General features: G+C 39.0%; 9 protein-coding genes and 2 long non-coding RNA genes across 23 annotated transcripts; 1 reads left to right on the top strand and 10 right to left on the bottom strand.

Annotated features, from left to right (window-relative positions):
• Positions 1-3,812: 3,812 nt before the first annotated feature.
• LOC109199915 (uncharacterized) lies at positions 3,813-30,980 on the bottom strand. 3 transcript variants are annotated; one of them, XM_025903186.1, is made up of 5 exons: positions 12,913-13,615; positions 6,733-7,053; positions 6,432-6,546; positions 6,119-6,176; positions 3,813-5,044 (listed from the first exon to the last, which is right to left on the bottom strand). In XM_025903186.1, the coding sequence occupies exons 1-5, from the start codon at positions 13,004-13,006 to the stop codon at positions 4,937-4,939; spliced, it is 696 nt and encodes a 231-aa protein (XP_025758971.1). In that variant the 5' UTR covers positions 13,007-13,615; the 3' UTR covers positions 3,813-4,936. The 3 variants fall into 3 exon arrangements, 1 of the variants encoding a protein (XP_025758971.1); XR_002060178.2 differs by lacking the exons at positions 6,119-6,176; positions 6,432-6,546; positions 6,733-7,053; positions 12,913-13,615 and adding exons at positions 23,787-24,231; positions 24,425-24,745; positions 30,882-30,980; XR_003216430.1 differs by lacking the exons at positions 6,119-6,176; positions 6,432-6,546; positions 6,733-7,053; positions 12,913-13,615 and adding exons at positions 23,787-24,231; positions 24,425-24,745; positions 24,850-24,864.
• Positions 30,981-33,917: 2,937 nt separating this feature from the next.
• Positions 33,918-34,809, bottom strand: LOC102080037 (uncharacterized). Its single transcript, XR_003216499.1, has 3 exons — positions 34,699-34,809; positions 34,542-34,599; positions 33,918-34,244 (listed from the first exon to the last, which is right to left on the bottom strand). It is a non-coding gene; the product is annotated as an uncharacterized LOC102080037 (long non-coding RNA).
• Positions 34,810-35,937: 1,128 nt separating this feature from the next.
• LOC112843908 (uncharacterized) lies at positions 35,938-37,008 on the bottom strand. 2 transcript variants are annotated; one of them, XR_003216467.1, is made up of 3 exons: positions 36,880-37,008; positions 36,349-36,451; positions 35,938-36,250 (listed from the first exon to the last, which is right to left on the bottom strand). It is a non-coding gene; the product is annotated as an uncharacterized LOC112843908 (long non-coding RNA). The 2 variants fall into 2 exon arrangements; XR_003216466.1 differs by having other exon boundaries at positions 36,349-36,454; positions 36,880-37,003.
• A 6,557-nt stretch (positions 37,009-43,565) lies between these two features.
• Positions 43,566-48,657, bottom strand: LOC102079804 (uncharacterized). Of its 3 annotated transcripts, none has more exons than XR_003216514.1 (9): positions 48,486-48,657; positions 47,976-48,287; positions 46,560-46,677; positions 46,248-46,305; positions 45,233-45,945; positions 44,798-45,052; positions 44,257-44,377; positions 43,995-44,049; positions 43,566-43,878 (listed from the first exon to the last, which is right to left on the bottom strand). XR_003216514.1 is itself a non-coding variant. In XM_025903422.1 (9 exons), exons 5-9 carry the CDS (start codon positions 45,294-45,296, stop codon positions 43,759-43,761), a joined length of 672 nt encoding a protein of 223 aa, XP_025759207.1. In that variant the 5' UTR covers positions 45,297-45,945; positions 46,248-46,305; positions 46,560-46,677; positions 47,976-48,287; positions 48,486-48,657; the 3' UTR covers positions 43,566-43,758. The 3 variants fall into 3 exon arrangements, 2 of the variants coding, with proteins under 2 accessions (XP_025759207.1, XP_005463151.2); XM_025903422.1 differs by having other exon boundaries at positions 44,741-45,052; XM_005463094.4 differs by having other exon boundaries at positions 44,741-44,968.
• Positions 48,658-51,089: 2,432 nt separating this feature from the next.
• LOC102079718 (uncharacterized) lies at positions 51,090-55,065 on the bottom strand. Its single transcript, XM_005463093.4, has 5 exons — positions 54,465-55,065; positions 54,006-54,317; positions 53,577-53,709; positions 53,290-53,347; positions 51,090-52,701 (listed from the first exon to the last, which is right to left on the bottom strand). Exons 1-5 carry the CDS (start codon positions 54,526-54,528, stop codon positions 52,519-52,521), a joined length of 750 nt encoding a protein of 249 aa, XP_005463150.1. The 5' UTR covers positions 54,529-55,065; the 3' UTR covers positions 51,090-52,518.
• A 10,438-nt stretch (positions 55,066-65,503) lies between these two features.
• LOC100703934 (uncharacterized) lies at positions 65,504-68,133 on the bottom strand. The gene is made up of 5 exons (XM_003458096.5): positions 68,014-68,133; positions 67,578-67,889; positions 67,223-67,352; positions 66,997-67,054; positions 65,504-66,480 (listed from the first exon to the last, which is right to left on the bottom strand). Exons 1-5 carry the CDS (start codon positions 68,075-68,077, stop codon positions 66,298-66,300), a joined length of 747 nt encoding a protein of 248 aa, XP_003458144.1. The 5' UTR covers positions 68,078-68,133; the 3' UTR covers positions 65,504-66,297.
• A 7,535-nt stretch (positions 68,134-75,668) lies between these two features.
• On the bottom strand, positions 75,669-79,777 carry LOC102079450 (uncharacterized). The gene is made up of 5 exons (XM_013266013.3): positions 79,544-79,777; positions 79,061-79,408; positions 78,678-78,804; positions 78,442-78,493; positions 75,669-76,865 (listed from the first exon to the last, which is right to left on the bottom strand). The coding sequence occupies exons 1-5, from the start codon at positions 79,653-79,655 to the stop codon at positions 76,776-76,778; spliced, it is 729 nt and encodes a 242-aa protein (XP_013121467.1). The 5' UTR covers positions 79,656-79,777; the 3' UTR covers positions 75,669-76,775.
• A 2,153-nt stretch (positions 79,778-81,930) lies between these two features.
• LOC112843943 (uncharacterized) lies at positions 81,931-85,096 on the bottom strand. 2 transcript variants are annotated; one of them, XM_025903373.1, is made up of 5 exons: positions 84,823-85,096; positions 84,324-84,644; positions 83,859-83,997; positions 83,485-83,554; positions 81,931-83,400 (listed from the first exon to the last, which is right to left on the bottom strand). In XM_025903373.1, exons 1-5 carry the CDS (start codon positions 84,884-84,886, stop codon positions 83,308-83,310), a joined length of 687 nt encoding a protein of 228 aa, XP_025759158.1. In that variant the 5' UTR covers positions 84,887-85,096; the 3' UTR covers positions 81,931-83,307. The 2 variants fall into 2 exon arrangements, with proteins under 2 accessions (XP_025759158.1, XP_025759159.1); XM_025903374.1 differs by having other exon boundaries at positions 83,485-83,551; positions 84,823-85,094.
• An 8,634-nt stretch (positions 85,097-93,730) lies between these two features.
• LOC106096927 (uncharacterized) lies at positions 93,731-105,453 on the bottom strand. Of its 6 annotated transcripts, none has more exons than XM_025902659.1 (6): positions 105,315-105,362; positions 98,449-98,476; positions 98,022-98,342; positions 97,553-97,706; positions 94,152-94,200; positions 93,731-94,067 (listed from the first exon to the last, which is right to left on the bottom strand). In XM_025902659.1, exons 1-6 carry the CDS (start codon positions 105,345-105,347, stop codon positions 94,002-94,004), a joined length of 651 nt encoding a protein of 216 aa, XP_025758444.1. In that variant the 5' UTR covers positions 105,348-105,362; the 3' UTR covers positions 93,731-94,001. The 6 variants fall into 6 exon arrangements, with proteins under 6 accessions (XP_025758444.1, XP_025758443.1, XP_025758445.1 ...); XM_025902658.1 differs by lacking the exon at positions 97,553-97,706 and adding an exon at positions 94,472-94,625; XM_019355223.2 differs by lacking the exons at positions 93,731-94,067; positions 94,152-94,200 and adding exons at positions 96,959-97,214; positions 97,295-97,346.
• Positions 99,616-101,351, bottom strand: LOC100703666 (uncharacterized). The gene is made up of 5 exons (XM_003458095.5): positions 101,154-101,351; positions 100,762-101,067; positions 100,557-100,680; positions 100,350-100,404; positions 99,616-100,235 (listed from the first exon to the last, which is right to left on the bottom strand). Exons 1-5 carry the CDS (start codon positions 101,215-101,217, stop codon positions 100,038-100,040), a joined length of 747 nt encoding a protein of 248 aa, XP_003458143.1. The 5' UTR covers positions 101,218-101,351; the 3' UTR covers positions 99,616-100,037.
• Positions 105,454-111,250: 5,797 nt separating the features above from the next.
• On the top strand, positions 111,251-113,457 carry gemin8 (gem (nuclear organelle) associated protein 8). 2 transcript variants are annotated; one of them, XM_003458094.4, is made up of 4 exons: positions 111,251-111,385; positions 111,647-111,711; positions 111,922-112,261; positions 112,394-113,457. In XM_003458094.4, exons 2-4 carry the CDS (start codon positions 111,709-111,711, stop codon positions 112,651-112,653), a joined length of 603 nt encoding a protein of 200 aa, XP_003458142.2. In that variant the 5' UTR covers positions 111,251-111,385; positions 111,647-111,708; the 3' UTR covers positions 112,654-113,457. The 2 variants fall into 2 exon arrangements, with proteins under 2 accessions (XP_003458142.2, XP_005463147.1); XM_005463090.3 differs by having other exon boundaries at positions 111,919-112,261.
• Positions 113,458-121,573: the final 8,116 nt, after the last annotated feature.

Genomic DNA, 121,573 nt, shown 5'->3' with positions numbered 1-121,573 from the left:
CCTATATGCAACGGGAAGTAGAGGATTATGTGACCAGAAGGTGTGTTTGCATAAAACAGAAGAAGCCGTGTCATGAGAGCAGAGCACCACTGACTAATATTGTCACTACTCAACCATTTGAACTTGTCTCAATTGATTTCCTGCACCTTGACAAGTGCAAAGGGGGATATGAATACATCCTTGTAGTCATTGACCATTTCACACGCTTCGCCCAAGCGTATGCCACAACTTCCAAATCAGGTAAAACGGCTGCAGACAAAATCTTTAATGACTATGCTTTAAGATTTGGCTTTCCAGCACGAATACATCATGATCAAGGTGCTGAATTTGAAAATCATCTGTTTGCACAACTGAAAAACTACTGTGGAGTTGCTGGGTCCAGGACTACTCCCTACCATCCCCAAGGGAACGGACAGGTGGAGCGGTTTAATAGGACACTACTCCAGATGCTGAAAACACTCTCAGAGAGTCAGAAAACTAACTGGAAGGACTCGCTTAACAAACTGATTTATGCCTACAATTGTACCCGCAGCGAGGTAACTGGATTTTCCCCTTTTTACTTGTTATACGGACGCTCCCCACGATTGCCAATCGACATGCTGTTCAGCTTGACCTCAGAACAAGGAGATGGCAATCATCATGACTACATGGTAAAATGGAAACAAGGCATGGAAGAAGCATATGAGATCACCAGAGAAAACGCTCATAAAGCAGCTGTAAGAAGTAAAAGACATTATGACAGCAAGGTGAGGAGCTCAGTATTACAGCCAGGTGATCGTGTTTTAATAAGGAACATGACACCTCGAGGAGGTCCAGGCAAGCTGAGGAACCACTGGGAGGATGTGGTTCACACAGTCGTTCGTCAGGTCAGCAGAGATATCCCAGTTTATGAACTCAGACCTGAGAAAGCAAAAGGGAGATCAAGGATATTGCATCGCAATCTTCTTCTGCCATGTGACCATCTGCCTGTTGAAACTGAAGTGCGACCACGAACAAGAAAAAGAGCTGTGGAGACAAGTGAGGAAGTGGAACAAGCTGAGGAAGAGGATGACGATGATGAGTACTATCCAGTGTCATCTCAGCAGCCATTTGAGCCACTTTACCCTCCGACACTGAATCCTATGAGCACTGATGAACCAGCCAAACACCTTCAAACAGTGGAAAACATGTCATCTGAGCCAGAGAATGAACATGAAGTACTGAACCAATGTGAACAACCACCTGACCAAGAGGAAAATTATGTTGAGGAACCATCAGTGGAGGAACCTGTTCCTGTACCTGTTCCAGACAAACACAGCAGGACCAGTGAACAAGAGTACCAGCGACCGAATAGAGAGCGCAAGCCACCAAAGATCTTCACATATGATCGGCTTGGTTCACCAGCTTGTTATAACCTGAGAACACCATCACATCATACACACTTCATGGTTCCACGGACTGTTCAGGCATACTGCCACTGATAACTGTATGGACTTGAGTGAAAAGAAACATTGTGATCACACACGAAACACATTACTGAACAGAGACAATGTACTTACACTCCACACCAACCACAAGTAAATGGACTGTTTAGCACAGAATTCATATTCAAAGTGACTTGACATTGAACTGATGCATATTGAGCTTGCAGCTTAACACACACATCCAAAGCACACCACATGGCTACGGCCACTTGTATCACTTTCATGGACATTTGTCAAAAGAGAGAGTGACTGCTTTGACAAGCTGCACTAAAAGGACTTTGTTTACAAGCCAGCAGCAGACTGTGTTAATGTAACTGCATGGACACTGTAATTCATACAGACTGTATGAGAACACTGAAAGACTTTGGGTAATAACCCACACTAAAGAATGTATGAAAAGAGTTCCAGCTTGTGAAACTATTTTTGTAGAGTACATATAAGGTACAAGAAACAGTTATAGTATGCAATGGTTTATTGTATGTGGTTTTGGTGATATTAATGGTCATAACTCTATGTTTGTGCTAAATGTTAAACATTTGGATGTTGAGGACAACATCTATTCTGAGGGGGAGTATGTGGTGGATCATAAATTCATAAATTTGATTAGTTTTGGAGTTGTACATCTCTGTTCCTTACATTTCATGTCATGTCTTTATTAATGTTTTATTTGTTGCTTTGACTGTTTTCGAATAGAATATGCAGTGGGAATATAGAGGGAGATAAGTAGTGAAAGTTCTGTCTGGGTTGATTGTGCGTCGATCCATTGGTAATGCCTCAGGGCTCCAGTAGGTGGGTTCGCGCGCCTCCTTCACTCAATACAGACGAGTGAGAGTGAGAGCTGCGTGTCTGTGCCGTTCTTTCACCTCTCCTCACTATTTCCCCTGTTTAAGGTAACTGCCATGCACAGAACTGTATAAATGTGTGTTACTGTTGATTATTACGTTATCATTGTTCATTGTAGCGGAAGATGTGAATTGCGGACTGTTTTTGGCTGAGAAGTTCAAGTTAAACGCTGTTGCTGTCTATGCTAGTTTTCGCTAGTACTCCGCCATATTGTGTGAAGATTTTTCTGTTCCTGTCTATATGGGTTTTTGTCTAATGTTACGGTTAATGTTATCTAAAGTATTTTCATAAACTCAATACAGACGAGTGAGAGTGAGAGCTGCGTGTCTGTGCCGTTCTTTCACCTCTCCTCACTATTTCCCCTGTTTAAGGGCACAACAATTGCAGCTACATCCATCATTGATACTGTGTAAGTGACTGCACAGCGCTATCGTTTTTCTTCTAATTATTCATTATTAACCAACATTTTAAGTGCAATGGGAAGCACAGCCAGACTCATCGCTCTGTTGCAGTGATGGTGAGAATCATGTCTGAAGTCTGGCCTTGAAAACCTTGAAATATTCTGAAAGTTACTGTAATAAAAACATAAAACTGATCCCACACAAGGATTCATATTGGCACAGTTTATTCTATTTGTACTGTTTTAACAGTGTTTTGCAGAGCATGTAAGGACAAATCTGTGAACCTGTTTCAGGGTTAGAGTGTTAAGACTGAATGGTCTCAGTTATTATAAAACATGTGATTATCAAGGCTGACAGCCTCTGTTCTTCTGGCTGAATAATCACAACAGACACTTAATGTGTTTCATTTGTAGTGATGTCATGCTGAGGGTGATCTGAGGTGATAGTTTGGTAGAGATCATTTGTTGGATGCTGAAGGCTCATGTAAGGGTCATCTTGCACATCTTCATCCAGTAAGAAGATAAACGTAAAAAAAATCATAGAGCATAATTATATTAAGTGTGACTTAATTATGCTGAAAACATGTCCTAGCATCAGCTGTAAGTGCTCTAAGGTGTCATGTTCACTGAATCAAATCAACTCTCTGACTTCAATGAGCCACAAAACAGACATTTCTGTTGAACTTTTGGCATCTAAAACTCAAAAAAATCAGAATAATAAACTTGAATTTGAATAATATGTAAAGAAACATTGTGATAATAATTTTATTATATTACTAACATGTTCTGTAATTCCAACACACATCACACATTACGTTATCATATCTGAGGTATTCAAAGCACAGTTTACAGTTTCTACTGACATTAAACAGTTAAAACAGTCGTTTATATGAAAAACAAAGTGAAATCAGGTGTAATCGCCAGTATAAGCCTGGACATCATGTTGTTTATTATTTAAACTGATGAACGAGGAAAAAGCAAGACAACAAATCAATCATGTAAACAGTTCAATGTCATTTTAATAGAGTGGGAAGAAGTGACATTAAGATGCAGAATTTTTGTTCCATCAAGAGTTAAACACTCTTGATGGAACAAAAATTTACATTACCTCCTCCTAAATCTTGTGAGCATGCAGTTAGTGGTAGAAGCAGAATACAGTACAGCTTCAGTGCATCAATATTTGTCCAGGTGTCCAAGTCACAGTAACTGCTGCTGACAGTACAGACGATGTTGTACTGAGAGTTGTTAATAAACCTCAAAGAAAGAACTTTTACAGAGGTCCATCTTTGTCAGAATGCTTCTATAAACACGTGGCCGCTTCTGCTCTCATATTAAAACTCTCTCAAAGTAAATCACTAAGCAAACTCAAGGAGTTACATAAAACTCTTATATCTCTCACAGCGTTTCATGCTGGTAGGATGCTTCTGCAAAGGAAGTATATGGATGATCACTTCTGCTTTAAGTTAAAGGCCCTTTAAAAGTAAAACACTGAGCAGAATCACACACAAAAACTAAACATACTCATTTTCATCTCAGTGGGCGTGTCACACATTTAACTGCCATGTTTGTTGAAATTTACTAACTCAAAATTTAATATATAGATATTATCTTCACAGCTTAAACAGAAGTAGATTCAGAAGCAGCACAGCAGAGTTTCTGTATGACCATACTGATCAGGAAGTAACTGTGTCTGTGAGTATCATGTAGAACTACTTATAGAAAAAAAGACCTGCACCCCTCAGTAATTTACACCTCAAATTCTCATATGTTTGTATGCCTTAAAGGTTAAAATAGTGAGTAAACACATGAATACAGAAGAAAAACCCAGGAAGAGTTTTTCTCTGTCTTTAACTGTTTAGTTTTAGTTTAGAAACAAACTCATGTCTGGAATTAAGAGCGGACGATGGTGAAATGTTAGTTTTCATAAACTTTCAAAAACACAAGGATTCATATTGACACAGTTAGTTTGTATTTGCAAAAGGACGCATCTGTGAACCTGTTTCACAGAGTTGGAGTGTTAAGACTGAATGACCTCAGTTATTATAAAACATGTGTCCAGAGTAAATGAGGTGTCTTGTCATAATGATAATCCAAAAATATTTATATCAGACCAATATTACTCATGTGTACATGTGCAGTTTTACATGTTTCAAAATGTTTAAACGTTGTCAGCTTCTGACAGCTTCTGTTCTTCTGGCTGAATAATCACAACAACAGACACTTAATATTCTTAATTTGTAGTGATGTGATGCTGAGGGTGATCTGAGGTGATAGTTTGGTAGACATCATTTGTTGGATGCTGAAGGTTTGTGTAAGAATCATCTTGGACATCTTCATCCTGTAAGAAGACAAAATTAAAACTCATACAGCATAATTATATTAAGTCTGACTTAATCATTATACACACTTTATTGTTCTCTGTTGCTTCCATATATGACTTATTGTCTGGAGATATGGGGTAATGCATATAAAACAAATACTCTTCCTATTTTCAAGTTACAAAAAAGAGCTATAAGAATTATAAATCAATCAAACTATATAGAACCAACTAACATTTTGTTTATTAATCTGAATACCCTGAAATTTTATGATTTAGTCGAATATAAAATGGCACAGATAATGTATAAAGCACAAAATAACTTGCTTTGCCGCAGTATTCAGAAGCTGTTTAAAGTCAGAGAGAGTCAATATGACTTAAGGGGAACAGATGTCTTTAAAACAAACAAGATAAGGACAAACATAAAGCAAAGATGTGTTTCTGTTAGAGGAGTTAACCTGTGGAATAGTTATGACAATGATTTGAAAAGGTGTAGTTCATTTTCCTTGTTTAAAAACATGTTTAAAAATAGAGTATTAGAAAAATATATTAATCAAGAATGAAAAGAGCAAAAATAATAATTCTGAAACTCTTGATTGTTTTGCTTTGATGTAATTATCTAAGATGGAAAAAAAAATTTGTTTGTTTGTTTGTTTGTTTTTGCTTTGCTTTCTTTTATTCTTTGCTTCGAGCCCTGTGTACAGGAGCTGCATGCAAAAGATTTTTTGTTAAAAGGGTTGGCATAATAAGCAAATGCTTCAGCCAATACCCTTTGATTAGCCTTGTCTCATGATTTTTTTTGCTTTTTGGTAATCTTTATTTTGTATTCTGTATGCTAATCAATAAAAATCAATCAATCAATCAATTATGTTGCAAACATGTTACTGCTGAATAAAATCACTTTTTATTTTATTTGGACATTTTCATCCTGTAAAATAAAATGAAAAGGCTGAAAAATGTCACTGCTGGATAAAAACACTTAAAAAAAAAAAAACTCAACGTAACTTCACAAAAAAAGCTTCAGCCAACATTTTGAAATAGAACTGGATATAAAAAAAAACTTTAAACCTGCTGCTTTACAAGTGAGTTACTCACCAAAGACCCGTGATTCTCATTCACTGATAGTCCAGATATTTCTGACCTTGAACAGCAACTTTGGATAACAAATGATGTTAGCATGACTTTTTCATGATCAATATGTCTGATAAATTATTAGCAGGCAGCTAATTGACTTTAATTCACTTAAACATGAGAGCAGTAGAGCAACACTTCACATCAAAATTAACTTAAGCTAAAGTGGATTAACCAAAATGAAAAGAGCAAAGAGAATCACATTTTAAAGTTATGAAGCGTGTTAAAGGGTAAATCATGAAACATATGAAACACAGCTCTGACAGTGGTTTCTCACCTCTGGCGCAGTCGTGCGTGAATAAATCCAAAGATAACTAAACTCACAATGATGAACACAGTTACACAAATCAGTGTAAGAGGAACTGTTTCTGTTCCAGACCTGCTGCTTAGTTCTTTATGAAGAGAAAAGCAGTTGTTAGAAACATGGACGTAGTATTTGCATTACTACTGAACAAAGGTTAAGTGTGATGTATGACTATTGGCCTCAAAGTTAACAAATCCTGAAGGTCACCTTGTAAAATCAGTACAGACTTTATATTGCTAAATATTTATGGTTAAAGAAGAACAGTATTGTTTACCTTGTTTACCATCCACAGTGACATTAAGATGGAGAATTTTTGTTCCATCAATAGTTGTACACTGACAGGTGTAGCTCCCACTGTCCTGTGATGTTAAATTGATCAGGTGGAGAAACACAGTCTGATTTTCTTTCATCAGTGTGAACCTGGAGTCACATTTGTTCTCAAAGCCTCGTGCATATTCATACAGCAGACTACAATTTTCTCCTCTGCTTCTCTGAGTTCTGATCGTACAAACTATCAGTGTGATGATAGTCTGTGCTCCATTGGTGCATATTTGAGTGACATCTGGTTGCTTCCCAATTGTTTTCACAACAGCATCTGAAATCAGTAACAATAATACGCACAGTATCAATGATTTAAACCAGAGGCTGGAGTATTATTAAAAAATAAATGTTACATTATGAAAACAGTTTTTACATTACCTCCTCCCAAATCTTGTGAGCATGCAGTTAGTGGTAGAAGCAGAGTAAAGTAAAATTTTAATGCATCCATTCTCACCAATGTGTCCAATTTGCAGTGTAAGTGCTGCTGATAGTGCAGAAGATGATGCACTGAAGAAAGGAGGACAAACAGCGTCCTTCATAAACCTCAAAGTATTAGCTCTCGTATGTCTTGCGTAGGTCTTGTGCGAACACTTCTCAAAAGGAAGTGCACCTACATCACTGCTTCTGCTTTCATATTAAGACACTCTAAAAGTGAAACACTGAGTGGTGTCATATCCAAAAAAAGAAAACACAATAACTTTTAAACCGAAGTTATTTTTTGCTTTTAGTCCAACTTATAATTTACTTTACAAAAGCAAAGGACTGAAAAGCAGAAAATCAATGATGTTGGTGATTGTTGTTATCAGTGATTCAAAACTACAACTCATTTAAATTAACACAAGCTATTGTACTATTTATATAAATCAGCACACCTACATGCTGTATATTTCATATTTATGTTAGCTGACCTGCTTCCCATGTTTTTTGGCTCCTGCCTGGAGTTGTGTTCGTAAAGAAGCAGGTCACATAATGTTACAGCATTTACACTCCTCCTCTGCTCCTCTGTGGTGACGTTCAGATTATCAGTGTGATAGTCGGTGTTTCATATTCGAGTTTGCTGAACTAACAAGAGTCTCTGTCATAAGTCAGTTACTTTTAATATGAAATACAATGTAAATAAGCCTTATATTTCAGTTAATTGTTTGAAAATGAAGCACGTCTTTCATTTTCCTAGAAAAACAGAAAATATTCATTCCTCAACTTTATAAATAAAAGCTATTTTCTGCTTTTCTCTTATTTAAGCTTTGTGTGTTTGATTTGGCAGACTTTTTACTGCCAAACTGCCACATTGGCCCTTTTTCGACGTGGCATCAAAGGGATTTCTGTCTCCTCCTGGGATCAAACCTATAATCTTTCACTTAGAAGAAATATGTGCAAACTACTGCACCAAGAAATATGGACATTACCATCAGAAGTAAAGCACACAGTGTCATATTGGTTGGAAGACTTGTGCCCTCTCAGACACCACATCCTGTGACTACTTAAACCACAAATAATCATGCAACAGTTTGAGACATGCATCAAAACTATGCAGGAAATTAGGCTTTTAAAACCACATGAAGCCATGAGCAAGTGCAACGATGAGTTCCGGTCAGAATAGCAACATAATATGATGAACAATCTATACACCATCATCAAACTGCACAAAACATTGTAAAATTCTATTGAATTTGAAAATCTCTAAAACCCATATGGAAGTTTCAAAGCCCTTGCTTTTCATAGCTATGTTGCCCTGAAGGTTGTTTTCATAGGTTTTAGAATTCTGATTCATTTCCTGATTATGCAGGCAGAGAATTCTGCTGTTCTGCTTGCTCAGTCTGTCTTAGTGCCGTGTTGATGTTGAATTGAGATGATAGTTTTGTAGCTAATGTTGCCTACTATATGTTGCCTGCTGAAGGATAGTGTAAAGGTTATCTCTCACAATAAAAAGTCATTCTACATAATTATATTGATACATTTTGATATTATAATTATATTCCCAGCTGGATTTTTTTTTTTTTTTTTACAGGTAAGTTACTGTCAGAGTGCTGTCTCATGCAGAGATATTCCAGATGTTTCTGACCTAGAGCACCCACTTGGGATAACCTGTGACTTTTCATTGTGTACATAAATCCTAGAATAACTCCAGTTACTGATTCCAACAACTGAGCCAACCAGATAAATGGAAACATTTCTGCTGAACCCCTAGCCTCTAAAATATTTAAAAGATCTTTTTCCCCTCAGAAAAATAAACTTGAATCTATACAGTATATAAGGAAACATTGTGATAATAGTTTAATCTCATATTACATCATCTGCAGTTAACACAAATCATAAATTACATCTATCATACAATTTACAGTTTCTATTGAAATTAAACTCTTAATGTAGCCACAAATATAATAATTATACAGATACAGATTTTAATACGCAAATAAGCTAAATCTATGTCCTCCTTAAAAACAGGTGCAGTTAAATTTAAACAGGTGCAGTTTCATGTATAAGTGAGGATGTCCTGCTATTTAAACTATATATAAAGAAAAGGGAAGACATTATAGCATACAGTACATGCATCATACAACCAAATAAACACTTAAATGTTAATTTAACAGAGTGGCAAATAACCTTTAATCATGTCATAGTGTCTTCTTCTTCTTCTTCTGATTGCTCCCTTTAAAGCAGGGGTGTCAAACTCAATTGCACAGGGGGCCAAAACTCAAGGCACACTTTAGGTCGTGGGCCAAACAAGATAAACATTTATTGAACACACTAAAACAATGTTTTTTAAACATAAATATGAATAACAGACAGGAATATTATTCCACATTAAATAAACTTAAAAAAAATAAACTTTAACTTTAAATATTTTGCTCTTCATAAAAATATATCCTGTCAAAATTATGCAAGTTAGAAATATGAACATGCTGCCAAAAACCCCAGAAAAAATAAATGAAAGCAAACACAAGGTTGGAGCCGCATGTAGACGGAGCTGGGGCATTGCCTCAGGAATGGAACTAATAAACTGTGCGAGCCATTCAGTGTCGGCAAGTTGCACTGGTGCATTTGTGACAGCTTCACTTGAAATGCCTTCACCGCATCATACATGCCATGTCCATGAACTGACAAATTTCCTTGCTGAGCTCAAAAACTCTATTGAGAATTTTTATCCCAACTCAGCCAACGGACCTCTGTATGATATGGAATGTCGGCAAACTCTGAATCTATTTCCCACATAGAAGACTGAAATTGACGGTGATTTAAACCTTTAGCTCAGATAAAATTTACGGTTTGCATTACGGTGACCATTACATGCTCTATTTTTAGGACTTTACCACACAGCCTTTCCTGGTGTATGATGCAGTGATATGCTGTTAACTCACCGGTACAGTTCTGCATCTCCTGCATCTTTACTTGCATCCTGCTGACTAGTACGCTTTTTTCACCGCACAACACCGGCGCTCCATCTGTTGTAAGTCCAACAAGTTTGTCCCAGGGCAGTTTCATGTCGGTTACACTTTGACATACGTTTTAAAAAATGTCTTTTCCTGTCGTTGTCAGAGATGGGCAGTAACGCGTTACTTGTAACACGTTACTGTAATCCGATTACTTTTTTCAAGTAACGAGTAATGTAAGGGATTACCATTGCAAAAACGGTAATTAGATTACCGTTACTTTCCCGTAGGAGCGCTGCGTTACTGCGTTACTAAAACCGTGACTTTTTTGCGAGAATGTCTCATGATAGTGACGTAAGCGAGTGCGACGTTTGTGACAACAGCTGTCTGCAGATCAACAATGGATAATATATCGAGTATCGAGTATGAGTGTGCAGCGTTTAAAGCGTGGAAGTACTGACCTTACTTTGAGTTTGATTCCATAAAAAGTGAAAAAAACATTAGCGTCCGTTGTGCGTGGGAAGAAAACTTCTTTTTACAGCGAAAAAAACCCCCTAAACTTCCAAGCAAGCACCGAGTGCGCTACGACTGTAATGGGAAATTCACAGAGAAACTCGCGGAGTCTTCAACTGACCGCTGCGGCACACCTGCACCAGGGCAAACCTCCGCCTACCCCAGCCCTGCTTTACAGGTGAAAATAGAGCAACAGGACCGCTAGTCTTTGATTTTATTTATTTTCTGCTGTGTTTTACTTGCATCTATTTGAAAGAGTGAGTGTAAACACAAAAAAATTTTTTATTTTATGTGCTGGAATGTGCAGAAAATAGGTTTAAATGTTAAACAAATTTCTTCCAGTCAGAGAATGTTGCATATAATTTAATTTTTGCTTGATGCATAAAGTTAAAAGATTAAAACTAATAAAACAAGTTTTAAAAAGAGACATTTCCATTTGATTACATTTTGTATGATGAATTATGCAGAAAAAGTAGAATTGGGCTGAAAGATCTATCGCTTTATCACCTATTCAGGTTGTAAATCATGTTTTTAAAAAGTAACTAAGTAACTAAGTAATTAATTACTTTTGAAAATAAGCAATCAGTAAAGTAACGGGATTACTTTTTTGGGGAAGTAATCAGTAATTAGTTACTGATTACTTTTTTCAAGTAACTTGACCAACACTGGTCGTTGTCCCCTGCATCGATTTAATGTTCAATATTTCCTCTCCACGGATGAAGATGGCCAGCTGTGCAATGTCCATCATGTCTGTACTATCATCCACAGCAAGAGAGTATGCAATAAAGTTTTTGCTTCTTTCACACAACTGTGTTCTTAAATCAGTGGCCATCTCACAAACCCAATCAGCAATCGTATTTCTCCTCAGGCTCACATTTGCCAAAATCTGCGTTTTGTCTGGACACAAGAGGTTGCACAGCTTCATCATGCAGCTCTTCAGAGTGGTACCGGGCTGATTTGGCTATCTCCTCTGCTACAATAAAGCTTGCTTTAACAACAGCTTCACTTTGTGGTGAAAAAAGTCTGCTGAAATGTCAGATTCTTCTTTAGCTCTTCTACTTTCTGTAGTTTCTGCTCTGCATTTAGGTTTTTCAGCTTATCCTGACGTTTTGTCTCGTAGTGCTGTCTTAAATTAAATTCCTTAATTACAGCCACATTAGCTCCACTAATAAGACACACGGGTTTACCAGCAATGTCTGTAAACATATATTCAGTCACCCACTGGCGCTGAAAGGCTCTGCTTTCAGAATCAACTTCTCTCCATCACTGTGAGCGGCTAGATTGATGCGGGAATGTTCCCAGTTAGCCTAGCGTTCAGCAAGGAGGCTGCAGCGCTGCATTATGGGATCTGTAGTTTGTATATTATTAGCACCTCATATCGCTGGGGCATGCATAACAATAATAGTACATCTATATAAAATGATCTTGCGTGCCAGATATAAATGTACGCCAAGACGGATGTGGCCCGCGGGCCTTGACTTTGACACATGTGCACTATGTTATCCATCTAACAGAGCCTCCACATGTTCTCATGGTAAGTACGGCCAGTACGGTGCTGCGCTCCCACAATGCATTGCAGGTGGTGATGGTCCTCTTTATGGGCTTTGTTTGCCGGCTAAGGGGCGTGTATGCTGGTGTGAGGAGCAGAGAGAGGTGGTCTGACTGGCCCAGGTGGGGGAAGGGTACGGCTCTGTAAGCGTGCTTGATGTTGCAACACACATTGTTGGGTCTGTGCTTCCATAGGCCCCGCTGGTTTAGACACTTATTCCCGTTAACTACAAGGAAGCAAGACAATCAGCGATCGATCGATTTTACTTGCGCAAGGGAGGCCCCGGTCGGTGTCTCAGAAAAGCACTCTGAATCCAACCGCAGAATGACCCCGACTTAGGCCTCCGCTTGCCGCCTTTTATTGAAAACAGTTACCGTACACACAAGCACCACCCATTGTAAAACCCCCCTATGGTCCTAAAAGATAAGGTACTATGTGTGTATGTGTGTGCATGTGTAAGCACGTGTGTGTATGTGTGTATGTGTATGCATGCGAGTTTGTGTTTGGGGGTGCGTTTGTTTGACCTCCTGCTCACCAAAAGGGTCATAAAGGCAGGAAGTTTACTAAACAAGAAAACAGAACCTTCACATAGGACGTCCCTATAATAAAACACTACAGCCTCCCCCACCAGTCAACAGGCTGGGGAGGGCAATAGAAACAAAGGAATGTCCTTGATCCTACAGTTTGAACTAAGACTTACCATTAGGGTGGGTGCGCTGGTGAGAAGTGATGGCATTTAGCAGCAGAGAGAGAGCTGTGTTTGCTGTGCAAAAAGGTCTGCACCTCACCGTCATGAGGTCAGGAGAGCAGTGTCCACAACAGTGCTGTTGTTACACCAACCTTTGTGCATTTAGATGCAGAGCCCCCCTCCTCTGTTCTTCCCGGAGTCACTGTTCCTGTCCCATCTGTGTAGCATGCGGCCTCTAGCTGCACCGTGGCATCCGGGATTTGTGTACATAGCCAAGTCTCGGTAATGATAAGCACCCAGCAGTCCTGAACATAATGATTTCCAGCCAGCTGTATATCCAAATCGTCCCTCTTGTGTACCATGGATCTGTCGTTTGTAAGGTAGAGGCTCGGCAGTGGAGGTCTGAGTGGCTGCTTCCTTAGCCTAGCCAGTAGTCCAGCCCTGCAGCCTCGCTTTTGCTTCTTCTCTCTTTGCCATCTGCATCGCCTGTTTGATCCGACAACAATCCACGGAGATCCCGCTGGTCTCGCTATCCTGTCCGGAATGTTGAGTGTGCGATGGAGATGGTCATCTTCGTTTGGAAACCGATGTCCGATAACTCCAGACGACTGTAACGTCCAGTTGTGCAGGTAGACGCACGTACAATGTACAATAAGCACAATAAACATACAAGAAGGCACAAATAGGGAGAGCTGCTGTAAGCTGCTGCGTCTGTGCGTGCCGCCATCTTGGTTCATAAAAGACTCTGTAAACCTGAATAATTTAAGCCAGAGAGTGGAACAACATAATTAAAAGATATAGTTTACTTAATTTATGTTGAAAACAAGCAGTTAGTAGTAGAAGGAGAGTAAAGCACAGGTTCAATGTATCCATGCTTGTCAAGGTGTCCAAGTAACAGTGCAACTGCTGCTGAGAATGATGTACCAAAGAGAGTTACATAAACCTCAAAGTATTATATCTCACAGAGGTAGGTGCTTATGTGCATGCTTCACCATTGTATGGGCTGATAACATCCGAAGTGGGTGCAACAATCAGCAAGAACTCATCAAGAACATTGACACTATTGGTCTACAGAGGTGAGGGGAACCAACTGGTGGGCAGGTGCAACACAGGCAACTTGGAACTGAATGTCAACAAAAGAAAGGAGATAATCCTCAACTTGTTATCAACACCAAGTTCCTGGGGGTACAGAACACTTTGTCCAGATCACTGCAAACCAGAGCTGTAGTAAAGAGATCATCCTCAACACCAGTGTTGGTCAAGTTACTTGAAAAAAGTAATCAGTAACTAATTACTGGAAGAAATTTGTTTAACATTTAAACCTTTTTAACATTTTAAACCTATTTTCTGCACATTCCAGCACATAAAATAAAATAGTTTTTTGTGTTTACACTCAGTCTTTCAAATAGATGCAAGTAAAACACAGCAGAAAATAAATAAAATCAAAGACTAGCGGTCCTGTTGCTCTATTTTCACCTGTAATGCAGGAGTGGGGCAGGCGGAGGTTTGCCCTGGTGCAGGTGAGCCGCAGCGGTCATGTCAGTGGAAGGATCCTGGAGTTTCTCTGTGAATTTCACATTCCCGTGGCAGCGTACTCTGTGTTTGCTCAGAAGTTTATGGGGTTTTTTCGCTGTAAAAAGAAGTTTTCTTCCCACGAAGTTTTCTTCCCCAGTTTTCTTCCCACTTTGAGTTTGATTACGGAATCAAACTCAAAGTAAGGTCAGTACTTCCAGGCTTTAAACGCTGCACGCTCATACTCTCTCCCCCACTCAATATATTATCCATTGTTGATCTGCACACAGCTGTTGCCACGAATGTCGCACTCGCTTACGCCATTGTCATGAGACACTCTCGCAAACAAAATCAGGGTTTAATAACACAGTAACGCAGCGTGCTTACGGGAAAGTAAAAGTAATCTAATTACCTTTTTGCAATAGTACTCCCTTACTTTACTCGTTTCTTGAAAAAAGTAATTGGATTACGCGTTACTGCCCATCTCTGCTCACCACTTTGTAATATTTCCATGATTTTTCACAGATCTAGTCAGTTTTGCTCCATTCTGGTTATGAGATTTCTTACCTTTGTTAGGATTCAGAGATTCTTTTATTGCTACCATATAATCTGCCTTATGATGAATGCATTAAGAACATGTTTTACAGTATTATTTTCTCAGTAATATTTCTTACAGGGTTCATATTGCATTGAATATGTTTGTCATCACAGTGACCTTTCTATTCACAGGTTGAGTTCATTCTATACACATTGCATATCTGTGCTTGTTTAGAGTTGATGTTCCATCCAAGAGGGTTTTAAGCTTCACTGGTGAGAGTGTCCAGGTGATACATGTTGAGGGAAGATGAGAACATAGCAGGTTAATTGCATGCATGCTTACAATACACATATTAATCTAGTAGCAGGCCTGAGCGAAGGCCCAAGTGACTTCTGCTTCTTTTTGAGACCTGCGCCAATTTAGTCTACTTAGTGATTAATGACGAGGGTCCATTATTAGCTCTCAGAGACCCTGAAGCTTGACGTTTATTACCTTAAAAGGCAAGTGTTATAGAAAAGAGAAGTTAGATGTCTGTTTATAGTTATTAGAGATGTACAAGATGTACCCTTGTCTGTAAACAATGACTGTACACAATGTATTTTTGACCTGTATTGACGTGTATGTGTGGGTGTTAATTTTCTATGCTATAAAACCAGTATTCAATGTATTTTTGTCAGAGGAAGACATATGCTGATGGTTCCTCTCCGGTGTTAATAAACTCATCGTTTGATTGCACTTGTCTGGTGCCTCCGTCGTTTGTTGTCTGGTCTGCAGTTGATCGATCTCGCTTCACCTTCCAAAGCGGTTTACAGTCTAGTTTGTGTGAAAACTAGAGTGCTATTAACATTGACGGGAGAAATGCGACACAAGCATTGGACTGTTGGTCAGAAATTCTTATCAACGCCACTTGCTCCTGACCAAGGTCCTACGTTTATGGTGATGTGTCATTGGTTATAATGACTATCGTTTAGTTAAAAAGGGAGAAACAGATGGCCACGCAGCAAAGCCACATGAACGGCTGAACCAGCTGTGGCCTATGAAACTCATTCATTCATTTTGAAGGTACTTATTTGTGTCCAGAGGATTTCATCTGGATCGATGGAAAGGACTCACTCACCGTTTGGGGTTGGGAGGGAGATTGAATTATCAATTTTTAATAATAACTTGTGCATTTTGGTAAAATAAAAGGGTTACAGAAATGTAAAAACTCTTTTACCCTTTGCTACAGTTTAATGCACTTTTAGTATGTTATATTAATTATAAAAATCAACAGGGTAAACAGTTGAACAAATCAAACCTTTAGCTGACGTGCATGTGTCTGTGTGTGCATGACTTCAACTGAAAAGGCTCTTATTTCCTCTTCTATAAATTGTAATGCATTATAACATGCCATCTCTCTGCTTGACGTTGAAAGCAGGAGTTAGTAAGCCCGTCCACTAAAAAGGAAGCTGAATTCAAGTTCTTTTTTGGAAGTTAAAATATCTGTCCACTAATGAATTCCTAATTAAAGTTAAAAATCAAGTTGATGAAACAACTTGATTTTTTAGCAAAAGAATCAGAGGAGTCCAGTGAGTCGGCTCAAATTTGTGTATAAAAAGCATGATTTCAGTTTTAATTCCTCACCTCTGTTCAAAATGGTAAGACACAGAAAACACACTGAAAAGGAAAGAGTTCACATTAAAACACGTTGTGGTGCTGGATGGTGTTTGAGACAAATAGGGTAATAAAGTGTTTTCACAGTGTGTTTGTATGGAACACACAAACACACTAAAGCTGTTGCACCAGAATGTCATACTAGAGGATCGTTCTGTAGATACAAGGTAGGAGCGAGTGAGTCAGAAACCCAGGACACAAAGATGAAGCAGGGCTGATCAGAAACAGTTTATTCCCCAAGGTGGACAGCAGGAATAAAAAAAAAACAAATATTAAGAAAAAAGAAGTATACAATACAAAGTTCTCAACATGATAAAGTTTCACCAAGATTAGATAAAGTTATTCTAAAACTTGTAAAAATACAATTTTCTGCATGCACTAAAATCCCACCCAGTCCCACGATGTAACTGTCCCCCAACCCAGGATGAATGTTTGTTATGGGTTTACAAGGAGGCCAGAAATTCCTTCTCCAGAGCGGGGTTCATGCCAGCCTCGTCCCAGGCAGAAGAGGAGGAGCAACTATCCCCCTCTCGTTCCTTCACTGGGCCCATCACATCCCAGCCCAGCTTCCATTCTTCACTAGAGTCTATCGCTCGATGCCATCGCGGCTCCCCTCGCATCATCACCGTGTAAATAAACAAATAGGGGCCATAACCATCGTCCCAGAAGCTGCCCTGCCTTACAGCCATGGAGACCCTCTCCCAACACAGCTGCACCCCGTGAACAACAGAGGAGACACTACTCACAAATGCAGGCAGAGGTGCCCTGCTGTCAATCCCACGCGCTGCCTCCTACTGTCAGGACAGGGTCGGCACGTCACTCTGACTGATCGGTCTCCGGATGAGGCGTCGCACCCCCCACGATCAGGCCTCTTGTCCACCTGGCCTTCATGCATTCCTCTTCATACCTGGAGCCTCTCTCCTTTCAGTGCGCCGCTAGCTTCCTTCTAATAGGTCCTTCAAACAGCTGATAGGCCACCTCAGGACACACCCATGCCTCAGCAGGTGATCACCATCAGTTAATTTGTCCCACGCCCAGCCAATCCACAGTGGATTAAAACAGTGAAACAACACACTAAAAACATGCAATACAAACAGAATAAAATCATGCAAATAAAAACTGCACTCGCAAGTAAACAATAAAAATCAGAATAAAACCAATATAAAAGATAAATACAAATTTCCACTGTGTGACACAGAGACTGCACATAATGTGCCAAGGAAGAGGAAGAAATAAGAGAGGAAAAAATTATGTTCATGTTGAAACTGAAGCATTTCGTAACGCTATTGCAGGACATACGAGAGAAAATATGGGAGAAAATAAAAGGTCATGAAAGGAAAAAAACAAAAATATTTTTTAAGGCTTCATTCTGTCTTAAACTTTGAAAATCAACCTTGTTTAACTTTGTCCCTGTGTCCTGCCCCCTGAGTTGACATTCTTGGTGTACTTTGACAGACAGCGACACTGAGGTGGCACATATATATGCTACCAATATATGCACACTCTTCTAAATTTATCACATATATATTTAAATTTAATATCACGGGAATAAAATGCTAAGCATTCATCTTTAAAACACATGGATAGGTTGCTTTTTTAAGTAATTATGATTATAAATATGTACTATAATAAAGTAGAAGCAGAAGCAAGACAAAGAGCAGATGTCTTGGTGTATGCTCAATTATCCAGGTAAGGAAATCCTTACCTTTCTCCTACTGAAAACCAGATAACAGAATAAACTTTTTAGATCAGATTTTCCACACTGTCATATGAGTGAGAAAGTTATTGCCACTGGCAGTGTGTGGTAGACCATTTTGAAAGCAGAAATGCTTAAATGTCTGTAATAGAAATGCAAGTGTAAGCTGTTGTTTCTTGTTAGTCTCAAAGTCGAACAGTACAAACACTTAAATACAAAAGAAAAACATTTAAAATTTTGATGTAATTTTTCATTCATCACCAACACTTTTTAAGCCACAACTAAGACAGCCAGACTGATATCTCTGTGTATCTAGATGGAGATTACAATTATTGTTAGAATAAGAAAATTCTGATTGTGACACTTCGAAATCAGGAACATCTGTTAGTGACTAAACACAATGACAGTAAAAGGAATGTTGTCACGGGTTGCCGGGGCAAGCCGTGTGAATTATTAAAGGACCCAAAATGCAGGTGGCTTCTGAGGTGAGCGAGCTTTATTGTGACAGTGATGTACAACACAAAAGAAAGGGTGGCGAGAAACAGAACTGAAAACACTCTAAACTGTGAAAACTAAAGCTTAAACAACAAAACCTGAACATGAATGAGGGTACCTTGCAGGGAGAACAACATGGGGAGAATGCACAGGAAGACGGATGAAAATACACAGAATGACAGAGGGGAATAACACAGACGAACCAGCAACGAGGACGAGAGAACACACACTATGGCTGTATCCCAATTCAGGGTCTGCAGCCTTAAAGGCTGCATTTTAAGGCCGATTACGTCACAGCGGCGCGCCGAAGGCTGTCCCAATTCAAAGGCTGCTCGAAATGCGGCCCTGAAATGCGGCCTTCATTTCCCTGAATTTTAAGGCTGTGGCGATGTAGACTTCGTGGCCCAACATATCCCACAATTCATAGCGCGGCAGTCACTGTGGATAATTTTGCCGCAGACGGCAGAAGCGTAGCGGCCGAAGAGTAAACTGTTAAACGTAAGTACTGAATATGATGTCACTTATTTATGTGCAAATGTTTAATAATGAAGAACATTAAAACATTACTGTTGGCCATATGTCGGCAAAGTTATTTGCCATTAGCGATGTTTGTACTTTCAGCGTTTACTTGGTTTTAAAGCCTTTAAAATATAATAATACAATAGTTGACCTTAATCTTAAAGAGAATGTGATGATTTTGTGGATAATTAAAGTCAGTCATATATCCACAAACACAACAAGCTGAAAGTCAGTGATGCTGCTCGGTTTGCAGTCCTGAATATCACGGCACAAGCAGGATTCACTGCACTGTTAATGTTAGCTATGTTATATTGCTGCCTCTGTTCGGTGGTGTCGAGCCAAATGGACTTTAACGTGTGTTTGAACGAGCTGACGGTTCACTCGTTAAGCTGAAAGAAAGATGCTTTAATCACAGGAGTCACACATGTGTCCACTGTACCATCTGGGAACTCTTCTTGTTTAGCACTCGTAATAACACAAACACTAAATCCTCCTTCTCTTGTGCTGTTTTGTAGCAGTGTGTACACCTGAGACTGTCACCTGTCTGTCTGTCCTGCACTCTCTCTCTGTTTCTTTCTCTCTGATTGTGTAATAAAAGTATGAACATGTATTTATAAGTTACACTTGTGTTTGAATCCTGCAGCTTATCACACATTTGATTTCCATGTGTGACAACTGCAAGTGTCCAGAGTGAGGACAGACTGAGGGACCCACTGCTGCACATCATCTGTGAGGCTTTGCACCCCTGATGATCCACCAGGACAAACTCAGCAGTGTGTGAGGAAGAGGAGGAGGAAGAGCCAGCAGCAGCTGACAGATGGAGAGAATAGACAGACTGTTCCCTGTTTGAAGGACTGCTAGGAAAGTTTAAAATAACTAATTGTCTGTCCTGAATCAGTCTTATTAGGTAATGTTCAAATAATGTTATCATTCCAGTGTTTTCAGTGTGGGAGAAAGTACTCAGGGCCTTCAAGTTACACACTATGAAAGGCAGCAACAAGTTTAATATTCAGAAACCTAAAGTATGTATCAGCAGCAGAATGGAGCTAAAAATAAATGTTTGTTTCAGTTCTATGAAGCTTTGAGTATTTTGGATTAGTAGTACTGCTGTGTTTGTTGCATCATATTGCTGTAATTGTTTATATGCTTTATATATTCTGAGCTAAGTTGATCTATAGTGTTACATCATATTCTATAAGGATGTTATGTGTTTGTATACTTTCTGCCCAGTTTGACCCATTTAGCAGAAGTCGGCCTGTTTAAGGCTCTGATATCTATTCTGTATGACTTAAAGCAGTTATGACATGGTCTGATTTTCTCACCCAATAAAGGGATATTTAATATATCAGTCTACTCTTCATTCTATCAGACACAGTTATCACAGCTCGTACATTTTCTTTTTACACATATATGTAAGCATTGAGCCAAATTTAGTAATGCCAACATATTGAAAGAACAATGTTTGTCTCTTATATATAATACATCTGTATATACACTGTCACAGATACTTGTCTTTGAGTGAAGATTTAAGGTGATAGGAAATATAAATAACTGCTACTTGCATCTTTGACCCAGAGTTCAAGCTCATATATATATATATAATCTGACAATACATATAATATTGTCCATATTATATTAACATTACCACAGTGAGATGACTTTAGTCTCATGAACAACATTAGCTAATTATTATTTACTAACTAATCTTGAAATGACTGTTCAGTACAGAAATGAAGCCCAACTATCATGTTTTACAGTCCTGTGGTCTCAACTAATCAAAGTGATGTCATGACAAAAATGAATGAACAACAAAACATTCTTTCTCCTTCATTTCTGTCACACAATAGCTGTGTCCAAATTCATGGGCTGCATCCTCCTGAGGACCTGGCCGTCGCGGTCTACGTGGGCCGGGTCCTCAGAAGGTCGGGTAGGCCGGAAGTAAACGGCTGTGAAATTGGACGGTCTAGCCTTCAGATTAACGTCACCGCAGTCTCGGTGGAGTTTAATGAACTCGGCCGTCTGCTCCTTGCTATCTAAAATATAACAGGACACTGGCGTAAATTCTCGACCGTCTCACACTTCTGTTTAATCGGTTTTCTGTTTGACGTTTATTAAGCTGTGTGAAAACCAAGGAGGAACCCACCCAGGGGATTAATAAAGTTTTATTTTATCTAATCTAATCTAATAACTTTAATCTCAGCCAAACCGATTTACTCACGAACAAATAAAACACTGAAAAAAGCGAAACAATATCATTTTTCGGTTGTCTAAGTGACTTATATATTACGTTTAACCTGAGTAGCGAAAGTCCGCGGTGATCTGAAAATGATGTGCCGGGAGTTGTGCTGTTCTTGGCGGCTTCAGTGACCGTCGAGCTCTCGGCTAGCTATCGAGCTGGTGGGTAACAGACGTCTCCGAAAACGTCGAAGCACTTTTGCAAATATGCGATACCTTGATAAACCGAGCAGATATTTGAAGTTTACACAGCTACATTCTCGCCTGAAAATATGTTAAAAGTTTATTTCGTGACCCAGAAAGATTAATAAAAGTAATTTTAAAACTTAGTAGCGGCCGCCATTGCCGGAAACTGGAGTTTGGCTGGGCCGCGCTATGAATTCTGGGATATGGTGGGCCACGAAGGACACACCCGACCCATCCTTCAAATTCAGGGAAAAGGAGGACGCATTTGTCGGCTGCATTCGGAGGAGTCTACGGGCGTTTATCAATATGCGTACTTGTGCGTACTTGCGTTCTCGTGTACTCGTGATACGTCATCAGTCGGAGACCAAGTACTGTTCCAATTCGAAGTACGCATCAAGCCGAGAACGCGAAAAAGTCCCGGATGTGTTCTCGCTCCGCCCGTTTTATCGAGCATGCATCGGTGTGGACTTGGTACAGCTAAATATCCCAGAATGCATTTCGTCCAAAACTCAACAGCGGACTCCCGGCACATCGTTTTCAACCCCCCCGCCCCCCGCTCGCGGTCTTCTCACTACTCAGGTTAAAGAAACTCCAGCAGCTGTCTATAGTATTGAGTGTCCACTAAAATAGAAATAAAAGCGTTCTAACATCTCACCTGCTTGTTTTTATTAAGGTATGTACACGTATGTACATGTACACTATTTTTATTAATAGAGGTTTCACTACTGAGGTTAACAATGATATATAAGTCACTTAGATCACTTCTAAATGTTAATGTTTGGTTTATTTCAGTGTTTTATTTGTTCCTGAGTAAACCGGTTTGGCTGTGATTAAAGTTAAGCTTCATAACATGTTACTCACAGTTAAATTAAGAGGGGACGGCAGTAAAAACTCCGGACCTGTGACATCATCACGTACGCAGGTGTTCCAATTGTACAAATCGCGAGTCCGTGCTCGCGTTCTCGGCGAGTACGTACTCACCGAGAACGCGAGTACATACTCGCGTACTTGAGAATTGAGAAACGGCCTACGAATTTGGACAGCCTTCGGCGCGTCGCTGTGACATAATCGGTTTACAAATGCGGCCTCAGGAGGATGCAGCCCATGAATTTGGACACAGCCAATGCTGTATGAAACATTTCTCGCGGTTAGTATCATGGTTGCTAGGCAACCTGAACAGCGCGACGAAGGCTAGACCGTCCCATTTCACAAGCCTCTCACTTCCGCACTTCCCGTACTTGTAGTACGCACCGTACGTAGTACGCGTAGTGTGCGTACTTCAAGCGTGCATACCCTGAATTGGGACACAGCCTGAGGGACACAGACATAGGAACATGAAACGTGAAACAGGAGAGTACAAAAACCCAAGATAACCAAAACCACAGAATAATAATAAACTTAAACACAGAGTCACAGACTCCGGACCATGACAAATGTGCATTAAAAATGCTACACAAGGAGTCATATTTAACACAGTTTATTGCATTTGTATACTGTTAGCTATTTTTCCAGAGTATACACGTCTAAATCTGTGAACCTGTTTCAAAGAGCTGGAGTGTCATGACTGAATGGCCTCAGTTACAACAAAACAGTGGAAGTAAAGGCAGGTAATGATCATCCAAAAGAATTTCTTTTAGACGACTAATACTCATGTGCCACCTACAGTTTTAAACAGTTATATTATATATAAATATATTATATATAACTGTTAACATTTACATAGATTAAAGAGTTTGATTATAAAGGCCAAATCTAATCACAACAACAGACACTTATTGTGCTTAATTTGTAGTTGCATTGTGTTTTTGGTGATCTGAGGGGACAGTTTGGTAGAGATAATTTGTTGGATGCTGAAGGCTTGTGTAAGGGTCATTTTGCACATTTTCATCCTGTAAGCTACAATTAAAAGTCTGATAAAAAACTCAAGGTGACCCAAGGTATGTTGAATCAAAGTAACTTCACAAAAAAACCCTCAGCCAACATTTTGAAATAGAACTGGACATAAAACAAACTTTTAACCTGCTGCTTTGTCTTTACAAGTAAGTTACTCACCAAAGAGCCGTGAGTCTCATTCACAGATAATCCAGATATTTCTGGCCTTGAACAGCAACTTTGGATAAGAAATGATGTTAGCATGACTTTTTTATGATCAATGTGTCTGATAAATTATTATCAGGCAGCTAATTGACTTTAATTCACTTAAACATGAGAGCAGTAGGGCAAGGTCGTGCTGAAGAAGACGTTACATCAAAATGAACTTAAGCTAAAGTGGATTAACCAAAATGAAAAGAGCAAAGAGAATCACATGTTTTAAAGTTATGAAGTGTGTTAAAAGGTAAATCATGAAACATATGAAACACAGCTGTGACAGTGGTTTCTCACCTGTGGCGCAGTCGTGTGTGAATAAATCCAAAGATAACTAAGTTCACAATGATGAACACAGTTACACAAATCAGTGTAAGAGGAACTGTTTCTGTTCCAGACCTGCTGCTTAGTTCTTTATGAGGAAAAAAGGAGTTGTTAGAAAAATGAAAGGAATATTGGTATTACTAGTGAACAAAGGTTAAGTGTGATGTGTTACTATTGACTTGTAAAGTTAACAAATCCCGAAGGTCACCTTCAAAAATCAGTACAGACTTTATATTGCTAAATAATTAATGGTTAAAAGAAGAAAATAGGTTGTTGTTTACCTTGTTTACCTTCCACAGTGACATTAAGATGGAGAATATTTGTTCTTCCAGGACTTGTACACTGACAGCTGTAGCTCCCACTGTCCTCTGATGTTAAATTGATCAGGTGGAGAAACACAGTCTGATTTTCTTTCATTAGCGTGAACCTGGAGTCACATTTGTGTTCAAAGCCCCGTCCATATTCATACAGCAGACTACAATTTCCTCCTCTGCTTCTCTGAGTTCTGATCTTACAAACGATCAGTGTGATGATACTCTGTGTTTCATTGGTGCATATTTGAGTGACATCTGGTTGCTTCCCAATTGTTTTCACAACAGTTTCTGCAATCAGTACCAATAATATGTACAGTGTCAATGATTTAAACCAGAGGCTGGAGTATCATTAAAAAATAAATGTTACATTATGAAACAGATTTCTACATTACCTCCCCCTAAATCTTGTGAACATGCAGTTAGTGGTAGAAGCAGAATAAAGAACAGTTTCAATGCATCCATATTTGTCCAGGTGTCAAAGTAACAGTGTAACTGCTGCTGACCGTACAGACGATGATAAACTGAAAGGAGTTATATAGACCTTAAATTAGTATCACACACAGAGGTACATGCTGGTGAGGATATTTCTGTAAAGGAAGTGCCTGTACATGACTGCCTGTTCCTTTATATTAAAACACAGTGAAATGCTGAGCAGACTAACATACAAACATAAAGCATACTTGTTTGCTCATTTTCATATCAGTGAGTGTAATAATAAAAGGTAAAGAAAAATAAAATAAAAAACAGTGCCACACTTTATGTGGCAGCCGGTAAAACCAAACTGTGCTTTACTTGTATCAACCTTTTCTTTACCACGGGCCTGACAATTTTATAAATGCTGTTTATATGACCCTAACTTTTTACTGTTTGTGATAAAGACAAATTTCAAGTAGCTTCAGAAAGAAGAGAAGATGAGCTTTAGTGGCATGTTCAGAGTATCACTTCAGCATAAAATATTCACACATGAGTTTCAAATGGTTCATTTGTATGGCTGGCAAGATTCATATAGAATGAGTCATAATGCTAAAAGTGACTGGTTGGTTTGTGTGGTGTTCACATATTTAGAGGAATGAACTCTGAGCTAGAGCACTGTGCACTCAACAACGTGATGCAAAACACATGACCCCACCGTGTGTGTGTGTGTGTGTGTGTGTGTGTGTGTGTGTGTGTGTGTGTGAAAATATGTAAGTTATGCAATAAAGGTCTGAAATATATATCCATATTTCTGGATTTGAAAATTACTCACATAAACTTCATTTATAGATACTGCAGATGTTTCTGAGCTTTAACCATCACACTGAAAAAGAAGATATGTCAGCATTATTGAAATATAAATTTAAATATATGCAAGTTAAAAATAGTGAAGAATGGGTGTTTTAGAACACCATTTATCAGAAATATGTGGAGCAAACAAGTAATTTTTCACTTATTCCATTTATTTTGACATTATCTCACTGTGAATAACTGAAAACAAATATTTATACAGTCCCAATCAAAAATTTAACACCACTTGAAAAATTGTAAAAAAAAAAAAAAAAAAAAAAAAAAAATCATATTTTGCATCGTTGGATCTTAACAAGGTTCCAAGCAGAGCTTCAACATGCAAGAAGAAGAAATGGGAGTGAGACAAAACATTTTTTAGCATGCAATTTATTGAAAACAACGCTTAAACCGAAACAGGCTGTTTTACAGCTGTTCAAAAGTTTAGGACCACATGCCTTTAAAAGGCCAAATCTGTGCAAAAATGGGGATTCATTGTAATTTTCTGTCAGGTAGTCACACTGTCATGATGTTCTGATGGCAAAGGCAAAACAACTTTCCTTTCTTGAACGTGGTCGGGTTGTTGAACCGCATAAGCAGGGTCCCTCGCAGCGTGCCATCACTGCTGAGGTGGGGTGCAGTAAGTCAAGTGGAAGACCCCAAAAAATGTCTCAAGCACTGAGCCGGAGGATCCAATTGGCTGTCCGTTAAGGATGATCCTCGACCCACATTAAGAACTGATGCTGATGAAATGTTATATGTTTTCATACATATTTCAACATACAAAGAATGCAAGTGTGTTAACTTTGTTCAAATAAAGTTTTCAGTCAGTTAAAGTCAGACTGAAGCCAACTGTATGTGACAGTGGAGAGTGTAAAACATGTAAGTAGCTTCTGGGTCAGAAAAATGAAGACATGCAAAAGTGTCTTAAACCATGTGACGGCCACCAGATGGTGATAGCTGTGGCTACAAAAACACTTCCAGCCTTCTTGAAGTCTAAGGCAAACTCTTTCTGTCTTGACCTCTGGAAACATTTCCCTGGTGAGTTCATTGAATCAGCCAATGACTGTGTGCAGTTTCACAGTCAGACACCAACAGCACCCCATCAAATACGATCAATGTGATTGATGAAGACAAACCTTCATCTCTAGCTTCAACAAAGGACTTCAGAAACCAGTAGATGATGTCATTGGAGCTACATCCGGCACTGATACTGTGTAAGTGACTGCACAGCACTGTCGTTTTTCTTCTAATTATTCATTATTAACCAACATTTTAAGTGCAATGGGAAGCACAGCCAGACTCATCGCTCTGTTGCAGTGATGGTGAGAATCATGTCTGAAGTCTGGCCTTGAAAAGCTTAAAATATTCTGGAAGTGACTTTAATAAAATCATAAAACTGATCCCACACAAGGATTCATATTGGCACAGTTTATTCTATTTGTACTGTTTTAACAGTGTTTTGCAGAGCATGTAAGGACACATCTGTGAACCTGTTTCAGGGTTAGAGTGTTAAGACTGAATGGTCTCAGTTATTATAAAACATGTGATTATCAAGGCTGACAGCCTCTGTTCTTCTGGCTGAATAATCACAACAGACACTTAATGTGTTTCATTTGTAGTGATGTCATGCTGAGGGTGATCTGAGGTGATAGTTTGGTAGAGATCATTTGTTGGATGCTGAAGGATCATGTAAGGGTCATCAGGGTCATCTTGCACATCTTCATCCAGTAAGAAGATAAACGTAAAAAATCATAGAGCATAATTATATTAAGTGTGACTTAATTATGCTGAAAACGTGTCCTAGCATCAGCTGTAAGTAAGTGCTCTGAGCTGTCATGTTCACTGAATCAAATCAACTCTCTGACTTCAATGAGCCACAAAACAGACATTTCTGTTGAACTTCTGGCATCTAAAACTTTAAAAAATCAGAATAATAAACTTGAATTTGAATAATATGTAAAGAAACATTGTGATAATAATTTTATTATATTACTAACATGTTCTGCAATTCCAACACACATCACACACTACGTTATCATATCTGAGGTATTCAAAGCACAGCTTACAGTTTCTACTGACATAAGCCTGGACATCATGTTATTTATTATTTAAACTGATGAACGAGGAAAAAGCAAGACAATAAATCAACCATGTAAACAATTCAATGTCATTTTTATAGAGCGGGAAGAAGTGACATTCCACAGTGACATTAAGATGCAGAATTTTTGTTCCATCAAGAGTTGTACACTGACAGCTGTAGCTCCCACTGTCCTCTGATGTTAAATTGATCAGGTGGAGAAACACAGTCTGATTTTCTTTCATCAGCATAAACCTGGAGTCACATTAATGAACAAAGCCCCGTCCATATTCATACGACAGAAAACAATTTCCTCCTTCACTTCTCTGAGTTCTGATCTTACAAACTCTCAGCGTGAGTATGTTCTGTCTTTCATATTTGAGTGAAATCTGGTTGTTCCCCAATTGTTTTCACAATAGTTTCTGAAATCAGTAACAATAATACAAACAGTCTGAAAGATTAAAACCAGAGGCTGGAGTATCATTAAAAAATAAATGTTACATTATGAAAACAGTTTTTACATTACCTCCTCCTAAATCTTGTGAGCATGCAGTTAGTGGTAGAAGCAGAATACAGTACAGCTTCAGTGCATCAATATTTGTCCAGGTGTCCAAGTCACAGTAACTGCTGCTGACAGTACAGACGATGTTGTACTGAGAGTTGTTAATAAACCTCAAAGAAAGAACTTTACAGAGGTCCATCTTTGTCAGAATGCTTCTATAAACACGTGGCCGCTTCTGCTCTCATATTAAAACTCTCTCAAAGTAAATCACTAAGCAAACTCAAGGAGTTACAGAAAACTCTTTTATCTCTCACAGCGTTTCATGCTGGTAGGATGCTTCTGCAAAGGAAGTATATGGATGATCACTTCTGCTTTAAGTTAAAGGCCCTTTAAAAGTAAAACACTGAGCAGAATCACACAGAAAAACTAAACATACTCATTTGTTCATCTCAGTGGGCGTGTCACACATTTAACTGCCATGTTTGTTGAAACTTACACACTCAGAATTTAATATATAGATATTATCTTCACAGCTTAAACAGAAGTAGATTCAGAAGCAGCACAGCAGAGTTTCTGTATGACCATACTGATCAGGAAGTAACTGTGTCTGTGAGTATCATGTAGAACTACTTGTAGAAAAAAAGACCTGCACCCCTCAGTAATTTACACCTCAAATTCTCAAATGTTTGGATGCCTTAAATGTTAAAACAGTGAGTAAACACATGAATACAGAAGAAAAACCCAGGAAGAGTTTTTCTCTGTTTTTAACTGTTTAGTTTTAGTTTAGAAACAAACTCATGTCTGGAATTAAGAGCGGACGATGGTGAAATGTTAGTTTTCATAAACTTTCAAAAACACAAGGATTCATATTGACACAGTTAGTTTGTATTTGCAAAAGGACGCATCTGTGAACCTGTTTCACAGAGTTGGAGTGTTAAGACTGAATGACCTCAGTTATTATAAAACATGTGTCCAGAGTAAATGAGGTGTCTTGTCATAATGATAATCCAAAAATATTTATATCAGACCAATATTACTCATGTGTACATGTGCAGTTTTACATGTTTCAAAATGTTTAAACGTTGTCAGCTTCTGACAGCTTCTGTTCTTCTGGCTGAATAATCACAACAACAGACACTTAATATTCTTAATTTGTAGTGATGTCATGCTGAGGGTGATCTGAGGTGATAGTTTGGTAGACATCATTTGTTGGATGCTGAAGGTTTGTGTAAGAATCATCTTGGACATCTTCATCCTGTAAGAAGACAAAATTAAAACTCATACAGCATAATTATATTAAGTCTGACTTAATTATGTTATAAACATGTTACTGCTGAATAAAATCCCTTTTTATTTTATTTGGACATTTTCATCCTGTAAAATAAAATTAAAAGGCTGAAAAACATCACTGCTGGATAAAAACACTTAAAAAAAAAAAAACTCAAGGTGACCCAAGGTATGTTGGATCAAAGTAACTTCACAAAAAAAACCTCAGCCAACATTTTGAAATAGAACTGGATATAAAACAAAATTTTAAATCTGCTGCTTTGTCTTTACAAGTAAGTTACTCACCAAAGAGCCGTGAGTCTCATTCACTGATAGTCCAGCTGTTTCTGACCTTGAACAGCAACTTTGGATAACAAATGATGTTAGTATGACTTTTTCATGATCAATATGTCTGATAAATTATTATCAGGCAACTAATTGACTTTAATTCACTTAAACATGAGAACAGTAGAGCAAGACGTTACATCAAAATTAACTTAAGCTAAAGTGGATTAACCAAAATGAAAAGAGCAAAGAGAATCACATGTTTTAAAGTTATGAAGCGTGTTAAAGGGTAAATTATGAACCATATAAAACACAGCTCTGACAGTGGTTTCTCACCTGTGGCGCAGTTGTCCGTGAATAAATCCAAAGATAACTAAGTTCACAATGATGAACACAGTTACACAAATCCATGTAAGAGGAACTGTTTCTGTTCCAGACCTGCTGCTTAGTTCTTCATGAGGAGAAAAGCAATTGTTGGAAAAATGGAAGTAGTGTGATGTATGACTATTGGCTTGTAAAGTTAACAAATCCTGAAGGTCACCTTGTAAAATCAGTACAGATTTTATATTGCTAAATAATTTATGGTTTAAAAAAGAAAAAAAAGTTGTTGTTTACCTTCCACAGTGACATTAAGATGGAAAATATTTGTTCTTCCAGGAGTTGTACACTGACAGGTGTAGCTCCCACTGTCCTCTGATGTTAAATTGATCAGGTGGAGAAACACAGTCTGATTTTCTTTCATCAGTGTGAACCTGGAGTCACATTTCTGTTCAAAGCCCCGTGCATGTTCATACAGCAGACTACAATATCCTCCTCCACTTCTCTGAGTTCTGATCGTACAAACTATCAGTGTGATCATGTTCTGTGTTTCATTGGTGCATATTTGAGTGACATCTGGTTGTTTCCCAATTGTTTTCACAACAGTTTCTGAAATCAGTAACAATAATACACACAGTCTGAGTGAGTTAAACCAGAGGCTGGAGTATCATTAAAAATATAATTGTTACTTTATGAAACAGTTTTTACATTACCTCCTCCCAAATCTTGTGAACATGCAGTTAGTGGTATAAGAAGAATTAAGTACAGCTTCAGTGCATCCATATTTGTCCAGGTGTCAAAGTAACAGTGTAACTGCTGCTGACAGTACAGACGATGTTGTACTGAGAGTTGGTAATAAACTCTTAAATAGAGACCTCCTACAGTGTTATGTCATTGTCAGAACACTTTTATAACGGAAGTGCCCACACATGCCTGTTTCTGCTTTCATATTAAAACAATCTAAAAGTAAAACACTGAGCAGAATCACACACGAAAACTAAACATACTCATTTGTTCATCTCAGTGGGCGTGTCACACATTGAACTACCATGTTTGCTGACATTTACAAATTCAGAATTTTATATATAGATATTATCTCCACAGCTTAAACAGAAGTAGATTCAGAAGCAGCACAGGAGAGTTTCTGTATAACCATACTGACCAGGAAGTAACTGTGTCTGTGAGTATCATGTAGAACTACTTATAGAAAGAAAGACTTGCACCCCTCAGTAACTTACGCCTTGTGGCTACCTACACCTCAAATTCTCATATTTTTGGATGCTTTAAAGGTGAAATAGTGAGTAAACACATGAAGAAAAACATATCCCGGATGGAAAGAGTTTCACAGTTTTTCACTGTTTTTAACTGTTTAGTGTTTGTTTAGAAACAGACTCATGTTTGGAATTAAGAGCTGACGATGGTGAAATGTTAGTTTTTATAACTTTCAAAAACACAGCACTTCATGCAAAAGACTTTGTTCAAGCAAAGTTTTCAGAAGCATGTAGAAATTTAGGCTCATTTATTTACCAGTACTTAAACTTTCAGTTGAGGACAGACTGCAGCCGACTCTGTGACTATAAGAAGTTGTTTGTTTTTTCTAATTATTTAACTGCATTCAGGGCTTGGGGACCTTCTTGGCTTTAAGAAATAATAGCAGTTACATTAAATTGTGGCATGTTGGAGTAATTGACAGGATCTCCCACTAAACATAGTGTTAGGATTTTAACTCTATGTTTAACCCTTTTAATATTTATATCAAAAGAAAGGGCACTCATACAAAAAGATTGTTATGTTTTTATTGGTTATTTGGCTATAGGTTTTCCTTGTGGGCAGTCTTCCAACTGCTACTGGTTAATGTCTGCCTAGGGCAGGAAATTTCAATTAGTATTGAAAGTTTTAAGCTGGTGGAAAACATCACTTTAACACTTACATGATGTATAATCTAATGGGTTATAGGGGGCTTTTTCTTATTCATTCCATGTTCTATTCCTCTAATATACAGAACCTTTTGTTCCTATCTAGGTACCTTGAAGCAGTAAATGTAGATAGCATCTGTATGTATAAGGAGGGGCATATTTGATAGTGATTTTGACTCCTATCTTCTGGGCCCTGGGGCTTTCCCCAACTGCCAGCCAAAAATCTTTGATGTGAGCTAAGCAACAATTTTTTTCAGCAAGTGTCTTATAGAGTAGTTTGAAAACTGCACTTTTATCACATCTGGATTATGTTTAATATTAATAATTTATTTTTAAAGGTACCACACACTTTAATACATACATTCTCTCATGATAATTAAATATTATATATATTGGCCTTGCACCTCAGCACCATTATGAAAACACCAGCAACCCAATTACAGAACTTCACCACACTCCCTTAAACCATCACCTCTCCTGAAACCTCTAAATGGTATCCAGACCCCCGGGGAAACATTTTCCCCCTTCCTTAAATTTCCTCCCCCATCTCTTAAGAGCACAGTATCTCAGTCCTCTGTTATCCTGGATAAACATACAGCAACCACATTTGACTTCCCTGGCCTCATACAGCTGCAGAGACAGGTACCACCCCCCGATCAGGGCACTGGCATCTCTCATGGATTTCAACCACTGGAGGGCACAATGGTCGGTCTATAGAATGAAATGATGTTCTTTTTCCACTATCGAATATCTCATCTCCCTGTCAAGTAGTTTCCAACTTAGAAACACATCAGGTCTTCTTTCACCATCCACCTCTTGTTGAATGACACCGAGGCCTACTCCTGAAGCATCTGTTTGCAAGATGAATGGCTTACTGAAGACTGGGCTGTGTAGAAATGGATGAGTACATACTGCTTCCCTGAGGTCTCTGAAAGCTCGATCACATTCTTCCATCCAGTGCACTGTGTTAGCGGCTGAGCCCTTTGTCAGGTCTTTCAGCACAGCTGATCGCTCTGTAAAAGTTGGTATGAATTTCCTGTACCTGTCTACCAGATCAACAAAGCCTCTCAGCTTCCTTTTTGTAGTTGGGAAGGTTTGGATTGCCTCAATCTTTCCATCTTAAGGCTTTATCTTCCCAAAGCTGATGACAAAGCCAAAGTACTCCACTTCTCTCTGGGCTATGGAACACTTCTTAGGGTTAACAGTCAGTCCCGCCGCTCTTCAGTGTAGCATCAGTTTTATTTCTTTTTCTAGCACTGGCGCCAACCGCTCTGCTATCCAATATCTCTTTTGATGAATGGGTCAATCTTCCTTCACTCGTGTGTCACTCTGGAGTTTCTCAAAAGAGCTGAGGATCGAAGAGAGATTTTATGTCGGCCTGCTCAGTAGCATAGAAATTTGAAATGCTAGTTGGGAGGAACCTTTCAGTCACCCCTTCATCCTTAACTGAACGTACATACATATGTATGAGCACCATCACGCGCACCCAATCTGGAAGCCAACAAAGTACGGTCAGGCAGAGGCGCACCACAAGACTAAAACATGATAAAAGAAAGTTAAAACAAGGCACCACAAGACACATGAAAACAACCAGACTCATCACTTTGTTGCAGTGATGGAGAGAATCACGTCTGAAGTCTGACTTTGAAAACCTTGAAATGATCTGGAAGTGACTGTACATCATTTAAAATGAAGGGATGGTCCTAAAACCATAAAACTGATCCCACACAAGGATTCATATTTGGAACAGTTTATTGTATTTGTAGTGTTTTAACAGTGTTTTGCAGAGCATGTGTGGACACATCTGTTTCACGGAGTGTTACGGCTGAATGACCTCAATTATTGTAAAACATGTGTCCAGTGTGAAAGTTGAGTCATATCACAATTCAAGCCAAAAAGATTTGTATCAGAGCAATACTGCTCATGTGTCACCTGCAGTTTTACATGTTTCAAAATGTTTAAATATTGTCAGAAATAAAAGAGTTTGATTATCAAGGCTGACAGCTTCTGTTCTTCTGGCTGAATAATCACAACAACAGACACTTAATATTCTTAATTTGTAGTGATGTCATGCTGAGGGTGATCTGAGGTGATAGTTTGGTAGACATCATTTGTTGGATGCTGAAGGTTTGTGTAAGAATCATCTTGGACATCTTCATCCTGTAAGAAGAAAAAATGAAAACTCATACAGCATAATTATATTAAGTCTGACTTAATTATGCTGAGAACATGTTCCTGCTGAATAAAATCCCTTTTAAAAACTCAGCTTTCAGTGGTGGTCTAAGGTGTCGTGTTCACTGAAACAAATCAACTCTCTGACTTCACTGAGCCTCAAGATTGCTTCATATGTTCCAAGATGCGCCATTTTAAGTGAGGTAAATACATATTAAAAAATAATTAATGCAAAGTGTGGCAGCTTTAAACCTGCTGCTTTGTCTTTACAGATGAGTTACTCACCAAAGAGCCGTGAGTCTCACTCACAGATAGTCCAGATGTTTCTGACCTTGAACAGCAACTTTGGATAACAAATGATGTTAGCATTACTTTTGTTGCTATAAACACAGTGACACTAAAATAAAAAGTTACAATAATTACAGTAAAAACAATTTCTCACCTGTGACTTTTCATCTTGTAGATAAATCCCAGAATAACACCAGTAATGATTACAACAACTGCAACAACCAGATAAACTAAAAAAGACATTTCCTTTGAACGTCTGGTATCTAAAACATTAAAAAAAACAATTATAACTTCAATTTTAATCAAATATGAATAAACACTGAAAATAATTAAATCTCATATTAGTTCTGCAATTCCAACACACATCATGCACTACATTATCATATCTGAGTTATTCAGATATTCAGGCGCCATCACACTTCCGGTATGATGGCGCCTGTGTTTGGCTCTGCCGCTGCCGGTTGCAGTTTGTCACCTTTGACTCCAGTTTCACATTGGATGGGCATGTGAAATCTCTGGTTTGGTCTTGTTTTTATCATTTAAGAAATGTGGCTAGGCTAAGCCCGATTTTATCTCGATCTGAACTGGAGATTGCTATACATGCATTTATCTCGTCACGCTTGGATTATTGTAATTCGCTGTTTATGTGTCTTAGCAAAGGTTCTCTGGATCGTCTGCAGGTTGTGCAAAACGCTGCAGCTAGGCTTTTGACAAAATCCTCCAAGTACTCACATGTGACACCGTTGTTATCTCAGTTACACTGGCTTCCTGTTAAATTTAGAGTCGATTTGAAGATCCTGGTTTTGACCTACAGAGCTGTGCACGGACTGGCACCTGCCTACATCTTTGATCTGCTACAGCCTTATGTCCCTAGCAGGTCTTTGAGGTCATCTGATCTGGGCTTACTTGCTATAAAAAATACTAAGAGGAGGACTAAGGGTGATAGAGCTTTTGCCACTGTGGCCCCGAGACTGTGGAACTCTCTCCCCCAAGCATTAAGAACTGTGGACTCAGTAGCTGTTTTTAAAAAACAACTCAAAACTCACCTTTTTAAAACTGCTTTTGGTTAATTTTCTGCCTGTTTTATTTAGTCTTTTTAAATCTTTTTATGACTTGTAATTTTATGTGTAGCACTTTGTGATTCTGTCTTGAAAGGTGCTATATAAATAAAATTCATTTATTTATTTATTTATTTATTTATTCAAAACACAGTTTACAGTTTCTGTTGACATTAAACCCTCAATGAGGTCAATTATATTAAAAAAGTGAAATCATGTGTAATCGCTTGTATAACTAAGGACATTATGTTGTTCTTTCAATCATTAGAAATATTCCAATTTAAACAATTCAATTTAATTTTAATAGAGTGGGAAGAAGAAAGAAAGTGTGTTTACCGTCCACAGTGACATTAAGATGGAGAATATTTGTTCTTTCAGGAGCTGAACACTGACAGGTGTAGCTCCCACTGTCCTCTGATGTTAAATTGATCAGGTGGAGAAACACAGTCTGATTTTCTTTCATCAGCGTAAACCTGGAGTCACATTTCTGTTCAAAGCCTCGTGCATATTCATAGAGCAGAATACAATTTTCTCCTCCACTTCTCTGAGTTCTGATCTTACAAACTATCAGCGTGATGATGTTCTGTGTTTCATTGGTGCATATTTGAGTGACATCTGGTTGTTTCCCAATTGTTTTCACCACAGTCTCTGAAATTAGTAACAATAGTACAAACAGTCTGAGTGAGTTAGACCAGATGCGGATCATTAAAAAATAGATGTTAGATTATTAAACATCTTTACATTACCTCCTCCCAAATCTTGTGAGTATGCAGTTAGTGGTAAAAGCTGAATGAATACCAGTTTCAATGCATCCATGTTTGACCAGGTGTCCAAGTTACAGTGTAACTGCTACTGACAGTACAGACAATGATGTACTGAGAGTTGTTAATAAACCTCAAAGAAAGAACTTTTACAGAAGTACATCTTTGTGAGAATGCTTCTATAAAGGAAGTGCATACACATGCCTGCTTCTGCTTTCATATTAAAACTCTCTAAAAGTAAAACACTGAACAGAATCACATACAACAACTAAACATACTCATTTATTCATTTTCATCTCAGTGAGGGTGTCACACATATAACTGCCATGTTTGTTGACATTTACAAATTCAGAATTTTATATATAGATATTATCTTTACAGCTAAAACAGAATTAGATTCAGAAGCAGCACAGCAGAGTTTCTGTATAACCATACTGATCAGGAAGTAACTGTGGCTGTGGTTATAATCTAGAACTACTTATAGAAAAAAAATACTTGTACCCCTCAGTAACTTACATCTTTTGGCTACCTGTGAAACAGGTGCAGAAAACTGGCTGAGGTGAAGCAGGGTCGGACGTGGTATGTGCAGGTGGTTGGATAGCAGGTGCAGGTGGTTGAGCTGATGGCGGCATAGCAGCTGGAGGCAGTTGTGTATGTGATAGCATGACAGGACAGGGTGGGCTGCGGCTCCAGCTGGTGTGGAAAACCCAGGTGGCTGTGGGGGCTCTCCAGAGTTCCCAGCTTTTAGCTGGCTCTAAAGCAGAGGGTCCAGTCTCCTCATTCACAGAAAAGCTAATCCTAGTGTTTTCAGTCCCAAACTGTGACAATTTTCCAAACTCCAAAGGAGCCGGTTCGGCCACACAAGAAACATTAATTCCAAGATTGTCTCCAAAAACATGATTTAAACATTCATGGTTTGGCTCCTGGGCACACATCTGCAGATTGTGAGCCAGTGGTCAAATCATTACTCCCAATGATTATTCCCTGAATCACTCTCCTTTGATTCTAACACTGCGGCTAAGGGTCTGGAGGAAACACCTGAAGAAGATTCAATTTTACTCACGACTGGAAAATTCGTGTGAAAAAACACCACAGATGGCGTTAGCTATGGAGCCTCCCCAGGCTCGGGTTTTGAACGGCGATGGTGAGAATGTCGTTTAATCCTGGAACAGGGAGCAAGGAAAGCTAATGCAGCCGGAGCTGAAGATGACATGGCAGTGGGCTCATCATCATACAACCACATCCTCACCAGAAATGAGTCAGGCCGTCCGACCAAGGCGGCGAGCGTGAGTGGCTTGCTTGTGGTGGGGCAATGGCGACTCCAGGCTGGTGGAGAGCCTCAGTGAGCCGACCTGAATGACCCAGAGTTTTACTGCCACACTTTTAGTTAATGTATTTTGTATTGCACTATGCATATTTTATATGTCATTAGGTCATTTATTGCGGAAAATCTCATGTAGGAACTGTTGTACTGCATGTTGGTTCCACTGATCCATTGGGGAAGATGCACACCCATGCTGATGTGTGAGCATGGCAAGTTGAAGCAGCAGAGGCCAATTTAAGTCAGTGGAAGTTCAAATGGTCTTAAAAGTATCTGTAAGGTGCTCATTTGTGCATCAAAGCATGGGTCAGCCAGTGAGGTATGTCCTGTGTGTTATACAGATCATTTTATGTCTCTATTCTATTCTACATGGGCGACCGTGGTACAGGTGGTTGGAAGCTCATCTTGTAACCGGAAGGTTGTGTTGGGATTAAATAATTTGCAGTGCCTCAATAATGCTATGCTTTTTATTAATAATAAGTGTTATAAAGTTATATAGTGTAGTATTAAGCAGACACAGCCCTGTAAAATAAAAGCATTAGACCATGTTTCCTTGGGAAGTAGAAAGCTGTAGACTCTCGCTCACGCTTGCCTGGGAAAATGTAGATAAGAGGGGACCATCTCTAGTGGAAAGTTACTGAGACACTGTTGTTTAGACTAGAATGAGAGAGCTTCTGTAATAAAACTGTTAGGGGCACACCACCATTTTGAGATCCATGGCTACGTGTCATGTAGGACGCATCTCCCTTCTAGAAGTAATAAAGTGTTAAATGGTCTACTGAGCAGTGTTTTGTCTCCCTTCGCATGCCTCTGAGGAATCAAAAGAGCTCGGTGAAGTGTTGATATTTACAGTTGCCGGTTCGATCCCCAGCTCTGTCTGTCCTGGTCGTTGTGTCCTTGGGCAAGACACTTCACCCTACCGCCTACTGGTTTTGGCCAGAGGGGCCGATGGCGTGATATGGCAGCCTTGCTTCTGTCAGTCTGCCCCAGGGCAGCTGTGGCTACAACTGTAGCTTGCCTCCACCAGTGTTTGAATGAATAGTGGAATTGTAAAACGCTTTGAGTTTCTAGAAAAGCGCTATATAAATGCAATCCATTATTATTATTTCACGCTTCTTACTATTTCATTGAATTTTATGTTGTGTTTTAGTTCGACGGTGGCGTAGTTTGTGATCAAGGTGAAGCTGTAACAATATCAACACCAAGATTTTACATCTCACATTAAAGCCAACTTCATGCCATCAGTAAAAAGAACTCTTTATTGACTTTAAGAAGAGGTGGAAGTGATACAGAGCTTGGGCTTTTTCTCCAGAAGCAGCTGCGGTTTCATCTCGAGGACCGCCTCCATGGCTGCCAGGGCAACTGATATTTTGTGTGAGTCCACAAGCAAAGGTGAAACAGGAGTGACAACTAAACTGAAAGCTAAACTGTGAAAACTAAATAACTATGAAAACAGTGACAGGACTGTGGTAACTATGAAAAACAGACATGAACATGTTGCTGCCCAGGAACGTGCAAAAACTAGAGCAAGAGACATGAACATGACCTGCGCAAAATCATGAAATACACGAGTCTTGACGTGACAGAGGTAACACAGACGACCTGACAAAGACTGAATGAAAACACACAGACTAAATACACACAGGAGATGATCAGGGAAAGTGGAAACACATGGGGAAACAGCTGACACAAATCAGCATCATGACACTACAGGGAAAAGTAACACTAAGCACAATGAACATAGAAACAAGGCTTTCAAAATAAAACATGGAGAGAAGTAGACATGACAACAGAAGACGAGAACAGACACGCATAAGGGGACATAGATGAAAACCTAAACTAGAATAAAACTCAACACAATCCCAACTGACAATACCAACACCAGAACTTAACACATTCTCAATATAATATAAGAAATACAAAATACAAAATGAACTCAAAATGCTGTGTCACAGACCCAGCCCCTGACATACATCTCAAATTCTCATATGTTTGGATGTTTCAGTTTTTAACTGTTTAGTGTTTTGTTTAGAAACACAAACTCATGTTTAAAATTAAGAGCTTGATGATGGTAAAATATTTGCTTTCATAAACTTTCAAAAACACAGCACTTTATGCAAGTGGCTTTGCTCAAATAAAGTTTTCAGAAGAAGAAAGTTAGGCCCATTACTATCCACTTCTCTCTGGGCTATGGAATACTTCTTAGGGTTAAGAGTCAGTCCTGCCACTCTGATGCAGTGTAGCATCGGTTTCGTTTCTCCTGGCACCAACCACTTTGCTATCCGATATCTCTATTGATGAATGCGTGCATCTTCCTTCACCAGAATCTTGTATTGAAACAGTGATGTAAAGGCCTGGTGTTTCTCAAAAGTGCTGAGGATCAAAGAGAGGTTTTATGTCAGCCTGGTCAGGAGGAGACAAATGAGAAAGTTAACTGAAGCACAATCTGAAATGCTAGTTGGGAAGAACTTTTCAGTCGCCTCGTCATTCTTAACTGAACGCACAAATAAACCATGTAAGAGAAACACAAACGTCAATAATAGAAAAAAAGACATTTTATCCTGTTCACCACTATGACACTGAAGTGGAGAATGTAAATTTCACGGGTGTAGTTCCCACTGTTATCTGTTGTTAAATTGTTTAGGTAGATAAACACAGTCTGATATTCTTCATCAGTGGGAACCTGGAGTCCCACCCATGAATCATAATGATACAGCAGCCGACACACTCTTCTCCTCTGCCCCCCGTGTGTGCTGAGCTCACAGATTGTAATATTCAGTGTTGCTTGCTGCATATGTGAGCGACATCTATGGGCAGAACTTTGTGCCATCAGAAACTGAATTTGAATAAGTTAAATTTGAATTTGAATTGCTCAGATTGAATCTGAATTGCGCAACTTGAATAATCGTTACTAAATTGAAATTGAATTTTATATTTTGGAAATGAATTAATGTAATTTGAAATTGTATTCCATCCTTCTTTAAATTTAGGTCATGAATACTTTCAGTATCACTTCTCACTATTCAATGTCAGTTCTATAATTCAATTTCAGTTCTTAAATTCAGTTTTTGATTGATTGATTGATTGATTGATCATACTTTATTCATCCCGAGGGAAATTGGGTTAAGGCTGCCCGCCGTGCCAACGGCGTGGGGGTCATACATCTGGGTCCTTCGAGAAAGCCGCAGAGTAATCGAGCGCCAATTAATAGAGCTACGTTGTACCCAGTGTTGCCAACTCCTCAGTAAGGAAAATCGCTATCGGCTGTCCTAAAAGTCGCTAGAAGTCGCTAGGTGACGTCATCGCCTAATTTGCATAATTATTCATGCCTATGTAGTTGTAACAGATGCTGTAGGAGAGAGAAATAACACTGTGGAAGAGACGTAAAGTGAGTAAAAAAAACGCCCTAAAAGCATTTAGAATATATTTAGAACTACAAATAACTTTTCGTTTTAGCAATTATTGTTTTTTAATGTCACAATTCCAACCCTCCTCCTTTATCTGGGCTTGGGACCGCCTCACCAGACAGCTTCAGTCAAAATCGGATGTACAAGATTGAGTTAAGGCTCTGCAAGGACATCCGATTTTCAAGTTTTAGTTGATTAATTTTAGTGCACTGATTTATTTGAGACAAAGAAAAATGTACCGCTGCTCCCACACTGCGTCAAAGTAGGAGGCGGGGGGGGGTCAGTGGATTCGCACATGTGCGATTCATTTGCAGTTTGTAGGCGTAAGGGTGAATATCTCCTGCTCTGACATTAGCTAGGGGCGACTGCTCCATGAGGACTACCTGCCGCCTGTGAGCATTTTGGCACGGGCGAGGTGCCCCACGGCAGCACCCGCTGGTTGTTGAGAGTGATTTGTAATATAAGACTTGTCGCTAGTCGCTTTTTAGAAAAAAGTCGCTAAGGGCGTCTGAAAACTCACTAAATATAGCAACAAAGTTGCAAAGCTGGCAACACTGGTTGAACCTGCGGACCCAGAGTTTTACTGAGCGGACCTGCAGCATCTTGAGCTGGAGCGGGGCACAGATTAAGTATTCAGAGGTCATTCATCATGTCAAATGGCCGGCGGGTAAACTTTCAGGTTGGTAATAAATGTATTACCTGTATAAGAACAAGCATCATGTTAACAAATAATAGCCCAAGAGTAACTTTTATGCTTGTTGTAGCTGTTAGCTAAAAACACAAATTTAGCTCAGTTGGCCCTGGATTTAGCTTTGACACATATGATCGACGGTTTCCAGTAGAATTCCACAGTTGTCTTCTTGTACCCTCTCAGAGCCCCGTATGCTTGCAGAGACCCCTACAGTAAGGAAATGTTGGAAAAGAATGTCCAAAATATTGTATTTTAGTCTTATTTATGTCTTACACACAATCCCAACTCTTTAGCTAACTTAATAACTTTGGCTAAAGTCTATAGTTAGTCTTACTCATTTGTGCAACATTACTGGATCGCCCCTGTTTGAAATGATATGATATATGACTCTCACTGAAACAGCAAACTTTGTGAAAAAAACACAACACTTCTCATTCTCTATCTAGCTGTTTGGCCACAGCTGTAGATTACATTATAAGTGGTTGTTCACTCTCGTCAATAATTAACATTTCTAAATTCTATTTGTGCAGTTACATGTAAACAATCTCCAATATTTTATCTAAATGATTGTGTTATCGTGGGACAGTTTCCAAATTTGTTGTATTATTGTACTAGGTATGACTGTGCAAGAGTTATCTCATCTTATCTTCCTTGCTTGCACCACACTCTTTGCAGAAATGGTGCACAGCAGCACTGCATCATGTTATTGTGTTGTATAATCCACCAGAACGAATACAAAGCAATATCCATGTACCCTCTGGTGAAATGGCCCGAATAGGTCCATGCCAATGTGCTAAAATGGGACCTCCATAAATGGTAAGGGGGGCAAAGGCACTTTAAGAACGGTGGGCTGGTTTACCAGCTGACACGCCGAGCAGGATGCACACCATCGGTGCACATCTGCTCAGATGCTTTTTTCTATTCATTTATTTCCCTGTTTATTTATCCATGCACAAAAGCAGAGATCTCAGAGACACCATCCTCCTAACAGTGACTCAAATCAGGAACCTGCAGATTATTAGTCAGCAGCTTTAACTTCCTGTCTTCGTCTCACTAAAGCTCCCATGTGGAAACTTGAGCTGCCCACTCAAGCACAGTAGGCTTTAACTGGCTCTGCTAAAGTCACTTCTGTATCTGAGAAACTGTCTTGATGCATGCCAAAGAACACTTTGACAATACCCTTTTCTCATGTCAAATCCGCCACAAGCATATTCTATGGCAGTTTAAATTCCACTCCACATAAAAATAGTCACAGCAAAGAATTAATAAAGTTCGGATTTCTCCCAGAAGATGAGGATGGCAGATGGATATTCATACTATCCATCCATAGAATCACAAATTAACCTAACCCCACTAAGTAAATATCTTTTGACTGTGCAAGGAAGCCAGAGTAGCTGCAGACAATCCACACAAACACAGGGAGAACATGTAAATGTTCAAAGGGTACAAATGTACTCTTTTGGTGATGTCCCGTTGTTGGATAATTATTTGTTAATAGTTCTGTGGCCTAAAATTAATTTCACGTCATATCCACATCCCTGCCCCAAACCTCACAGGCGGCCACTTCAAACATGGCAACAGCAAAATAGACATACTTCATTCTAATGGCTCAAAATAAAGTAAAATCCTAATCAAATTCTAATAAAATATGACTATCAAGTGGACCAGTATAAAAACCGTAATGGTCGCAGAGGCCACAGAGCCAAGTGGTAGGATTTTCCACATTAAAATCAGATAAAAACCAGAAATGAAAGAGTTAAAAGCCATGAATTAAGGCAATTCATTCACAACATAATTACAAGTTTTTTTGGATGTTAATATTTTTCTCTTTTTTCAGTGCAAAGCAAACAAACTAACAGTACAGTACACAAGATGCTGGCAAGTTAAAATGTCAGTGTCTTTTATAAATAGTAAGTCTAGCATCATAGTTTTATAAATTATGTAGTCAGGGTAAAAAATCCCTCCATCTCTGATTATTATTGTACATGACTGTGACATGGAGTGGCCTCAGCATCATGATGAAGGCGACCGGAGGAGATAGTTTGGTAGACATCAATGTTTTGCCGATGAAGGCTCATGTAGCGGTCCTCTTTGTCCTAAACAACAATTTACACTGTCATTTACAGTGAATTAAAGTGTAGCTTAAAAAGCAGACATAATGCACTGCAGCCTTGGCACAATTTGAGAAGTGTAAAACAGAAGGAAAGCTCACAAACAGCTGGTGAGTTTCAGATCCTGTCAAGTTAGATAGTCCTGATCCGTTTTCTCTGTTAGGATAAAAATATCAGAGGTCATGGGGTGGACACAAAATACCTCACAAACAAGGCAAGCTATGTCTACAACAAATGTGTGGTTTTAAAAGAAACAATCAGATACTTTGGACACCACAGTGGCTGCTGTATGCAGTAATATGCTTGTGAAGTGATTGCAAAGTGTCATTTCACAAGTTTAAATGAGTCAGTAAGAGTTTTCACCTGTGAGGATTTCTCCTCAGGCTGTAACCGCAGGTTATCACAGCCACACTGATGAGTGAAGCAGCAGCAGAAATGATGGTAACTGTAGCCATGAACTTCATGCCAGAAAAATGTCCATCCTCTGTTGAATGTTGCCACACAAAAAATCATCCTTTGAAAACATGTTATATAAAAAGTGGAAAACATGTTTCTCTTTTCATTACATTAGAGTTACAATTACATCACTCAAACATTTCACTGATGAAATAACACCAAAGTTGTGACTGGAGCACACTTTTACAATGAAAATTTTAAAAAAAAATTAGCCAGAAGAACAGCTTAAAAACATTCCAGATGCTCATCTCCTGACTGAAACCTTTCATAAAGCTGCTGCAGGGGAGAATGAACACCTCAAAACATGTGTGACAGGAAAGCAGTGTTAACACAGGTCCAAACATCCACTTTGAATCTGTGCGGTGTGGGTGTAAATAGAAAATGTTTTTACCTCTCACAGTCACGCTGAGATGGAGAACATACAACCCACCACGAAATACACACTCACAGGTGTAGTTTCCACTGTCTTCAGATGTTAAGTTGACCAGGTGGAGAAACACAGTCTCATTTTCTTTGATCAGTGTGAACCTGGAGTCACACCCATGAATAAAGCCTTCATCGTAACGATAGAGCAGACGGCACTGTTCTCCTCGGCTCCTCTCTGTGCTGATCTCACACACTATCATCACAGTAATATTCAATGTTGTCTTGCTGCATATTTGAGTGGCATCAGGTTTCTTTCCAATTGTCTTCTCAAGAGTCTCTATAAATTGTTACAGTTAAAATGAAACAAAATCTGTATTATAGTTTCTATATATTTGTTGTTGTGTGAAAATGAATCACATATATTATTTCACTAACCTAACTAAAGCTTTCATCTTAAACACCTGATATGACAGTATTTTAAAAATATATACATATATATATATATATATATAATTACCTTCACTGCTAAAACCCACAAGTAGATGCAGAAGCAGGAGAAAGCAGAGTTTCCGTGCAGTCATACTGGTGAGGAAGTAACTGTGGCTGACAGTGTGAGGTAGACTATAATGAAAGCAGGAAGACTTGCACTCCTCCTTATTTCACCCCTTGTGTCCAAACTCAAACTTTTACTATGTCTAAAATAGAAGTGCATGAAAGTGGAAGGACAGTAGAAGGTAAACCACCAACATTGTTTAAGCCATGGCACATAGAGCCAGACTGATCTCTGTGTATCTGGATGGACATTGTGTTAAAATTATGATGAGATCTGTGTTAAAAAAACAAAACTGGTCTGAAACAAAGAGTCATGTTTGCCACAGTTTATTGTGTTCGTATTGTATTAAATCTGAGAGCCTGAGTTGGAGTATTATGACTGAATGGTCTCCGTTACTGGGAAACAAATATCGTGTGAAAGGTGAACCATATAATAGTGATCACACAAAAAGATTTATCTGCAATATTATATATTATTATATTATGAAACTATGTCACCTAAAGTTTTATATACTTTAAAATGTTTCATAGAGCTTTATTATCCACTCCGACAGTTCCTGTGCTTCTTGCTGAGCGTGTCTTGTTGTCATGTTGATGGTTCACTGAGATGATAGTCTGGTAGGAGTCATTCGATGGCTGCTGAAGGTTTGTGTAGGGCTGATCTGGCTCATCGTCATCCTTTAAAACAGTGAAATATTTCAGGTATTAAACAAGTTCAACCCGGTCTCCCCACACATTTTATTGATCTTTAAATCTCTTCATCTGTTGCATTGGTTATTCAATATTTCTGCTCATTTCTGTAACAGCTTCTTATCAAAATGCAAATCAAAGGACACTGAAGTGGGCACTAATAGCATTATAACACTAATCTGTAATTATCTGTATAAGTAGTTAACGTCCTAAAACATAAATGTACATTTTTTATGTTTAATAGCAAACTTTTAACTAGCTGCCGTAGATTGTAGCAATAAATCGCTCACCAAACTGTTGGGATTTTCAGGTACAGACGCTCCAGATGTTCCTGACCTTAAGCAGCCACTTTGATAAGAAAGGATGTCAGCTTTAGTGTAACATGTATTTACATTCACACAGAGAAAAGTCAAGTAAGAACATCTACATTTATATTATCTTCTCTCTTAATAATGATAATTACTTTTGGAAGGATAAAAAATGTTCATTCTTGACATGATGTTAAACATACACCGAATTCAAATTTATTGAAATGTGATTTTTCTTTTAACTTTCTCTATATCGATATCATCTTTGAATTACTACAGCAAAAATAGTCTCACCCATTACTTTTCCTCCAGTAGATAAATCCCACAATAACTCCAGTTATAAGGATGATCACAACACCGGGCAGATAAATGGAAAAAGATTTTTCTTCTGAGGTCTGGGCCTCGTTTGTATCTAAATCATTGAAAAGATGTATTTGTCAGCAGAATCATTTACTTTCATTTCCTGAAAATCAAAACACAAATCAAACACAGTTTACATCTACTGAAACTCTGAGTGAAGTAATGAAATCCCAGTTTTATAACCACAGAGCTTTAAATATTGTCACTGTACTCTTCTCTTTTCTTCTTCTTCTTTTCTTCTTTTGTAGTCTTTTCTGAATATTTCTATCAACTGAAATTGTTACAACTGCTTATATACATTCACTGGCCACTTTATAAGGTACACCTGTTCAGGGTGTAACAAAAATATTTCAGTGTTCATTTCATTTGTCAATCACATGGCAGCAAATCAATGCATTTGAACAGTCATGGTCAAGACTGAAGTTCAAACAGAGCAACATGTTACTGGTCTGAGTGCTTCACAAACTGCTGATCTGCTGGGATTTTCCCACACAATCATCTCTAGAGTTCACAGAGAATGGTCTGAAAAATAGAAAATATCCAGTGAATGTGATTCTCTGGGTAAAAATGCTTTTTACACATCAAACCTTGAGGCAGAGCGGACCACATTGGATATCACTGCTGCCCTCTAACAACAAGCTGAGGCTACAGTTTGCAAGTCTGGACAACAGAAGATTAAAACCACAATGCCTTGCCCGATGAATTGATTTTTAACAGTTCAGACTGCTGGTGGTGTAATGCTCTGTGGGGGATTCTCTTTGCACACTTTGAGACCCGTAGCAACCACTGAGCATCATTTAAACACCACAGCCTGCCTGAAGGTTGTTGCTGACCACATCCATGCCTTTATGTTCAAAAAATACCCATCATCTGATGGCTGCTTCCAACAGGATAACACACCATGTCATGAAGCTCAAATCATGTCTAACTGGTTTCTTGAACTTAGCTGCACTCAAACGGCCTGCGCAGTCACCAGATCTCAATCCAGTAGAGCACTTTGGGATGTGGTGGAACGGGAGGTTTGCATCAAGTAAGAGCAGCTGACAAATCTGCAGCAACTGTGTGATGATGTAATTTCAATATGTCTTGAGAATCTTTGAGGAATGTTTTTAGCGCCGTGTTAGAGCTGTGCCACAAAAAATGAAGACATGTTTGAGAGCCAAAGGTGGTCCAACTCGGTTCTACAAAGATGTACTTAATCAATAAGTGAGTGTATTTAAGCTGCTGTAAGTGAAAATAAGAAGAAAAGAAATGAACAAATTACATGAATAAAACGACATAAACAGGTCAATGCAATGCTAACACAGTGCTGAATAACTGTGTCAAATAAAGGAACCAAAATGCATTTACCTTCTACAGTGACACTGATATGGACAATATATGTCCCTTCAGTATTTGTACACTCACAGGTGTAGTTTCCACTATCTTCTGGTGTTAAACTGGTCAGCTTGAGAAAGGCAGTCTGATTTTTTTTTATTATTGAGAACCTGGGGTCACATTCCTGAGTAAAGTTCTCTCCATGTCGATAGAGCAGATGACACTCTCCTCCTGTGTCCCTCTGTGTGTTGATCTTACAGATAATCAAAACAATAGTAGTCTGACTTTCCTTGTTGCAAATCCGAGTGACATCGTGTTCTCTCCTAACTGTCTTCACAACAGTCTCTGTAAACAGTGACAGCAAAATACAGTATCAATACAAAATTCAGTCTGTGTCAGAGAGGACTTTGGTTTCTATATTTTGTGAATGTTAAACCATCTTTTAAATCCAATAATAATGTGTTTAATTTAAATTAAAAGCAAGTAGGTTATAAATTTAAAAAATAGTAATAATGCATAATGAAAATAGTTTCTTTGTATTACCTTCAGCATCATGGGACACGGCTAGTGGTAACAGCAAAATCAAGCAAAGTTTTGATACGTCCACACTTGTCAACATGTCTATAAGCCACAGAGTCGCTGAAAGTGAAGAGGAAGATGTGCGGAAAGAAACTAACTGAAGCTTTCCTGGCTAAGTAAACGTCAGACTGTTGCCCTTCACAGGGTAAGTGTGAAATAATGTTAAAAGGAAGTGTACTTACAGGACTGCTTCTACTTTCATATTAAAAGGCTGCAAAAGTGAAACACCGAGCCAGCTCCCACACAAAAAGAAAACAAGCTAATTTTTCTTTATCACGGAGGAATTATTACACTGCTTAAACTGAAGGATGGATGATATTGTAAAAGTAACAACAAAACTAGCATTTATCATAACATTATAAGTATTTTAAACTAAAATAGCGTGTTAAGTCATCAAACCGCTTCATCCAATCACTCATATACTTACAAAGTTTTGCCTGAATTACCTTTAAAATTTGTACGAAGATTTGCATAAAATGAATAAAACTGACATGCTTGCATTTGTAGTGTAGTGCAATAGGTGTATGTGGCTGAGGGATTCCCATGATGCAATGCGTATTTCTTCTTCAGTCACCTTTCTCACTCACTATGTGTTAATAGACCTCTCTGCATTGAATCGTACCTGTTATTAATCTCTGTCTCTCTTTCACAGCATGTCTTTTATCCTGTTTTCCTTCTCTCATCTCAGCCGATCTCTGCAGATGGCCCCGCCCCTCCCTGAGCCTGGTTCTGCTGGAGGTTTCTTCCTGTTAAAAGGGAGTTTTTCCTTCCCACTGTCTCCAGACTGCTTGCTCATAGGGGGTCATATGATTGTTGGGCTTTTTCTCTGTATGTAATATTGTAGGGTCTACCTTACAATATAAAGTGCCTGGAGGCACTTAATATTGTTGTGATTTGTCGCTGTGCAAATAAAATTGAATTGAATTGAAAATGAATTGAATTGTGAAGGCCACACCAGAAGCCACACAATTGTGAAGTCAGTAACGTCAGACACCAGCATCTTTATTTTAATTTTAATGCACATTTCCACAAACATAAATAATGACACGTGTTCCATAAACAATTTCTGGTTAATGTTTTACCGGTGCTGGGGGTCTGTTGGACTGCTGAGGGTAACTGGAGAGAAAATAAGATAAGATAAAACTTTATTAATCCCTCGGGTGAGTTCCTCTGGGAAATTCGGTCAAATGAAAATGCTACAGGAAGTTTTGTTTATGTCATTTCTCATGGGGTGGGGGGGATCTAAACCATTGAGCTTAAATATATTATTTGGGGTTTGTTTGGTTTTTTTTTATTTCTGAGTTAGATATTTGGTCAGTTTTGTGTTTGATTACTTTTAATTCAAAGTAAGTATTAAATTAACAGTTGGTTTTCATTCTTTGTTTTTAGATAATTTTTTTTTTATTTCTGTCCCCTCGTGTGTTTAACTGGCCTGTTCAGTCCAATTTACTTAATATTAATATAGCTTAGGAAATATTTAATCTGAGGTAAACATTTTGCTTTTCATTTGACCCCTGTCTTATCTGCTGTAATGGAGGAGGCAGGTTTATGACCTATAGTGCAGCCAGACACCACAGGAAGCCTTCCTCCATGTTTTTTTTTACAGTCATTGATTCAGCCAGTTTAAGTCTCCTTTGTATTTGTACATTAGATCACTGTGTGGGTTGTGTTGAGTGGTTATGTATTTGTAAGTTGCCATTATGACTTGACTAGTGGTGTTTATGTGACCTCTTTTAAGGGTCTAGTTTCATCAGTTAACTTTCTTTTCTTTTTTTTACACTTTGCTGTAAATACAACAACACTGCTAAAAACTCTAATTTAAATAATTACTACTGCTGCACCTATCAAATAAACTAAAATTTGCATAAGTGTTGAAATGCTGGACTCTTCCTCTCCTAAAACTGTGGCAGAGAAAAAATGTTGCAGGAGTGTTTTGGGCGGGTTTTTTTGTTTTTGTTTTTACATGTGTCAAGAGATTTATTCTAAAGACACTTCTTCAGCTAAGAGTCTAAGGGTAGAAACACACAGACGCTGTGGTTTTCACTTGTATACAAGGGCGGTCACAGAACGCTCACACCAGAGTGGGGGCCCTGTGATGCGCGCTCTGTTACCGCTCTGGTCTTTATTTATATACAAAGCAATACAACAGTGAATACGTCTATTCATAGGCAGAGGAATGTTAGTGCATAGGGAGTGAAGATAAGAGTGGTTCAGGTGTATGTGTGTGTGTTGTGAGATTCAGAAGGACGCGGCCCCTCTTCTTGTTAGAGAGCGCAGATAAAAGTGTCCAGCTCTCCTCTTCCTGCTTGTTCAGCTATTATCGCTGTGAGAAAGAATTTATAAAACAGTCTTGTAGTGGACAACAGTCTAAGTCATCAGAGGTCAACATACAGTATTCTATCATATGTAGACTTATATCATTAAAAGCTTATACTGACTACTAAGTACAATTTTCCATTGACAACATGATATGTAAGAAAAATAAGAAAAAGAAAGAAACCCTGTGATTTTAATGCGAATGCATTACTGACATCTTATCCAAGCACACATTATGCACACCACTTTATCTCCTATTACAACTGCAGCTTTTATTAGTGCATGTTCAAGTGACTTCTGATTCTATAAGGTCTTCACAAGAGTCTCTGCAATCAATTGATTACAATCAAGTGATTCAATTGAAACATGGAAATCAGCATTTCACCATTTTATACTATACATATATGTATTGCTTTCAAGACTGGACAGGAGTGGCATGTGACATTGTAGAGTAGAGTGTGTTGACAGGAGGAAAACTTGCACCCTCAGTAAATCACCCCCATCACTACCTAAACCTCAAAGTCTCTAAACAGGAAGTGCATCTGCATGAAAGCTTCTGTTTTATATGCAGACAGATGACCTTTTAATGTAAAACCTTTTTGTGTATCTAGAGAAACACTTTAACTATATACTCAACTATATAGTTTAACATTTGGTCTGTAACTATAATTTAAAAACAATAAAAAGGTTTAAAAGAATATACATAGGTGGCTAAAAAATACTGCCAGGTCAAACATCATGCAGATACAGAAGTCGCACTATTACAGAGCAATGCTTGCAATAGTCTTGCATGGTTAGCAAGTTAGATAGATGCAAATGTTAAAGTGCTAAAACAGACATGTAAAAAAATACAACATCATCTTAGCAGCTTATTGGTATTAATGTCTCTTAATAAGAGAACTGACTGTCACACGGTATTGTTGTAACTTAATATCGTAATGGGGAAATTATGGTTCAGTGGTAGTGCAGTGGCAGTCTCTGGGCAGTCTGTGGTCAGCTTCAAACCACCCGTCTACCTGCAGAGAGCGTCTGTTGTCAGATGGGGGCAGTGTTATAAATATACGGCACAAACGGTCTGTGGGCTACTGTTGTTGGTCCATCAGCCAGCCGTGGAGGAGAGTGAAGTTATAACATACAAAGCACTGAAGTGAAACTGAGGTTTAAAACCAATGAAAAATGTCCACTGCAGCTGCTGTCTGTGACTCTCATGCATCTTTTTTGATCTGTGATGTTTTTTTCACCCGTTTTGCTGTTGCTGGTCAACCGATCAGCATCTGACAGCTTCATCCACATCATGCACTGTGCAGTGGGATTTTGGAAACCTGCACGGGAGAACATCTGCAATCACTGAAAACACTTCTCTGCTGGCTCTGTTTGTTGGCACATACCTCCCAAGCTGGACACAAACTTGTTAGTATTGAGTTAATGCCTCTGTTGATTCTTGTCAGGTACTCCAGTTTTGTCCCACGGGCCAAAGACATGCATGGTTTAGGTTAAGTGCACTTCTAAATTGGCCATGGGTGTGAGCATGAAGGTTTGTCTCTTGTCTGCTCGCGCTGTGACAGAGTGTATCCAAGGTGTACCTCGGCTTTTGGCTTTACACAGCTGGGACAGGCTCGAGCAGCCCTGTGAACTTCAACTGGATGACTGAAAGAAACTAGAAGTTAACTTGAGTTCTAGTTCAAATGTTTTCGTAGTCATTAGACACCTGATCCATTTCCAGATTATCCTTGCAGGCATTTTCAGCACGTCTTGCTGCATGTGTCCTGATGTTACGCTGATAGCGGACTGAGGTGATATTTTGATAGAGATCATTTCCTGGCTGCCGAATGCTTCTGTACTGGTCCCCCAGGTCATTGTCATACTGTAAGAAAATAATATGAAAAATTATACTGCATGATAATGAAGTTAAATTAATTTATTGAGCATCAGTTCACAACAGTTGTCTCAATGTGTTTATATTGTAAAACAGTCTAAGGCCCTGCAATATTAAAAGCAAAACCAGACGACCTCCTATAAGCAAGCACATGGTGACAGAGAGAAAGGACAAAAGGCAAAATATGGGAGAGATTAATTATTACTAATGATTAAATTTAGTTGTATAAAAACACAGAGTGAAAAGAGTTTACTGAAAAAGAAACGCTCTTCTGCACATTGCACATTAAAGGACATCTCCTGGTCCGATATTCCTCTCAGTGATTCTGGAGGCCAAGGTAATGCTGTCCAGAGTAACTATCTGGTTAAAAACCATGTTCCTCAGATTTCTGAATTAAATAAAAACTGGTGGGTAAAAGTGCTTTTTGAAACCTCAGCTTTCCAACTGTGTGCACAGAGTGCACTGTAGATATTTGTGTTTAGAGCTTCAGTTGTATATCTTTGTAACTAAAACGACAAACATTAAACTTCTCACTACTTTGACTGTACAGGTATAGCTTAAGAATCAGTTACTCACCACAGAAGATGAAGTTTTACGGACAGATATTTCAACTGTTTCTGACTGTGAACGGCAACTTTGGATAAGAAAGGATGTCAGTGTTAATGAAACATGCAGTCACATATGCACAGAGAGAAATGCTAGAAAACCATCTGAGAGAGTTACAGAGTGAATATATCTGACACAAACTTTTATTAATTTCATTTATTTTTCACTTCATCTGCCAGCAATTTGTGATGTACACGCTGACACTATAGAAAAATTTAAAAATTCTTTAAACTATTACAAGAATGAAAGTTTCTCACCCACGACTTCTCAACCAGTAGATAAATGCCAGGTTAACCCCAGTTACAATGACGACTCCTGCTGCAGTGATCAAATAAAGTGAAATAGACGTGTCTGTTGAATTGATGTTCTCTTCCTCCTCTGAGATTGGTACTGAGATTGAATATAAAGAAGCGTTTTGATAACAATGTGATATTGTATTACTGGCATCATCAGGACATCTGTAATCACAGCAATAAATATAAAAAGCATCCCCAGACAGACTGAAACAAGCTACACAAATGAAATCAAAAACTGTAATCGGGTCACTTTCTTATGTTTGAGTACCAAAGCTGTAAATGAAAATTCTTAATAATGCAGTTAAACGAAGTATGAAAGAAAAGATATCTAAAAGTAAACTGATTAAATACAACATTAACGAAGTGGGAAATCACATAAAACATTCTTACCTTCCACAGCAACATTGAGATGGAGCTTATATGTTCCTCCAGTGTGTACACACTCACAGGTGTAGTTCCCACTATCTTCTCGTGTTAAATTTGTCAGGTGGAGAAATACAGTCCCGTTTTCTTTCATCAGTGTGAACCTGGAGTCACATTCATGCTCAAAGTTGTGTCCATGTCGATACAGCAGACTGCACCCTTCTCCTCTGCTCCTCTGTGTGCTGATCTTACACACTATCAGCATGATAACGTTCAGCGTTTCGTTGCTGCATATTGGAGTAACATCTTGTTCCTTCCCAGCCTTCTTCACAAGCATCTCTGCAATCAGCCATTTACAGTCAATACAGAGTTAATCATTGCTATAATTGTTAAAATATAATTGTTTGTGACAGCACATGACTTTTTATGTAATTACAAAGAAAGATAGAAAATAACTGAAGACATGATTATTAAAAAAGTATTTACCTTCATGGCTGGAACACACAAGTATAGGCAGAAGCAGGACAAAGCAAAGTTTCTGTACAGTCATATTGGTCAGGAAGTAACTGTAGCTGGTGTCAGTGTAAGGTAGATTATATTGAAGGAGGAAGACTTGCCCCCTCAGTAATTTGTTTTCTGTGGCTAACTGAACCTCAAAGCCTGTTTAAAAAGGAAATGCATTTAGAAAATAAAACTGTCTCATGACATCAAAACACGTCACTTGACGGAAGTGACTTTGTTCACACACTGACTTCAAAAGTGAATGGAAAATTAGGCCCCACTTTGTGCGACTTTGTATTTGTGTGATTTTTTGAGCAACAGCATGGCCTACTTTCAAAACATTATGCTTTTTCCTTTGCGCTGCATGCACACTGCACTGCATTTTTCTCTGGTGATGCAGAAAGCTAGAAAAAGGCCAAATATGACCTATGTAGACCTATATATCAGGGAAGGCGAGAGGTAAGGCACATTGAAGCTGGAAAGATACTACAACATCTGATTCTCAGTGCATGTGCAACACGTTACTGATTTCCAGCAGTGGAACAACAGGGTCACAGCCAACCGCAATGCTCTTCTCGATGAGCTGAATGCTTCGCTTGCTCGCTTCGATAACCTAAACAACGTAGAGATATTCTACTAGCCGAGGCAGCATGAAGCTCTTCACACACTGACTTTGACTGAGGCATCCAAGGTCATGAGAAGAATTCACCTCCAAAAGCAGCTACCCTGGCAATGTCTGTAATAGGTTTCTTAGTCATTTTGTGCCTGCATGCTTAAACCCCACCACCACAGTGCCCCTCTCTAGAAAAAATAGCATAATCTGTTTGAATGACTATGGCCCTGTCATGCTCACTTCAATTCACTTCCGGTGTGCATGTGCCAACCAGCACGCTCCTGCTTTTTCTCGTTAGTTTAGCTTTTTTTCTTACTTGTTTTTTTTCTTACTTGTTCTTTCATCTGTTTTATAATCGGTCCCTCAATCATGTGGATAGAGAGAGTTTTTGTTCGACATAATTTCCCTAGGGAAATTAAGCTCTTCAGCCTTGGACTACCACCATCTGTCTGCTGCTAGGTCCTGAACTTCCTTATAGATAGACTTTACGCAGTCATAGCTGGTACCAGGACATCAGGCACAAAGACAGTGAGAACAAGGATCCACAAGGCTGTGTGTTCAGTCCACTCCCGTACGTGTACACCCTCTTGACCTATGACTGCGTCTTTGCCCAAAGAAACACCTCCATCAAGTTAACTGACTACACAACCGTCATCTGGCTTATTGTTGGCAGCTTACAGGGTAGAGGTGGCCCTGCTGGTGTCCTGGTGCAAATAAAATCATCTCTCCTTAAAGGCCGAGAAGACTAAGGAGATGATTATCAACCCAAGGAAGAGGCAAGACTGGCACGCCCCATTATACATCACAGGGATTCAGGTGGAGAGGTTGAGGACCTTCAAACTCCTCAGCACTCACATCAGTGAGGATCTCACCTGGACTCACAACACTACAGATCATCAGGAAGATTAAAAAAGGCTCTTCTTCCTAAGGAAGCTGAAGAAATTTGCTCCTCAGCAACCTTTAGATACACAATGGTGAGAATCTCAACAACATCACAGTGTTGTATGAAAACTGCACCAATCATGACAGCGTGTCATTAGAAAGGGTTTCTGTGCACATAACAGTTTGTCAGCAACGAACACCACATTCAAATATCCATAAGTGCATGTGGCACCTGAACACTAAGGTCACAGCTGCATGTTCTGGATACTTGGGTGAAGAGAGGAGCTGAGCTGTCTGATCTGATCTGATCACATGGTAATGAGTTTGATCAGGTGGTGGGGGAGAGCATGGTGGACAGACCTTGTGTGCTCTCAACCACTGGCAAAGGCCCTGGTCTCTGAGACCTTCAATTCCCATCTCCAGCAGAACTTCAACAACTTTCAGAGGATGGGCCGGGGCTGGGGACACTGGACCATGTTCTGCACCTTGGGGGTGGGGTGATGCTGACTTGAACAGAGGATGTAGTCAGGCAGTGGAAGGAAAACTATTACCACTGACACACCCATTACTGGGGGTAAGGTCACTGAGGCAGTAGGTGAGCATCCGGGGAGGATGAGGTTCGCTTTGAGGTGCGGTGTCTGGCTCATCTCACTACAACCATTGCAAGAGCTTGGTCCACATTGCCAACATTAAGTCAGACTTGTTTCCAGTGGGTGTTGTACTCTGCAGTTCCCTGTTCATAGTTTTTATGGAAGGAATTTCCAGGTGGATCCAAGTGGCAGTCCGTTTTTTGGAAATGATGTGATTATGTTGGCTTCATCAGGCGGAGGCCACCAGCTTGCACTGGAGTCATTCACAGTCTGGTGTGAAGCTCTGAGAATGAAAATCATCACCAGGTCTGAATTGCTGTCTACTTTTACAGCTGCTGTGATGCAGACACTGCACCAGTCTGTTGTAGTAAAGAAAGTGCTGAGCATAAAGGTGAAGCTCTTGATTTACATGTTGATCTACGTCCCGACCCTCATATATGGTCACAAGCTACTAGGTACTTACTGAAAGACCAGGATCACTGATGCAAGCGGCAGAAAAGAGGTTCTGATTACTGCAGGTCACTTATAATACCCTGTTTATAAAAAGGGAACACAACATCATCAAGGACCTCCCCCAGTGTATATGACAATAAACTTCTTGATTCTTCAATATTTTTTCCAACTAGCATTTACAGAGACACAATACTTTTACATTTTTTAATCAGAAATAGAAAGATCTGTGAGTAACTGTGCACAATTGATGATCATGAGGCATACAAAATTATATGCCTAAAGAAATGAGGTCAGCTATATGGTCAGTGTTTCAGGAGCATGAGACGTTTCCCATAATCAAAACAAGATCTTGGTGAGGCATTACTGCAGATGGAAATAAATTTGGTGTCACAGCAGGGCACGCTGGTGTTTTGAATAATGAACAAAGGAAGACAGGATTTAAATACACACAGGAGGTGATCAGGGGAAGTGGGAACACATGGGGAAACAGCTGACTGAAATAAACATAATGACGCCACAGGGGAAGTGAACCTAAACACAATGACAAAAACACACTAGACCCTTCAAAATAAACCATGAAACACTGAGAAAATAATCATAATCAAAGAATAAAACTAAAACACACAAAACACTGGGTCATAGACCCAGTACCGTGACATTTGTGACATTGCAAAAACATATTTAAACGATGTGGCAAACAACAGTCCGTGGTAACCTAGCTTTTGTTTTTTCAGAGATTTTACAACTCTGATCCATTTCTTTATAATTAAGTTGGGACAGTTTCTGTGCTGAGTTTGTCTGGGTGTGATGGTGCTCAGAGGAAAGTGTTTGGTAAAGATCATTTGCTGGCTGATGAAGGCTTGTGTAGGGGTCATCTGGGTCATGTTCATGTTCCTGAAAAATAGCATATAATGCTTGTTGTTATGCATACTTAATCAACTCACAGCCACTTCCTATTTGTGATTCGCATGTAACCAAGCTAAAAAGTCATAGGCTGAGGTAAGCGTGGGGAAACCGCAATAGTCGATTCAACAAATAATTATATATGCTTTAAAAATATACACATAACCATTTAACTGTGGTGTGTTAACGCAATGCCACGATCATAACAGGAGTAGAAATCCTGACAAATTCACCCCCGAGGTCAACCAGTGCAATGTTCAGAGAAACAGAGCTGCATCTAAGAATCTAAAGGCCTCAGTCAGCATCTGCAATTTTTAAATTCATGATAGCACAATTAGAAAACACTGAGCAAGTATGGTTCATTTGGAATTTGACTTTTGACTGAAAAGGGCATGGCAGCACATCTTTGCAAAGCTGCTGCTGAACAAACCAAAAGACTTTTTGCACAATCACCTTTGGACAGATGACACCGAAGTGGAGATGTTTGTTCATAATGCAAAAACCAACCACAGCATATTAGCACAAACACCTCAGACCAACTGTTAAGCACGATGGTGGCACTGTGGTGATTATGGGTTGCTCTGCAGCCACAGGACCTGGGGCCCTTGCAATCGCTGAGTTGTCCATGAACTCCTCTGTATACCAAAGTATTCTAGAGTCAAATGGGAGCCATCTGTTTAACAGCAAGAGGTTGGGTGAAACTGGGTCATTTGAAAGAACAATGATCCCAAACATAGCATCAGATCTGCAGCAGAGTGGCTGAACAAGAAAAAATGGAGGTGACCCAGTCAAAGTCCAGACCTCAACCTGACTGAAATGCTGCAGTGTGACCTGTGCATGCAAATTTACCTACATGGTTCTACAAGCTACTAAATCATGAAGTGTATTTAGTTTTTCAGCGGACTACAACGTCTTTCTTTTTTTCTTCACAAGACTCTAAATGTACATTTCTGTATGTCTAGTAACAAACTTTAAACTAGCTACGGTTTGTAGTATAAGAATATATTTGTCACGGTCCTGGGTCTGTGACCCAGTTTTTTCTGTTCTATATTATTAATCTTTGATGTCTTGATGTATCTTTGTTTATTCTAACGTTTTGGTTCTGTGTTTCTCCTCTAGTGTAGTCAGGTCTGTGTTTAACCCGCATCTCTGAGTCTGTCTTTGCGTGTGTGAGTTTCCTGTTTTACTGTGAAGGTCCGTGTCTGATGTCCGTGTGTTCAGTTTACGTTTCCCCTGTCCCGTCATGTCTGATTACTCCCAGCTGTGCCCTCCTTCTGTGTCTCATTCCCTTGTTATCCCTCTGTGTATTTAAGCCTTATGTCTGCCTCTGTTAGTGGCTGGTTCGTCTGCGTTATTTCCCTGCGTCAACCTGTGTTTCTTCCCCCATGTTTCTATGTCTCCCCAGGTCTCCAGTTAGCGCTTCAGGTTTGTTTTGTTAGTTTTTTTTTCCCAGTTTAGGTTTTATTTAGTTTCCTCCACTCCTCTGCCGTTTCTGTTTGTATCACCACCTTCTCAATAAAAACTCCCCTGCATCTCAGCTGCCTGCATCTTGGGTCCTCATTAATTTTCACACGGCTCATTCCACGAGCGTTGACAATATTACTCACCAAAGAGCTGTGAGTTTCATGCATAGACTGTCCGGATGCTTCTGACCTCAAACAGCCCCTTAAGAAAATATAAGTATAAGTACATTTATAAACACCGAAAAATCCAGAATGAACTTAAACATTTACTTTACAATTATCTGGGGAACAATCAAAATGGTGTAATGAGTTTTAATACCATTACAGTCAAAGATTATCTCACCATAGGCTTTTCACTTGGAAGATAAATCCCAGAATAACTCCACTGATGACGACCGCCACACCAATCAAATAAATGGAATTAGTCATTTTGGCTGAAGTCTGAGCCTCTTTCTGATTTAATCTTTTCTGACTGACATCATCATCACTACATTATCCTATCAGACATATTTAAAACAAAGTTTCATTCATTTATATTAATATAAATTTAGTCACAGTGTGGTCGATTTAAACAAAGAGAGTTTACCTTTTATGGTGACATTGACATGAAGATTAAATGTTCCATCAGTTTTTATACACTCGCAGGTGTATCTCCCACTGTCCTCTGCTGTTAAACCAATCAGGTGGAGAAATCATCATCATCAACGTGAACCTGGGGTCACATTCATTAACAAAGTCCTGCCCGTGTTGATACAGCAGACGGCACTGTCCTCCTCTGCTCCTCTGTGTTCTCATTTTACAGACAGTCAGCGTAATAACATTTTGTTTCATTGGAGCATATTTGAGTTTCATATGGAGTCACAACCTGCTCTCCTCTCGATCTTTTCACAAGAGTCTCTGCAATCAGTCACAATGAAATACAAACGGTGAATTGAATCTGTGTCAAAAGTTACTGCAAAGATTATAATCCCACCACAAAATATTTACTTTTTCACCTTAAACTAAAAATTTTGTGAAAACTAGTTTCCTTACATTACCTTCCCATTAATTTTTGAAGCACATGGTTGTTGGAAAAACCAGAATAAAGCCCAGTTTCAGTATGTCCATACTCATCGAGATGTCTTTGCACAACAGTGTAACACATGCCAACAGTGCAGAGGATTTTCTACTGAAAAGAGGAAGACACTGGTGAACCTGAAACAACCACTTCTCATAGAGGTACATCTAGGTCAGAATTTTCTTACAAAGGAAGACCATTTACAGTAATTGTAGACTGAAAAAGAAAGCAAAACAGCAGACAGGCACAGTGATGCTAAAAGTGGCATCACTAAAGACCAGGTCCACAGTCATATGTTCCCACTACTGTCGGAAAGTAATCCCTTTCACTTTCACTGTCATTTTAACAAGATAAGCCTTATTTACTGGAAAAAGGTACAGAAAGTATAACCCTATTGCCAAGAAAGCTGGGATGCTGTGTAAAAGCATCCCAGCTTCCCTCCCCTAAGCAGGGGGAGGGGAGCTGGGATAGCAGCTGCTATTTTTTTTTTTTTAATTTAATTTTTTTTTTTTTTAAATTCTCCCCTAAGCAGAATGCAATATTTTGCAAATCACTGTAATGTTATTTGCAGTTATTTTCTTGTGTTTTTGTAAAACATAAACTTAATAAATTTCAAATCATTCAGAAACACCTGGGAAACTTTAATAATGTTAAAAACTCAGCAGCTGGAATATCTGCCAGATCACAAGGTCATTGATTGACTATTAAAAAAAACAAAAACAATATGAGGGCCCTTAGTTATTATAAGTACAGTATAATAGTTGGCCTTCAGGTACCACTCCAAGCCTCGGGAAGAGTAAACACAGTTATCACTGAGTCCCTAAATGCAAGATAAAACTGTAGCATGCAAAGAATAGGAAACCTGCTGAAGTTTAAACCAAGCATCAGAATCAGGAAGAAAGGCATTTTAAGTCACTTCGAACATGGCATGGTTGCTGGTGGTCTTTGTATATCACAAACTGCTGATCTACTGGGATTTTCACACAAAACCATCTCTGGGGTTCACAGACAATGGTCTGAAAGAGAAAATATCCAATAAGTGGCAGTTCTCTGGGTGAAAATGCCAGAGGTGAGAGGAGAATGGCCAAACTGTGTTGAGCTGAGATGAAGGCAACACTTACGGTGCGCACACACCGAACGCGATAGAGGCGGCCAGAGCGTCAGGTGTACATGTAAAGTCAATGGAAAGAGCGCGATGACACGCGATTGCGCATCCGGCGAACATGCGGAAGCAGATTTGCGTCGCGAAAACGCCAAAACCCGTGAAACGCGCGTCAGTGTACCGCGTGGGGCGCGTTTGACTCGCGAAGAAAACCACGCGTGTCAGATTGTGTGTTGCATTTTGTGCACACGCACGTACCGCGCCAACCGCTGGAGTTGGAAAATATGAACTCCGGCGTCAAATCGCGCCCCGACAACCAATCAGGAGGCCGGTGACGTGGCTGTAACCAGGTCACAGGTGCAGATCAAACCAAAGCCCTTCATTCTTCATTCAGTATGGAGGAAAAACTTATCACTGCCGTGGCTAATCACCCAGAGCTGTATGATGCCAGCTGCTACTTCTACCGAGACAGGAATAAAAAGGACCGAGCTTGGAGGCACAGAAGTGAGGAGATCGGGCAACCTGGTAAGTTCATTCATTCTCCTTTTTAATTTTCAGACTGACCCGATAAAGCTAGCAAGCCCGCCTACTGTCCCGCTATTTTCCCACTGATGTACAAATACCTTTCCGCTAACAAGATAATGTGTTTATTCAGAGGACATCTGCAGCACAACACATCTGGCACAACTTCCTCCCACATTTCCGGTCCACGCGCGTGGAAAGATGCAATTTTGAGGCGCGATGGGTTTTTCTTGGACACGCGTTGAGGTGCGAATGTGCACGCGTCAAATTAGGGGCGTTTAGGGCGTTTTCGCTCGCCTCTATCGCGTTCGGTGTGAACGCAGCCTTACAACCAAGCTGAACTCCTTGTAGAAGATGTGCTACAACAGCAGAAAACCACACTGGGTACCACACCTATGGGCTAAGAATAGGAAACTGAAGCTACAATTTGCACACCTCACCAAAATTGGACACCAAAAGTAACTAGTAGCAACATTCACAGTTTAAGGTTAGAATTTGGCATAAACAACACAAAAACATGGATCTATCCAGCTGTGTGTAGCAGAATGAATATTATATTTAATCTGGCATTGCTAATTGCCAGTTAGTGGAAATGAGGTTATGTGGTTTAAAAAAAAAAAAATAGCAGCTGCTATCTAAGCATCCTTCATCCATTGGCACTGTCTAGGTCTCTGGTCATCTGACTTTCCTAGCTGTTATAGATCAGAGTCACAAACATGTCCTTGCTGCCTCAGTCTTAATTGGCTACTTTTTTTTTTTGATTGATTGTAAATTTTTATTATTTTCTATATCAGTGGAGAACCAATTCCAACAGTCTTAGAGAAGCCCATAAAGAGCCTGGGACGGTGGTATAATGCAGACCTCAATGATACGTGGCAACTAGAACAGCTAAGGCAGAACTTGGCTGATGACCTCAAGCAGATTAACAATACTGCACTCCCAGGAAAACTGAGGCTCTTGTGCTTCCAGTTTGGGTTATTACCCAGACTCCTGTGGCTGTTGACAATGTACGAGGTCTCACTCAATCACGCCAATCGACTAGAGAGGCTAGTGAGCTCCTACGTTAAGAAGTGGCTCGTACTTCCCAAATGCCTCAGCAGCGTTGGACTCTAAAGCGACAGGATACTGTCATTGCCTATGCCTAGCCTGGTTGAGGAGTTTAAATGTGCAAAAGTGAGGCTTGAGATGTCACTCACGGACTCCCGGGACCCCATAGTGAGAGGCACTGCTCCCACCCTAGCAACAGGAGGAAGTGGACCCCAGCCACATCTGTGCTACAGGCGAAATCCGCTCTTCAGCATCGTGACATGGTGGGTTACGTCCAACAGGGCAGAGGAGGATTTGGTATTGGCGCAGTAACACCTCGGTGGCAACAGGCGTCTGTAACCGAACATCGAAAAATGGTGGTGGAGGAGGTGCGTCGACAGGAGGAAACAGCCAGACATGCCAGAGCGCTGGCCAAACAAGGTCGCTGGGTGAATTGGGAGAGTGTGGAAAAGAGGAAACTCTCATGGAGTGAAATCTGGGGAATGGAGTCTAATAGACTAAGTTTCATCATCCGAGCGACATACGATGTGCTACCTTCCCCAATAAATCTGCAGCTGTGGTTTGGAAAGGACCCAGCCTGCCCCCTGTGTACAGTCCCAGCAACACTCAAGCACATCTTGGTTGGTTATAGGACTAGCCTTACTCAGGGCAGATACACATGGAGACACAACCAGGTTCTCGGGTGTGTAGCCGAGAAAGTTGAGTGCAAAAGAAAATCCGTCAATGCTCAACCTTTCACGGGCCAAGTGGAGCGTCAGTTTTCATCAGCATTTGTCCGGGAGGGAGATAAACCGAGGATGAGCCCCTCAACTCCGGACTTGGGTCCGCTGAAGGTTGCTAGGGATTGGCAGATGCAGGCAGACTTGGAACAGAGGCGAATTTTTCCCACAGAGATCGTAACAACAACTTTGCCACCAGACCTCGTCCTTTAGTCTAACTCCCAAAAACTTGTGTACGTCATTGAGCTGACGGTACCATGGGAAGAAGCAACTGAGGAAGGGTTTGAGCGTAAGAAGCTGCAGTATGCCAACTTAGCAGCTGAGGCAGAGGACAGAGGCTGGAAGATCAATGTGGAAGACACAACAGCAAAGCTGCTCAGAGAGATTGGGATCAGAGGACAGGCACAACGGCAGGCTATAAGAGAACTAATTAACACTGCTGAGAGGACCAGTCACTGGCTATGCTTAAAAAAGGCTGACATCACTTGGGCAGCTAAGGCAGTCAGCTAACTGCAAGAGAAAGGAAATATTCCGCTCTTCTCCCCTCTGCTCTTCTTCCCTTTTCTGGGAGGCAGTGGGGAGGTAGAGCGTACAGCCCGATCGGGCGGGGAGGTGTGGAAAGCCAGATCGGGTGCCCCCCTTCCGGCTCTCCTCTCTGCTCTCTCCTATCTTGTCCCTTTTGTCTTACTTCTCTCTATCACCTTTTCTATCCCTTTGAAGAAGTTAGGTTCCATAAATGCTAAAGAGGTAAGTATTATTTCTCAGTTGCAGTGAATAGAAAAATAAACTGTAGGAAACTAAACAGAAGAAAGAAGAAGAGAAATAACAAGTTAACATAAACCATTGACACACTCCAGGGCCTGATCAACCCTGGCAGGGCCTCTTTGGATGAGGATGTCTAGTGATAATGGCCGAAACACCCGATGAATCCAAGGTCCACTACTGACGATGTGTCCCAATCTGGTAAAGTGTCTGGGCTGCCTTTCCCCATCACAACCATCCCTCAAGATTTTCTCCATTTAAAGCAATGCATTATCAGGGACTGTAAGATCTAGTCCTTTTTACTGAATTCTCACACCACTGCCACTACTGTGTTTCTGCAGTAGGGTTAACCACAGACGGTGTATTTGACAGTTTTTCTGTTTTGGATATATTAATAAATTGTTTCCTTTATTCAGAAGCTAAAGGCCTAAAGTGTTGGTGACTGGATGCCTTGGTCGTGGGACCTTTTGTGTGCCATAATTATTTATGCACTGGTGGTTTGAGCTGCAGGTGTGAGTTGGTGATTTTTTGGGGCATCCCATTCACCCATAAGTCTCAGCTCTGAATTTATAGCACATATGCAATTCAATGACCAGCTCATTTAATTTGACATATTTTAAATTGCTGTCAATAAATTGTTGTTTTTACACCTTGAACCACGTCTCTGTCTCAGGTTTAACAGACCTGAGTGAATAGCATAGTTTCAAATGAGATATTCTCCAAGTGAATCTCCCAGGGCGGCATTGTTGGGTTTTTCCCAATAATTTTAAAAGTGCCAGGATTTTAGTTTTTCTGACAAATTTAACACAAATTTGCTCTCTTTTTTTTCAAACAATAAGAGCAGACATTTCAGTTTTAAAGCTATTGAAACTGGTCTCCTCACTCCCTTAAATCTGATGCAGTGTTGCAGAAATAATAGTTGAGTGATGCTTTTGTAGTGCATTTTTTAATTTGCTAACATCAAATTCACTATGAGCAATTAAAAAAATTAAAAAGTTAGTTTTTAAGGACCAAGGGTTTTACCATATCTGATGAGAAAATAAGTGAGATGTTGCTACGTCAAGTAAAGTGCTAAAACTGACATGTTTGCTTTGGTGGTTTTCAGCTAGAGGTCTAAATTTGATCTGTAATTAGAAGTCTGCATCCTCTATGCCGCTCTTTGCAAACTCACTTTCATATAGCACCCTTAAAACACAAGTGCATGATAAAAATGCACTCTGTGCAATGCAATGACTTAACTTTTATCAAATTAAGATTTCATGATTAAAATTATTTTGCATGCCTTCAAAACTTAAACATTAAAATCTTTTGGTTTATTTTCTTCTATAATAAGGATTACATATGAATCATTTATAGCCAACACAGTACAATCATGATTAAAATGCACAGACTTAACTCTGTTATATGTTTAAGAAGATTCATGGAGTCTGGCAGTGACGACTCTGTAGCAGGTAGATCTGAAGATGATTATACAGAACTCAAGGCATGAAACAGCTCTTGGAGCGAGTTATATTTCACAGTTTGTTGTATTTGTATTGTAATAAAGAGAATATGTGAGCACAGTTTAAAGAGTTTGCCATGTTAAGACTTTATCCACCAGAATATTGTTTTGAACTTACTGGTGACTTGTGATACATATACATATTTGTGACTGATGAGAATAGTGTTGATATAAAATGCTCAGATGTTGGATACTAGATTGACTTTAAATGTTTTCATAGACACAATAGTCTGGATCATCGTCCTGATCATCACCGCAGAAATTTTCTGTGGTTCTTGTTAAGTTTTTCCTGAAATTGTGTTGATGATGACCCGGGGTGATAGTTTGGTAGAGATCATTTGTCGGCTGCTGAAGGCTTGCGTAGGGGTTCTCTTTGTCATCTTCATCCTATAAGAAGATTTTTTTTAAATTCTTTTTAATCTTATTTTTAATAAAGCAAAAACAAGACAAGGACATAGAATAAGGAAAACAGGACAAGCTTAAACCGACAAGGTAGAAGGGGGAGAGAGATGTAAATGAAATCAAATGACATAAGAAAGAAGGAATATCCATGGTGATAACAATCATTAACCTGACATCGACGTTTATCCACATATGTACACATATATACATACATAACATGCAAATATATACCTGTACATACGTGCACACATACATGTACACTCATACAAATATATAAGTAATAAGTAAAATAAATAAATTGTACAGTACATGGCACGACTGCTTTTGTGTCAGGTAACACTCATACACAGCCTTCTTCATACTTTTCACTCACGGTGTGTTAATCAGTTAATGATAACTTGATCATTTCCTAATGCCACTCAAAGAAGCATCAGCTAAAGTCAAAATCCAAAACCTAACTGTCCTCTTTAACCTAAGCTAGACTTTAATTACATTACTCACCAAAGACCCGGGACTTTCATGCACAGATAATCCAGGTGTTACTGGTACTGAGTAGCCACTTTAGATAATAACAGAGGATAGTGTTAAACATGAAATGTGAAACATGCATATGCATAAAAATCAAGGTTTAAAAAAAGTAACTTGCTCCAAAAAATTTAAAAAGAAAAAAGTCAGTATTCAAATTAAGCTATTGCAGTAACACATAAATAAAATTGAAGTCTGTTACCTGTGTTGAGTTCTCATCCAGTAGGTACATGCCAGAATTAATCCAGTTATAATGACGGCCCCTACTGCACCAAGGAGTCCAGAAGGGATTAAAGTTAATATTTCTGTTGAACCGGTCGACTCTTCCTTGCCTGAAAAAAAACATCAAACCATGTATGAAAGAACAGCTCAAGCTCAAAAGATCAACAATGAAAAAGAGGTGAGAAAATAGATCCTGCAACACATTAAGCATAATGTTAACCTGTGTTCACCTTCCATGAGAGCCCTCCGTGTTTTGTATTCCCACACATGTAGTACCAACCCACAGGAATACATTAAGTCTGGATTAAAAGGCGTTTAATAAATCCACACTTTACCTTTCAAAGTTACATTGAGTTGGAGCACATATGTTCCTCTGTTGTGTTCACACTCACAGGTGTAACTTCCACTATCCTCTTGTGTTAAATTCGTCAGATGGAGAAACACAGTCTGATTTTCTTTCATAAGTTTGAACCTGGAGTCACATTTGTTTAACACCTCTTGTCCATCTTGATACATCAGACTGCACTCTCCTGTCCTGTGCCGCTCACTGCCGATCTTACACACTGTCCGTGTGATATTGTTCAGCGTTTCCCCGGAGCAAATTTGAGTAACATCTGCTTCTCTCTCAATAATCTTCACAATAGTCTCTGCAAAACATTACAATAACCATGAACTACAGCATGGGTTAGCAACTGCTGCTGCTGCAAATGACAGAAAATGATGTCATCTGAATAAAAGAGATGAAAACTAATAGAGGAAAAACCTCATTACCTTCCACACCACAAAACACAAATACTGGCAGAAGTAGGAGAAAGTGCAGTCTCCGTACACCCATATTGGTTAAGAATTAACTAGTACAGCAGGTTTTAGCGTACTACGTCTTATAGTGAGAGAGGAAAGGACTTAGAGAGGAGGACAGTAACGCCCATCTGTGCTGTTCTCTAGGGACCTGAAATTAGTTGCATCTCTAAAAAGGAAGTGCTTGACAGGACTGCTTACTTGTGCCGTATTAAGACAACTGCAAGCAAGCATGTGAAAACAAAAATAAAACACAATTAGACATTAAAAAAAAAAAGAACTCAGTAAAATAAACTGTAGATTTTAAAGCAAGTGCTATTGGCTAGACGCAGTTCACTAAAAGTCAGAACTGGTATGCACACAGAGGCAAAAGCAGAATTACTCTGTATGTCTTTGGTCAAAAATATGACAAAAAAGTTGAGTGGGCATTAACCATCTAAGACTGTGTGCACTGCGCTCTACTTAAGAGACAAGGGGAAGTACAAACAAAGGTTTTGCTGCCAAAACCTCAAAGTAGCACCTTTTTCTGTAGGTCAATGACCCAATGATGATACAGCTTCACAGAAAGTACGAGACACGACGGATTCAACTTTCACGACGATCTGACTGCACTCATGGCAACGTTCTTCAAATTTTTCTATATTAAACATTTAAACCCAGCCGAGGCCTGCGTCTTTCTACTTGTCTGAAGAAATGGGGTTCTGCCCTTGATTCACATCATGCTAAATTTTGTGAGAGGCTTTTTTAAGAGAAGAGAAACACTCTGATAGCCTAAAAGCTCATCTCAAACCTTCTTTCTAAAAAATGTGACTCTGTTTCAAATTGAGAGAAAATGACACAAAAGTAGCTTGGTCTAAAGTTTTATTTAAGAGCATCTAAAGTCTTTGACCTTACCAGTTCAGCATCAGTATAGATTCTTAGATGTTATTCAGTGAATCTGACATTTTTACAACATTAAACCATAACTACAACTATAGTGAGTAATATATGGTCTTAAACAGGGCACCTATTTGTTCTTGGTGACCAAATTTGCATATAATCTAAACCTAGGTCAGTGGATGATGCTTTAAAAATAGGAAGGGATGTTGGCGGATGTAAGCCAAACTTCCCAGGGACATATGTTAGCGTCCTGTTTGTGGACTTCAGCTTGGTGTTGAGCAGTAGCAATAGTCCTGCACTCCAAATTGTCTGTGAATTACAAACCTTCTGACAGATACGAAGCATCGAGTAAGGCTGGAGAGAATCACATCCAGAACCTGAAGAATCAGCAGAGATGCGCCCTCTCCCCTTTGCTCTTCTCCCTGTACACAAATGACTGCACCTCACAAGACCCATCTGGTAAAACTGTCATATTTGCAAATGATGGTCATTGGACTCATCAAGGAAAGCCATGAGTTTGCAAACAGATGTAATGTTGAACAGCCCCTGTGGTGCACTCTAAAAAACCCAGAACTTCCTTTTCCAGCTGAGAAAGTCCATCACACATGCATCACTGTATGGTTTGGACCAGCCACAAAACGGGACAAGAACAGACTAAAAAGAGCAGTCAGGACTTGATATTGTCATGTCCTGACTCAAGTCCTGACTCATTTGATGAACAGATATTGTCTACTCATCAAATAAGCAGACATTATCACTGCAGACCCATCTCACCCTGTACACAACTTGTTCCAACTCTTCCCCTCTGGGAGGCGCTAAAGAGCAAGTTTCTTTCCACAGGCGTTCCCTCTGATGAGCACTTAAATCGCTCACATAGTGTCTGCACTAAACAGTCACAGTACCTGCTGCTGAACCAAATGCATGCTGCTTATACTGCTTGTTGTACATACCTACACAGTGTTACTCACTGTAAATATCACTAAAGCAGAAGGAATGAACTGCCTTTTTTTCTTCTTCTTCTTTTGCACAGATTTCTGCTGTTTCTGCTTATTTAGGGGCTTAGGTTCAGTGCCTTTGGTTTGGTTTTGGCACTGAATAATTAAGTATATTTCAATGATATTTAGCTGATTTTGTTTGCCTTTTTTACCTTGTGTATTAAAAACAACATCTTTACTGAAAACTTCTCATTAGACTGTGGTTTGAGGAGCAGAGAGGGGACTCCCTTTAAACCCTTAGTGGTAGACAGAGACATAATGCCTTATTTGCAGAGTTTTGTGTTTGTTTTAATGTTCACAGCTTTTCAGAAGTTCCCATTGTGTATATCTGTAAGTAGCATTAGTTCTCAAAAACATGCAGAATTCTCAGATCCATGCACAGGTTCACAAAATGATAAAGGCTCCTTTTGTGCCAGTTCTGTCAGCATCCGACCGACTGACTCTGTACATTATGTACGTGTATATTAAAAATGCACACTATAGAATATGGAAATAAAAGTATTTTTCATGGAAGTTAAGTAGCTTTTGCTGGGGAGTCTCTCTTTAAAACCTGTTGCTTGCAAAGGAGCTGAATGCATGTATGAAGACAGGAAGCTGATGCAGGAAACATCATGATGGTGTAAGGTCAAGCTGACAACCCATTAACCGCTGCTGCTGTTGTTTTAGAGAGAGGCCGGAAATATCCAACAACCCCCTCTTATGTCACTGATGAAGAGATAGTCAGTATTGTCTCACAGTATTTTACAGTGAAATGGAGAGAGATGAGACAAGGAGTTGCAAGGTGTTTGTGAACACTAACAGGCAGGAAGTTCAATGTTAGGTGGGAATCTATGTGAACTATAAGGTTTGACAATGTCATTACAATTGTCCCTATTTTCAAACATTGTGATCTGTAGTGAGAATAAGGAGCAGGTGGAAGAGGGACTGGAGAGATGTAGGTATGCTCTGGACAGAAGAACAATGAAAGTCAGTAGAGAGCAGTAGAGAGTGAGCATTTTGGAGACAAAGTTAGAGAGGCAAGGGTGAGATGGTTTGGACATGTGCAGAGGAAAAAAGATGAGTCTCAGAGGAGTTTCATGAATGTAATGAAGGAGGCCATGCAGAGGTTTGGTGTGACAGAAGAGGGTGCTAGAGATACAGATGAGCTGCTGTGTTGACCCCCTAAAGAGAACCGCTGAAAGAAGAATGCTTGTTTACAGTGAAATCTCACTGTGCTTCAAGATGATATCTGGGTGGCGCTGTTTTACACTAAATAATTAACATGTAATCATGTTCTCTTTAATCAAGGTAAGGATTACATCAAATCTTATGCAACAGAATTCGCATTATATGTTATTTATATACTGTAGATGTTAAGCTTTACTACTAATAGTCTATTCCCATCTGTACTATAACAATACCATTTAATTTCTGCAGATCAATTCCAGGATAATGCTGGGCATAACTATCTATGGCATGAATTTTGGAAAAGAAGGTTAACCGTACATTTTGTGAATTTGGGGTTTCCTTCATTTGCTGCTTCAAGGCAACAATGTGCTACACAGGTACACCAGTTCTATGCATACTCTTATAACAGATTCAAGGAAAAACAAGCATCTGATTCAAAACGTTAACTTTTATTTTTACAAACTCATTTTCATACAAGCATTTATAAAATATCTGTGTGTGTGCACAAGCATGGGTTAGTGGACTGTACCTATTTGTGTGTCTGAGACTGAAAATTATTCTTTGTGGAACTTCAGGAAGAAGTTGCTGGTGGATGTGAAACAGAGGTGAATATCACATTTCTGGTGTTTTTAATGTTTGGAATACCATTTCATCACACTACCTTTCATCGGCCTTCATCTCACTCTCTGTGCTCCAGACACAAAAATGTGTAAACACCATCATCACCCACATACGTACACTATTACTTGGACAAACATCTCATATGTTTGCCCCTTAACTGCCCCCTGACCTCCTAACTCATCATCAGACCTGAATCTGAAGGGAATCCACCATCCTCATTGTCTCTCTCATCAACGCCATTGTCCTCACATCAAAAGGAATAACCCTGTCCTATTCTCTTATTTGTAATAGTGTTGCATTTTACTGTCATTGTATTATGTTATTTAGCAATTGTTAATAGCGGTTTTATCAACATCATCTGACAGCATCTCTGGTTAGAGTAGGTGACACTCATGGCGAAACTGTACCTTTGCATTGGATGAAGATGCTCTGTCCATTGTACATGACTATGTGGATATTCACATTTTGAATGTGCAACTGAGAAATCTGCAGCAGCTTTACTCAAAAAGCCATCTCTAGACCCAGCTGTCTTAGCTAATTATAGGCCAATCTCCAACCTTCCTTTCATATCAAAAACCCTTGAAAGAGTAGTTGTCAAACAGCTAACAGATCATCTGCAGAGGAATGGTTTATTTGAAGAGTTTCAGTCAGGTTTCAGAGCTCAGCACAGCAAAGAAACAGCTTTAGTGAAGGTTACAAATGATCTTCTTATGGCCTCTGACAGTGGACTCATCTCTGTGCTTGTCCTGCTAGACCTCAGTGCAGCGTTCGATACTGTTGACCATAATATCCTATTAGAGCGATTAGAACACGCTGTAGGTATTACAGGTACTGCACTGCAGTGGTTTGTATCATATCTATCTAATAGACTCCAATTTGTTCATGTAAATGGAGAGTCCTCTTCACCCACTAAGGTCAATTATGGTGTTCCACAGGGTTCGGTGCTAGGACCAATTCTATTTACATTATACATGCTTCCCTTAGGCAGCATCATTAGAAGACATAGCATAAACTTTCAATGCTATGCAGATGACACGCAGCTCTATCTGTCCATGAAGCCAGGTAACACACACCAATTAGTTAAACTAAAGACCTGGATGGCCGCTAACTTTCTGCTTCTTAATTCAGATAAAACTGAGGTTATTGTACTCGGCCCTGAAAATCTTAGAAATATGGTATCTAAGCAGATTCTTACTCTGGATGGCATTACCTTGGCCTCCAGTAATGCTGTGAGGAACCTTGGAGTCATTTTTGACCAGGACATGTCCTTCAGCGCACATATTAAACAAATATGTAAGACTGATTTCTTCCATTTGCGCAACATCTCTAAAGTTAGAAATATCCTGTCTCTTAGTGAAACTAGTTTATTTATTACTTCCAGGCTGGACTACTGTAATTATTATTATTACAGTAGTATTATTATTATTATCAGGATGTCCTAAAAACTCACTGAAAAGTCTTCAGCTGATCCAAAATGCTGCAGCAAGAGTACTGACAGGGACTAGAAAGAGAGAGCATATTTCTCCTGTTTTGGCTTCCTGTTAAATCCAGAATTGAATTCAAAATCCTGCTCCTCACATCCAAGGTCTTAAATAATCAGGCCCCATCTTATCTTAATGACCTTGTAGTACCATATCACCCTATTAGAGCACTTTGCTCTTGCTCTGCAGGCCTACTTGCTGTTCCTAGAGTATTTAAAAGTAGAATGGGAGGGAGAGCCTTCAGTTTTCAGGCCCCTCTTCTGTGGAACCAGCTTCCAGTTTGGATTCGGGAGACAGACACTATCTCTACTTTCAAGATTAGGCTTAAAACTTTCCTTTTTGCTAAAGCATATAGTTAGGGCTGGACCAGGTGACCCTGAATCCTCCCTTAGTTATGCTGCAATAGACGTAGGCTGCCGGGGACTCCCATGATGCATTGAGTTTTTCCTTTCCAGTCACCTTTCTCACTCACTATGTGTTAATAGACCTCTCTGCATCGAATCATATCTGTTATTAATCTTTGTCTCTCTTCCACAGCATGTCTTTCATCCTGTTTTCCTTCTCTCACCCCAACCGGTCGCAGCAGATGGCCCCGCCCCTCCCTGAGCCTGGTTCTGCCGGAGGTTTCTTCCTGTTAAAAGGGAGTTTTTCCTTCCCACTGTCGCCAAAGTGCTTGCTCATAGGGGGTCATATGATTGTTGGGTTTTTCTCTGTACCTATGAAGCGCCTTGAGGCGACTTTTGTTGTGATTTGGCGCTATATAAATAAAATTGAATTGAATCCCATCATGCCACTATAGACTAAAACCTCTGAGGAATGTTTCTGTTACCTTATCAATCTATGTCATGAAGAACTCAGGCAGCTCTGAATTACAGGAGTGGGACTCAGTGTGGTCTTCAGCTGCTGTAGGTAATCTGCTTGAAGGTTTAATGTGTGTTCAGAAATGCCCTTCTACAGGGAGTGCAGAATTATTAGGCAAATGAGTATTTTGTCCACATCATCCTCTTCATGCATGTTGTCTTACTCCAAGCTGTATAGGCTCGAAAGCCTACTACCAATTAAGCATATTAGGTGATGTGCATCTCTGTAATGAGAAGGGGTGTGGTCTAATGACATCAACACCCTATATCAGGTGTGCATAATTATTAGGCAACTTCCTTTCCTTTGGCAAAATGGGTCAAAAGAAGGACTTGACAGGCTCAGAAAAGTCAAAAATAGTGACATATCTTGCAGAGGGATGCAGCAGTCTTAAAATTGCAAAGCTTCTGAAGCGTGATCATCGAACAATCAAGCGTTTCATTCAAAATAGTCAACAGGGTCACAAGAAGCGTGTGGAAAAACGAAGGCGCAAAATAACTGCCCATGAACTGAGAAAAGTCAAGCGTGCAGCTGCCAAGATGCCACTTGCCACCAGTTTGGCCATATTTCAGAGCTGCAACATCACTGGAGTGCCCAAAAGCACAAGGTGTGCAATACTCAGAGACATGGCCAAGGTAAGAAAGGCTGAAAGACGACCACCACTGAACAAGACACACAAGCTGAAACGTCAAGACTGGGCCAAGAAATATCTCTTGGCCCAGTCTTGATGGGCCAGATGGATGGGCCCGTGGCTGGATTGGTAAAGGGCAGAGAGCTCCAGTCCGACTCAGACGCCAGCAAGGTGGAGGTGGAGTACTGGTTTGGGCTGGTATCATCAAAGATGAGCTTGTGGGGCCTTTTCGGGTTGAGGATGGAGTCAAGCTCAACTCCCAGTCCTACTGCCACTTTCTGGAAGACACCTTCTTCAAGCAGTGGTACAGGAAGAAGTCTGCATCCTTCAAGAAAAACATGATTTTCATGCAGGACAATGCTCCATCACACGCGTCCAAGTACTCCACAGCGTGGCTGGCAAGAAAGGGTATAAAAGAAGAAAAACTAATGACATGGCCTCCTTGTTCACCTGATCTGAACCCCATTGAGAACCTGTGGTCCATCATCAAATGTGAGATTTACAAGGCGGGAAAACAGTACACCTCTCTGAACAGTGTCTGGGAGGCTGTGGTTGCTGCTGCACGCAATGTTGATGGTGAACAGATCAAAACACTGACAGGATCCATGGATGGCAGGCTTTTGAGTGTCCTTGCAAAGAAAGGTGGCTATATTGGTCGCTGATTTGCTTTTGTTTTGTTTTTGAATGTCAGAAATGTATATTTGTGAATGTGGAGATGTTATATTGGTTTCACTGGTAAAAATAAATAATTGAAATGGGTATATATTTGTTTTTTGTTAAGTTGCCTAATAATTATGCACAGTAATAGTCACCTGCACACACAGATATCCCCCTAAAATAGCTAAAACTAAAAACAAACTAAAAACTACTTCCAAAAACATTCAGCTTTGATATTAATGAGTTTTTTGGGTTCATTGAGAACATGGTTGTTGTTCAATAATAAGATTATTCCTCAAAAATACAAGTTGCCTAATAATTCTGCACTCCCTGTACATTCTGTCAGCTCGAAGATGGTTAGCCATTCTCTTCTGACCTCTGACCATTGACATCACCAAGGCGTTTTCACCCAGAGAACAGCTGCGCAGTGGATATTTTCTCTTTTTCAGGCCATCCTGTCAATCCTTCCACATTCTTAACTTCAGTCTACATTCAGTAGGATACCGATGATGCACCACGGCATGTCTCCAAGCCTAAATTCATTGAGTTTCTCCCATATGATTGGCTGATTATATATTTATATTAACCTGCAGCTGAACAGGTATGCTTTTGTATCTGCATGGCTTATAAGTTTTAGGATGATCTGTTTTTGTGTCCATGAACTGAGATCAAATGATTGTTGCTCTAATGTGCAAGAAAAGGCACGGTAACAAACTTACAGTACACGGAACAGTAATGTGTTGCATCACCATTTTGCAGATAAATGCAACGATACAGTGCATCACTTTGTAACGAGGGTTCCCACAGAGACTGAATAAAAGGTGCAAAGTTTCACCAAGCAGTGTAATGACATAATATGTTACAATATGTGTGATTATCAAGTTACTGAGATGAAGTAAAGTGCTGAAGCTGATCCATTTGCGTTTGTGGTTCTCTCATATTTAGATGCCTGAATTTGATCTCTAAATAAAGAACAGCATCTGTGCAGCTCACTGCACTGCACATAATAAAAAGCAGTGTGCAATTTTTGCATCACACCGTTATAACTTAGTAGGCGACAAAAACTCTTTGTGTAATGTTACTTAATTTTGCTCAAGTGAAACTTCCTTGAGTAAAAAATAGGCCAGTTACACATGTTTAACAAACATTACTCTCAGTTCTAAAAATAGGAGACAACAATACTTTCTATGTATTTAAATCTATGCGGTTATTTATTTTCTGTCTCAAAAGCAATACATAGGTCTAGTGGATGATTAACACATTACATTTAATACCAAAACTTTGACTGAAAAAGGTAAATAAAGGAACAGCCTCAAGGCCACTGTATTTGTTGATATTTGATATTAGACTCACTTTTGGTTTACAGTGTTCATGATTCAGATCAGCTTCCTGATCACCCAAGTCGACGGTTTCTGTGGTTCTCACTAAATTTCTTTTGGTGCCATGCTAATGGTGACCTGAGACGACAGTTTGATCGATATCATCATGTCCTGGCAGTTGAAGGTTTTCGTAGGAATATTCGAGATCAACATCATCCTATAAGACAATAACATGGATGCAATCAGTAGATTTTAAAAAAAATTAATTCTGGACCTCAGAATAATAACCAATGAGAGTCACTGCTGGGTCACATTCACTGTGATGTTTCACTGTGATCTCAACTTTTCAATGTTGTGTAGTGACTAATCTCTGCTGAATCTAAACCGCACACACTTACTGATCCTTAAAATCCTCTTCATATGTTCCATTGATTATTTGGCCTTTGAAATAAACTCTTAAATGGAAAGAATGTGAAAGAAATCAGTAGAACTCACAGCTATGTTTATGCTATAAGCTAATTAGAAATAATTTCTTCAGTTATGCTAGGAAGCATAATCATTGAGCTCTGGTGCAATACATGAAAATCCATATTCACTGGCACATCAGGGCAAGACGAGGTGGATTATTCACCCATCGTCTCAGCAGCAATGCCATACGTCAAAAAAAAAAAAAAAAAAAAAAAAAAATCAACTGACTACTGAAATATTCTGAGTGACCAGATTTCTCCATCTGTGGAATTTTTGTTATTCCCAGGTTGGCACACACCTGCATATTCCAAGAGAACAATGCCAGGATTCATCTGGCTCAAATTGTGAAAAAGGGGTAAAGAGACTGTGAGACATCGTTTTCACCACAGTCCAGACCTTATTGGGAAGCTTCTGGAGAAGACAGAGGTCCAATTCTTCCATTATCAATAGAATACAAGATCAAAAAATCAGTGTAAGTTTCCCTTGGTCTGCCCCCGCTCTGCTGTGCAGGCATCCACGGTGCAGGTGTGGGGTCCTTCCAGCGAGCCTGGTGCCCGGTCCCTGCAAGCAACACTCTGGGATGGGATGCGTACCTTTTGCTTTGTCGTGGTGTGGTGGAGGCTCAGGTGGATGCCCTGTGAGGCTGGGTTATCCTGTGGAACTGGAGATGTCCTCTAGTATCCTGTTTGTGCCGGCTGATGAGCTTCCTGGGCTTTGGGACTGTTTGAGGTCCCTCGGCTCCTCATGTGGGCTCCTATCCCTGTAATTCTACAATATCCATGCTGCCTGGTTGGGACTGGCTTCTGCTGTCTGGCTCTCGGCGAGGTGTCCTGGGAATCGGTGGAGACCTTCCTGCATGTTTCTTGCTCAGGATGCTGGTCTTCACAACACTTTGGTCTTCTCTCAGTTTTGGACATTTGGGGTTTCTGGGCTCATGTGGTTCTCATCACCCACCCTGTGTTCTGATGTCTGGACTCTGATGGCTCTGCTGGGGGTTTGGGTGTCCTCACAACATAAAAGACCACACTGCCTGTCATTGTTTATTGCTTATTATTGCTGGAGTGTTTTGTTTCTGTGTTTCTCTGTGGTGCATTTTGCTCTCTTTGAGGGGAATTGGGATATCACTGATAGCATACTGGGGAAGGTCAAATTCACATGTTTACAAAGGCGGGAGAGGACGTGAGTAAATCTTGTGACAGATTGTGAAGATTATTGAAATGTTGCCAAAAGTAGCTAAAGGTAGGTAACTAAAGCTAAAGCCAGACCAGCAAATATTAGAGTGTTTTACTGTTTTATTTCTTTTGGCCAGATGGTGTACTACTCACCAAAAAGCGAGGAGTTTCATTTACATATAATCCCGGTGTCTCTGACCTTGCACTGCCATTTTGGATGAGAAAGAACAACATCATTAGTGAAACATGTATTCACAAAAATAAAGCTAAAACTTGTGATAAAATTTTGATTTACTCTACATTCTTAAATAAAATGAGTAAATCGTCCTGTATATCTTTTCATTTTATCTAGTTGATCTGTGTTGTGAATATTTTTTTAAGTCATTTACCTGTGACGTTTAATACAGTAGATAACTCCCAGAAAAAATGGAATTACAATGAAGACTGTTGCTGCACCAACCAAGGAAAGTAAAATTACAGTTCTCTTTAAGCTGCGGCCACCTTTCTGGACGTCATCTGCAAAGAAAAACCTTAACATTATCTCAGCTAGTTTATTACAGCTGATGTTTCTGTCTGCAGAAACTAAAAGCAAAACCTCGTGAATAGTAACCACTAACAAAACCATGGAAACACCATGTAGTACTACCTTCTTATTAAAGTGTGGATATCACATCACTGAAACACTTGATAAACACTGTCAAAGCAGTGGAAAGTAACCACCTTAACTCACGTGTGAGAGAAATAAGTAAGGAATAAGTTTGCACAGTGTTACCTTTGTGTTTGTGTTCACCTTCTACGTTCACCTTCCTTGAGAATGCATCAAGACCTTCCACAGTGACAATAAGATGCCGAACAAATGTTCCTCTGGTGCTTGTACACTTGCAGGTGTAGTTCCCGCTGTCCTCCGATGTTAAATTGTTCAGGTGGAGAAACACAGTCTGATTTCTTTTTGTCAGCGTGAACCTGGAGTCACAGCCATGAAAAAAGTCCTCACTGGTTTTATACTTCAGGAGACACTCTCCTCCTCTTCTCCTTTCTGTGCTGATATTACATACAGTCAGTGTTGCACTGGTGCATACTGGAGTTTGGTCTTCTCTCCCAGTAGTCTTCACAATAGTCACTGCAAACAAACAAATAAGAGTTTATGTACTGTACAATATAGTCTGGGTTAACAAACTCAACAGTGAAAATTACAGATAATTGTGTCCTCTTTAAATGAAAGAGAGGCTGCAAATTTGGAAATAGAAAACATTACCTTCACTTTCAAAACACCCAGAAAGCGGCAGGAGCAGGATAAAGCACAGCCTCCATTGATCCATATCAATAAAAGAAATAAACACTAATGCAGCACACATATGCCAGCTCATATACTGGAAACTGGAGGACAGCAATGCCCACTTTAATTGTTCTCTGACTATCTCAACATCAAAGTATTGGCACTTCAAAAAAGGAAGTGCTTGTGCAGGCGTGCTATAGTAGGACACTGAAAGTTAAATAGCAAGTAAGAACGCGAATACAAAAATAAACCCATTCAGACTGCAGTACAATGACCTGGTTAAACGTAGCTTTTATACAGATATATATAGCTATGTTTTACTAGCTAGATGTGTCAAAAATAGCATGCAATAAATAGCCTCTGTACACAGAGGGGTAAAAGGCTTCAACTTCATTTACTCCATTTTATAACCAAGGCAATCAGTGAGCATGCACATATTCTGGATTTGTACACATTATACTTTATGTAACTGACAAGCGGAAGTACAACCACACATTTTACTGCCTAAACCTCAAACTAACGCCTATATCTGTCAGTGACGCTGCATCTTCTCAGAAAGTGTAAGACTTAAGTGTAAGACAAGTTAAACTTTCCATCAATAAAAGTCCACAATTTAAATCAATCTAAAGTCATTCAGGGTCTTCTTCAAAAGCAGAACAGCACTTTGATGTTTAGTCTAAAAGCAAATCTTAAGACAATTACATATTGAAATGTAAACATCCTCAGTGTGACACAAACTAAATACAACTAAAATGACATTTCATATACATCATTACCTGTCAGGCCTAATCAGAATGTGTTGTATAATATCACCATGATTTCATGGAATAAATGAAAACTCTTTACTTGCTGTTTCAGGATGTTTTTCTCATGTCTTGTTTTGTGTTTCACTTCCTCTTGTTGTTCTTTTCCTTCTTTTGGGATTTTCTGGCCTTCACTGGTTTCACCTGTGTTTGCCTCTCTCTGCTGTGTATCCTCACTCTGCCTTCTCCTCTTTCCTGTTGTCGGTTTGCCCTCTTTTTCTCCTGTGCTCTTCACATATGTTCCCGAGCTCAGGTCTTTGTCTCCTGTGCTATTTTTGGCTTACTTTGAGTTTATTTTTTTTTATCTTTTTTTCTCATTTGGAGTCTTGTAAATCACATTTCTTTTAAAGCTAAACCTTTATTTTAAGATTGAGTTTTTGTGTTTGGGTCCATCTCTGACCCGTGGTGCATGACCCATCCAGTGTGGCCCACTTAATGGTTTTGCAGACTGTGAAAATTCCAGAGAAGAAATAATCATTTCAACTTTCAATAAAATGCACTCCCATTGCTATTGTGGGAATAAAATACTTCAGTTTAGTTGCAAAATACTAGACTAATGAACGTCCTGTGCATTTGTAGGTCCACTTTGATCTATAAATTGAAAAGCACATGTTGTAGTAAGTTGTTAAAATTAGGTACGGTGTTCAGATTACTCTCACAGTACAGTTATGCCATGTCTGTGGTGGCAAGACATTGCACCATGAAACAAATTCAGCATACCCCAGATGTCTTTCTGTTATGTGGCTTTACTCTCTAACTTCAACAATCAGGCTAAGTGGTCCCATTATGGTGGTTATAAATGCCATAAATGAATCCAGGGTTTATTAATCTAGCTACTAGCATGTTCACATGGAAGAGGTAGTAAAGTGGCTTATATTACAAAGGGAGCACGCTACAATATTAGAAAAATAATGCATAATGGAGACTGAAACTAAGACAGTTTCTGAAATCAGCAGTATGATTGTGCTGTGCAGAAGTACAGATCTAAAGTGATGCACAGGTGCCCCTGTGGATCATTGGGTTGAACCAGTGACCCACATGCTCAGAGACAGGCAGTTACCTGGGTTTGACTGTGCCCCGGGCAATTTCCTGTGTGCCATTTCCCCTCTCTCTCTCTCTTGACTTTCTTGTCTGCTCTTTGCAGCTCTATCAAGTAAATGCTACACAATGCTCAGAAAAAAAGCCCTGTGTGCGTTCTGTAAGTGCTTCAGCCAGGAAGACCAGAAAAACACCATGATATGCAAAAAGGCAAGGCAGCACGAAAACCAGTCAAAAATGCCAACTGTATAAGGTAACATTAAGTAAGTATGTACGCTCTGTCAATAAGACACAGGAGCATCTGATAGATTACAATTACAATTAAATAGATATTTAGATGTGATATATCTGCTTTAGTTTTTTTTTGTTTTTTTTTTCCAACTGCAGCCCTGGTGGCATTCAACAGGCTTAAAAGATAAATATAAAATGTTTTTATGTAGGCTTAGTCTATGTGCAACTTTGGTCACCATGTGCAAATCTGAGAAACAAAATGCTTTGGCAAAAGAAAAAAGGAATAACGTTGGGTCTAACATGAGTTTTTTTATTTGGGGTTTTTTCGGCTGAATTTTTTTTAAATTACAGGCCAAAAAAAAAATTGTTATATACAAATAAGTGCACAATTCATGAAACAATAAAGGTCTTTTCTTTCAGCCACAATATTTTCTTGACCCCTGTTGACCCCTGTTTTTCAGTAGTTTCACGTATATTAAATTCCAGGAAGAGAGTCTGGAAAATGCACTTGTGTGCAGAGGTTTGGTGGTTGTTGCTGGAGAGTCCCTGTTTAAAGCCAACTGCGTGGGGAACATTGGTAAAGTGCAAAACAGCAAAATCTGTCTGTGAGAAGAGGAAGTTGATACAGGAAGCACAAAGATGGTGTGAGGTCAGGGTTACAGCTCATTAACTGAAAAAGCCCTGAAACACTCAACAACCCATACTTACATAACGATAAGCGGAAATGCTAATTATTGATTCACGTAGTGGTTTAAAGTGGGTTACAAATCTCAGTGTAGTGAACTTGCACCATGCCTCAAAAAAGATTTTTGCATGACGCTGTTTGACATAAAAACTTGGGTTTGGATTATCATCATTATTATTATTATTAACCAATATATCAGCTGGGCTAATCTATCAGTCAATACCATCAATTTGCCTTTATATCGTATTTATATTAATTAATAAATAAAAAAAAATTAAAAGTTGAGACGGAAGAAACACCATTCAACCATGATTATTACATAGTTCGTCCATAAGAGGGCACTCTGCAGATGTGTTTGAAACGCCAAACACCAGAACCAACAGGTCCGAGCAAAGTCGGGCAGAGAACAAATGAGTAATCCCTGACTTTTGAAAATAAAACAGGATTTTGTTTTAAACTGCATTATGATATTATCTTAGTAAGGACTCACGTATAGCTAAACCTAACAAATGTTTGGGAAGTTTGTTTATCTTTGTGTGTCTGAAAGACAACAACATCAGAATCGGTATATGTGAATATACATCTGAGTTTGAAATGACTAAATATTGGTATCAGTACTAGTCTTAAACATCCAACATCAGTCAAGATCTAAATATTGCTATAAAGCTATTACAGCTCTGAAATCAACAAACTGAAAATGTGCTATAAAAGTCTATTTTGTCACTCAAGACAGTACACTTTCTTCTTTTTTAAACACTGAAACTTTGATATTTCAGTTTCAGATATTAAATGTTACTCTTAAAAGATTAAAATAAACTGTACTTCAGCTACAGATGACTCGACTACAGATGAGTGAAACTATTAGTAAAGCATCATTGCTTTGGAGATGGCAAGTCCAGCTTCACTGTTTACTGTTTGTTTCACTAGGAAATAGATGCTTATTTTAAAAGTGCTGCAAATTCATACCTCGATACATAAAATGTATTTCAAGTAATATGATTTGTGTTTATTTTAGAAGTTAAATAAAGCCCGTTTTCTTTTTGCATGAAGATACTGTATGGCTCAATTTCTCCCGCTGCCTGCAAAGTAAAACACACTCAGTTAGAAAAAAGTTCTAAGTCAATGAAAAGCAGGTGAAAAATGAAGTAGGTGCAACATTTTACCATGTACGCTTCTGTGTTTCCGAGATCAGTTATTATCTCAGGACTGGTTATTGGCACCTGTCGTATTCTGCTGGGAAAAAAGTATACCAAAAAAAATTATTGATTAATTTTAGATATAAATGTTTCTTTGAAAAGGTCACAAATTCTGTTTTTCTTGGGATAAAAATATTTATTTTTTATATACGTGGATTTTAAATAAAGACCTTGTGCAGGAGAGTTACAAAACTAAAGACACACATCGACCTCTCCTACGAGCAACAGCGTAATATAACCACAATTACGTTAAATCATATGTGACAGAATTTGCATTAGATGCCGTTAATGCTTCAGTAAATAGGATTCTACCTCCTACCTGTATTATAATAATCTCTTACCTGTGCCATTTTCTTACGTATATAAGCCCAAGGATGACTCCAGATATGATTAAGACGATAAGCACTCCAATTAAAACATAGAAAGTGAGAGGCAAATGTGATTCTGTAGGACTGGTGGTGACTTCATCTCTTTTGGTGCCTAAAAAAAAAATTAAAAAAAAAAATAAATTGAAAATTACCACAGACACTCGTTATTATAAAGCAACATCATGATATTAACGTCTGTTGCTATAGTGTCATGTAATATATTCTTTACATTAAGTGATTTTTAGTTTTATTGTTTATACTGCTTAACAGCAGATTTTGTTGGTTTAATTGCTTTTTTCTCTAAATTCATGTATATGGGCAGTTGTGAGGTGTCCACAGCTTCATACAAACCATTGTTGATTGTTATGATACCAGTTATCGATAACCAGAGTAATACAGAGAGGCTTAATTATGAAAGGTATTAAATCCACACTTTACCTTCCATAGTGACATTGAGATGGAGCTTATATGTTCCTCCAGTCTGTACACACTCACAGGTGTAGTTCCCGCTATCCTCTGGTGTTAAATTTGTTAGGTGGAGAAATACAGTCCCGTTTTCTTTCATCAGTGTGAACCTGGAGTCACATTCATGCTCAAAGTTTTGTCCAATTCGATACAGCAGACTGCACCCTGCTCCTCTGCTCACCTGTGTGCTGATCTTACACACTATCAGCATGATAACGTTCAGCGTTTCATTGCTGCATATTGGAGTGACATTGGGTTCTTTGCCAGTGGTTTTCACAAGGTCCTCCCAAGCAGCTGAAATATGTAAAACTGGAAGTCAGTTAAGTTTGAAATACAGATGCTAAGTTACCACTTGCACATTTTTTATTGGTAAATACAGGTAATAAAACCTAACATAAATTAACTGTAAAACAACAACAACAATGCCCTACATAAGCAATCCTTCATACATAAAAGTAACTGTTTTACAAACCTTTGTTGTCCATACAGGAAGTGAGGAGCAGAAGCAGAGCAAACCCGAGTTTCCATTTATCCATACTGGTCAAAACATCTGAATAACAGTGTAACTGCTGCTGACAGTTTACACTGTAGATTACTGTAGGGCGAAGGGTATATACACCCGAGCCTCGGATTCTCAGCCTTCACTGAGGTCTGTGTTGGTGTGGAGGAAGGAAGTGCTGACGACGCTTCTGCTTTCATGTCAGCGCTGGAAGAGAGAGCCAATGCACAAACACAGAAAATATATTCTGGCTGAGGAAAACAAATAGCAACACTGGTATACATGTTAATTTAAATGACTTTATGATGACCCTTAGAGTGATGTCTGATGAAAATTAAGGAAAAACGTTTTGAGGTTTTGCATCTGTGAGCATGTGCCTTCACCTTTGTCAAACATTTCGAAGTCATACTGCGTTAGTAATCTAATTCCAGCTGCATGAAAGACATATTAAAGGACCTCATGTTCACACAAATAGACATGACTGTCCCATTACCTGGACTGACTGTTTTGATGTGTGATTTACTAGCTGGAGTTTCAGTATCCAGAAGGTTGTAGTGTTGCGCAATTCCAAAAACTACCAAATAAGATAGAAAGACGTTTTATTTATCCTGAACACAAATTTTCTTTATTTTTTTCAAACATGAGACAAATGTATTTGTAGATAGACCTTGCATACTAAGTCAGCAGCCCCCAACCCCCGGGCCACGGACCGGTACCGGTCCCTGAGTCATTTGGTACCAGGCCGGGAGAGTTTAGGCTCAGGTGTGAAACTGATGGTTCTCAGGGTTTTTTAAAATCAGTTTTTAATGTTATTTTTTATTGTTTTTATCATTAGCTCGGTTTCCCTGGGTCTTTTCCCGTGTGTTATGAATAAATCTTCTTTTTTTTGGTACCAGTACTGGTTTTATTTTGTTGCATTTATCCGTGACACCTTAAAGGCCGGTCTGTGAAAATATTGTCGGACATAAACCGGTCCGTGTCGCAAAAAAGATTGGGGACTGCTGTACTGCAAGTGAGCATTGCATTCATTATTATGTAAATTAACATCCTTATATGAAACATGGATTGTTGTAAGGCTACCTCAAATTTACATATAAGAACTTTGAAATAAGTTGAAAACCAGTATAAATTCTAGAAATTCAAATCAACTTTATAAAAATACTCTGAAGACGGACCCCGTTAGTTGATGAAGGATTGTTTATGTGTCGTCTTGATCGACTTTATCCTATTAAAAATTAAAAATACATGTTAAAACAATGCAACCCTTTATCATTTGTACATCTCACGGTCTCCATGCCGGGGGTCCCAATGCCAGAGCAGTCCCTGACCTCAACAGGCTCCATGCCACTTGTGGTTTCCAATGGAGCCTGAGGGTCCAGAGCAAGGAAAGGCCCAGATAATCGACAAGGATACAAAGCTCCACTCAAACAAGGAGTCTGAATGTAAACACAGGAGCAAATTTAAATATCATTATGCTAAGTTTGCGAAAGTTCAACAGCAGTTTTCAGACTGAGACACCAAACCGATGTTATGTCAGGTGTCCATATCATGCTTTGATTCTTCAAAACATGAAATGGGCATGCATGCAGAAATTGCATGACCAGCAGAGGGAGATATTCAACGCCAAAAGGTCGGTAGTGAGCAAGGTAGGTATGATTATGCAGAAGAGAAAAGATTAGGCTATGCAGCTATTAAGTATTTACATGTAAATGTGTTAATAACGTCTTAAACACCTTCCTGTGATTTTTTTTTTCATGTTGGCCTGAAATAAAATATCTCCCTCTGCTGGTACTGCAGCTTACTGCCTCTCCAAAGTGTGAAATGTACACAGTGGACTGGCATGTCTGTTTTACTTTTTATCGTGATAGTGGGCTGAGGACACACTGCGTGAAGTTGGCTAATGGTACAAAATGCAGTTTAGTCTGAGAATGCAGAAGAGATGCAGAGATCTGCTTGATTGACAGTTGAGGCCTAAAACAACTCTGAACAGGCACTGTACATCTCCTTATAGTTACAAGCCATCTTTGCTGTGATAGCAGGTGCTTCCCAGTGGGGTGACCCTGACTTTCACCATGCAGCACGGAGACAGTACAAAGTTCCACGTCTATGAATATAACAGACAGCACTACCCGCATACAGCAAGCAATGAAGGTGATGACCAATGTAAGGGTTGATATGTTAAGCAGACACAGTGTGTAATACTAGGGTATTGTAATTATGACGAGCTTCAAAAATAAGAAAGTGTTGTTGATGATATGGCAATCAGAGGTAACAGACAAACCTGCCCTGCACTGTGAGGGGTGCACACAGGGAACATTTATTCAGACTAGAAACAGGCATCCAGCAGTAAATCAGAACTGTTGCTGCTGCACACAGAGCTAGCAGGACCAGTAGACCTAGAAATGGGTACAGGTTTGGATTATCATTTACTGATGATTATTCTACTGCTGTTTTTGTGTATTTTCTGAAAAATAAGAATGACACAGTGCGAGCTACAGAGAAGTACCTGGCTGATACCCCCATGTGGGCAGATTAACTGTATTTGAGTTTATGGTAAAGGATTACAAATCAGGCATGAGACTTCAGCAACACACTCACCACATCAAAATGGTACTGCTGACCAAAATAGCTAAACCCTGTTTGACATGGTCAGGTGCATCCTAACAGAGAGTGAGTTACCTAAGAAGGTGTGAGGAACATTTATTTGAACAAATCACAAAATACAGACCATATTTAATGCGAACAGGATGAAGGCAAAATCTTTGCAGAATGCAAATGTTTACTCCTGCCTATGCCTATGGACCGGACAAGATTAAAATGGACTTGTGATGTGAGAAGAGAGCTTTTGTTGGGTATGACAAGAACAGTCTAGCCTACATCACCTTCCAAAAGTGGGAAAGTTAAGACTGGTGACACTTCTGACCAAAACAGGTGTAGAGAGGCAGTACATAATGGATTTAAAATCAGGAAATGCCATGTAGAACAGGGCTAGCAGGACTGAACAGAATACTGATGTGAATACTGGACATACTAAGGCCAGATTGCAGGAACCATGACTGTGAGGAACAGCAAGTCACTGAAGAGTGAAGCCAGTCATGAAACTACACGATACCCTTCCAGAGTGAGCAATAAGCCTGCATATTTAAATGAATATGTAACTAGTAAGAACAGCGTAACAGGTAATGACTCACATGGGTTACTGTTACAAAGTAATCCTTAACGTACCCCTAATGTTCAGGGAAGCAATAACATATTTAACTTGAAGAAATGGGTCAGTGCAATTAATGTAAAAATGCAATCACTGAGAGACACGTTTACTGTAATCAACACGTCTGAAGGTAAGAAAATAGTGGAGGGTAGATAGGTATATGTAATCAGAAACAGTAAAAATATATATATGTATATGCCGAATGATAGGTAGGCAAAGGATGTAGTTAGAAGATGGTTGTAGACTCTAAAGAAACATTTTCTCATACCGCTAATCTGACCAGTATCAGACCAGAGTGTTGATGCAAAAAACAGAAGAAAACCTCATTCACACCAGATGGATGTTATAACTGCATACCTACATGCACCATTACACTATGAGATAGGCATGGATCGAGTAGAGGGTTATGATACAAACGGAAAGTTTGTTTATTAGCTAACAAAAAGTCACTAAATGAGTAAAAAGAATCAAACAGCAGTTGTAATAAGATATTTTGTGACCGACTGATGGCACTGAGATTAAAAAAATATATTTTCTTAATATGTAAATATGACAAATATACATGGATTTCATATAATAAACTGCTTGTGTAGAATAAATACACAACTAAAGAAAGACACACATCAATCTATGAGCTAAGAGCTCAGTGTAAGATAAACAGATTACATTAAATATTATATGGCAGAATAATTGCATTACATGCTATTTATAAAGCTGTTAATGCTTCAATAAATATGAATCTAAGACTACTATAAAATGTCTATGAAGATATCAAGTGAAGTGATTCTTTACAGATACAAATGACCTGTATTTTGGGGGGAAGCTTTTTGATTTGTTGAGTCGCATTGTTTATGCACATGACTGACTGATGGCACCAAGCGAGTCTGATGGGCTTCAGGGAAATGTGACAGAACTCACACTTCCCAGTGCAATAATACCTGGCATTGGGACTCAGATTTTATTCTCAGCTGCATGAAAAGTTTGCAAAACAAAAAATGTTTGTGAATGTTTGACTTCACAAAAGCACTTTCCTGAGTGCTTTTACAAGCCCCTCTGAAAAGATGAACCTTGATTTTGTTTAATGAAGTCATTAAGAGGAGGTGGGGCCATGAAGAATTGTATACACAAGAACAGTATCTGCAAATTTGATCATGTTTTCCCAATTTAAGAAACTGTACTTTATTAAAATTTAACAATGATGAGATGAATCTGGCTTTTTATCTAAGGCCCGATAATGAAGTCTTTCTATCGGTTGTGATGTGGTCCAATTTGTCTGCATCCAACTAGTAAGACAGCACTCACATGGGAGAGAATTATAGCACTGATGTAGATTTTTGAGGCCTCAGACATTAAACTGTTCCTAATATACCCAAAAATTGCCTCACCAAATTTGACTCTATTCATTTTTTCCCATTTCTGTGGCCCAGATAACAAACTGATAGCTGCTTGATTGAATCCATGTTTTGAGTGAATTCTCATTTAACTCAGTATCCTGTGTTTTTACAATTAATGGTGATCTTAACCACATCTCACTGAAGAGATGCAAACTTTTTGCACAAAGTGTATCAGTAAATACTACTACATACAGTCCCACCCCCCTCTTCTTGGTAGGTACAACCATAATAACCATAACCATAATCTAGTCTAATGTAAGTTCCTCCTTTCAAACAGCAGCTCTTCAGACAACTTGTATCATATCCACCAGGGTTTATAGGTGGTGGACAGAAGAGGAACTGGAGGCACTGCAGGGCTGCTTTGAGTCACAGACTAATTTGGCAGAATTTGATTCAGATTTTTGGTCTTGAAAATCATTTCAAAACATCACGAGTACACATTTTTTATCAAAAAAAAAAGATCTAATTTGCAGACTATGATTCTATAGTCTGTATTACACTGCTGAGGGCATTAGTGAAGAATGAATGAGTGAATTCTTGATAGAGACCTATACACTATGTTTAGGATTAGTCTCAAGACTTTCCTTTTTCATGAAGCTTATACTTAGGCGTGGGCGATGTGATCTTAGTAATGCTGCTATAGGCTCAGACTGCTGAAGAAATTCATGCAATGTAGGTACTTTTCCACTCACCTGTGCAGCATGCCATATATTTTTTGTCTTTCTGTGGTCTAGTTTTCTTTCCTTTCTCTTCACTCCCCAACCAGCCACAGCAAACAGCTTTCTGCCCTAAACTCTGGGAATATTTTGGTTAGTACTATAAAGCCCGTACAGCTTGTAGATTGTAGTTTATAGATAAAGCAAACTCACAAACTCACTGTGTGATATTAAAAAGATCATTTTATTTTGTTATAGAGGACAGTACACTTTCTTTGTAAAACCATTAACCTTTATTTTTCCGGTTTTAATCAAGTGTGAAATTTATGGTTTTCAGGGTTTTTATCGTTTTTTTAGCATTATTTTTTTTATTGTTTTTATCATTAACTCAGTTTTCTTGGGTCTTTTCTGGTGTATTATGAATAAATCTTTTTTTTTTTTTTGGTACCAGTACTGGTTTTATTTTCTTGTATTTATCCACAACACCTTAATGAGCCGTCCCTGAAAATATTGACATATTGACATAAACCGGTCCATGGCGTAAAAAAGTTTGGTGACCGCTGCTTTAAGGTACTGCTCCAGCACAAGAGTTTCCATAATTTCCTCTTTTGTAAATGTGCTGTAACCAACACATTTGCAGAACAAATCCTTCAGATGGGAGTATATCTTTGGGGAGATTCTTCCACTGGGGTGTCAAGGGACCTGAATCACCATTATCAGTAAATATCTCTGTTAAGTTCATATTTATTCAGCACTGCATCTTTCATGTTTTGTAGAATGAGCTGGATCCATGGCCACAAAGACACTCCTAGCTTTGTCCGTTAACAATGGAATGAGGCAAATTGCACACTCATGCTTTGGCCTTTTATAATCAGTTGCCAGCCTTTCAAAAGTTGTCAATAATTGTTCAACATCATCATCTTCTTCCAATCTCCTCAGGTAGCAATCTCTTGGTTCGTGCTGTGGACCAGCCTACCAAATCCAACTGGAGCTGAATAACCTGGTGACTGAGGACACTGAGCTTCTGTTCTTGTTTTTCTGCTTCTTTCACTTTTATCCCTCTCAATCGGAAACGGGATAAAGGTCTCAAATATCTGAGCCAAAATGTAGAGACTTCCTTCTGATGAGGCATTTTTTTACTTTACTTTTTACTTTAAGGTTTCTTTACTTCTGACACCACATGTGAAGGTTGACTGATGGAGGCAGAAATAAATTGTTCAGAAGGCTGACAGTCCACTCTTTTTATTCTTTCCTTCACAACTATGATTTAGTGTGTTGTATATACATGGCAGCCAACTAAAGAAAAACCAAACTGGATCTCTAAGTCCAACAATGATCCTTTTAAAGTGAATGAAATTAAACAGAAACAGCACTGCACTGGGCTAAAACCCCTTTAACGAAGGCCCCAGACAATAAGCCACTATGGTCTATTCATCATCATGACCTGGCACACATTCATTCTCAAGAGGAGCTGCAGTCCCTGACCAAATAGCCAATGGCTCCTTGAAATAACAATTAAATATCAATTAAGGATTAAATAAGTTAATAGCAAAGTTTAAGCTGTTCATTTAAACATAATAATAATAATAAATGAACAGTGGGAACATTAACAGCAATATATTTAGAAAGTGCCCTAGTTCTGTAAATGTTTAAAATTAACAGATCCCCACCCCCTTACTACACTCGGCACGTATCATAAACTTTACCATAGAAGGAGACCAAAAAGATCCAAACTGGTTGGCAGTTACTGGGTTTTTGCCAGATTAAGGAGAGAAACTGCACTGCAGTATGTTTAGAGAGCACAGGCCTCCCTGTGACATTGTTTACCATGTGAACCTCCCACTTTCACTACAAATCTAGGTCATAAGACTCAGTAGTTGTTGATTGATTTCAGAAGGAAGTTGCAGTGGTCAAGGGCAGGGCTCCTAGTCGATTGATTATCTACAATGGAAACTAACCTTTGGGAGATGGAAAGTTACCTCTCTGGTGGTGAAGGGGCCTGACTAAGGATGCACAAGGTTGAGAGATACTGGTTAGATATAGGAGCCAGTCTCCTGCTGATAATCTGGACTCTGTTCAGATCTTAAGTTGACTTGTATACTTGTATCCTCCAAATTTACTTCCTGTACATTGGAGGTGGAGGTCTTATTATGTGTTGATATTATTACTATTACTTCAACTGCATTTAGAAAAAAAAGCTTAAGCAACAACTTCTTTATAGTAGTGTGTAAGATAGTGGTTTCTGGAGCCTTAACGTATAGGCTGCAAAACTGGTTCACACAGGCCTGTCCAAGTATTGTCAGTAAACCTGAGTCATACTGAAACCCTGAGCATATCGCTTCACCACAGCTCCCTCGGCCTCTCTCGATCCTGACCCACAAAAACCTCTGTGTTTTTAACGTATGCATACAGCCGCTACTTCAAAAGCCATATTTGCTTGTCTTTAGTAATCTCCTCCACAGCACAAAATGGCCATCATGTGGCTTCAAAGCATTTTGCTGTATTCTGCAATGCCCACACGTTGCTTTAATTTTAAAACCGGTATCTTAAAATCAACATATATATGTATATCAGCTGTTTTTAGCATCTTCAGTATATTAAAGCAATTGTAATATTTTATGCTATGTAAAAATTACTTCCACACTATCCTCTGACAAACTGAGTCACTTTTGATATGTCATGTGGGCAGGAAGCATTAGTAATGACTTTTCAGTGAGCATATTTGCATAAACTTTATTATTATAGTTTTTTAGGATTTAAACTTGTATTGTGGTCCAGTTTGCCTTGTTAATTTTGCAGTTATAAGATTTCAAAAATGATCAAAACTAACAGATGATTATTTGGTTTAAATTTAAAACCAAGATAAAGAGAAGAGTGATGGACCACTGGCCCGCTATTTTCAGGGAAATTAGGAAATGACAGCTGTTTTTGTGCTAGAGAATTAGGATAACAACATTGCAGCTAGCTAGCTGTAGCATCAGCTCACATTCACATTTGACTGACACGTGTATAAAAGATCTGGATTTTTTTATTTTTTATTAAATGTCAAAATGTTTAATGCTTTTAGTAAATTTGTACTGTGATGGCTGCTTTTCCTTTTCTAAAAAGATACAATGTCCTCCATGATTACTCTAAGCTGTTCTGTATTCATATCTGTAATGACATGCATGCTATTGCTGATTGTTGAAGAGGAGAAAAACGTCTGAGCAATAAAATCCAGGGGCCATCAAACATTTGTGCTCAGGGGGTTTGTAAGGTGATGATTTGCATGTTGAAGTTAACTGAAGTGCAAATGAGTTTAATGTGTGTGTAAGGACAGGAACTTGATACAGGAAGCACGACGATAGTGATAGGTCAAAGTGACAACTCATATAGTTCTGGGGGAAAAAAACCCAACCTCCTCTGCATGTGCCGCTGCTGAATATTGTTTCACATAGTGGTTTACAGGGAAATCTTAAAGTGCATCAAGATGATATCCGGCTGAGGCAGTTTTACATTAAACTTTAAGAATGTTTTTATTATTACTATACTGTTACCACAGCACTGAAGGTATTTGACAGGTATTTGTGGTTTTAAAAAAAGTCCAAAAGACAAGTTATTTAATTTTGTTATACATCACAGTATGCTTTAAAACATTTCAACTTTAATTTCAAATTTTCAAACATTAAACATAAACTTTAAAACATTAAAATAACATGTAGTCATATAATTATCACCACAAGTGAGTGAAACAGCTAGCAAAGTAAAATTAATTTGTATACAGCAGCTTCTGCTTCAATTTGTGTTATGAAATAATAATAATGATAACATTAACAATAATATATTGCACTTTAATGTACACCACCTCACACATTCAGACATTTAAATAAATAGCATGCATGTTGATTTTGAAAGTTAGAGATCATAAATTAAATTCTCTGTTTGCATGAACACTTCGTATGGCTCAATCGGTTCTGTTTGCTGCAAAAGAAAACACGGAGTCATAGTGAAGCCAAAGTAAAGTAAAATGCACATGATGAAAAAATTCAACGTGCAACATTTTACCGTGTACAGTTCTGTGTTTTCAAAGATGGTTATAGGCGCATGTCGTCTTCTGTTGGACAAATAACAATAAAAAATACTTGAGTAGCGTACTTTACTTTGGCACACAGAGTACACAAATATTTTATACATTATGTCATATTTATATAAAAAGAGCCTATGCATGAAAAAAGCTCACCTCTCCTAAAAACTAAGTGTATAAAAGATTTTAAATAAGAAAATATTATTAGATGTGTGAAAGAATTTGGATTAGATGATCTTTAAATGGCTCTTATGCTTTACTAATGAGTCTTTACCGTATTTGTACTATAAAAATCTCTTACCTGTGGTATTTTTTGCTGTAGACCAGTCCAAGGATAACTCCAGATGTGATGATGCATACAGCTGATCCAGTTGCAGCATAGAATGAACTTCTTAAATGAACTTCAGCTGAACTGTTCGTGGTGGGATTGACTCCGTCTACATTATTTAAAAATTCTGAAAAGTAAAACAGGCTCTGATCAATTATAAGGGAACATTGAGATACTACCTACTCTTGTCTGCCAACTAACATTAATTTCATAGTTTTTGGTATTAAATATGTTGTCATATATTTAAATTCTGCACAATGTTTTATAATTAGTTTGGTCAGATTAACTACTTCACATTTTTCCTAAAATGAAGCAGTTTAATTTCTTTGATGACTACAGACATGTCTGGTATAATAATTATCACAATGTTACCACTGCAGAAAATAATCAGAAATACATAAAGTGTCAATCATAAAAGTTATTAAATAAATCCACACTTTACCTTTCACAGTTACACTGAGATAAAGCTTATCTGTTCCTCCATCATATACACACTCACAGGTGTAGTTCCCGCTGTCCTCTGGTGTTAAATTTGTCAGGTTGAGAAACACAGTCTGATTTTCTGTCATCAATGTGAACCTGGAGTCACATCCATGCTCAAAGTTGTGTCCATGTCGATATATCAAACTACAGTTTTCTCCTCTGTTCCTCTCTGTTTGAATCTTACACACTATCAGCAGGATAACTTGCATTGTTTTATTGGTGCACAGTGGAGTCACATCTGGTTCTTTACTAATGGTTTTCACATGGTGCTCCTGAACAGCTGCAGTACAAAAAAATAAAAGTCAGTTCAGTGTGAAATAAAGATGCTAAGTTAGCACTTTCTGTAAATAACCAACATTTATTGATAAAGATAATATTCTCCCTATAAAAACCCACACATATTAACTGTTCAACATCAAAATGCCCTACATAAGCGATCATTTAGAAATAAAACCAACTCGTGTACATTACCTTTTGTGCCTGTACAGAACAGCAGCAGAAGCAGATCAAACCACAGTTTCCATCTACCCATACTGGTCAACACATCTAAACAACTCTTTAACTGTTGCTGGTTGTGTACACTGTACTCTACTGTACTGCAGGGTGGAAGTCAGATACACCCCCTTTGAGCTGCAGTCAAAGAAGGAAGTGCTTTTATGTATTAAAATGTAGCATCACCCATTTGTGTCAACTTAAAATAACTTTAAATACATTGTTTGATGAAATTCAAGAAGCAACATTGGATGAAGATTAAACACTGATAAATGGAACTATTATATGTGATTGATATGTTACCAAATAGCACTCACATCACATCTCTTACCCAAAGGAAGATGTCTGTCTTAAAACAGCAGTCAGGTTAGAAGCTACGCATCCATTTCGTAGCAAAGGCAACCAATATGTATGCAGACATTGCTGCACAACAGACATAACTTGATGTTTACCAATTATTTCAAAGCAACGACATAACAAAATATCACTCTGCCAAGAATATAGAAAATAGTGGGCAGAAAACAGTTTTCACTTACACCTCATGTCTGTTGTACAAATTGGTTGAGCCGGGGTTAAAAATAGTTAGCAATGGAAACTCTTATCTATTGAAGGTTTATTTAAAACATTGTCAGGTTTTAATTTTACCCAAATACCGCATGACATAAAATGAAAAATTAGTTGTTTTTAATGGAGTTGATGGAGATATTAATTTATATTCACTACCAGTCAACGGTTTACACACACCTTGTCATTTATTGTTTTTTATTTATTTTTACTAGTTTCTACATTTTAGATACATAGTGAATACATCAGATACATTAAGCAAGATATATGGAATTAAGTAGCAAAGAAAAAAATAAAAAGTAATTCTAAATATGTTTTACATTTTAGATTCCCGAAAGTAGCCACCCTTTGTTTTGTTGAGAGCGCTGCAAACCGTTGGCCTTCTCTCAATAAACTTCCTGATTTAGTCACCTGAAATGGTTTCACTTCACAGGTGTTCCTTGTCAGGGTTCATTTGTGGCATTTCTTGCCTTTTTAATGGTGTTGGAACCATCAGTTTGTTGTGCAGTACACAGCTGACAACCCTATTTGACTACTCTTATTATTCACATTATGGCAAAAAATCAGTCAGCTAAGTAAAGAGAAACTACAGTCCATCACTACTTTCAGAACTGAAGGTCAGTCAGTCCAGAAAATTGTTAAACCTTTGAATGTAACTGTGATGGCTGTGGTGGCTGATTTGCATGGGTGAGCCTTTTTTTAATAAAACCGTTAAAATATTTAGATTAGTAACATAACGTAAACTAAAGCTTTGCAGGTAGCAGACAAACTCACTCTGTGATATGAAAAAGATCAACATTTTATTTTTGTTACAGAGAAAACTTTCTTTGTAAAACAATCAGACTTTACCTTTAATATTTAAACATTTGAGATGAACATGTAAAAAAATGTAAAATTAAAACAAAATTTACTTAGACATCTACAGGTGAGTGAAACAGGTAGCAAAGTAACACTGACAGCAAGCATGCTTCCATTTTTATTCACCAGAAAACCATTCATGATGTTATATAAAAACTATCTATGGAAATACAGTCCAATAACAATAATATTAATGTTCCCTAACCATGCCTCTTCAAACATTTACATAAATGGTAAGCGCTTTGATTTCAGAAGTCACTGTAATTAAAGACCATTCTTCGTTTGCACGAAGACACCGCGTGGCTCGGTATTCTGCTTCCTGCAAAAGAAAAGATAAAAAAATACATTTTTAAAGTAAAACAAACAGCAGAGAAAAGTGCAGTAAGTGCAACAGTTTACCGTGTACAGTTTGTCGTTTCCATGACTGGTTATTAGCGCCTGATGTTTTCTGCTGAGAAACACCACAATCAAAAAATGAAAAGGTGGTTATAAATTTCCTATTTGGTAGTCAGCCAGGATTTCAGATAAACAAAAGCTTTTGCACGAGTGGTACAAAACTGAAGACAAAACTAACAAAGGATAAAATTAACACATTTACATTCGATAATATGTGACAGAGCATTGCATTAGCCTATTTGTACTATAAAAATCTCTTACCTGTGGTATTTTTTGCTGTAGACCAGTCCAAGGATAACTCCAGATGTGATGATGCATACAGCTGATCCAGTTGCAGCATAGAATGAACTTCTTAAATGAACTTCAGCTGAACTGTTCGTGGTGGGATTGACTCCGTCTACATTATTTGAAAATTCTGAAAAGTAAAACAGGTTCTGATCAATTATAAGGGAACATTGAGATACTACCTACTCTTGTCTGCCAAGTAACATTAATTTCATAGTTTTTGGTATTAAATACGTTGTCATATATTTAAATTCTGCACAATGTTTTATAATTAGTTTGGTCAGATTAACTACTTCACATTTTTCCTAAAATGAAGCAGTTTAATTTCTTTGACGACTACAGACATGTCAGTGATAATAATTATCACAATGTTACCACTGCAGAAAATAATCAGAAATACATAAAGTGTCAATCATAAAAGTTATTAAATAAATCCACACTTTACCTTTCACAGTTACACTGAGATAAAGCTTATCTGCTCCTCCAGTACGTACACACTCACAGGTGTAGTTCCCGCTGTCCTCTGCTGTTAAATTTGTCAGGTGGAGAAACACAGTCTGATTTTCTGTCATCAGTGTGAACCTGGAGTCACATCCATGCTCAAAGTCCTGTCCATGTCGATACATCAGACTACAGTTTTCTCCTCTGCTCCTCTCTGTTTGAATCTTACACACTATCATCAGGATAACTTTCATTGTTTTATTGGTGCACAGTGGAGTCACATCTGGTTCTTTACTAATGGTTTTCACACGGTGCTCCTGAACAGCTGCAGTACAAAAAAATAAAAGTCAGTTCAGTATGAAATAACCAAAAACCAAAAAATTCCCTACATAAGCGATCCTTTAGAAATAAAAGCAACTCATGCACAATACCTTTTGTGCCTGTACAGAACAGCAGCAGAAGCAGAAGCAGAGCAAACCACAGTTTCCATCTACCCATACTGGTCAAGACTTCTAAGACTTTTCTTTCTTTCTTAACTGCTCCTGGTTGTGTACACTGGACTCTACTGTACTGCAGGACTGAAGTCAGATACACCCCCTTTGCAATTTTCTGCAGCTACCCAATCCTCAGATTGTCAGCTTTCACAGAGATCTGAGCAGCCGCCAAAGAAGGAAGTGCTTTTATGGATTAAAATGTAGCCTCAACCATTTGTATCAAGAAGCAACATTGAATGAAGATCAAACACTGATAAATGGAACATACATGTGATTGATGTGTTACCAAATAACATTCACATTACATCTCTTACCCAAATCCCCTCGAGCTCTGCAGTCCTCACGTTTCCTGGTTCCACACTCCCACTTAAAATCTAAAGATGACAGAGCTTTCTCCATCGTTGGAACATTCATCCCTCTTTTATAAAGTTTTCCTCGTCCTTTATTTTAAATCGAATTTGAAGACCTACTTATTTTCAAGGGGCTCTCAGGTCACTTTAAAACCCACTTCAGGTCTGTTTTGTCTTAGTTCAGTTTGGTTCTTCATCTTATGGGATGATGTATATATTTCCATTGATGTGCTTATGTATATGTGGACTTTCTGTAATCATTTTAGTTCATTTATTTTAATATATTCCTTTTCTTTCTAACCACAACAATCCTTCTGTTTAGCACATGTTATCTTTTAAATGTGCTATACAAGTAAAGTTGACTCGACTTGACATCTGTCTCAAAATAGAAGTAAATACGCATGTACCCATTACTGCACAACAGGCACATCTTGAACTTCGCCAAACATTTCAAAGCAACAACAGAACATTAATGCACACGTGTCACGTGTCAAACCAGGCACATATGCACTCTGTGGTAGTTTCCGGTGCTTTAAAATCTTCTGGTCTGTGAGATGCAGCTGTGTGGATGAGGTGATTGACTTGGGGTTAAAAAATGCTTTGCATTAGAAATTCTGTGTTCATAAAATGTGACTTTAATCAACACAAACAGACATGAAACAATATCATAATATTGATTTATCTGAGCTTCACAGTTGTGGAGTAAATGGTTTCAAACAGAATTACATAAAATGCAAAAAAAAAAAAAAAATTTAAATAGAAAGAAAGAACAAAAGGCCTCTGATTCATATATTAGTCTATATTACCCATTTTCTGTACACCATAATATCTATCTGTACTTTACTTGATAGTATTATACATTTGTACACAGGCATGCTCGATGGTATACTTGTATACTTTGTATACTAAGTGGACATTATCATGCAAATTATATAACATTTTTATTTGAACCTACACAAGGACACCTCTCCCTGTAACCTCTAAACCAACCCTGAGGTTACATTTAGAATTTAGAGTAATTTTTATTTAGAAATTAAATGTTCAGTTAGCTGATTTTCCTATTTTACAATGACAGTGTACAAAGCAAATTCATCATTCGTCCATAAATAATAACTTTTTACCTTTTCTAACTAATGTCAAGTTGACATATTAACATATCTTATATCTATTTCCACCTTAGTACTTGATAGTTTCATAGATTGCATAATCAACATGTAACTCTTTCCCATCCATTCCCTGAGTATTAATGTACATCACTGTGGCATCACAGGTAGCTGGACTGGAGTTAGCATCATGCTGGGGGCGACCTGACGAGATAGTTTGGTAGACATCACTGGTCGGGTGTTGAAGGCTCATGTAGGGGTCCACTTCATCCTAAACAACATTTTGGATTTAATCATGTAATTACAGTGCTGTTTAAAAATAGACACGCTGTCACATGACCTTAAACGGTTTGAGAAGTGTGAGACAGAACTACGTCAAACTCACCAAAGTCTGCAGAGTTTCAGATCTGGTTAAGTTAGATGGTCCTGATTGGTTTTCTCTGTTAGAATAAAAACATCAGAGTTCACAGGGTGAACATTAAATACCTCAAACCTGCTAACGTGGGTATCTCTTCATGCTGCTTTCAAAGAAACTGAAAATTCTGACATTTTCAAATGATGAAGTGTTTTTTACAAGTTAAAAAGTTTTCACCTGGGAGGATTTCTCCTCAGGGTGACACAACACGTTATCCCAGCCGCAATGATGAGCGTAGCAACAGCAGAGATGATGACGACTGTTGCCATGAACTTCATGCCAGAAAACGCGTCGTCCTCTACTGAACATTGACGCAAAAAATACATCAGAGACGACGATCAACATTATCTTGAAAAATGTAAAAAAGACTAAACAAGCTTACATTCCACGGTGATATTAAGGCTTAAAACCTGAGTTTCTCTATCATATGAGCATTCGCAGGTGTAGTTGCCGCTGTCTGCTGTTGTTAAACTGGTCAGGTGGAGAAATATAGTACGATTCACGTCTATCAGCGTGAACCTGGAGTCACAGGCACACTTTAATGGCTGCTCTCGTCTGTATAGCAGGCAGCAGGTTTCCCCTGTGTGTCTCTCTGTGCTGATCCAACATCTCACTAAAACCAAAGCCAAGTTCTGACTGGTGCACACTGGAGTGATGTCTGGCCCTTTTCCAGTGGTTTTCACTCTCACTGAGTGAAAGGGAAAAAGTTAACATGTTACCAACATCAGTACAAAGAGTAGAGTTTTCTATCATAAAATAGGTTTAGTGCCGTACCTCTGCTGTCAGCGCACACACACAGCGGCAGAAGAATGAGCCATCCACGTCTCAATATGTCCATAGAGCCTATTAGACTGAAGTCTACCTGCTATCTTCTTTTAATAATCTGTATTAATGTACAGTAACCTGTACATGACCTGATGTGACGTGGATTGAAACAGAAGTGAACCTGACTGCTTCTACTTTCCTGTTAAAATACATCATCGGTTCCTATAAGTCTCTTATACAGTCATGTGAATTAAAAGGCTTTCTCGGGACACAGGCCTGTGAAAAAACTGAACACACCCTTACTTTCTCCATGGGAGAGGGTAGTAGTCACGTACTGCTAATCAAATGCACTTGAATAATTAAAGTGTGAGCACCTGACAGTTTTCAGGTCTGGAGCATTCAGGTTTGTGCTGACACTCTGCCACTATCTTCTCAGGAAATTCACCTCAAGGTCAGACCGTGCTAATAAATTTAAAAACCCAGTTAGCAAGTTAAATATTAAAGTTCATGACAGCACAGTTAGAAAAAGACTGAACAAGTATGGCTTGTTTGGAAAGCTTGCAGGAGAAAACCTCTGCTCTGTGAGAAGAAGATGGCAGCACGCCCTCAAGTTGCAGAGCTTACCAGCACCAACACCTCACACCAACTGTCAAGCACGGTGTGGGAGGAGTGATGTTTTGCCCTTGTTTTGCAGCCACAGGACCTTGGCACTTTGCAGTCTCTGAATCGACCATGAACCCTTCTGTATAGCAAAGTATTCTACAGTCAAATGTGAGGCTGTCTGTACAACAGTTAAAGCTTGGCCCTAACTGGGTCATGCAACAGGAAAATAATCCCAAGCACACCACAAATCTAGACCTCAGCTCAACTTAAATGCAGTGGTAGGACCTTAAGGCCTAAAAGAAAGTCCCCAAACATCAACGAACTTAAGCAACGCTGTAAAAATGTGCAATGATTTAAACAACCGATACGGAAAAATTATTTCAGCTAGAAGTGTTTCTACAAGCTATTTGACGATGGTGCGTAGGAGTGCAGAGGAGTCCTGTGAAACTCTCTTTTTCACAAAGGCTGATGGGTAAACTTCAACTTCTCAGTTCTCACTTTCAGGTGCATGAATGCAAAAATGTTTCATGTCGGTTCTTATTTAAGTTTCACATAAGACGTTTGTGGTCAATTTAGTTTGTGGTCGACGTTTGGTGATTTTGTTTTTTTGTAAACACGTGCATGTGTGTGGGAGTAACATCTGACACTGGTCACAACAACACAACTCACACGCAGCAGTGCAAAAAGTTAAAAACAGTTGCTTTTAATTTGAATGTATATAAAAGTCTAAAAGTAGATCCCATAACTTATTGCTGGGAGGACCTAGAGGCACAATAAAAATAATATGATTTAATGATATAAAGCTTGCACTATGATTTTCTTCCATGTTTCCTTGAACAAAAAACTAGCTGAAGATATGAAAACATCTATAACAAAAAGAAGAAAAACAAAAAAGAAATCGTTGTTTCTTAAAAAGATATATTCTGATATATGTCAAAACTTTGATCTCTCTTTCTTTTGTCTATTTCCTGTTTCAGCTGGGCGGTCACCGTAGTGATGGCTGTATCTGTATCTGTCGCCTCCCTGCTGTTGTCAGCACCGGGCTGATATTGCACAGTCTGGTAGAACTCATCTGACGCCCAGTGAAGGCTTGTGTATGTAGCATCATCATCGACTTTATCCTGTAAAAACATCAAAATCTGTAAGGTTTTTGTGCTCATAAACAAGCTTTCCATATAAATTTGGCAGCCAGTGACTCACTTTAAAAAACAAAGGGTCACATACTAGTTTACACTATGAGCTTATGCACTATGGGCTGTGATCAGGAGACCTGTGATGGTGCTGCTGCTGCTGAGGTTTACTCTCTCTCTGTGGGGTTTAGCCAGCTTCACTGCAAGCAGATGTTACAGGAGCAATAATGGCTGCTTCCCAACTTTCTTCTGCTTCTGCTAGATTAAAGCTAGCATAAAGGTGGGATTTGGGAAGTGATTGCAAAGAGTATCATCAGCTTAAATTCAAATTGAAGACTGCCACCTTTGACCTGCATGCAGCCGTGAACCCATTTGTGTTTGCTGAGCGAGTATCTTGGTAACATGAGCTGCAGGGAACTGCTTAAAGTTTTGGATTACAGTTTTTATTCCATCATTATTCTTATTCTTAATCATTATTCTAATTACCGAGTGCTCGGTCTCTGTTCATTTTGTACTGGACTGTCCACTGATTTCCTCGCTGTGTCACTTGTGAGTTTTCCTCAGTCTCTTCATGTCCTGTTACTTTGTCCTGTTACCACCAGCCTCACAGTGAAGCTTGGCTTTTGTTCTGCTCCGTACTCGGGTTTGTGTCTGACTTTAAGCCAAATTGTGACATTTTGAGCATTTTAAAGGTAAATAAATGTTTCCACATAATTAAGCTGGAAAAACTGTTTCATGGCCTGCTACAAGTGTTGTTGTGAAACCTGAATCATACTGAAAGTCTGAGCTGTTCGCTTAACCGACATCCCCCTGGTCTTTCTCTCTCACTACTGACCCTGAAAGGAAAGAAAAATCCCTTTGACTCTCAGTTCTCTGTGTCTCTAAGATGTGCATCCTTAAAAAGACAACCTTGTTTGTCTTAAGTGGGCTCCTACAAAGCATTAAGCACTAAAAACTAGCAGCATAACTGTCACACATAGCGTGTTTGAGAGTGTTTGATCCTCTAACCAAGACTCTTGAGGTTTTACCACTTTATGTCAAGTGTAACTTTTTTTGTTACACCTTCTCTCTGAATAACAAGTGCACTACTGCAGTGACAGTTGCACATGCTGAAGTGCCAGCTGCCAAGTATGTGAGAGGATTTTCAACTGGTTTCATTGCTCAACTTATATTTTCTAACATATACAGAATTTATGCTTTTAATATGGCAAAGTTTATTATGTTGCATTGGATAAGAAGGCCAGCTAGATTTCTAAATGTATAGTTTGTAGGACTGCACACAATAAATTGGATTTTTTACTGAACGCAGAACAACAGAAAGAACGACGGGATTCACTTACTATTGATCCATGTGGCTCTTTCCTTTTAGGGTATCTGTGAACAAAGGTGAGAGTTAGGGCCATGCAAAACCCTCAAGTAAAACACATTAAACCGTCTTTACAAACTAAAATTGTTTGATTACTGATTGTCCAGTTGTTCTAAGTTACAGTTCTTCTCTCAGTGTGTTGTAAACACAAACTGCTTAAATTTAAAGTCCGAGAAACACATTTTCACCTGCAATGATTTTGTCTCAGGATAAATCCGAGGACAACTCCGGCTACAATGACAATTCCAGTACATATACAAATCACAGTGGAAGACATCAGCTGCCTCACTGGAGAAGTGTGAGCCTCTAGAATAAATCACAAAAGAAAAGGTAGAAAGTGCAGAAAAAATAGAGTACAAACCACCGTAAAACCAGACTTTAGACATTACCTCCAGTTAAAATGTTAGGATCAGTACTAGAGCTAATGTCCCTCAGTTAGTTTTTATTTGAGCCATAGTTTAACAGAATGAGTCTGTGCAGCAGGTCCGATTTGTTCAACAGCAGTCTGCCCTTAACTTGAATAACAGCACAGGAGGCAAACAGAAACAGGTATGAGTGAAAGAACAAAGCAAACACACACCTTCCCCCGAGATAAGGAGATGGATAATATCTGTCCCATCGCTACGTGAACACTCACAGGTGGACTTCCCACTATCCTCTGCTGTTAAATTGATCATCTGGAGAAACACGACCCGGTTTTCTTTTACCAGCCTGAACCTGGAGTCGCACTTGTTCTCAAAGCCCCGTCTATGTTGATACTGCAGACGACAGCCTTCTGCCCTGCTCCCTTTTGTCTTTATCGTGCACACTATTGAAATGTAATCCACTCTAGAGTTGGAGCAAAGTGGAGTGACATCTTTTTGTTCCCCAATGGTTCTCATGATCGTCTCTGCAATTAAAGAAGATGTGATGAAGATCTATTTGGCTGTCTCGAAAAAATGTGTTAAAGACTACTTTAAGAACAATAGATCAGTACTATAGTCTGCTTCTTATTCTACAAGACTTTAAAACTGATTGGATGTGTATAAATCATACAGTACCTTCAGTGTCAAAACTCAAAGACAGAGGCAGAAACAGAGCAAACCACAAAGCCCTCTGGTCCATAACTGCAGCAATGACCAAACAAATCAACACATTATACCCAGAAGAAAACGATACATGCTGAATGCAATCCTTTGACACACTAATCATCAAACCACAAGAGAAAAGTATCAAGTAGAAGTGGAGTCAAGGTCTAGACAGGGAAGTGCAACAAGCTACTGCTTCTAATTGTCAGGTAACATTCAGCTAATGACTGAACTGGAAGGTCAGAACATTAGTGCTAAAGCACATTGTTTACATTTGTTTATATTCCACAGAGGCTTTCACATCAAAGGTTTTCGATATAAGGATATAATAATTTATCATAATAACCCTTTACACCTTTTAAAATTATGTTTTTTTAAGTCTCAAATGAACGCTGACAGCCACTTTCAGTCACAGCGCATAGCTCTGCTGGTTTGTTTTGCCAGCCTTTTACATGGGATGCTTTTCTTGATGTGATCCCAAAGGGATCTGTGCTTCCTCTTGGAACTGAACTGAGGTGGTAACCCACACGTGACCTATTACACCTTCTCATGATCTCTTTAACAAACACTCAACGCACCCTTACTGCTTCTATATGATTGTCAAAGATAGCAGCGAGATGCTGCTAATCATCAATTGATCATCAGCAAGTGTGAGCACCTCTATAAAAGCAGAATTTTGGGGAGTTTGCTGGTCTGCAGCATTCAGGTGTGTTTTAATACATTATGTTCTCATGAGTGGACGTGCCAGTAAATCCACTCAAAAGGTCTGTGTCAAAAAAGTGTTACATCTCCGACTCTACAGGCTTCAATTATCATGTTAAACATTAAAGTTCATGAAAGAAAAAGACAGCAAGTATGGCTTGATTGGAAATGTTTCCTTAAACAAGCCCCTCTTTTCAAAGAGCATAGCAGCATGGGTTAGGTTTGCAAACTTGCATCTCAGCAAACCACAAGACATCTGGAACAGAGATCAAAGTGGAGATGTTTGGTCATAATGCACAGCACCACGTTTGGCTAAAATTAAACAAGCATATCACCACAAACACCTCGTATCAACTGTCAGCACGGTGGAGGAGGGGGGATGATTTGGGCTTGTTGCAGGCACATGACCTGGGAACTTTACCTTGGGTTGACCTTGAACTCTGCTGTGTACCAAAGTATACTAGAGCCGAATGTGAGGCCTCGCCAACATTGAGTGATCAATGATCCCAGCACAGCAGTAAATCTAGAACAGAAAGTAAAGAATGAAGGTGTCGCAGTGACCCAGTCCAAATCCAGACCTCTAATCCTGTATGAGAGTTGCATAGATGTGCATGAAAACATAGTTCCTCAGCTACAAGCAGACAGTTGAAAACTGAAACTGTAACAGAGACAGGTAAACAGACAGAAATGTAAAAATAGACACCAGACCAAACAAGCAAAGACACACAGCAGCTGTTGCTGTTGTCTTCAATATAGATCAGAAAGGTTGTCACTGCGGTAAATGTGCATGTGATGATATAGTTGAATGATATGGTCAAGTAGTGAACAAATGAAACTAGGTCAAAACATCACAATAATGCACGTTAACTGCTATTTCATTTTTGTTTTCAGCTTCTACTAATAAATAGAATCATGTACATGAGTGTGTTAATGTAACGCTACATGTATAAGAGAAAGAAGCATTGTTAAAGTCGAAGTGGCTGTCTGAGGACAGATGTTGCTCCTGAGCGAAGCATGGAGGCTTTAATTGATGAGCAAAGCAGAAATGGGACAGATACAGATGCGGTGTTTAGGGTCAAACATTAGAAAACTCCCTCCATAAACATAGAGACATATGTGACTGTCCAGTACTCTTACGGTATGGGTGGTAATAAATCTTTGAAAAATATTTTTTAATGTTGTTTAATGTTGTTTATTTTTAAGTTTTGCCCGTTTTCTACTGTCCGACTTTGGTGAGCCTGTGTTGTAACCTTAGTTTTCTGTGCTTAGCTAACAGGAGTGTTACCCAGTGTGCTCTTCTGCTGCTTTGGCCCAATGTGTTGTGCATTCAGAGATGCTCTTCTGCCTACTTTGATTGTAATGTCTGGTTATTTGAGTTACTCCAGCCTTCAGCTTATAGCAGTGGTCATTCTCCCCTGACCTGTGGTATCAGAAAGGCCTTTTTCCACCCAGAGAACTCCAGCTCACTTGATATTTCCTCACTCGCACTATTCTCTGTAAACCATAGAGATCGCTGTGTGGGAAAATCGCAGTAAATCAACAGTTTTTTAAAATACTCCGACCAACCAATCTGACACCAACAATCATGCCAAGTTCAAAATCCCTTAGATCATCTTTCTTTACCATTTTGATGCTCAATGTGAACTTCAGCAGGTCATCTTGATCATGTCTACATGCCTAAATGCGTCAAGCTGCTGTCATGTTATTGGCTGATTAGGTACTTGCATAAATGAGCAGCTGAACGCATGTACCTAATAAAAATAGAGCATCATGGACTATAAGGCGTATGTTATTCAATGTTCTTGCAGTGAATAATGGTCAGGTTACGACAGATATTTCGATGGAGGCGTTTGTATCATAACAGCTGCACCATCAGCTGAAAGCAAACAAGTCATGAGCCTTTTTAACAGGATGCAACAGATAGCACCCCAGAGCAAGACCCCCCTCCTACACACTGACAGTGACAATGCTAGTCCATTGTTCCAAGATGCAAGATGCTTTAGCAGAGGCAAGGCTATGTGCACATAAGGAGGGGGCGGTAATACTCCAAAACATACAAAGCTTACAAGAACTTCATAGGAAGAAAGCAAAAAATGAAAAAACCACAGCTTCAGGAACCTCTCAGAGTTTCAGGTGTGGGTTTTTGTGGCCTCCTCTCTGTGCCTTTTGCTCTTGTTTTGTTAGTAATGCTGGTTAGATCGCTGTCTGATAATGGCTTTTCTTTTTCATCTGAGCTATGCAACCAAAAAAGAAAAAAAGGAAAGCTCAAAATCAAGTATAACAGATGCTGTCTGACCAGATTCACCCTTGTTCTAAATATTGTTGTGGGTGACACATAAACAATTATCTCTGAGACCTGCCAGCAGAAGGAGAAGCAAAGGCAATCGCAGATATGATCCCCAAATTGTTCCGTTGAGATTTCAAACACCGCGGATACATAAATCATGCATCAGTGGCCTGTAATTGAGTTCTAATTAATTGTGTCCACTTTTCACACTTCGGGAATGAGGCGATGAAATTAATCCAGATGTTGAATGATGAATTTTTCTAAAATAATAATCCAAACGACTATTCATCTGTATGCTATTGACGAGGTATTATCACTCAGTCAGCAGCATGGGGTGATATTTAGGGAAGTGTAGACAACATACTTGATGAAACCCAGGACCTCTGAAATAGAAAATGAATTACTTATTTTACTTTTTGCTTGTTCTGTTAACACATCCATGTGAACAACACTGAAAAGACACATCTGTCTTTTTGCATTTCCTCTGAAAGCTTTGAAGCCTGAAGCCAATGCATGACCCAGTTATACAGTCAGACATCTCAGCAGCACTCAAACACTCTCTTCGGTTTTTACACCCCCTTACTCAAATATGCGAGCGTCCTCGCTCGTATAAGGTCACGTGTGGCGTTTTTACAACTCTGCGATCAAATCTTAATTCCAAATCATATTTAGAATAAGTTCATTCAAATTACTCAAAACCGGTTCGGCAAATTTTAAAACAGAATCGTAATCTTTTATTGTCATTATGCCAAAAGCACAATGAAATTATATCCTGATTCATTCAGTGCAAAGAAAAGCGAGGAATACACATATAGATATGTGTATATGTGTATATATGTTAGTGCTTGAGTCATTATTGACTGCACAGTTCATGAATTCATGAAAAGATCTGCCTGCATCCATGTTACAGCGTGTCTTTGTGCATAATGTGAATTAAAAGGCAGCATCTTGTCCCATAAATAAATTCAGTTCCAGATATATGTAATTCTGCTTTTCAAAATAAAGGAAAGTTAAGGAAGAATGAAAATGACTTATTATAGCTTTGAAAAAAATAATAAATGCCCATTTTGGCCTTTTATAACCACACAATCACACAATAAGTCCTTACATATAATGCAGTACTAATGCAGAGGTCTATCTAATGCCAGCTCGATAAGTAAGTCAGTCCTGATGGACTCACATGTTAAATCGCCCCACTAAACACCTTTTTTTTTTAAATGTTCACCACCTTGGATTTTGCTAAGGTGCTAAATACATGAGATGCATCTGCAGCCTACTAACCAAGGTAGCAACCCTTAGCTGACAAAGTATCACGCCACCCTTTCATGCAAAACCTCTCTCAATATGGCAGTGACAACAATGTACTTTGACTGGATGAATTTGGCCCCGAAGTATAAGCATACTAATAAGCAGGTTGGAGCATTTCAAATGTCACACAGGACAGGTCTATAAATGTGTATTTATGCCACTATTTATATGAATAGTGGCATTGTAAAGCGCTTTGGGTGCCTTGAAAAGTGCTATATAAAATCCAATCCATTATTATTATTTGTTGTGTATGTGTTATATCTTTGTACAAAGTAAAATATGGGGGCCTTTCTGTGTGGAGTTTGCATGTTCTCCCCATGTTTGGGTTTGTTCTCTCGGGGTACTCCAGCTTCATGCAGTTAGTGGGGTTAACTCCGGAGCCCATAGGTGTGAATGGTTGTCTGGCTCTCTGCCTCAGGTTGGCAACCTGTCCAGAGTGTACCCTGCTTCTCAACCTGTGTTAGCTGGGATAGGCTCCAGCCCCCCTGCGACCCTGATAAGGATAAGCAGAAGAGAATGGATGGGTGGAATTTAACAGACTGACAATTTAATGCTACTGGTTTAATCGTTTTCATTGTCAGAGCTGGGGGTTATGTGCATGCACAGTTTAAGTTTTGAAAGTAGATCTCTATGACCCCAAAAAAGACGTGTCCCTTTGTGGATGAAAACAAGAAAACGAAAGAAAAAAATAGCAGGTGAGGGAAAAGCAGTGAACCTGTTTTAAAACTGCACCATCTGCTGGGCCATTTTATTTCAGTCCAGCACAATAAGTCACAATAATGTTTGTGCCAGATGTATAATCAGCAAGAACAGACATTATATAGTCAACATTGTTCATCAGCATTTGGATTTCTGTTCAAAGATTTTTTTCATCCACCCGACTCCCAACTGCACGCCTCTGTACATGGATGATGAGTCAGTCAGACGCTGATTGGTTGACAAGTTGGCCAAAATACTGAAAGAAGCGTGACTGGAGTTCATGAGAGATGGGAGAAGCCCGAATGTGTGTTGTGATTTGGCGCTATACAAATAAAATGGAATTGAATTGAATTGAATTGAATTGAATTGAATTGAATTGAATTGGCTCATGGACCAACAATAGCACCACTTCCTCCTTCCGACAACAAGCACTGTCTTCAGGTCGATGGGCAGCTTGTACCTGTCCACATTGGCCTTTACACTGCACCTGCTGAAAACTTGGCCACATAAAACACATAAAACTTGATATGGTCTCCCAAGGCAAACAGCTTTTAGATGAAGGACGAGACTAAGGGCAAAAAAAATGTATTAGAATTTTTATTATTATTATTTCCTTCATTATGATACCATATTTTATGCAGTTGCACAAATGACACCCACAAAAACAAATAAAAACCTGTAAATTATTTCCTTTACTTACCTTATTTATTTAATGACAAAACACTTTAGAGCTTCATGATGTTTTAGTGAAGTTTTGCAATAGTATTAGATGAATAACACTGCAAAACGAGTGTCTCTCGTGTAAAGCTAATAACTCAAAGTCAGTGAAATAAACTAAAGCTACCGTTTTACTGGTATAAGGAGGAAAGAATGAATAAATTCATTGAATAAATGTAATATGCTGCGGCGTTTTTATTGTCACGTACGACTTCGAACTGTTGACTGTGGGTGCGTGTTCGCACAGGATCCACTGGGTGGCGCCAAATAGCCAGCAGTTATTGTGCAGGGACTCAAGGGCTGCTGGGAAATTTTCTCCGAGGAAGTGAGATGAGATGCTAAACTGCTTGGCTTCACAAGAGGTAAGAGTTTGATCATGTGAGGGATTTATCGGGTCAAAACGCTTACACTAACACTTTAATGATGTGAAAAGTCGGAGTGTGTTGTTGGCGTGTGGCTGGGTGAAAAGTGACGTACGTAGCGTCCATTTTTGTTTGCCAGATGTCAGCACGCGCCTCGCTAACCCGCAGTGTGTTGTGAGAGTTTCTCAAACACCTGCAGTGTTTAGCTTACTCTCTGTTGGCTGGTTTGCCTTCGTAAACCACTTTGTTCATAAACTGCAGGTTTGCCGATGACGTAACAGTAACAAAGAGGAACATCTCATAAGTTGCAGCTGTCTGCAGTCATGGTGAGTAAACTGAGATAGAAATGCTTTTATTTTGTAGGATCACGCCCCTTATTGTACCCTCAACTGACAAACGAGGCTTTATCAGGAGCACTCTTTAGTTCATGTTCTTGCATGCTAATCATTGTGATCACTCAGAGAGGACTCTAGTATGCATTTTCTTGGAGAAATGACCGATCTGAGAAGACCTTTGCTCATCTTTCTCCTCAGCAGGAGGACATAAGCACTGTGATGTCCTGGTTTTCCAGCCCGGTGTACAGCCGATACTGGCAGCACTACCAGCAGGCCATGGCGTGGCATCAGAGGCACAGGCGCGCCTACAGAAAGGCCTTGGAGGCTGCCTACGGCCCCTGCTGCTACCAGGAGGAGGGACGTAGTGACCGGGCTCGCTATGCTGACTGGAGCTCTGCAGAGAGCAACAGCGAAGACGAGGAGGGCGGCGTGGAGGAAAGCAGCTCGGAAAGCGAGATTGAGTGCGATGTGAGCAACATGGAGATCAGTGAGGAGCTCCGGCAGTACTTCGCCCAGACTGAGCGACACAAGGAGGAGCTCAGTAAGTAAACAAAGGGGAGCAGGTGCTTTAAAAGGTCATTTTTTAAAAGCGCAGCCTCTCCAGATGTTTAGTCTAAGGTGAGGAGCCTGTCTGGTATGTGTCCAAAAATGGTCTGTGTTGTCGTTCTTGCAGAGAAGCAGCAGCAGATGGAGGCGGAGCAGCAGGGCAGCTACGTGCCGGCCGACCAGGACCTGCACAGTTTCTCCTTGCAGAGCAGTGTCGCCCCTCCCTTGGAGCGACCCGGCGAAAGACGCACGGCCGAGATGAAGAAGCTGTACGGCGGGGATGCGGCCAAGATCATGGCCATGGAGGCAGCAATGCAACTCAATTTCGAAAGAAACTGTGACCTGAAGCAGCCCAAGTACTGGCCCGTGATCCCGCTGAAGCTATGACGCCGTAAACAGTTTGATCTGGAGGAGATCCATGTTCTGATCCCTCTATGAGCTGCTGATGTAGAACTAACGGGTTTAGGAGGTTTGAAGTTATTTCAAGGAAGAAAACAAAACTTCTGCTCGGCCAAACACGAACATCTCTGACCTGTCGGCTGCTGCTCCAGATTAAAAACCTCTGGCTGTGGCAGTAAAACACGACATCTCCTCGAGGTTTACCCTTCTGCATAAATTGGTTTTTAATTTATGGCATTAAACGCCAGCACTTAGTCCCCCAAAACATCCTGTTGGTTCGGCGCTAAAAAGTGAGAAGCAGCGTGAGCTGAGGGTCAGAGTTACAGTAAATTTGCCCCCACAGGTGATGCAAATGTATTCAAACAGCCTGCGCCTGTGTGTTTCCTCCTAATCTCTTTTTGTTTACCCTCTGGCTCGCTGATGTTTCATGCTGCAGTAGCTCCTCTTATGCCTGTCAACTTAGTTTAACCACAAAAAACAGAAAACATTGTCAGCCCCACCTCCTCCCCCCTCCCTGTGTTCAGATTTGGGAGCGTTCCTGCATGGCTGCCTCTGATATTCCTACACAACAAGAGTGATTTGTTGTTGTTACTTCTAAAGTGCGGTTCTCCAATTCTGACATTTCACTGGCTTCAAAGCCACTCGAGTGCGTTCTCTGGGGGGGGGGATGTTGACTATTCTGTTTTATCTTGTTTGTGTTTGCACCAAGCTGCTCCATTTTTTTTTTAAACTGGAGGATGTGTATTTTATATGATTTCTGTTTGTAATAAAGTGTTTTATGTCCACATGAAACTTCCTTTGCCTGTGGTGATTTTTAGTGGCATCGCTGTGAGATGGAAATCCGATTATATAACTGCTCGTCAGCACATTTCTGTACTCAGAAATAAAACTGGGCCAAGTAATTCAAGTTAGTAGGACTTTTGTTTAATTCGAATTTTTATTTACTCAACATAAATTAAAGCTTTTTGTGTCAGACTTGGAAGATTTATTTCTGAATTTTTGGGTAGTGGATGCAAATGCAGTTTTATTTTTCATTAAATGTAATCATTTATTAAGTGTTGACACTAAAAATAAATGCAGGCGTTTTGTATTTTTCTTACTTATCATGCCCAGAATTTAATTCCCACAAAAAAAGAAGTGAAACTGTGATGCTAGCACTTTCAGTACTCTGTATTCAGCTGCTCAGAAGGGACGAGTTTTCATTAGTTTACATGTCGTTTGGTATTTCAGTCCTCTGATTCCCCTCTGCGGGGTCATGAGATAAATTGGATGGGTCGCGAGATTAACGGGAGAGGATACGAGAAAAACTAAAGTTCTTACTTCTTGGGCTTTTCTCTAATCTTTTTGTGAAATACTGGATACTTTTTTCCCCTCAGTGAGCTTCTAAAGAGCTTTTAAGCTCCTTGAGCGATGTGTGATTTAGTGCTATATAAATAAATTGATTTGAAATTTGAAACTTGAATATGCACATAGACTACTAGTTGCTTTTGGTACATATATATATATATATAAAGCACATTGAGGCAACTGTTGTTGTGATTTGGTGCTGCATAAATAAAATTGAAATTTAAATATAGAAAAATTAAATATTTGACCAGTCTTCTTCGTTGAATTGGTAGGCTTGTTTAGTTTCAGAGCACAGGCCCAACCTTTAAACATAGTTCTCAAATTTTCAGAACGCTTGACGTTGAGGCTTTCAGAAGGTCTTTTCAGAGTTTAATGTTAGCCTGCTTTATCCATTCCAAAACCAGTTTTGATGTATATTTGGGATCATTGTCCTGTTGGAACACCAAACTGTGTCCACATCTGAAACCATCTAACTGTTGATTTAAGGTGAAGTTGGAGAATATGGAGGTAGACCTCCTGCTAAAGAAGTACCAGTAGCAGCAGTGCAGCCCCAGAGCATGATGACAGCTGATACACTGTTCTTAGGTTGTAAAGCCTCACCTTTACTCCTCCAAACTGTGACCAAATACCTCAACTATAAAACTTTTCTCCAGATGGTATTTGGCTCGTCTACGTGTGCAACTGCAGATTTTATTTGAGCACAAAGGTGTTGGTTTTGGAGCAGCTGCTTGTTTCGTGCTTGGGGTTGGGTTGCTTCTAAACCTCCTAACCAATTTCCTAAAGATGAATGTTTGGTTCTTCCTCCAGGTCTTTGTAAAGTGGTGACACATCGGAATGACTTGCACTTGTTGTTTTAACCAATTAATTAACTAGTTAGCTAGTAAATAGAGTAAATAAATGCAAATTAATTTTAAAAATCACATTTAACCATAAATAGATACATGAATAAACAAACATGTAAAACTTCTTATAAGACCATTGCAGAACTCCTCATTATGATTATGAAAGTCACAGGAACACATTAGAGAACATCGAGTAATTAAATCTTTTCAGTAAAAAAAAAAAAAAAATTCAATTAAAAATGAAAACTATAAGTAAAAACAAGGTTATTTTAAAATATTCTATTTTTATTGATAAATAAATATTGAAAAAAATGTAAATATTTTTCATTTAAATTGTATATTCAAAATTGTTATTATGACTCATGAGTCAGTGATTATGGGTGTCACAAGAAAAGTAAATGACATGATGATGTGATGATATGATAATTGTATGAGCAAAAAATAAACAAATATTTTCATGAATTATTTATTTATTTATTGCCAGTGAATAAATAAATAAATAATACGCTATTTAAAAAGAAAAAATACATACATAAATATTCAATGAGCGAACGAACAAATGTAAAACTGATTTAAATGAATTAAAGCTGGGCTGTGCTTTGTTAAAGCAGACGTCTGTCTTATAATTTGGCACGAAGAACCGACGAGGACACTTGTCTTGTGCGTTTGGATTAATGAAGCCTTATCCATTTCTAACCCCGGGGGTGACGTCACACGCCACCCCCCTCCTCCTCCCTCTGATTCCAGAATGGGACGTGCAGTTGTTTTCATCCTGCCTCCCCCCTCCCCTCTCCTTCCCCTCCTCTCCAGACAACCTGTGGACATCATCTTACAGTCACTTACAGTGTCCGGACCAGTTTCCACAAGAGCTGAAAAAAATGGGTAGGCGAACTGTGTTTTTACATTTTCCTGTTTTTGCTTATTTTGCATTTCAACTGTTGCAAAGAGGAGCGGGTTCATCTCGTGTTGGATGGTGCAGAGATCTGTCCTGGCCGTGTTGAGCTGCGTGTTGTCGGTGTGATGGATTCTTATTTGCATGTCTGATTATCACTTTGAAGCCTCGGGCGTGTAGAGCCAGCTCGGTCTGTTAACTTTCACCGTTTCACTCTGAATATCTTTGCAGCCTTTTGTCACACGATCACTCTTCTGAAGCTCATTAGGCAGTTAGTCAAATCAACGTGCCCGCGCTCTCCTGCGCGGTCGTGTTTCTGCTGATTGATGTCACACTGTGCCATCAGAAGACGCTGTTGGCGTCTTGGCAGTGGTGCACGCGTGTGAGTGGAAAGGGCATGAATTAAAGTTTTTACACCTTCAGAGAGAGGGTGGATGTAGATTTCATTTTAGATTTAGACTAATTTTCCTTCAAATAATCCGGATACATGTTCCAGATCTTTTTAAAGATGTTTTATAAAAGTTCAAAATGTACAAAAATCCCATCCTCGCCAAATCACGTGATGCATTTCTCCTGTTGCAAGGTAAAAAAAAAATTGGCATTCCTTGACTCTCGGCTAGCACACAGCGGTTACCTCTCCCCACCTTATCTACTCATGTGAGAGTTGATGTTGATTGGATTAAGAGGGAGTGATCCGCTCCCCGCTGTGGATTAAACGGGCTGGACACGGAAGACAGTTGTTGCGTAGAGGTGGATGCTTGTTCCAGGGTTTTTGCACACTCGTTGTTCTTTTATTAGCTCAAATCAGATTGGCAAGCTCATTGAGATTAAGATTTGCTTTGTTTTCAACAGGAAACAGAAAGTATGGCACAGGAAATGAGAAGAGAAATAAAGAAACATAAGAATTATTCAGAATTCAGGGTTTTATTTAAACAGTGGGAAGGGAACTATCTTTGTAAGTAGTTGTGCAAAGACAGTTTGATGTTCTCCTCTTGACTCATAAATTGGAGGAACTGATATTAATGGCCACCATAGTTGTATTACTAATGCCATGTACACTATTTAGTTTTATTTTCTAGCTGAAAACAATGAAGAAAAATAATTTAGAAATTATGTTGTTGCATAGTTGGTCCAGCAGGGGCGCTGACTTTACTTCTCGCAGCACATGCAGCAGAGAGGCATCACCGTTGTGGGTCCTTACCTTATTGGTTTGGAAAATTGAATTATTATTATTATTATTATTAATTATTATTATTATTATTGTATTTAAACTGATTTTCTCATTGAGATCTAGTTTTGAATACAGACCTGTGTGCAAAAACATATACAACTGAATAAATCAGACAACGCGTCATATGTGTTATAGTGTTCCATGTGTGAGCAGCAAAGAGTTTAAATCCAACTTTTCCAAGGTCAGAGTGAATAAGAGGCTCAGCTAAACTTACAATGTCCTGTTGCCTGATGTTGTAAGTACTGCATTTAGATTTCATTTAAAAAAAATTTAAAATGTAGACTTAACCAGGCAAAAACCTTGTAAATAAACCATGCTGCTCTATTCTGTTTGCTTGGGAGGACCATCCTGCTTTTTTGTGATACACAGAATCAAGAGGCTTCAAAGTGGACAAACATTTAAACAATCAACAGATTTGCATATGTACATTATATATAATGTGTGAATATACCTACACTGTAAAATCTAATTAGTTCCCAGAACTCAAAAAAATTATGGAAACTCGTTGCCTCAAAAAAATTGAGTAAAGCTTAGCTAAAAATGACTAAGTTAGGACAACTTATTTACTTTGAGTACTCTGTACAAGCTCATTTGTTCCCAGAACTCAAAAAAATTGGATCAAGTTTACGTAAGATGACCAAGTTAGGGCAACTTACTCATTTTGAGTACACTGTACAGCCTTGTTAGTTCCCAGAACTCAAAAAAATTATGGAAACTCGTTGCCTCAAAAAAACTAAGTAAAGCTTACTTAAGATGACTGTTAGGACAACTTATACATTGCAAGTCTGCAGTATTAACAATAACTTGATATTTCTGACTGTACAATACTAATTGTTTACCTACTGACAAACATGTTAAGGTCAACTAAATGAAAAAACAATTTGTGGTAACCTGAATATGATTAAAAATAATTAACAACACTTTTTGTAATGATGTTAAAATGAGCCCAACTTTTATTTTCAAACACAACAAAGTATAACAGCCAACATACTGGACACTGTTCTGCTGAACAACAAACAGTTATATTGCCATCACTGTTATAATCTTACAATGAAACAAAGTCTCAGATTTAATTATTCTGAAAATAAGTTTAGGCCTACCACAGTTTGTTTTGTACTTTACATTACTTATATAATCAAAATAAAATATTTATTGTTCTGTCACAAGTGCAGTCTCTAATTTAAACAACACATTTGTTTTCCATTTCAACACATGAGCTGGAATGTTGTATTATTTTAAGGATGCTTGTTTCCAGTCCAGGCATTACTGCCTGAATGACTGTCATGGATCGAGGTGATCCAAATGTAGGTGCAGAAGAAAGTCTTTAACTTCCCTTAAGTACAGTGGCAGTGGATGTGGGTTGGAGATGCAATGAGCTTGAACCTGCAGGCGACAATCTTCACTGACCACACCATCTGTGACGGAGGACTCATCTCTCCTGTTGTCCTGCAAGCAAACAATCATATTTTTTGGAACATGAACTTAATTGCTTTCTTAAAACATTTTTTTCTGCATTTGGTATAAAACAGACTCCAATTTAGACGATCTCAGGCTCCCTCCCCACCGGAGAGGTGACATTCAATGTCCCAAATTGTCAGTCTGGATAGCCCTGACCACCACCCAACACACAATAATGTCATGAAAGCATCATTTTAAAAAAGGGCTATGCAAACATGGCCAATAACTTTCATTCTAATGATGTGCAAAATGATTTTGGGCACAAAACAGATTTTGCTGTTAGAAAACTTGCAGACTTCACTATATACAGTGTAGACCCTCTAAACTAAGTTTGGGGGATGTAATCTTTCAAGAAATGCAGACCAAACTGTTGTTGTTTGTTTACTTACACAGCATGTCTTGTAGAATTAACTGTGGTCACCAGCAACAGCATAGTGCAGTCATATCTCAAGTCTAATAACAGAAGACAGGAAAAGATCAGTGAAGAAACAACTTCCCCAAACCAAAGCACAAATAAAACAATAAGTAAAACAGGCTGATCTAAAGTATGATTAAAGTTCAGCCTGATTAATATAAATGTCACTGACAGTTGCTAATATATTGGAAAACCAAAATACTTACCACTGAGTTGATGTCTTTCTGTCCAACAACAGGAGTGCTGGTCCCGATCGGCCTCAAAGACAGTAAGAAGCAAGCAGAGGGAGAAAAAACAGAACATTTTTCAGAAACTGATTTGATCCTTAATGGCTGTGCAATCATTGTAACATATAGTTTGCCTATGTTGTTAAATAAAGGCTAGATTTGACATTAATAGATGCCACAGATGTTCTACAGCTGCCACAAAGCATGAAAAAAAATAGACGTCTCCGAAAACGTGGGAGCATTTTTGCAAATATGTGATGTCTCGATAAATCGAGCAGATATTTGAAATTTACACAGCTACATTCTCGCCTGAAAATATCTTAAAAGTTTATTTTGTGACCCAGAAAAAGTAATAAGTTTTTCAGCGGCGCTCCTCCGCCATTGCCGCGCTTACAAGTATGCACAGGCTCAGACAACCGTGGCCGACAAATGCGATCCTCCTTTTCCCCAGATTACCCTTTCTGGGTCAGAAAATAACCTTTTAAGATATTTTCAGGCGACAATGTAGCTGTGTAATGCTCAAATATCTACTTAATTTATCAAAATATCACATATTTGCAAAACTGCTTCCACGTTTTCGGAGAGCTCTGTTATCCACCCCCCACATCCCACACCTACCCCACCCCTAACGGCTGCACCTCCCGAAGAATTTTGTCTGGGCTCTTATCTCACTTATTTATTTCAAACAATCAACAGAAAATTTCACCACATAGTTTTATACAAGGTTTTTAAGGCTGTGGTGTTAATTTTTAAGTAACATGAGCCCAGCGGCAGCAGCAACGCTAGGCTAACGCTAACTAGCTAGCAAGATTATAAACCTGGTGCTAAACTAAGAGAAGCCACAAAATCAGTTTGAATAAGAGTAAACATTTACTCACCAAGTCAGTGTATCAGGTAAAGATCCACAGCAATGACAACAATAATATCTTGAGCTGACGCTTCTCCAGGTTTGCTCAACATATTCCATAAAAAATGCACCGTGAACATGCGGACTGATCCGAGAGGGAGGAGGACGGTAGTCACGTGGCATTTTCAAAACACATCTTTCATCCTTCCGCACTGAGAAGCAAAACTTCCAGCTTACTTTTTTTTCTAAGTTAAGACAACTCAAATAAATGGAGTTTATCAGCGTTTTTGCATAAAAAGTACTGGTAACTTATTTAAATTGAGTTCTAATAACAAATTGATAAAAATTGAGTTCAGCCTATTTAATATTTTTAATTAAACACAATATTACATTTTACAGTGTACATAATATATGTCAATATATACATATTGTAATTTTTTTTGCTACCTTGAAATTGACACCAAAAAAACTATGGCACCAATACTGGTTAGTCCCTACTTATAGTTGCTGTAGTCATTTAGAATTATTTAAAATCAAAATGAACATTTTCTCTAATCTAATGCAGCTTACCTCATGCTAAGGTTGGTATATCTGAAGTCTAGGGTCCTTTGCTTTAGGAGGAAGATAAACTGAACTCTGTGATATTGAACAGAGGTTATATACCAAGCAGTGTATTTATAGTATACAGTATTAATTCATGGGTGTAGAGGGATAGCTGTTGACATGCTAACACTTCTTCTTCATGGCATGAAAAGAAAAAACAAACAGAGGACAAGGCACAGTCTGGACTAGTGCTCACGTTCACGTGTCATTTTTTTTCACTGTCATGCACAGAAACAGATCCCAGCAAAACCGAAGAGACGCATGTTTCATGTTTTTGTTAAACTAGCAGTTTTGTCTGTTTGTGTTTTATGGAGGCTGACCTGAAACCAGCAGCGTTCAATTTGATCTCATTAGGCCACTTATTCAAAGTGTTTCTACCTCTTACTTCTCTGCCTATTCCCTCCACGTCTGGATCTCCCCCTCTCTCTTTCTTTGCTTTTCTCTCTCCCATTCATAACATCTGTTTCCAATAAGCCAGCAGGCCTGTTTATCTCCTTTAGGCTGGTGAGAAGTTGAGAACAGACAGGATGTAGCCAAATGACATGATTTACTGCGATGGAGAACAGGAGACATTTTTCTACAGGCAGCCGTCGTAAACTTCTCTGCTTTCAGCTCTCCAGTTTTGCCTGTTATTTCCCCCCAAACTGCTACTTTAGTCCCATCATCGTCAGAATCATCATCCCATCTTTCATCTGCATCTGCTCCTCTCATCATCCCCCTGCTCATTGTCTTCATCATTATTCTTTCCACCACCACCCCTCCTCCCCTCCGCGTCCCCCTTCGTGAATCCGCTCTTTGTGCTCTCTTTTTTTTTTTGCTGCAGTTCGTCTCTGCTCGACTGCACGTGGAAACTCGTGTCCTCTTCCATCCTCTCCTGTGGATTTTGCTCGGCGCTGATCTGCAGAATGGATAGTGAGCACCACAGCCGTCGAGCAGACAGACTTCAAAGGCTTCAGATTTTCAAGGACTTTTTTATTCTGAAGGAATAAATGATCACTGAGCTGGCAAAAAGGGAGAAAAGTGGACCGATCCACTGAGCTGATTAG

This window comes from Oreochromis niloticus, linkage group LG23, assembly GCF_001858045.2.
Source record: "Oreochromis niloticus isolate F11D_XX linkage group LG23, O_niloticus_UMD_NMBU, whole genome shotgun sequence".
Taxonomy (NCBI): domain Eukaryota; kingdom Metazoa; phylum Chordata; class Actinopteri; order Cichliformes; family Cichlidae; genus Oreochromis; species Oreochromis niloticus.
The sequence above is the reverse complement of the archived record's forward strand: the minus strand, read 5'-3'. Positions and strand labels throughout refer to the sequence as shown.

Excerpts from the sequence above, each read along its gene's own strand:
- LOC109199915 (XM_025903186.1), bottom strand. The coding sequence starts at position 13,006 with ATGACGGTGAGGTGCAGACCTTTTTGCACAGCAAACACAGCTCTCTCT. Across the intron at positions 7,054-12,912 it reads CCAGCGCACCCACCCTAATG|ATGCTGTTGTGAAAACAATT; the intron begins GTAAGTCTTAGT and ends TACTGATTTCAG. Across the intron at positions 6,547-6,732 it reads CACTGTGGATGGTAAACAAG|AACTAAGCAGCAGGTCTGGA; the intron begins GTAAACAATACT and ends CTCTTCATAAAG.
- LOC102079804 (XM_025903422.1), bottom strand. The coding sequence starts at position 45,296 with ATGACTGCACGGAAACTCTGCTTTCTCCTGCTTCTGCATCTACTTGTG. Across the intron at positions 45,053-45,232 it reads TGTGGGTTTTAGCAGTGAAG|AGACTCTTGAGAAGACAATT; the intron begins GTAATTATATAT and ends AACAATTTATAG. Across the intron at positions 44,050-44,256 it reads CTGAGGAGAAATCCTCACAG|AGAAAACGGATCAGGACTAT; the intron begins GTGAAAACTCTT and ends TTATCCTAACAG.
- LOC102079718 (XM_005463093.4), bottom strand. The coding sequence starts at position 54,528 with ATGACTGTACAGAAACTTTGCTTTGTCCTGCTTCTGCCTATACTTGTG. Across the intron at positions 53,348-53,576 it reads TACTGGTTGAGAAGTCGTGG|TTGCCGTTCACAGTCAGAAA; the intron begins GTGAGAAACTTT and ends TCTTATCCAAAG. Across the intron at positions 52,702-53,289 it reads GTAAAACTTCATCTTCTGTG|TATGACAATGACCTGGGGGA; the intron begins GTGAGTAACTGA and ends ATTTTCTTACAG.
- LOC100703934 (XM_003458096.5), bottom strand. The coding sequence starts at position 68,077 with ATGGGTGTACGGAGACTGCACTTTCTCCTACTTCTGCCAGTATTTGTG. Across the intron at positions 67,353-67,577 it reads ACTCAATGTAACTTTGAAAG|GCAAGGAAGAGTCGACCGGT; the intron begins GTAAAGTGTGGA and ends GTTTTTTTTCAG. Across the intron at positions 67,055-67,222 it reads TGGATGAGAACTCAACACAG|TGGCTACTCAGTACCAGTAA; the intron begins GTAACAGACTTC and ends TATTATCTAAAG.
- LOC102079450 (XM_013266013.3), bottom strand. The coding sequence starts at position 79,655 with ATGAGCTGGCATATGTGTGCTGCATTAGTGTTTATTTCTTTTATTGAT. Across the intron at positions 79,409-79,543 it reads TGGGTGTTTTGAAAGTGAAG|TGACTATTGTGAAGACTACT; the intron begins GTAATGTTTTCT and ends GTTTGTTTGCAG. Across the intron at positions 78,494-78,677 it reads TACTGTATTAAACGTCACAG|TGCAAGGTCAGAGACACCGG; the intron begins GTAAATGACTTA and ends CCAAAATGGCAG.
- LOC112843943 (XM_025903373.1), bottom strand. The coding sequence starts at position 84,886 with ATGGATAAATGGAAACTCGGGTTTGCTCTGCTTCTGCTCCTCACTTCC. Across the intron at positions 83,555-83,858 it reads TACGTAAGAAAATGGCACAG|CAGAATACGACAGGTGCCAA; the intron begins GTAAGAGATTAT and ends CTTTTTTCCCAG. Across the intron at positions 83,401-83,484 it reads GAAACACAGAAGCGTACATG|GCAGCGGGAGAAATTGAGCC; the intron begins GTAAAATGTTGC and ends TTTACTTTGCAG.
- LOC100703666 (XM_003458095.5), bottom strand. The coding sequence starts at position 101,217 with ATGGACATATTGAGACGTGGATGGCTCATTCTTCTGCCGCTGTGTGTG. Across the intron at positions 100,405-100,556 it reads CTGAGGAGAAATCCTCCCAG|AGAAAACCAATCAGGACCAT; the intron begins GTGAAAACTTTT and ends TTATTCTAACAG. Across the intron at positions 100,236-100,349 it reads CTGAAACTCTGCAGACTTTG|GATGAAGTGGACCCCTACAT; the intron begins GTGAGTTTGACG and ends AATGTTGTTTAG.
- LOC106096927 (XM_019355222.2), bottom strand. The coding sequence starts at position 105,434 with ATGATTAGTGTGTCAAAGGATTGCATTCAGCATGTATCGTTTTCTTCT. Across the intron at positions 105,133-105,283 it reads TTTGAGTTTTGACACTGAAG|AGACGATCATGAGAACCATT; the intron begins GTACTGTATGAT and ends CTTTAATTGCAG. Across the intron at positions 102,869-104,217 it reads AAGAGCCACATGGATCAATA|GATAAAGTCGATGATGATGC; the intron begins GTAAGTGAATCC and ends ATGTTTTTACAG.
- gemin8 (XM_005463090.3), top strand. Across the intron at positions 112,262-112,393 it reads GCGACACAAGGAGGAGCTCA|AGAAGCAGCAGCAGATGGAG; the intron begins GTAAGTAAACAA and ends TCGTTCTTGCAG.